Source organism: Eleutherodactylus coqui, chromosome 10, assembly GCF_035609145.1.
Source record: "Eleutherodactylus coqui strain aEleCoq1 chromosome 10, aEleCoq1.hap1, whole genome shotgun sequence".
NCBI classification, from domain to species: Eukaryota; Metazoa; Chordata; class Amphibia; order Anura; family Eleutherodactylidae; genus Eleutherodactylus; species Eleutherodactylus coqui.
Genome location: NC_089846.1, coordinates 19,383,109 through 19,505,004, shown reverse-complemented (window position 1 = coordinate 19,505,004; position 121,896 = coordinate 19,383,109). Strand labels below are relative to the sequence as shown.

General features: G+C 46.4%; 5 protein-coding genes across 11 annotated transcripts in view; 4 read left to right on the top strand and 1 right to left on the bottom strand.

The window, feature by feature from the left end:
- Positions 1–1,030: 1,030 nt before the first annotated feature.
- On the bottom strand, positions 1,031–23,650 carry LOC136580145 (deoxyribonuclease-1-like 1). Of its 4 annotated transcripts, XM_066580465.1 has the most exons (11): positions 23,619–23,650; positions 23,212–23,318; positions 17,114–17,247; positions 13,683–13,835; positions 11,412–11,500; positions 11,257–11,337; positions 11,002–11,114; positions 9,702–9,814; positions 8,326–8,483; positions 6,160–6,250; positions 1,031–3,186 (listed from the first exon to the last, which is right to left on the bottom strand). In XM_066580465.1, the coding sequence occupies exons 4-11, from the start codon at positions 13,818–13,820 to the stop codon at positions 3,055–3,057; spliced, it is 915 nt and encodes a 304-aa protein (XP_066436562.1). In that variant the 5' UTR covers positions 13,821–13,835; positions 17,114–17,247; positions 23,212–23,318; positions 23,619–23,650; the 3' UTR covers positions 1,031–3,054. The 4 variants fall into 4 exon arrangements, with proteins under 4 accessions (XP_066436562.1, XP_066436563.1, XP_066436564.1 ...); XM_066580466.1 differs by lacking the exon at positions 17,114–17,247; XM_066580467.1 differs by lacking the exons at positions 17,114–17,247; positions 23,212–23,318; positions 23,619–23,650 and adding an exon at positions 15,855–15,896.
- Positions 14,346–41,768, top strand: LOC136580146 (mitochondrial carnitine/acylcarnitine carrier protein-like). 3 transcript variants are annotated; one of them, XR_010786943.1, is made up of 10 exons: positions 14,349–14,570; positions 17,126–17,218; positions 26,378–26,505; positions 27,665–27,755; positions 27,964–28,081; positions 36,625–36,697; positions 38,201–38,310; positions 40,385–40,506; positions 40,756–40,874; positions 40,958–41,768. XR_010786943.1 is itself a non-coding variant. In XM_066580470.1 (9 exons), exons 1-9 carry the CDS (start codon positions 14,460–14,462, stop codon positions 40,816–40,818), a joined length of 909 nt encoding a protein of 302 aa, XP_066436567.1. In that variant the 5' UTR covers positions 14,349–14,459; the 3' UTR covers positions 40,819–41,768. The 3 variants fall into 3 exon arrangements, 2 of the variants coding, with proteins under 2 accessions (XP_066436568.1, XP_066436567.1); XM_066580470.1 differs by having other exon boundaries at positions 40,756–41,768; XM_066580471.1 differs by lacking the exon at positions 17,126–17,218 and having other exon boundaries at positions 14,346–14,570; positions 40,756–41,768.
- A 5,670-nt stretch (positions 41,769–47,438) lies between these two features.
- TAFAZZIN (tafazzin, phospholipid-lysophospholipid transacylase) lies at positions 47,439–69,339 on the top strand. Of its 2 annotated transcripts, none has more exons than XM_066580464.1 (11): positions 47,439–47,577; positions 59,237–59,370; positions 60,898–61,026; positions 61,276–61,321; positions 61,850–61,935; positions 65,116–65,196; positions 65,335–65,376; positions 65,462–65,524; positions 66,483–66,535; positions 68,227–68,304; positions 68,673–69,339. In XM_066580464.1, the coding sequence occupies exons 2-11, from the start codon at positions 59,262–59,264 to the stop codon at positions 68,793–68,795; spliced, it is 810 nt and encodes a 269-aa protein (XP_066436561.1). In that variant the 5' UTR covers positions 47,439–47,577; positions 59,237–59,261; the 3' UTR covers positions 68,796–69,339. The 2 variants fall into 2 exon arrangements, with proteins under 2 accessions (XP_066436561.1, XP_066436560.1); XM_066580463.1 differs by lacking the exon at positions 47,439–47,577 and adding an exon at positions 56,818–57,162.
- A 13,728-nt stretch (positions 69,340–83,067) lies between these two features.
- ATP6AP1 (ATPase H+ transporting accessory protein 1) lies at positions 83,068–97,853 on the top strand. The gene is made up of 10 exons (XM_066580462.1): positions 83,068–83,226; positions 86,923–87,049; positions 87,146–87,220; positions 88,691–88,884; positions 89,260–89,300; positions 91,003–91,088; positions 93,488–93,735; positions 94,450–94,485; positions 94,674–94,914; positions 96,771–97,853. Exons 1-10 carry the CDS (start codon positions 83,117–83,119, stop codon positions 96,978–96,980), a joined length of 1,368 nt encoding a protein of 455 aa, XP_066436559.1. The 5' UTR covers positions 83,068–83,116; the 3' UTR covers positions 96,981–97,853.
- Positions 97,854–110,387: 12,534 nt separating this feature from the next.
- GDI1 (GDP dissociation inhibitor 1) overlaps positions 110,388–121,896 on the top strand; it is a 23,819-nt gene continuing 12,310 nt past the window's right edge. Inside the window, exons 1-3 of the mRNA XM_066580461.1 lie at positions 110,388–110,530; positions 116,540–116,647; positions 117,073–117,172. Coding sequence (XP_066436558.1) covers positions 110,486–110,530; positions 116,540–116,647; positions 117,073–117,172 — 253 coding nt within the window. The 5' untranslated portion in view covers positions 110,388–110,485. The remainder of the gene's footprint in view (positions 110,531–116,539; positions 116,648–117,072; positions 117,173–121,896) is intronic.

Sequence of the window (121,896 nt, the reverse complement as noted above, 5' to 3'; positions counted from 1 at the left end):
TTCAGATATTTGTGGACAGCTATTAGATCTCCTCTCAGCCTTCTATTTTGCAAGCTAAACATTCCCATATTCTTTAACGTATTCCTCATAGGACATGATTTGCAGACCGCTCACCATCTTGGTAACTCTTCTCTGAACTTGCTCCAGTTTGTCAATATCTTTTTAAATTGGGGTGCCCAGAACTGGACCCAGTATTCCAGATGAGGTCTGACTAAGGAAGAGTAGAGAGGAATAATGACCTCATGTGATCTAGACTCTATGCTTCTCTTAATACATCCCAGAACAGTGTTTGCCTTTTTTGCTGCAGCGTCACACTATTGACTCATGTTCAGCTGTGATCTATTAGTATACTTAAGTCTTTTTCACATGTGCTGCTTAGCCCAATTCATCCCATTCTGTATGTACTTTTTTCCTTTTTTTTACCCAGATGTAGGGCCTGGCATTTCTCTTTGTTAAATATCATTCTGTTAGTCGCCGCCCACTGTTCAAGTTTTTCTAGATCTTTTTGAATCCTCTCTCTCTTCCCTAGTGTTAGCTATCCATCCTAGCTTTCTGTCATCAGCAAACTTGATCAGTTTTCACTCAATTCCCTCCTCTAAATCATTTATAAAAATGTTGACCAACACTGGGCCCAGGACAGAGTCTTCTGGTACCCTACTTGATACATTCTTTCACTTGGATGTGCAGCCATTTATGACCACTCTTTGAGTACGATCTGTGCCTGGTTTAGACTGAAGTGACAGCGATGTTCACCTGAGAGCTGTTGTCACGTCAATCAGCTGATCGGCAAGAATCCTGATTGGTAGAACTTCCACTGATCAACTGAGAATAGGTCATCAATAGTGTAGTCCCAGAAAACCCCTTTAATATAGATTCAGTCCTCATAATGGCGGCATCTACTTGTGAGGGTGGAGTGACTTTAGGAGGTGGATAGAATACTGTAACGTGTCAAATTTAGGGTCTACAGAACCCAGATGGCCACCATATGTCCGTGACCTGGATGAGCAAAGTAGTAGACAAAGTGTATAAATCATATAAAAAACATTTATTGTTGTATATCATTGCGGTAGACATTTCAAAATTACAGATCTAGTACCAAATATATAAATATAGTCAAAAGCAGGAACTGAATTAGTACCCGCCACCCGCCAATAACATGATTGTAATGCTTTAAAGTAAAAACTACAACTCAGTACCATGATGGAGATTCACCAATACAGGAACTCAATGGGAAAAGTGGCACAAGGAGTGTGGACTGAACACAATACTTATTCAGTGCATTTATATCAGAGGACTGGTATAAGTACAGTGAATAATCTCTCTCATTGTACATTATATTATATTTTATATCTCTGCCACCAGAGGGCACTACATCACATCAACACATCACCGTATGGGGCCACTATAATAATAATCTCTATTTCTATATTGCCAACCTATTCCACAGCACTTTTCAAATCAGTGGGAACATGGTTAAAATAAGACATAATCTACAGTATGAAACAAACAGACAGTTTTGAACAATAGGGGTGAGGGCCTGGCTCACAAGAGCTTACAATCTATGAGGAGATATGGGTGACACAAGAAGTAGCAGTGCTTGTTTTCTACAATGGTCCAGCCATCTTTTTTATAAATATAGTAACATAAGATGTATGAGCGGCTCACCAGCTGTATCTATATATTCAGATATGAAGTGCAATGAGATGCATGGGGGATAAAGTGGGATGAAGGGATTGGGTTCTGAGGGGGAATATAGAAGCGGAGTACATGGAGAAGAGTTGGAATAGGAAATACGATAGGCCTTCCTAAACAAAAGTGTTTTTAGGGCTTGCTTAAAAATCTTGGTTTTGGAATTTGACCTGATTGTCTGGGGTAGCGCATTCCAGGGAACTGGTGCAGCAAAAGAGAAGTCTTGGAGATAGAAGTGGGATGTTCGTATTCCATAGTGGATGAGTGGATGTGCAACCAATGTAGTAACTGGCACAGGGTAGAGGCATCAGTGTAGTAACTGGCACAGGGTAGAGGCATTAGTGTAGTAACTGGCACAGGGTGGAGGCATCAGTGTAGCAGCTAGACAAAATGATGAGCCTTGCTGCTGCATTCAGGATAGATTAGAGAGGTTAGAGTTTAGTTAGGGGAAATCCAACCAGTAACGAGTTGCAGTAATTGAGCTGAGGATGGATAAGGGCAACAATAAGAGTTTTTGATGTCTCCACAGTGAGGAATGGGCTGACTTTGGAGATATTTGAGGTGTAGGTGATATGAGCGAGCAAGAATATAAAGAGCAAAGGAAAGATCACATTGCATCAACACATCGGCATATGGCGGCACTACTATATTACACTGTCAGGAGTATGTTGTTCAGGTTCTACCTGTATTACAGAAGTTATTAGCACAAAAGAGAAATGTAAGTCCCAGATATAATTATCCCTGAGTGGTATCGCCTGGCAGTACAGAAGAGGTAGAGGTGTTGGGAGCGTAGCTTCTTCCTGGAAATATAATGTGTATGACAAATATGGCACAAGACAGGAGTCAGTGGAGAACTTGTACCATTATCAGTGACCAAGGTGAGACAGGAGAGGAGACAGTCACACAAGCCGAGGTCCGACACAAGAGGAGGGACATACAGTATAAAGCCATTCAGTCCTGTGCCAGGAACAGTCGGTGACAGCCGAACAGTCAGACTAAGGCCTAAGATGGTAAGAATATGCAAGCTAGGGTCAAAAACCGGCAGAGGGAATCCTAAAAATAAAGGTCAGGAAATAGAAAACATAACATGGGAACCTGAGGAACTGGTCACAGTAAAAAGCCATAGCAGGAAGGGGAGATGAGATTATTAGCTGCTCTGTGATGAGAAGATTCGTTTTACCTCCTTATAGGCACTGGCCTATATGAATTACATACATGTATCCTGTACGCTCCTTTTACATTGCCCTTTTTGGTACGTTTTGGCCTCTGGGGTCTGGCCCCGGTTACATTGGATACTTGAACATAGTTCCTGAACCTGGATCCCACCAGGTATCTCATCTGCGGTGCACGATTGTCACTTCTGACTTAAAGCGAGTTTCTTAAACCAAATGTGACTGAGAGAATAATGAGCATAAATGATGGAAGGAGCGTCCTACTGCCATCCAGAACCAGATTGAGATCCATCTCCACCGGGTAATGGTCACTGACTTTCAGGGCCTATGAAAATAGAAAAACAACAGGGTAGTAAACGATAAATCTTAATGTCCAAATATCCATTCACTGACGTCGCTTTGCACAACCCCTGTTCACTGGTTGCTCCTCCGGGCAATGTGCTAAGGGGGGGGGGGGGGGTCACTGCTACTGGTATCACTTGCAATCACTTTCTGTGGATCTCCAAGCTCCCTACCTCAAAGGTTCATTGCCCTCATTATCTAGGCCGCTGTGAACTGATAACCCTCTCTCTCACTTATGCTTTTATTGCTTGAAGTTTAGGCCCTTCATAGTAAGCCCCTGTCTCTAATCTTCTGATGAACATTTGTTTATATACATAATGCTAAACTCAGCATGCAGAGCTGCAATCTAAAAGCCCATTTAGACACAATGATTAGCGCTCACAAGCCATCTTTTGAGCGGTAATCGTTGTGTTTAAGGCCGCCTGCAGACGGGCGGATCGGATCTGGTGTCGAGAATTCTCGCCGCGGGACCTGACCCCAGTGCCTGCAGTGAGCAGCGCGTACTCACCAGCGCCTGGCGGCCCCGGCTCTTTCATGTGCCGGCTGCTGGGCAGCCGGCGCATGCGCAGACCGGAGCCGGCGGCCGGGTGAGTGAGGTTTCTGTGCGAGGCTCTGCGAGCCCCGCACAGAAATAGGACATGCCGCGGTTTGTTTGCCGTGCGAGATTTCGCGCGGCCAAACCGCGGCCGTCTGCATAGGAGTGCGTATTGTAATGCACTCCTATGCAGGCTTTCAGTGGCGGAAATCCCGCGGATAATCCTGCCGCGGGATTTCCGCCCGTGTGCAGGCGGCCTAAATGCGCGGCCATCGTGTACTGTTTCTGCACTATTCGTTCATCGCCGATTTCTAGCACGCTCATCTTTAAGTGTAAATGGGCTTTTAAGCATAGAGCAGCAGCTGAAGACACTGATGATATAAGTGGGAGATTTCAGAGTACCAAAGACCCCCATTAGATAACACAGCCAAGTATTACCCAAAGGTAAGTGACTTAAACGAAACCTGTCACCAGAAAATTCACTATTAGAGCTCTTAGCCACTGGCGATACGACTTCCCTGTGATGTGAGAGTGAATGAAAACGCATGATAATGAAACCAATCATTTTCAATGGTTTCATTCTCATTAGCGATGTTTTCACTCTAACCTTGCATCGCAAAGAAGAATGCGCGATATCGCCTATTGTTTTCAATGGGGCCGGCAGCAGCAGCACTGGCGCCATTAAAATCAAGAGAAGATCGCGAAGCAGGCTAGGAATTCCACCCAAGAGAAGAGAGAGGGGAGGAAGGAAGGAAGGGGGGCAGAGCTACAGGGGATCTCTGACATATCTCCCCATATTTTGAGAGATAGGGGGCGGGGCTAGATGGGTTTCCCCAAAAGCGGTGGTGGTGGTGATGGGGGTAGATGGGTTATCATAGTGATCCCTCTCTAGTCAAGTAAGGGGATGGGGCTAGTGGGTTCTGCCCACTAGCCCCGACCCCTCACTTGGCTAGAGAAAGATTACTATAATAACCCTATAGCCCCGCCCTCACTCTCAAGAAAACCATCTAGCCCCACCCCTATTTCTCCAAATATGGGGAGATATGTCAGAGATCCCCTGTAGCCCCCCCCCCCCCCCCCCCATCTTCTCTCGGGTGGAATTCCTAGCCTACTTCGTGATCTTGATTTCAATGGGGTCAGCGGCCCCAATGAAAACAATGGTCGGTATCGCCCATTCTTCTTTGCGATGCGAGGTTAGAGTGAAAACATCGCTAATGAGAATGAAACCATTGAGAATAATTGGTTTCATTATCATGCATTTTCACTCACTCTCGCAACACAGAGAAGTCGTATCGCCAGTGTGTGTGAGCCCTTAGGCCACTGGCATAGCGCTATCAGGATATTCAATGCATTAAGTGGTGGGAATCCGGGGATCAGGAAAGAGGAATTCCCGTGGACGGAACCAGACACGGCTTGGTGGATCCCATTGACTATAATGGGGTCCGCATAGCTGTCCGTTTGCTTCCGGTATTTGCATCTGGCTCTGCGACGGAACCTCCGTCCGGTGGTTTGTCGCACATGTGAAACCAGCCTTACACACATCTATTTGTCTAAAAACACACAATAAGAGTCACCCCAAATTCTTACATTTATTCTTTGGTGCCCCTCTATGTAAATGTCCGGTCTCGAGTCATCCAGGCAGCGCCTGCACCTACCTGAGTATCAGCAAATTAATCACACCCCTCCTCTCGACCGCCACGTTCTTGAATTCTGATGACAACGCTTATCATACAGAAATCGAGTGCATGAACTGTGGGGCCCTCTACTCACATCTTCTGTGCATGCGCAGTAAAGCGCGGTATATAAAACTCAACTTCACCTCACTTCACTGCAAATGCGCCATGCAGCCCTCTGTTCACATCTTAAAGCACATGCGCAGTGAAGCAAGGTCTGTAAAGTTCGACTTCACCTTTGGGCCGCATGGTGCATGCGCATGATTTCAGAGTGATAAGTGCTAACATCAAGAGCTGAAGAAGGTGGTGGTGGAGAGGATAGTGCGTGACTAATCTGCTGAACCAGGGAGCTGTTGGAACCGTCTAGTTGACTCAAAATTGGGCACTTACATACACAATGCCAAAGAAGAAGAGTAAGAATTTAGGGTGACCCGCATTCCGTGTTTTTAGACAAATACATGTGTGTATTACATTGAACATGCTGGATAGCGCTATGGCGTCAGCCTAATAGTGATATTTCTGGCAACAGATTCCCTTTAAATAGATATTATTGCTCTTACGCAGAATTTCAGCAGTTGTTTAGCCCACACAATGGCTGCTTCCACTGCGCTCCAGGATCTCATGATATTATGTAGGTTTTTATACTATGCCATTACTGGAGTCTTGGTGGTAAGTGTCCCGTGCACAAGCAATCAGGACATTGAAGCTTTATCTCAGGACATCAATTGTCCTCTTCCTTCCATCATACCTCCTCTTCACTGAGGCGCAGCTCCTTTGTAAAGTTGTATATTCCGGATGACTTCACCAAATTTGTTAACTGCCGTCCATAAACCACAATCCTAAAAGGGAGAAGCAAACAGAAGGACATTTACAAATGGTGGGGTAGTCCATTTTGGGCAAACCTTTTAGTTAAAGGGGTACACTGAGGATAATCAAATCACAGGGCATCTTGCTGATGGGATCCACAGTGATCAGCTATATTCTGTTGGAGAGAGCATTGCAGGAAATGTTCAGTTTCTCTGCAGCGCCACCACTGGAGAAAAAAAGTATTTCATGCTGCCTACTGAAATCAATGTACTGTTTTCATAAATGTTATAGTAATAATATATGTATTCTATTGTATATATACCTTGTCATGTGTTTCTTACATCAGCCTAGGCTAATATATATATTTATACTAGTATGTCTACCTTCCTAGGAAATAGCTAGCAGTTAAATGGTTAACTGGTTCAATATTGTACATTGGTGTGTGTGTTGGATTCTTCTGCGCTACCTCCAACACACTGCTACATGCGGTTCCCAGTGCTCAGCGCTGTCTCTAGATGTGTTTCTCACAACAAAGACCTGGGATGTCCACCGATGTCCACGTCCACTATAAGAAGGAAGAGGGCTGCTCCTTAACCCCTCCCTTGGATTCCTTGGTCCAGGCAGAGATATTGATAAAGTCTATTCTAGTTGCATTTCCTAGAAATTACGTGTTAGTAGCAACATACACCTTAGGGCGTTAACATATGGTAATTATTAGAGTCATTACATACTAAGCCAATCATGAGTTGTTGTGACGTTGGGGGATAGGGGGGATTGTGCATTGCTGAGTCATTTCCACTATATCATGATATCGTGATGTTAACAATATAGCAGAAGTGAACTGATGATTGACCAACATGGAGTCAGACTCAGATACCTTGCATGTAACTTCTCATTATAATTAATTTGGAGCAGACAGTGAATTCAGCTGGAATATGATATCATTCCCCTGACAGTAATGCATGAATGTGTTGGGTCCTCCAGAGAGAGAAACACTCTTTCTAAGCACTCTTTGGTTAAGACATGAGGATCTTGAATCGAGAATTTCCCTCTATTTACTCCAAATTCTCTAGAGGGCGAGGTCAGCGTTTCCCAACACCAGTCCTCATGGACCTCCAAAAGGTCATGTTTTCAGGATTTCCTCAGGATTGCACAGGTAATGCTATTATTGTCAGCACCTCAGAGATTGCCACAGGTGTTCTTGCTATAGGATATCCTGAAAACATGACCTGTTGGTGGTCCCTGAGGACTGGAGTTGGGAAACACTGAGCTAGGTGCACACTAACTGCTACTGCGACTTGCATCCAAGAGACTTGGAGCAACTCACATGGGCCAGCACATGGACTGAAATCCGCATGCTGTCTAATGTACACAGACACAGCAAATTGGCATGTCATGTCCCATTTCTTGTCTGTGAAGCATGCCAATTTGCTGTGTCTGTGTACATTAGACAGCATAAGGCCTCCTTCCCACGAGCGTGACGGGCTCCGCCGCGTAATATTCCGCAGTGAAGCCCGTCACGGCGCCCCCCAGAGACCCCATACTTACCAGCGGAAGATAGCGTGAAGACGCTTCCCCGCCCACCGCCATCGCGTCATGTGACACGCCCACCGCGTCACATGACGCGGTCGGCCGTGTCACGTGACGCGCCGGCCGCGTCATATGACGCGCGGCGGTAGGCGGGGAAGCGTTTTTTCACGCTATCTTCCGCTGGTTGCAGCGGGAGATAGCGTGAACGGACGGCTTCCATTGACTGCAATGGAAGCCGTCAGCGCGTACACCCGCAGCAAATAGAACATGCTGCGGGTGAGGACGGGAGATTTCACGGTGCGTAATTCCGCGGTGGAATTACGCATCGTGAGCATTGTGCTATTAGGTTCAATAGAACCTAATAGCAGGGGGCAACGCAGCGGATTTTTGCCGCGGATTTACGCGGCGTAAATCCGTTCGTGGGAAGGAGGCCTTAGGATTTCATTTTTTTTTTTGGTCTGCTTGAGAAAAAATGTCCATGTGTATAGTCTCATAGATGATAGATTTTCCAAACCAGACAACCCCTTAGGAACTCCATACACTCCTGAATCATAAAGTGTGAATCAGATTTTCTCACCTATCGTACGGGCAGCTTGTACTCTCTTTCACCGTCGTGTCGGTGCTGTCACTAATGAGCCAGCGGAAGTCTGGGTCTGTGTATAAGCGGAGAGTCTTTTTCCTCTTCTTAGACAGATAGCTGCAGCCAGCGTTAAAGTCTCCCATTACAATGATATTCTGTTAAGAAGAAATAGCAAAAAATGAACTTCTTGATCTGTTAACACAATGGAATATTGTAAAGAACGGTGCAACAGAGGCTGGAGGGGGAACCAACTACTCTGATCATATATTGCTGATGTAAGGTATGTCAGTCATCAATTTCCTACATTCCTGCTGTAACAATGTTCGGTGAAGGAATCCACTGCCCAGGACCTCCAGCGAATAGTTGTTCCTACAGGCCTTTGTATACAGAGCTGCAGGAAGCAGACAGCACCATACATTACACAGTGCCATAGAGCAGTATTGCAGGCTGAGTCCTACTGAAGTGAATGGAACTCGGTCAGTAATACCAATCCAGACCACTGTGTAAGGTACAGAGCTGTCTGCTTCCTGCAGCAAAACAGCTCCCTACACAAAGACACCAGCCCAGTGGAACAGTGGATTGCAAGGGATCCTAGACAATGGCCCCCACTGACCTGCTAATGATGATCTATCCTGAGGAGAGGTCAGCAATAGCTAGAAGTGGAACAAACCTTTAAGGCCCTTCTGCACAGGCTAATGATCAGGTATGAATATTTGGCTGAATGTTCGTTTGTCTGATTATTGGCCTGTCCTGACTATGCTGGCGATCAATCGATGAACAAGCAAACACTCGTTCGTCGGCTAATTGGATCTTTCATTCTGACATAAAAATTACCGCCGGTCAGCAGTATATCTACCAGTGCAAACAAGGAGTCTGGGGACGAACAATCATAGTAACAATAGTTTGTCTCCATATCAATGATCATCTGCCAGTGTGGAAGGCAGTAACAAGAGCTGATCAACGTGCTATTTGTCATTAGGAGCTTGTTATTTCAAGCCGATGTATAAGGACTAAGGATGAGCGAGTATACTCGTCCGAGTAATGTGCTTTAGACGAGTATCTCCCTGCTCGTCCATAAAGATTCGGGGACCGCTGCGGCTGACAGGTGAGTGGTGGCGGGGAGCAGGGGAGAGCGGGCGGGTGAGAGGGAGAGAGAGATCTCACCTCCGTTCCTCCCCGCTCTCCCCCGCAGCTCCCCGAATCTTTACGGACGAGCGGGGAGATACTCGGCTAAGGCACATTACTCGGACGAGTAGTGCCTTAGCGAGTATACTCACTCATCCTTAATAAGGACCCTTAGGTCCACCACAGATTGGCTCAGGATATCTGCCTACCTACAGAGAGAGGACTGACTGGGTTGACATTGACCATACCTTACAACTCCAGCGACTTTTGGCGTCCTTCACTACGTCATAGAGAGCTTCAAGTTCTGTGAAGGCTTTCCTTGGTTCTGTGTGCTGCGGGATTATAACCAGATCCTGCATAGCTATGGAGAGACGTCACAGATTTATACATTAACTTTCCAACTACAAAAGAATTGATGGTCCCTACTGATCAGCAGATGAAACAATTAGCAGTAAAAATCCAAAAAGTGGCTCAGAGACACCAGTGTGTATTATACTGCTAGCAAGGGTTTGCCAGTGTGCAAGCATAGACATTCTTAGAAGTATATTAGAATACCATCACACTGCCTGATCACCATAATGGCTGCATGCCACAACCCCTTTATTATGACCATATACACCGAATGGCCATTATATTACAGCCCCCATCTAGTGGTGCGTTGGATTTCTTTGGCCTTCAGAATCTCAGCAATTGTTGTGGCGTAGATTCCACTAGGTGATGAGATCGCTCTGCAGGAAAATCGGCCCCTGGGGACAGGAAGCTTCTTGTAGTTGCTGCAAATTAGTTGGAGGTGCTGACATGTTCTGAGCAGCTGACAGGAAAGGGGCATCGAATCATGCTGCTTGCAGCAAATTCTGACCTCCCATCGGCACGGTGCAACAGAAATCTGGAGTCATCAGACCAGGCGATGCTTTTCCGCTGCTCAGAGATGCAATATTTGTGCTTTTTTCCAGCTGGAGTCTCGTCTCTCTGTTTCTCACAACAGCAATGGCGCTGGAACTGATCGTCTGCTGTTATAGCCCATTCATTCTAAGGAACAATGAGCTGTGGATTCGGACATGTTAGTTGGAGCACCAGTATTCAGCTACTCTTGGCTGTACAGCGTCTGTTGGTCAGAACGATTCTTGACATCCTCCTTTGACCCCTTTCAGCGACAAGTTGTTTCCTTCCACTGGATGTACTTTTGCGGTCTGTTTTTTCTTGATCACCCCATTCTCTGTATACTCTCCACGCCGCTGCACGAAAAAACCCCACAAGATTGGCAGTTAAACCCCGGCCCCGACTAGTCTAGCACCATTGACCAGACCTCGGTGGAAGTCACTCAGATCGCTGGATTTTCTTATTCTAAAATAAATTCACACTGAAACCAATCAATGGGAAACTTGTCACGGTAACAGGTCTAATTTCCATACAGTAAAGCTCCAATCCTGGGAGGGCCAGGTGCTCTAATACAGTGGCCAGTCAGTGTAGGTTACTGATGGTAAGTGCACTGATCACTCAGTAGAGCCACATTTAGTTATCTCTGCTCACTTCTTCCCAATCACTGACCTGACGACTTCAGTCCAAAGCGAACAACATAAGGTTCTCGAGAAAAGACATCTGGTGCAGACGGATCGTCATCTTCATATTTGTATTGATCTTTCACTCTCATCCTGAAGGACCTACAGGGGGTTAAACATGTCATAAAGTTATGTATGATCCAAGCCCGACACTCAAAACCTAAATTCATTAATGTGACTGCAGTACGAAAATCCTTCAAGTCATCGGACTGATGCGTCCAATGTGAGCAAATGCAGCACTCACTTGTATATGAAGACGTATTGCTCTGTGTAAGTCTTGCGGCCGATGGGAGGACTGCTGACAGCCAAGAATGTGTCATGCTGGCTATGAGGAGAGAGAAGGGGTTATGACCAGGCTGACATTTCCCGATTCTGATTCTTAGCCATACTCATCCTCACCTGTTGAGGGCAGACATAAGTTTGGACACGATGAGTCCTTTGGGATCGTGCACTTCCTGGAGGAGGCAAATGTCACATCGCTGCACAATCTGCACACAGACAGATAAGAGTGGAGTCAAGCAGAGAACACAGGCCAGCTATCATCCAAATACAGTAGTTGCTTGATAATGCAAATGTAAAGGCTGATTTAGACACAACGCTTTTCGCTCAAAAATAGTTCAAAGCCGCCTTTTGAGTGATAATCGTTGTGTCTAACTGCACTGACATTGTGCAGTTTACATTAAGGAAACGCTGATCGCTGTCTTTCAGCATGCTGAAAGATCAGCGATCAGCCTGATCAGGAATTTACAGCGGGATACAGCTGATATTATTGTTTCAGCTGTATCCCGTTCCCTAGACACAGGCGGGATATGAAGAACACAGCAATTCAGCTGTGTTCTGCATACCACGCTCGGAGCGCTCGGCTGTATAGCAGCCGGGCGCCCCGAGCAGAGAACAGCTGGATGCAGAAGACAAGCGGCCCCGCCTGTCTTCTGCATCCCCTGCTCGGAGCGCTCAGCTGTATAACAGCTGGGCACTCCGAGCAGAGTACAGCTGGATGCAGAAGACAAGCGGCCCCGCTTGTCTTCTGCATCCCCCACTCGGAGCACAAAGTGATTGCTCAATGTTTGAGCGATCACCTTGCGCCGAAAGGCACACAAGGATTATCGCTCAAAAGACATCTTTTGAGCGATAATCGTTGTGTCTAAACCAGGTTTAAGCGACATGTTTTCTGTGCAAACACGGCCACCAACTGGGTGGCAAGCGGAAATTCGTTCAATAGTCGCTTTGTTTCAGCTCACCTAAAAATAGTCGCTGGCTGATTATAATCTAGTGTAAACAGGTAGTCATTTAATAAGTCTTTTAATAGCTAGTGAACTATTTTGCAGGGAGGTGAGCAGTTGTCTGGAGTATACACCAGAGCAAACACTGATTGGATCCCGCCATTTTTTGAACGTTTTCACCTCCCACTTAATGCTCATTGGTTCTCGAAAACACACAAATACGAGCGAGTGATCCTCGACTAAGCAGTCCTTGCTGGTCTTCTGAAGACCACTCACTGCTGCGAGCTCTTGTGGTTTTGGTCCAGCGAAAGACCGCAGCAGTGAGTGATCACTTGAAGATCGCTTGCACGTATTTTCATGCATTCAGTGGACTTGGCAACCAATGAGCATACATTGGGGAGGGAGCCAAGATTTTAAATACACACCCACCAAAGAACCTGACGCCCCCTAACTAGTCAACGAACAATATTTCGGCTCCTGTAAATGCAGCCAACAATTCATTCAGCGACTGCGAAATTGAACAGTAAGTGAACAACAATAGCTCTGTATAAAAGTGCACAAACAGCAGTCGTTCGTACGCTTTAGTGACTACTTCCAGCGACTATTCAGAGGATAGATGTGATGTCCCATCTAAAACCACCCAAAGAGACCACCGTACAACTTGTGTGCTTCCCACCCTACTGTATGTGGCGACTCTAGTCTGTGCACCATTGTAATTATTTGTACCACTTATAATGGTGTATATCCCATTTCTACTCCCGGCTCCAACGTGCCCATACACCTTCAGTCAGCTGAGACTGCTATTTCTCCTGACCTCCCCGTAGTTATGAACACTCAGTTCCGTCGAGCGTTTGCGTGTTTTAGGGTACTTTTACACAGGACAACTTTCAGCTGGAAAAAAGTAGTGAAAACAAGCGATTCTTATCGATAGTTGTCCCGTGTAAACGCAAGACCCGACAGTGTATTGAGTGGGAAATTGCTCATTAGTCACTAGTCGCTTCATTTCAGTTCACTGAATTGGAAGCAACCAGTGAGTAAATTCTTGCTCAGTGTAAACAGGAGTTGTACAATCTTGGAATGGAAACGGGCAGTCGGAAAAGATCTCCTGCACGCTCCGCCGGCATTCACTGAACGACTGTCCTGTGTGAAAGCCCAGGAGCGATAGTTGTCCCGTGTACAAGTAGCCTAAGGGACAGTGGAGAAAGCTGCAGTCAGACAGCTCTGGCATAGGTTGTCTCCAGAAGCGGACAAAAAGACAGGGAGTGAAACTCAATATGTCTGATGCCTCTTTCCCCTGATATATCTGTCAGGGCAAATTCAGAAGGCCTCCGGTTCACGTCCGAAAGTGACATGGTTTCTCTGAAATCTGCAGTTCCGAATGACTTTTGTCTAATATGTATTGAGGCATTTACTCGCTGATGAACACTTGTGTCTGCCCTTTCCTTACCTTGACCACAATGTTAAAGATGTCCTTGCTGGCAACTTTTTTGTCCGCGAAGTGATGGGCATTAAAGGCGCAGATCTTGAAGGGCCACACACAGGGCCACATAGAGTAGAGGACGAGGAGGTGGAACCAGCTGAACATGATTATCTAGTAGACCTTGAAAGGAACAGATGGCCTTTTGTCAGCAGTTCTGTATATTCCTCTAAACCATATCTTACACTAAAAACTACTGCCGTTCCGTCTCTGTTGTCAGGTTTTCCTTCTATCCCATCAGACATTTCTACTCCTGAACTTTTGAGGACAGGGTATTAGCCCCCGGCAGGTTATACAGTAACTTCTTCATTCATAGACTTTAACCTGCCTGGCAAGAGCTCTGCACAACAGTGCCAATAGATCCCAGGGACCCGAGGACCTTACTGTCACTGAGAGGACACCGTATTCTTCTGCACTGGCTGCGAGCGACAATCGCTATACCTTGTATTATTGTCTCTCTCTATCGTAGAGCACACATTCGCATTGACATCACCATTTTCTCATTGCTTGCGCTTCTTTGGGTTACCACTGGTGACATAGACGGACGGTATTCGCTGACGTCTTCCATTCACATGATTATTACTAGCTGGACTCTTCTGCACACTATCAGCACCTTCCACAGTCGGTGGGGTGTCTCCAGAGAGTCGGTTTATCTCCAACCCCCCCCCCCTCCTATAATCTCCCACACCCAGTGGCAGCTACCTCTCAGAGACACGCAGTCCGGAGAAGCTTCCTGGCATCACATACATGTCCGCAGACAATGGAGGTCACCTGTTGGCGTATGTCAAGCACTTTGTGTCTGGAGGTATGGGAGGTGTGTGCCTCACCCTTGCTGGACAACCCATGGACACTGTCAAGGTAAGTTGGACCTTCCAGAGGAGTTTAATTACACTGGGCTTAGATGCAATGATTCTTGTACCTAGGCACAGTAAGAGCCCTTTTCCAGTTCACGATTATCATTTAGACTCTTGCTGGATTGCACGAATCTGAATGTAATTGTTCAGTGTAAACGCTGCCATGATTAAACAGACAATTTGTCCGCTTATCGTTCAATTTGTGGCGGCAGAAAAATCCCGCTATTACGTTTTTTTCTTGGAGACAGGGTGACCAAAAATAAGCAATTTTGACATTATGTATTTTTTTCTAATGACTTTCACCGTGCAGGATTAATAATGCGTCATTTTGATAGATTAGACTTTTATGGACGCAGCAATACTATGTGTTTTTTTCATTAGAAATTCAACCAAAGGGGTTTTCAAACACTTTTAATATCCTTTATTTTTTTTTTTACAATAGTATATAAACTTTTTTCGCTTATTTTACTTTTTATTTTTTAATCCTCACAGGGGACTCAAACTTGCATTCATATGATCACTTATCCTGTATACTGCAATACTCCAGTATTGCAGTATATGGTATTTCTGCAGACACCTCTTAGGCCACTCTCACAACACAGCTTCGGCAAAATAGTGTGATTTTGATTGCGGCATTTTGCAGCGATTTTACAGCCGTTTTTGGACACAGGTTATTGTGTTCAACGGCGGTTTTAAATGCACCCCGTCATTGTGATGGGTGCGTTAAAAAGCGCAAAAACGAGCAACCAGCGCTTGAAAATCAAAACGTTAAAAAACGCTGCGTTTCAGCACAGGTCTGCGAGGTCCCATTGAAATCAATGGCACCCTATAATCTCATTGTGGGTGGAGTCATTTGGGACCTCTGGTCGTCGGAATTGACAGCAGCATTTAAAGGGTTAACATCCGCGATCAGCGTGAACTCCAATTGTAGCTGTTGGGGAACGGTGTCAGCGGTCAATAACATCTAACACTGGTTGTGTATGGAGCATGGCATATTAACCCCACACACACCGGTGTGCATATACATCCTATAGTGCAAAGGGGCGAAAGGGGCAGTCCAGGATTACAAAAACATCACTGCTTTCTTCGAAGAGCAGCACCACACCTGTCCATAGGTTGTGTATGGTATTGCATATTGAACAGGTGTGGCACTGTGTATGGACCCTGAACACACCCTTTTAAGTTCTACATTGAATTAACGACAGTGTCTAATCTATAGTTGCCTGTGCTATACTGTAGTAGTCGCAACAATCCCATACCCACGTCTTATGTGGCCAATAGTACTTACCACCTTACAGCTTTTGCAGGCGCTGTCTCGTCAGATATGAAAGAGCACAGAGATATGCAGTGGGAGTATTGTGTTATCTCCACGCTCAGATTTGGGAGGGTCTACTGTACTGATGACACAACCCATTATCAGTAAGGAGCATATGTGCCCACTGACCGCCATAGAATGAAAACTGGGGAACCAAACATTAAAGGGGTTCTCCCAGCAACAGGAAATAACCATCTGATCTGTGGGGGTCTGACCACTGGGAACCCTACCCATCAAGAGAATGGGGGTCTTGAAGGTCCCTGAATGCCACTCCATTAATTTCCATGGGACTGCTGCAGATGGCCAAGCTCAAGCATTCGGATATCTCCAACAGTCTGATTGAAATGAATGAATGGATCGATTGTGTGCATGTGTGACTGACACTCCATTCATTCATGGATCTTCAGGACCCTGGTTCTACGGATCACTGAGGGTCCCAGTTGGCAGACCCCCACAGATCAGATAATTATTCCCAATCCTATGGATAGGGGATAAATTATTTTGGTGAGACAACCCCTTTCACCCCTTACCCATGTGCACTGTACATGTATGATGCATGCTGGGTGTCAGTATATGAAGCGAGCTTTGGAGCCAAGCCCAATCAATACACACCGGGTGTCAAGGTCAGCAACAAAACTCTGATCATGGCTGTTAACTATTTAAATTCTGCCGTCAATTCGGAGAGCAACGTTTAAATGTCTCGATCAGGACTGAAATGATCCAATCGGCCGTCCAGATGTCATGTCAGCCTGGGGTCTTCCCAATGTTTACCTGTCAAATGCCTGTCAAAATGCAGCATAATGCAGTACTATGATATTGCACTATACTGTACAAGCCAGTGTTTCCCGACTTCAGTCCTCATGGCACCCCAACAGGTCATGTTGCTGCAGTGTGCACGCTGTAAATATAAGACCCGCCCAAAGATAGCGCAATTGCGTTTTTTTTTTCAATTTCACTTTACTTAGAAACTGTTAAACGTTCTTTAAGTACATTATGTGATATATTGACTAGTACCACTGAAAAAGACAACTCACCCCGCAAAAAAACAAGCCCTCAGACATCTACATTGATATAAGAAATAAAAGAGTTATGATAGTTTGTGGGGAGGAGACAAAAACGAAAAAAAAAATGGCTGCCTCATGAAGGGGTTAAGGAATTCCTATATCAGCAATAATGTAAAATCTGATGCGTTATGGCCGGAGCGTGCACCAACCTGTGTCATACTGTAATACCTGTGTCTGCAGGTGAATCTACAAATCCAGGCTCGGCCGGTAGGAGGACAGAAGCTTCTCTATAACAGTACAGTGGACTGCTTCCGCAAGATCGTCTCCCAACAGGTGACCGAGACCGAGGAAGACCCGCCAACCTAGGAAGAGGGGGCTCAGCATGAGTAACAACTAATGCCAAAAAGGGAACTGCTTTCTACTTCATGTGTTTTCACAGATCATGCTGTTTTTGTGTAAATTTGCCCGCAATGATAATAGTAAAAAACTGAGCTTGGTTTTGGCGCTGCATTTATATAGTGAGCTTGGTTCTGTATTTATGTTATGAAATTAGTTCTGGTATTGTATCTATGGACTGAGGTTGTTTCATACTGTATTTATATACTGTGCTTGGTTCTGGAGCTGTATTTATGTTGTTAGCTTGGTTCTGGCACTGTACTTATGTTTATGAGTTCAGTTGTGGTGCTGCATTTACATTAGGCGTTTGGCTCTGAAGCTGTATTTTATGTGTTGAGCTTGGTTCTGGTGCTGTATTTATGTTATGACCTTGGTTTATGTACCGAGCTTGGTTTTGGTGCCGTATTTATGTACTGAACTTGGTTCTGGTGCTGTATTTATGTACCAAGCTTGGTTCTGGTGCGATATTTGTGTACCACGTTTGGTTCTGGTGCTGTATTTATGTCCCAAGCTTGGTTCTGGTAACGTATTTATGTACAGAGTTTGATTCTGGTTCTGTTTTTATGTACTGAGCTTAGTACTGGTATAGCATTTACTCACTGAGCTGTTCCGTTGTGTGCTGCTATTTCGCTGTTTTCTGAAAAATCATAATACAGACAGACTGCCTATCAGTGGAAAATAGGGTATCTTTCTTATGATGGGAGGAGAAGGAAAAATTTCACACAAGGTGCCATCTAACCTAAGTGATGTGCCATTACTTCATAAATGGGAATACCATTTTAAGTGTCTCTGCAACAATAAGCGGATAGCAGGAAGGGTATCCTGCTTCTGGATCCTCTCTGACCACCAGACATTAAAAGTCACTCATTGGAACCAATAGCCCCTCGCATGATATAAAGATGTGCCACGTCCTCCAGGGTGAGAAGTACCTTTATAGAAGATGGACCCCAAACAGGGTCCCCACTTAGAATACCCTACTATGGTATTTGAAAATGGGTTATCTAAACCATACTAACCGTCAGCACCTTCTTATGGTCAGGCGTTCACTGTCAAAACACCCCAAATCTGATTCTGGAGTCATTTTGCTCCTGACTTGCAGGCTGCCCTTTAACATATAACCATAATGAACATTTTGCATGTATGGAAAATCTGAGTCTCGGTATTCAACGAAGTCACTTCCCAAAACAGTGGGTAACTTATCCCATTTTTAGATTTCTAAGTGCACAAGGAGGGGCAGGCGGTGCCGAGTGACACACAGGAGCAGCTGCGCCACTCATATACTGCGTGCCCGACAGTGATCCTGGACCATGACTGTTGAAGAGAGTCATGCGACTGCAAAATGGGCAGCAATGAGGAGTAGCTGGAGGAGAACTCTACATACAATATAGCTGGCAGCTGAAGCTTTTGGCCGACAGTAAACAGCCCTGACTCTTCCATTAATGCCCCCTCTGACTGGCATCCCAAACCCAAGTTTGTGGCATCAGTTTAAAGCCTATGGAAACTGTTTTTGACTGTTCAGCTCAGCCAAAAGCGTATGTTATTTTGGAAGGGTGATGGAGAGAAGCGGCTGCCAGATGCTTCTGCTGCCGCTTGTGTCAGGAAAACAACAGAATCGGACAGGAACAAATGGGAAATCCTTTTGCAAGGTTGCGTGTACTTTTTGTGGATGACCGTAAGCGCCCTTTTACACGGATCGCGGGAATCTGAATAATAGTTCAGTGTAAACGCTGCTAGCGACTGAACGACAAACCATAATCCGTTCGCTTACCGCTTGTTATTCGGTTTCTGCAGGCATACAATCAAACAACAATCGGCCCGTGTGAACAGGGAGTCCTTCATCTATGAACAACAGCCTATTTAGTGTGAATGGAGGCGGCGGGCCAAGCGACCTGCAGCCAGCTCTGCCTACGTTTAATGAGCGATCATCACTTCTGTGTGAAAGCACAAGAGCGATTATCGCTGGGTTGACTGTTGCCTGACAATCGTCCCATGTGAAGGATTCCCACGGGCGTATGCACCTTTAATGTGTGAAACTCGTACGTATTTATAGCGCAAAAAAAGAAAAAAAATTTGGAAGATGTTTTTATCCACGATGTCAAAATAAATGCTGTTTTTTATGCTGGTATCCATGGAAGTGCCGGAGGTTTTTGCCTTCTATATATATGTGTATTTAGTGCATATTTGTTACCTATGGGAGGTTTTTTTTGCGCATATATTCACTACGTTTTTCATGCACGCATGCAAAAAAAATATGCAAGATGGACCTGTAATAATGCAGTAAATACGCATGTAATTGTGTTTGCTTTTAACGCTCCCATAGACTTCAAATGGTGATTTTGGTCCGTAAAACAGACCAAAAAAGGACATGCTGCCAGACATGCTTAATGAAAGGCTTGTCAGAATAGACTAATAGCGTTTTATCCATGTTACGTCTGTAAAAAATATGGATTTAATATGGACACAAAATACGCTGGTGTGACTGAGCCCTAAAGCCTATGATTATAGAGCAGATTTCCATGGCTTGGAACCCTTTAAAGCTCATTCACAATGGTGTATATTGTGTCCGTGTTACGTCCGTACACAACACCACTGGTTTCCATTGGGGTGCTCTGAGATGCGTTTTTTTCTCAAGCATATCCTGAGAAGGGCGTCACTTTGAACGCCGAAACGCGTTGCATTTCTGTTTTTGGTAACAACATTGTTACTTTTGATTGTCACTTCGGACTTTTAATGAATTTTCATTTGGAAACTGGAATTCGGATCCAGAGGAATTAATTCAACCATTAAGGAGCCGACAACAAAAGCACGGGAGATTTGTTTTTTACATTCCTTTGCTACTTAGTCCCCAGTTGATTATCCAATTTTGGGGTACCCTCTTTTTTCTGCCGCTCTCCTAATCGCTTAGGATTGTTGGAGGACCCAAAGCACTTACTACAAGCTGACCAGGACCTCCGGTGCAAGCGGGATGCCCGCTCATTGAAGGGGCCCTGCTTTGCACCAGGTGAGTTCATCCTAATTTTATTACATATCGAGTCTATGTGTGGTGGCGCGGATTGCTTCTCTTTTGTCCCGTTACCAGAGTCTGAGAGGGGCGCATTATTGGGATGGGAGAAGCTGGATGGTCGTATCCATGAATTGTCCCCCACCGGCCATTCTGACCAGACTGTTAGGAGGTGTTGGGACCATTGGATGGGGGCACACAAGGTGACCGGGCTCAGGACGCCCCCTACAGACCACCAGTAGAGACGAGCGTCTAACCAGACTGTTAGGAGGTGTTGGGACAAGTGGATGTGTGAGGACACACAAGGTGACTGGGCTCAGGACGCCCCTGACAGACCGCCAGTAGAGTGGGGCGTCTGACTAGACTGTTAGGAGGTGTTGGGACCAGTGGATGTATGAGGGCACACAAGGTGACTGGGCTCAGGACGCCCCCTACAGACCACCAGTAGAGGGGAGCGTCTGACCAGACTATTAGGAGGTGTTGGAAGCAGTGGATGTATGAGGGCACACAAGGTGACTGGGCTCAGGACGCCCCCTACAGGCCACCAGTAGAGGGGAGCGTCTGACCAGACTATTAGGAGGTGTTGGAAGCAGTGGATGTATGAGGGCACACAAGGTGACCGGGCTCAGGACGCCCCCTACAGACCACCAGTAGAGGGGAGCGTCTGACCAGACTATTAGGAGGTGTTGGAAGCAGTGGATGTGTGAGGGCACACAAGGTGACCGGGCTCAGGACGCCCCCTACAGACCACCAGTAGAGAGGAGCGTCTGATCAGACTGTTAGGAGGTGTTGGGACCAGTGGATGTGTGAGGGCACACAAGGTGACTGGGCTCAGGATGCCCCCTACAGACCACCAGTAGAGAGGAGCATCTGAGCCGACTGTTAGGGAGTGTCGGGACCAGTGGATATGTGAGGGCACACAAGGTGACCGGGCTCAGGACGCCCCCTACAGACCGCCAGTAGAGAGGCGCGTCTGAGCCGACTGTTAGGGGGTGTTGGGACCAATGGATGTGTGAGGGCACACAAGGTGATCGGGCTCAGGACGCCCCCTACGGACCGCCAGTAGAGAGGAGCGTCTGAGCCGACTGTTAGGGGGTGTTGGGACCAATGGATGTGTGAGGGCACACAAGGTAACTGGGCTCAGGACGCCCCCTACAGACCACCAGTAGAGGAGCGTCTGACCAGACTGTTAGGGGGTGTTGGGACCAGTGGATGTGTGAGGGCACACAAGGTGACCGGGCTCAGGATGCCCCCTACAGACCACCAGTAGAGAGGACCATCTGATCGTCCGATAAGCAGCAGCAGCTCCAACTGTTTCATTATCCACAATCCAAAGACAGCGGGCGCCATTGTTACACCCCTGTGTCTGTCAGAGCCATTTCCAGGTGCTTGGCTGAAGGACATTTGGTCTCACGGCCCCATTACATGTACGGCCTTGGACACCCACCTTCGCCTCCTTTTGCAGTGGTGTCATAAACAATGAAACTGGACGCTAAGGAAGGGAACCGGGTTGTCTTCAGTGATGAATCCAGGTGTAATTTGGGGAGCTGACGACGGCCGTCTTTATGTCTAGAGACCTCAGGGTGAGTGCCTCAATTCTGCCTTTGCTGTGGAGCAGCACACTGCCCCCTGCTGGTGTGATGGTCTGGGGGGCCATCGCATATGACAGTCGGTCCCCCCTAGTAGTAGTCCTGCAGCCACAAGTGTTCCTCTCAAGGCGGCTTCCAGCAGGATAATGCTCGGCCGCACACACAAGGGGGTCACAGGAACCACCTGGGATGCAAACTTCGACAGCCTATGAGTCTACAAGAGGCTCAGTTACAGCAAATGTGTACTGATGTGCTGCAGGATACCATACGGAATTTGTGATACAGGCAGGCACAAAGACATACATCTTGTATCCAAGCTAAAGGTAGTTCCACAGGGTACTAGAGCCTCCATGCCCACCACTATCACATCTTGTATCCAAGCTAGCGGCGGTACAACATGGTACTAGAGCCTCCATGCTCCCCGTATCACATCTTGTATCCAAGCTAGAGGAAATACAACAGGGTACTAGAGCCTCCATGCCTGCCCGTATCACATCTTGTATCCAAGCTAGAGGCAGTACAACAGGGTACTAGAGCCTCCATGCCTGCCTGTATCACATCTTGTATCCAAGCTAAAGGAAATACAACAGGGTACTAGAGCCTCCATGCCCACCCGTATCACATCTTGTATCCAAGCTAGAGGCAGTACAACAGGGTACTACATCCTCCCTACAAGAGGTCAGTTTTTGCAATAAATTCTCCTTTTGCTCTGATACTGTAATCACTTACTTATATCAACGTTACAATCACACAGAGGAAGTGTCATTCCATTCCGACAACTTCTAGGGGGAAGCTGAATTGGTTTTTGACAAGGAGAGTACATGCAGTGAAAATAATGTTATTTTCATGCTTTGAAACTGCATGCATCCATGTAAATGGCCCCTTAACTGCACAGACATAGGAATATTTTTACGTTTTTGGTACAGCTGAAGCCACATGTTCATGGTGTTGGTGCAGATGCATTATCTGTGTGCCAGAAACATGCTACAAGGGGAGAATTCAGCTAAAAGTAGTCTTGCGATAGGTCAAAAGCAGAAGTCATACGATCTGTAGAGTCCCTGACCACAGACCCATTTCTCTATGAGAGTTCCTCAATCCTTTCCGTGCAACTCCGATGCCAGATGGCTGTCTGCCCTGCCTAGAAAACATGACAGAAGCAGAGGTGGCAGCACCCTATATATATGTGTACCTATAGGAGACAGCGGGAAACATTGCAATACGGTGCAGAAGCAGAATGAATGTGCAGGAAATACGTAGAGCGGTATACACTGATATATATGATACAGGGAAGATACAGTGATATGCACTAACCATGTATCTGCTGGCTTCCTGCACCTTACCTCAATGTCCCTGCGACTGGTCGGCCCTGCGCTCCCTCCGTCACTGGTATATGAGTCACTGAGGAACAGGCAGCCCCTCATCCCAGACACAGACAGCTGGGCGGGATCTGGAGTAAAGGAGGAAGAGGGTGGATGTCAGCCCACTTTTAAAACAAAACACTGTACATATGGATATAATACGGAGTCCCCGTACACAGGCCTCATATACAGAGCGGCGGGCTGGCCAGGGCCCAGATCCTGCTCTGTACTCCCTTATTTCTGTATGTGCTTGGGAAAGTTTGGAGACAAAAATATGCCCGCTAGTAAAGCTTCCACATAAATTGTTCCAACCTTTCCAGATTCCAGCAAGTCGGACTTGCCTGTAGATTTATTGCTCCCATTTTGTTACATCTGTATCTGACACATACATACAGTGTATCTTCTCCTGCTGAGACAACTGCAACATAATCCTCCAAGTCCCCGAATGCTCTTACAACCCGACGATCCACCCTCAGCTCTGCTGCCCCGCTAATCCACCTCTCCCTTCATTCCCCCTCCGCCAATCCCATCACTGCTACACACTGCCTGCTTCACAATATGTACAGCCATATTTATTGCTGTCTACAGCTTGTCCTGATATCCTGATACCCCCCACATGTAATCATCTATATAGAACCTATCGCCTCTATACATTTCCAATCCAATATCCTGATACCTCCCCACATGTAATCTATATACAACCTGTCCCCTCCATACATCTCTGACCTAATATCCTGATACCCCCCACATGTAATCTCCTATATACAGCCTGTCCCCTCCATACATCTCTGACCTAATATCCTGATACCCCCCACATGTAATCTCCTATATACAGCCTGTCCCCTCCATACATCTCTGACCTAATATCCTGATACCCCCCACATGTAATCTCCTATATACAGCCTGTCCCCTCCATACATCTCTAACCTAATATCCTGATACCCCCCACATGTAATCTCCTATATACAACCTGTCCCTTCATACATCTCTGATCTAATATCCCGATACCTCCCACATGTAATCTATATACAATCTGTTCCCTCCATACATCTCTAACCTAACATCCCCATACCCCCCACATGTAATCACCTATATAGAACCTGTCGCCTCTATACATTTCCAATCCAATATCCTGATACCTCGCCACATGCAAAGTCCTATACACAAACAGTCGTCTCCATACATCTCTGACCTAATACCGATACCTCCCCAATGTAATCTCCTATATACACCCTGTCGTCTCCATACATCTCTGACCTAATATCCCGATAACCCCACATGTAAGCTCCTATATACAACCTATCCCTCCATACATCTCTGACCTAATACCGATACCTCCCCAATGTAATCTCCTATATACACCCTGTCGTCTCCATACATCTCTGACCAAATATCCTGAAACTTCCGACATGTAATCTCCTATATACAACCTATCCCTCTATACATCTCTGACCTAATATCCCTATACCCCCCACATTTAATCTCCTATATACAACCTATCCCTCCATACATCTCTGACCTAATATCCCGATACCTCCCACAGGTAATCTCTATACAACCTGTCCCCTCCATACATCTCTGACGTAATCTCCTATACACAACCAGTCGTCTCCATACATCTCTGATGTAATATACCGATATCCTCTGTGGTACACTGATATGGATAAAGTGTCACCCAACTGTCCATCAGCTGCCGCTCAGGATACTGGGAAGGCTGAACTCCTGGATATTTTCAATCTCCCCTTTCTCCCTCACATCTCAGAGGTCTATGATATGTATTTGGCTTCAGGAAGTCTTTGATCATGATAGCAATAAAATTAGCCAGGGACAGGGGGATATGAATTGCCCCCTGCCAGGGAGGTTTGACACCTAGGGTATTCCCCACATACATCCTGTCTCCAATATTCAAATCAGAAGAAAAACTTTTAACAAGGATCACTGGTTGTACGAAGGTCATAGCACGATATGAATTATATTTTCAGGATTGCGCGGGGGCCAGACGAATGAAATGCATCTACACGTATTGAGGTACAGGCCCTAGAACACCCCAAATGGCGTATGTGCCTACCTGGTTATAATTTACATGTCATGCTCGATATTGCTGAATAGATAAAATCATGACCAGAAATATGCCAGGCATATATTTCTGATCAGAGGATCTCTTGCAGAGATATGTCCAAAAGGGGAAATACATTTTTTCCCACAGGAACCCAGCCTCCACTCCAACCCTCCTTGAATGACCTCTGGAGAAGGTCTGGAGAATCCTTTATAACTCGGGGCTCAATGAACCCCATGGGTCAGACTTCGGAGATACACTATAGCGTAAGGCTTTCCCATTTGCTTCAATGACTCTGCATGAACAGAACCTTGGGCAGAATATCCTAAATCTGGTATCTGTCTTTATTTTCTCCTTGCTTTATTATAAAATACTGTCTGTTGTGTATGCCTGTAAATCTTACCTTAACATCTTTTTTTGTATATTTTTGTATACTTATAAATATTAAGCACTGTTAGTCTTTTTTTAAAAATAAATCTGCAATTTATTAGTCAAGCCTTGTCCATTTTAAAATGAATCATAACGCTGACAATTGTGTTCATAATTCATAATCCGGGTTCCAGCTTCGCTGTGATAAGAGCTGGTGGTCACAGTGAGTGTATGTGCCTATTGTAAAGTGATGAAGACGTTAGACCGACCAGGGAATGATTTGAGCTTTCGTTCTGCATGCGTGCAGAAGCCTAGGAAAGCTGGGTACAAATCCACCTGTATTGCAATGATTCTGCGCTTGCAACCCCGCTAGACTGATCAATCGAGGCTCTGCCATGGCGATTGGTAGCGGCGAAAGCAGTCGAAATAGTCAATCTGTGACAAATTGGCGACAGAGGCGGGATCAGTCGGGGTCCCCCCTCTATCTCCCTGACACCCCCAAATGTTATCTATATACAACCTGTCCCCTCCATACATCTCTGACATCATTTTCTATACACAACCTGTCCCCTCCATACATCTCTGACCTAACCTCCCCGTATGTAATCTCTGAGAATTACACCTCATGGTGACCATGTTTTTCCTATGGTTACCCTCATTAACTGCAGCAATGTAGATGTATGTGAAGACTAATGTAATGCATTGTATTTCCCTCTTTCTCAGGGACTTTGGGGTCTTTATAAAGGGATGGGAGCCCCTCTGGCTGGAATCACCCCAATTATGGCAATTACGTTTTTTGGCTTCAGCCTTGGAAAAAAGCTACAACAGAAGCAACCACATGATGTACTGAGGTGACATAAAATATATACCATATATCCGATTTTCTAAAACCCATTATCTGGAAAGGTCTGCAAATAAAAAAATGATTGCGCCCTGCCCATTATAGCCATCAAAGGAGTTGTCAGCCAACTTAAAGGGGTTGTCCCGCGAAAGCAAGTTGGGGTATACACTTCTGTATGGCCATATTAATGCACTTTGTAATGTACATTGTGCATTAATTATGAGCCATACAGAAGTTATTCACTTACCTGTTCTGTTGCTAGCGTCCCCGTCTCCATGGTGCCGTCTAATCGCCCGATTAGACGCGCTTGCGCAGTCCTGTCTTCTGTCTTCTGAATGGGGCGCTCGTGCCAGAGAGCGGCTCCTCGTAGCTCCGCCCCGTCACGTGTGCCGATTCCAGCCAATCAGGAGGCTGGAATCGGCAATGGACCACACAGAAGACCTGCGGTCCACCGAGGGTGAAGATCCCGGTGGCCATCTTCACAAGGTAAGTAAGAAGTCACCGGAGCGCGGGGATTCGGGTAAGTACTACCCGTTTTTTTTTTTTTATCCCTGCATCGGGTTTGTCTCGCGACGACCGGGGGGGCTATTGAAAAAAAAAAAAACATTTCGGCGCGGGACAACCCCTTTAATAACACTTCTGAGCTCTGATCAGGAGGTTTATGAGTGATATCACTGCTCCCCCACGGTGATGTGGAGATTTAATGAAGTAGCGATTGCACATGTACAGCATTGCTTCATACATCTACAATGGGACTGTCTGAGATAGCTGAGCGCTTGTATTCTATTTCCCTCAGCCTCACGTGAAATGAATGGAGCTGAGCCACGCATATGCGACTGCTGCTCCATTCAATCTCCACATCACTGTGGTGGGTGCATTGAGCCTGTGGTTACAGGAAAAGATGGATACAGGACCCCTGTTCTTAGGATCAGTTCGGGGTCTCAGCGGCGAGACCTGCATCGATCAGACTTTCACCCCCGATCCTATCGATCAGTGATAAAAGTTGATTATGGGACAACCCCCTTAAACATACAACCTTATCCATGGGAAAGCTGAGTGACAAGCTATACGGCCATGTTGGAAATAACTTTCCTAGTAACATATGCAATCTGCTACCTCTTGGTGATGTGTAACGTTTCCTTTTATATTTTCCGATCCCATTGATCCAGACCCCACCAGGTCTTCTCGGCAGGAATGTTGGCAGGGCTGTGCGCCGCCATAATCGTAGTACCCGCTGAAAGGATCAAGTGCTTGCTGCAGGTAACGCACAGAAGTTCTGGTATAAAGTAAAGTCTATGTGAGTGGTGTGCAAGCTGTTGCTCGTTTGTGCAATGCCAACCCCCAACGTGTCCTGACAGCCGCAAGGCATGTTGGTTGTTGTAGTTCCACAGCTTGCATACTTTTGGGCTACATGGTCAAACATGCCCTGGATCATTCTCATCACCTTCTTTCTCTCTCTTGTTTCAAGGCTCAGGCAAACAGCAAAGTGAAGAGATTTTCTGGGCCCGTAGATTGTGCCAGGGAGCTTTTCCGCAAGCAGGGCATCCAGAGCTTGTACAGGGGTACTGTACTTACCCTTCTGAGAGGTAACTACTTTCTATCTAAAAAAACAGGCTTGACACTATGCCCCTGACAACCCTATATATTTTCCTATTGAGTCATATGGAGATACCCTCAAAAATGAGACAGCTCCCTGGACTCCTAAACTATAAGGAACATAATTTAGGGTCCTTTTACCCGGGACGTCTGTCAGGGGCTTAAAGGGGTTGTCCCGCGCCGAAACGGTTATTTTTTTTTTTTTTTCAACAGCCCCCCCGTTCGGCGCGAGACAACCCCGATGCAGGGGTTAAACAAGAACACCGGACAGCGCTTACCTGAATCCCCGCGCTCCGGTGACTTCTTACTTACCTGCTGAAGATGGCCGCCGGGATCTTCTCCCTTGGTGGACCGCAGGGCTTCTGTGCGGTCCATTGCCGATTCCAGCCTCCTGATTGGCTGGAATCGGCACGTGACGGGGCGGAGCTACACGGAGCCCCATTGAGAAAAGAAGAAGACCCGGACTGCACAAGCGCGTCTAATTTGGCGATTAGACGCTGAAAATTAGACGGTTCCATGGAAACGAGGACGCTAGCAACGGAACAGGTAAGTGAAAAATTTCTGATAACTTCTGTATGGCTCATAATTAATGCACAATGTACATTACAAAGTGCATTAATATGGCCATACAGAAGTGTATAGACCCACTTTGTTTCGCGGGACAACCCCTTTAAGTGCCCAACAGTTGTCCCAACAAATATAGGTGTAGGAGATGAACATGTGGAATCTCTGTGGGTAGAAATACAAGGAGTAAAGAATAACAAAATCCTGATAGGGGCTTTCTATAGGTCACAAAAAACAACAGAAGAAACTGAAAACTTATTATTAAGAAAAATAGAAACGGTGTCAAACCGCAATGAAGTAATTATCATGGGGGACTTTAATTATCTGAATATAATATGGGAAAATGAAACCTGCAAATCTCACAAGGGTGATAAGTTCTTAAGAACAATTAAAGATAACTACCTTTCCCAACTTGTGCAGGAGCCAACTAAAGGGAGGGCCACTCTGGACTTATTATATTAACTAACAAACCAGAACGAATCACGGGGGTGCAGTTTGAGGGACACTTGGGAAATAGTGACCACAATACAATTAAATTTCAGCTGTCATTCAACAGGAAGCCATATCAGGGAGTGACAAAAAACTTCAGGTTGACTCGAACTCTGTCTATATATCACGCTTCTGATAATTACACTACCACACCCCGGAGTACCAAGCCAAACTGCGAGATGTTCACTGCTATTTTACGTAACGGGAATCTAGCTAAGACAGAGACTGTTCATTGTTGTTTCCAGGCCGGATCAGTAAAGGTTTTAAGCATCACAACATATGGTCATCTACAGAGTTGACGAGGGAGTTGCAATACCTTCGCCTATGATGTGCTTTGGGCCAACTACATTACTGTCCAGTAGCAGCCTCCTCCCCTATGGATTTGGGAAACAGACGTTTCCTCCTTACAGACCCAGTGAGTGCATTCCTGCCGGAGGAGATGTTTGCCTTCATGATACCCAGCTTGGTTGAGGAGGCTCTGCATCCCAAACCCTCGAGGGACCGACCCCATGGACCTGCTTAGAGTTCTAGAAGCTATTGGTAGGGCAACCTGAAACAATATAGAAAAGGGTTCTGCAATTCAGACAACTTGTTAAAGGCTGATTGTGCCCTCGCAGAGACAGCAGTAGGGCACACAGCCAAATCTCTCATTAGATTGCATTATGCACTCCCAAATTATACCTGTCTCAACCCGATAAGAGGTAACAGGACACGGTATTTCTTGCAGGCTGTGTGGGCGGCTGCCTGTTTTCCAGATTGTGGCTCGGGGAAAAGGCAAACAGCCTAAAGGAAACTGCTAAATGAATAAGTAATGTCATCACTGCATTAGCTGCGGTGTTATCAAGTACATAACCACTAAGCTAGCAGGTCTAGCAGCTCAAGAGCCACTTCCACTGAGACCGGGCCAAAGTAAACTAACTGGCCCACCAGGGTACATCTAGACCAAAAACTGCAAGCAGCACCTCCCCAAAGTTACTTGTTACGTTATTATCAGGATCGTTATTAACCTTTGAGGAAACAGCTATTTTTTCGTTTTTGTTTTCTCCTCCCCACTTAAAAAAAAATCATAACTTTTTTATTTCTCTGTTGACAGCTGTCTGAGGGCCAGTGTTTTTTGCAGTACGAGCTATATTTTTCAAATGCACTATAGAATGCAGCATAAAATCTAATGAAAAACTTTAAAAAATTTCCAACTGGAGTGAAATGTCAAAAAAATGCAATTGCATCATTTTTTTGGGGGGGGGAGGGGGGGGTGACGGTGGGGTTGCTTTTACGGCATACACACTGCAAGGATATGGTAACTTTATCCTGTAGGTCAGTGATACCGATTATGATGGTATCGAATTTATATAGTTTTTTTGTTGCACTATTTTTAAGAAACAAAAAATATTTAGAAAAAATGTGCTTCTTGGAGAGGGTATGACCAAATGAAGCGCAATTCTGGCGTTGTGAATTTTTTCCTGATCATTGTCTGGCATAAATAATGTGATATTTTAATAGATAGGACTTTTTATGGCCATGGCAGTACCAAATAGGTTTCATTTTTCAATGTAAAAAATTGGAAAAGTTTTTTTTTTAACTTTTAATATTTAATATCTTCACATTTTAGCCCCCATAGGGAACCTGAACTTTACAAGGCCCTGGGTTGCCATGACACCAGAATACCTCGTAGTCCCATTGTGAGGGCCAATCAGGACTTCTAGGCACCAATTGGGCCATTTAACCCCTTGAGTGGCACGCCCGGAAATTTTCCGAGACGAGTTCCACTACCGATAGTGATATAGCCAGGAAGATTTCCGGGCTATGTATCACTATGGGAGCTGCAGAGCACAATGCCTCAAGCTGTTGCAGTGTGCTCTGCCTGCACAGACCCTCATAGAGCAGTTCAGGATTTTGAAATAAGAAGCTGAGAGATACTGCCGATCTGCCGGTAACCTCCCACTTTTAATTTTAAACTCCTGCACTGGTTTGTATACAGGTTGCCATAGAGACCATCGGCTTGTCAGAAGCAAGCCGATGGTCTCTGTGGCAGGGAGAGCTGGTGCTTGGCTGTCAGGACAGCCAGGCACCAGCTCTTACAGCAGAGATCAGAGAAAACCTCCGATCTCTGCTGTGTTAACCCTTTACATGCCGCAGTCTATGCGACTGCAGCATGTAAAGGGCTGACAGAGGGAGGGGGTTCCCTCTGTCAGAGGACAGCCAGGCACCAGCTCTTATAGCAGAGATCAGAGAAAACCTCTGATCTCTGCTGTGTTAACCCTTTACATGCTGCAGTCTATGCGACTGCAGCATGTAAAGGGCTGTCACCATCGGACCCCCTGAATGTGATCAGGGTGTCCTGATGGGTCTCTGTGGAAGTCCCCTAAAGGGACAAAAAGTAAAAAAAAAATTAAAAAAAAATTATTAAAAAAATAAAAAACAAAAACACTTGTCTCCCTTTACTTTGTAAAAAATTAAAAATAAAATTACACATGCGGTATCCCTGCGTCATAATGACACAGAGAAGTAAGTTAGTACATTATGTAATCCCTTAATGACACAGCCCCTTTTTTTCTTTTTTCCCCATTTCTTTTTTTGCTCCCCCTGTTTAAAAAATTATAACTCCTGTATTTATCCATTGACGTCGCTGTATGAGGGCTTGTTTTTTGCGGGACGATGTTATTTAAAGTACCATATAATGTACTTAAAAACGTTTACAAAATTCTAAGTGGAGTAAAATGAAAAAAATGAAAAAATAAAAAAAAGACATTCCACCATCCTTCAGTGCGTTTTGTTTCTACGGCGCACAAACTGTAACATAAACGACATGATAACTTTATTCTATGGGTCAGTACGATTACTGCTACACCAAACTTGTATAGTTTTTTTTGCTGTAGTACTTGTATTTTTTTTCAAAGACATTAAATTTTTTTAAATTATTTTCTGCTGCATCTTCTGTGCGCAATAACTTTTTTATTTTTCCATCGACCTACTTTTTTGCAGGATGTCCTGTAGTTTACGTTAGTACTAACTTAGAATACATACGGCTTTTTGTTCGCTTTTTATTGCATTTTTCTGGGAGACAGGGTGACTGAAAAAGTGCATTTGTGGCGTTCTTTATTTTTTTTCCAACTACGTTCACTGTACGGGGTAAATAATGCACTACTTTGATAGATCGGACATTTACGGACGCGGTGATACCAAATATGTATTTTTCTTTTATGATTTAGATTTTTTATTATAGATATGGCAAAAGGAGGGTGATTTTGTTTCAATCGTTTTTTATTGTACATTTTCAGTAAACATTTAACAGTGTTACATTATGTTGATCTGCAGTTACCATTCTGCTTACGCACAGCCACGCTGGTTTCTCTTAAATCGTGTATCACGGTCTTTTCCTGCAGAGTACATTTATTTCTTAAAACAGTAAATACAAAAAATAAAAAAATTAAAAATTAAAAGAAAATAAAAAGAAAAAAAAAACAAAAAACAAAAATACAACTTTATGATGCATTAATGAATAAAGGCATGTATCTGGCTGGGGTGGTGGAAGGTAAGGGGAGATGTTGGGGTACGGGATTAGGGAGGGGATGGAAGTCTTGCTTATGACTTTTTTGGGTTTCCGAGAGCCCTAAGGGTCCATAGTACCCGTATTCAAAAAGGAGGTTGATTTTAACTTTTATTACTTTTTTTTTTAAGCGTGAAAAAGTCGTGAAAAAGGAAAAAAACCTATTACAATTTGGTATTGGCATAATCGTACTGGCCTATAGAATTACTTCAATACATTATTTATACTGCTCAGAGAATGCAGTGGAAAATAAAAATAAAAAACATTTACAGATTTACAGATTTTGTTAATCTTGCCACTAGAAAAAATGGAATAAAAAGCGATCAAAATTGTACATGTTCCAAAAAAATTAGATAAATGAAGACTAGAGTTCATCCTGCAAAAAAACAAGGCCTTCTAGAGCTCTGGCAATGGAAAAATAAAATGATTCGGCTCTTGGAATGTGGCCACACAAAAGCAAACCTCCAAGAAAAAAAAATGTTTTAAATGTACAAAAATAGCAAAACCTAAAAAAACTGTGTGAGGGTGCATTCACACAAACGTATATCGGCTCGGTTTTCACGCCGAGCCGATATACATCGTCCTCAGCTGCAGGGGGGGGATGGAAGAGCCAATAGCAGGAAATGAGCTCCTGCCCCCTCTCTGCCTCCTCCCCACCCCCTCTCCGCCCCTCTGCACTATTTGCAATGAAAGGAGGCGGGGCGGGGGTGGGGTGAAGGGTGTAGAATTAGCCCCACCCCTGTCCCGCCTCTCCCCATTGCAAATAGTGCAGAGGGGCGGAGAGAGGGTGGAGAGGAGGCAGAGAGGGGGCGGGAGCTCAGTTCCTGCTCCTGGCTCTTCCATCCTCCTCCCCCCCCTGCAGATGAGGACGACATATATCGGCTCGGCGTGAAAACCGAGCCGATATACGTTCGTGTGAATCCAGCCTAAACTTGGTATCGCCAGAATCGTGTTGACTCAAAAATTATTATCACATTCATTATTTGCACACTGATCGCTGTAAAAATGAAATCGAAAAAACAAATGGCAGAATTTCTTTTTTTCCCCACAATCTCCCTACAATTTTTTTTACAAAAGTTATGCAATACATTATATATACCCAAAAATGATGCCTTCAAAAAGTAAAACTTGTCCCGCAAAAAACAAGCCCTCGTATGGCCGTGTCAATGGAAGAATGAAAAAGTTATGGCTCTTGGAACGCGACTGGAAAATGAGTTAAAATTAAATGATTGGACCATTTAAAAAACCTGCCCTGGTGGGTCTGACAGGGTGGTAAGAAACCCGCCACTCAAGGGGTTAAATGCTGCTGTCAGAGTTGACGGTAGTATTTAAATGGTTAATAGTTGTGATCTGAGTTAACTCCAATCGTGGCTCCTGCAGCCAGGTGTCCACGAACAAAGATAACAGATACCTGCCATGTAGAGAGCGGGTTTGGCTCCCGAGCTTGCTCCATACAAGCTCTGCGGCACATGTGACATACATGTACCATGGGTGTGACCAAGAGGTTCATTAGCCTAACGGTGAACGGCCACGCAGTGCCTTCTGCTCTGGAGGACTCAGCATATATATGCAGTAGCCGTTGATTTTACTGGACACCATGTAATGCTTATTTTTTCCTGTAGTGGCACTGAAGGAGATATAAACGTCTGCTGCCGGATTTCTCAACAGATCACTGTGTGATCCTTTCAATATTGGGGAACAGAAAAGGGACTGATCAAAGTGAAGAACCCCTTTAACCTATTAAGGACCAAGCACTGTAAATATACGGCACTTCTGGGTTCGGGGCTAAAATACGGTGTGGATTTAAAGCTCCTGCACCCGCAATCTAGCAGCAGCATGTTGAGTGCCTGGCTGTCAAAAACAGCTGAGGACCCAGAGGAGAAGAATGAAGCTATTTTGAACCTCTTTTGCAGGCTACACAGCATAGATAGTACAGGAAGCGGCAGTGTCATTTCCTCAACTGATCACAGTGATCATATGATCGCCGACGACCCCTGGCATGTCATAGCGGCTGGATATTAGCAGACCCCATCTCAGTTCTCCAGTGACTACTGTCACTATAGGGGGATTTATTACCCTGTAATTGTGGCTCCACTTGATGCTGCTTCTATGGATGCTCCAGTTACAGGGAAAAACTGTGAAATAAGAAAAAAAAGCGGCATTATGAAAGTCCCCCAGAGGCCTTATGTGATGTTTACAGAATAAAATACCAATATGTAAAAAAAAAAAAAGCCAACGCAAACCTAAATTGTCACAATATTTGCCCTGAAATCCAAGACTACACCATTTTTTGTTTTATTAGGGGTAAGGCCTTAGTCAGACGGGCGTTTTTAGCCGCGATTTGCGCATGCGCATGCGTCCGGCGATTTTATAAAACCATTGCTTTGCAATGGTATCGGACACATGAGCGCTTTTTATGCGCTCGTCCGATAAATTATAGAACAAAAAAATTGCAGATCGCACCTATCTGCGATCTGCGATTCCTCTTCTCTTCTGTATATGCGCTCAATGGGGCCGGCAGCAGCAGCGCCGACCCCATTGAGAACATATAGAAGACAAATCATTCTTCTCTGCCACAGCTGTAACAGCTGTGACAGAGAAGAACGATGTTTGCCCATTGAATTCAATGGAGCCGGCAATACAGCCGCTCCATTGAAAGCAATGGGCTGCCGGCGTGCGCGGGGTGAATTGTCGGGAAGGGGTTAAATATATAAGCCCTTCCCGGCAATTCATCCTAAAATGTGTTAAAATAAAAAAAAATTGTATACTCACCTTTCCGCTGCAGCCGGAGTCCAGCCGCGGCCGCTGTCAGTTCTCCTGAACTGCTTCTCGGCACTATTCAGCCGGCGGGGCTTTAAAATCCCCGCCTGCTGAATGATCTGCCTCTGATTGGTCACAGCCCTGACCAATCAGAGGCAGGTTTCACTCACACACCCATTCATGAATTCATGAATGGGTGAGTGACTGCTGCCTCTCAGCGCTGAGCCAATCAGGGGCAGGTCTGACTCACATCCATTCATGAATTCATGAATGGGTGTGAGTGAGACATGCCTCTGATTGGCTCAGCGCTGAGCCAATCAGGGGGCAGGTCTGACTCACACCCCCTTCACACCCACTGCAGGACGGCCGCGCGGAGCTCCGGCTGCCGGGAGAAGGTGAGTACATGTATATTTTTTATTTTCACACATTTTAGGATGAATTGCAGGGAAGGGCTTATATATTTAAGCCCTTCCCGACAATTCATCCCGGGCTCGCCCGCAGCGCATTGCTTTAAATGGAGGCGGCTCTATTACCGTCTCCATTGAATGCAATGCGCTGGACAGCTCCGGCCCGTTTCTAATGAAACGCGGCTAGGAGCAGATTTTCGGGCGATTTGCGCGCACTGGTCACGCGATTTGCGGATGCGCATCCGTCATGCGATCCGCAAATCGCGCGAAAAAACGCCCGTCTGACTAAGGCCTAATGTGAACAAAAAAAAAATTTCTTTTTTAAATTTAGGGATTATTTTTAAAATGAGTTTATTTACAGTAAAATAAAGTACAGGAATAGTTTCGTCTTTTTGTTTAAGGCATTTTTATATATCAAAACGCCTTCTACAAAATGATGAACCTATTCCTGTATTTTATTTTAGCGTAAGTTACTAATTTAGACAAGGAACTCTAAATAGAAAAAGCATATATATATTTTTTACTTTTTGCACATATTACCCAATATCAAACAATAATACGGAACACAAATTCATTTTGCCAGCCTAAGAAAAAGGAAAATCAAGCCATAAAACCAGCACATACGTAAAAATCACTAAAATGTGTCTGGTTGTTTAAGACTGAAATATGCTGGTCTTTAATGGGTTAATGAAATGTTATCTTCCGCCATATATAAATGTCTACTGGAAGCTGGCATATCACTCTAATGTTTACTTTTCCTCTTAAGATATCCCCGCTTCCGGCATGTATTTTATGAGCTATGAATGGATGAAGGATAAAATGACGCCACATGGAGGAAGGTAGGCAGTGATATTCCTCATACCGTACTGATATACTGATCCATGGTGGTAAACCTATAGGTGCATTCATATGTGTGGTGTGACATACAGGTGCAGTCATATATGTGGTGTGACATACAGGTGCAGTCATATATGTGGTGTGACATACAGGTGTAGTCATATATGCGGTGTGACATACAGGTGCAGTCATATATGTGGTGTGACATACAGCTGCAGTCATATATGTGGTGTGACATACAGGTGCAGTCATATATGTGGTGTGACATCCAGGTGCAGTCATATATGTGGTGTGACATCCAGGTGCAGTCATATGTGTGGTGTGACATCCAGGTGCAGTCATATATGTGGTGTGACATCCAGGTGCAGTCATATATGTGGTGTGACATCCAGGTGCAGTCATATATGTGGTGTGACATACAGGTGCAGTCATATATGTGGTGTGACATACAGGTGCAGTCATATATGTGGTGTGACATCCAGGTGCAGTCATATATGTGGTGTGACATACAGGTGCAGTCATATATGTGGTGGGACATACAGGTGCAGTCATATATGTGGTGGGACATCCAGGTGCAGTCATATATGTGGTGGGACATCCAGGTGCAGTCATATATGTGGTGTGACATCCAGGTGCAGTCATATATGTGGTGTGACATCCAGGTGCAGTCATATATGTGGTGTGACATACAGGTGCAGTCATATATGTGGTGTGACATACAGATGCAGTCATATATGTGGTGTGACATACAGGTGCAGTCATATATGCGGTGTGACATACAGGTGCAGTCATATATGCGGTGTGACATACAGGTGCAGTCATATATGTAGTGGGACATACAGCTGCAGTCATATATGTGGTGGGACATACAGCTGCAGTCATATATGTGGTGTGACATACAGCTGCAGTCATATATGTGGTGTGACATACAGCTGCAGTCATATATGTGGTGTGACATACAGGTGCAGTCATATATGTGGTGTGACATACAGGTGCAGTCATATATGTGGTGTGACATACAGGTGCAGTCATATGTGTGGTGTGACATACAGGTGCAGTTATATATGTGGTGTGACATACAGGTGCAGTCATATATGTGGTGTGGCATACAGGTGCAGTTATATATGTGGTGTGACATACAGGTGCAGTCATATATGTGGTGGGACATACAGGTGCAGTTATATATGTGGTGTGACATACAGGTGCATTCATATGTGTGGTGTGACATACAGGTGCAGTCATATATGTGGTGTGACATACAGGTGCAGTCATATATGCGGTGTGACATACAGGTGCAGTCATATGCGGTGTGACATACAGGTGCAGTCATATGCGGTGTGACATACAGGTGCAGTCATATGTGGTGTGACATACAGGTGCAGTCATATGTGGTGTGACATACAGGTGCAGTCATATATGTGGTGCACATGGAGCAGCAGTCCTATAATACATAAAGGTGTATATGATTCTGTACTATACCCCTTTACCATCTTCTTCCTCCACAGCGTCAGTGACCTGAGTGCCGCACGGATTCTGCTCGCTGGCGGTGTGGCGGGCATGTGCAATTGGGTTGTAGCCATTCCTATGGATGTGTTGAAGTCACGATTCCAGACAGGTGAATAGACTCCCGGCTCCATGTCACCGCCATCCGGATATTTCTAGTATTATGTAAATTAAGCTTAATCATGGTTTATAATTGACATTTCTGTAACTGTTTCCATTTCTCACCATATGTGTCAACTCTGTTTGCTGTCAGTGAATGGAAACAGTCTTGTTAAAATCCAGAGACCTACAATTCCTTTATCATTTTATCCCACCCAGACAATCCTCTGTGAGCTAAACACATCTCCAACATAAATAGCTCTCCTGTCCTGATAGTTTGTTACAATGTATCAGTGCAGGTATCTGCTTAGCTCAGAGTATTGTTTAACCCATTCCTGACATACACGGCGCATGTCAGTTGTCAGGGCTCAGGAGCTGAACCAGCTCCATACATGGGGGGTGTCGGCCATCTTTGGCAGCTGACATTTAGCTGCAACAGCACGATCAGAAATAATTGAAAGGGTTAAAAGGTTTGTCTGAGTTATGAAAGGCCAGATCCCTAATGGTGTAAAATAAGAAAGCAGCTAATACATCTATCGGCCCACGGCTCGTCCCCCTCCGCTGGCTCCCGGTCTTCCTACTGACCTCATCTTTACAGGCTGTAGTCAGCCTGAACTGTACACAAGCAAGCTGCTGCAGCCAATGACAGTGAGCATTGTCACTGGCTGCAGCAGCAGGTTTACAGAACATCACAGACTGAGTACAGCGGGGACCTAGAGCTGCCGGCGGGAGGACGAGCAGACAGTGGTGAGTATGAACTGCTTTTTTTTATTTTGCACTATGTGGGATCCAGTGAGATTGCTCCAATGTCTCTGTAGCTCTAAGGCAGTGTTCCCCAACCCCAGTCCTGAGGGACCGCCAACAGGTCATGTTTTCAGGATTTCCTCAGTATTGCACAGGTGATGTAATTATTGTCAGCGCCTCAGACATGGCCACAGGTGTTCTTACCATAGAATATCCTGAAAACATGACCTGTTGGTGGTCCCTGAGGACTAGAGTTGGGGACCCCCGCTCTAAGAGATGCGTGACGCTCATATTCTAAAGTCTAAAGTTGTAACAATTTGATCTGTCCAAGTTATTTTCTCGGGCTTATATAGGGGCAGGATTCACTAATTTGAAGAATTGCTGCCAAGGACTCCACGTCTGCACAAACTGACTTACTCTATCATTCCTAATTGCAAATATTTTCTCATACACGTAATGTTCCGAGAGAAGTTGTGTTATTTCGTTCAGAGAAGGGATCTGTTGTGATCTCCATTTCCTCGCTAGAAGTAGTTTTATTGAAAGAAGGCCATGAGATACCAACTTTCTATATTTGATGGGAATGTTATCTATCCCTATCAGAAGAATGGCTAATTCTGGCTTTGGAGGGATGACCATTCCAACTATTTTGCTAATGAGAGAGAAGAATTCTTGCCATATCTGTTGAATATCAGGGCAACTCCAGAAAATATGCAATAGGGAGCCCTGGTTCCCGCAGTCTCGCCAGCATTTATCTGAGACGTCTGGGAAGAAGTCAGCTAATCTGACTGGGGATCTATACCATCTTGTAAGTACCTTACTATGCACTTCCAGTAATGAGGCGCAGGATGAGGCCCTATTAGCCCACAAGTGAGCACTATTCCATTGTGTTATTGAGAAAGACTTTCCCAATTCCCTCTCCCAATTCACCCCGCTTAGAATTTTTTAAAAGTTTTCCAACATATTATACGGTACGTCATCAGGCACCATTGACACATACAACTCACCCCACAAAAGACGAGCCCTCAAGTAGCCAGATCACCTCAAAAATGTAAAAGTTATTATTTTTTTGAAGATGGGGAACATAAAACAAAACAAAAGCGGGAAAGAGTCAAACTATATACAACTGTAACAAGTCCTCAGCTGGGAAAGATATTAGTGATATAAAGGTTTCAGATTTTCAATTCACTGACAGCAAGCAAAAAACTATGAAGTATCGAAGCATGAAGTTTATGAGAAAGTTGCAGAACACGTTTAAATAGCCGTTCAGCTTTCAGGTGTAATATGTGAGCCATGTTGTCGCTGTCCTTCTGCAATAATCCTCTGATCTTACCATCTCATTCCAGCGTCTGAGAGCCGGTACAGGGGGGCTCTGGATGTGTTTAGGGAAGTCTTGCGAGATGAGGGACCCCGAGGTCTGTATAAGGGGTTCACAGCCGCCATGTTACGAGCCTTCCCAGCCAATGCGGTGAGTGCAGAATCTGAAAGATACAAAAAAAATGTCTTTACTGCCTTTTTTTGGTAGAGAAAATTGTAGTCCAGTAGCTCTGGGATGGTATCAATGAACCAGGAAGCTCAGGATGAACACCGCTAAAATACTGAATGTGAATGGTAAAATTAAAAAAATGTAAAACCCCATTACAGTCCGAGGGCAGCGACACTCGGGATACCCCGCTGCTTCCAGGCTCAGGCTCTTCTGATGGTTCTTTTATTTCAGGCCTGTTTCCTGGGATTTGAGGCTTCTATGAAGTTCCTGCACTGGCTGATCCCAGATGTCTGACACCCCCATACTGTCCAATACAAGGAACACCAGAGCTCTATGAATGTGCAGCACCCGAGAAACCTCAAGAGCGGAACTCAATAAATGTGCAGCACCCCAAGAAAATACAAGAGCAGAACTCTATGAATGTGCAGCACCCCGAGAAACCTCAAGAGCAGAACGCTATGAATGTGCAGCACCCCGAGAAACCTCAAGAGCAGAACGCTATGAATGTGCAGCACCCCAGGAAAATACAAGAGCAGAACTCTATGAATGTGCAGTACCCCAAGAAACCTCAAGAGTAGAACTCTATGAATGTGCAGCACCCCAAGAAAATACAAGAGCAGAACTCTATGAATGTGCAGCACCCCAAGAAGCCTCAAGAGCAGAACTCTATGAATGTGCAGCACCCCAAGAAACCTCAAGAGCAGAACGCTATGAATGTGCAGCACCCCAAGAAACCTCAAGAGTAGAACTCTATGAATGTGCAGCACCCCAAGAAGCCTCAAGAGCAGAACTCTATGAATGTGCAGCACCCCAAGAAGCCTCAAGAGCAGAACTCTATGAATGTGCAGCACCCCAAGAAAATACAAGAGCAGAACTCTATGAATGTGCAGCACCCCAAGAAGCCTCGAGAGCAAAACTCTATGAATGTGCAGCACCCCAAGAAACCTCAAGAGTAGAACTCTATGAATGTGCAGCACCCCAAGAAAATACAAGAGCAGAACTCTATGAATGTGCAGCACCCCAAGAAACCTCAAGAGCAGAACTCTATAAATGTGCAGCACCCCAAGAAAATACAAGAGCAGAACTCTATAAATGTGCGGCACCTCAAGAAAATACAAGACCGGAGCTCTATGAATGTGCAGCACCCAAAAAACACCAGAGTTCTATAAATGTGCAGTTTTTTCTGTGCTGTGCTACTTTTGAAATATAAAATATCATTAAAAAATCTCTATATTTTCTGCCACCGTCACTTTTCAGTCTTTCCATCGCTGGCTTTGTGTGAGGGCTCGTTTTTTGCAGGATGACCTCTGTTTTTTATTTGTAACATTGTGGGCTACATATAACTTTTTGATTATTTTTTTAATTACATTTTTTTCTTCGAGAGAGTGATGAAAAAAAAAACAACCTATTTTGGCATTGCCTATTTTTTTTAATGACGACATTCACCGTACAAGATAAATAATGCGTTATTTTGATAGTTTGGACTTTTATGGATGGAGTAATACTGGATGTTTTATTTTTTTTTATATAAATACACAATAAGGGTCTTTGAAAAAATTAAACATATTAAAAGTTACAATCCTAAAAAAGCTTTTCACTTATTTCACTCCCATAGGAGACTTGAACTTGCGGTCGTTTGATCGCTTATACCATATACTGCAATACTTCAGGCTATGTGACCGATGAACATGATGTCACGGGCCTGAGTAGAGGCTGCGTCTCTCTCCCGAGCGCTGTGTCCTCTTCAATCAGTTCTGATCCACCCAGCGATCAACTGTTGATGACTAGAGATGAGCGAGCGTACTCGCTAAGGCAAACTACTCCAGCGAGTAGTGCCTTATGCGAGTACCTGCCCGCTCGTCTCTAAAGATTCGGGTGCCAGCGGGGAAGAGCGGTGAGTTGCGGGAGTAAGCAGGGGGGAGCGGGGAGGAGAGAGTGAGAGAGAGATCTCCCCCCTGTTCCTCCCCACTGGCACCCGAATCTTTAGAGACGAGCGGGCAGGTACTTGCATAAGGCACTACTCGCTCGAGTAATGTGCCTTTAGCGAGTATACTCGCTCATCTCTATTGATGACACATCCTGAGGATCGGTCATCAACTATTTAGTCCTGAAAAATTCCTCTAGCCCCCTACTGATTACTCTGAGCTATAATGGTTCAAATGGAAAAAGACATTACAGTTTTGGATGAAAAGAGCTCATTCTAATGCAAACAACTGTTGCTCCGGTTGTACCATGGCTTCCGATACTACTTTAAATTGAGACCAAAAGCGTGGGGCAGGAAGGAGAAGGCAGCATAGAACTATTTGTGAGTCCCTTTTCTGTCCTGTCCCATGGAAGGGTACTGGGAACTTTTTCTCATGTTATCACCCCCCCCCCCCCCTTCCCAATCAATCAGAGTACATATTTGCTCTCTGATTATCACATATGGGGTTTTTTCCCAGAAAGGAGTGAGAATAGATGAACACATGCTCATGTCAACTCTCCTCTATGCTGTCTAACCTTACAGATGTCACAGTCATTACTGACAGCGGCATAAATGTTTTTACAGAAAAAAAGAAAACAATCATTTCCCCTCACACATTGCTTTAACTATTGAAAAATAAACAAAACTATTACACAAACTTGGTATTGCCATAACCATAACAACCTGTACTAGAAAAATATTACATTCCATTAAAAAAATGCCAGAATAGCCACTTTCTGTTCATCTCGGTTCCCCAAAACAGGAATAAGCGGTAATCAAAAAGTTGTTTACATCTCAAAAACGGTGCTAAAAAACCTGCGAGCCAAAACAAGCAATATCTTTGGAAAAAAACAAAACTTTATGCAAAAGTGGTAAAACATAATAAAACCTAAAAATTTGGTGCCGTCATAATTGTAATGACTTGTAAAGGAAAGGCAACAAAATATTCATACCACATGGTGACGGCTGTAGGAAATAAATGTTGAAATTGCTGTTTTTCCCCCCATTTTCATGCAGCACAAAATTTACAGTTAAACGTTATTCAGTACATTAGATGTCCCCGAAATTAGTCCCTATAAAGACTTATATGCTACGATCTGATTCCATTAGATTCCAATGCATCAGATCACATGGCCGTATTCCAGCGATGTAAAAGTGGTCAGCCTGCCAATATAGCGCCAGGCACTTTCATGCTGGGCCGAAAAGATAGTCCTGGAACTATCTTTCGGGCCGGAATACATTGGGCGCTCCATGGGTTCCTATGGGAGCCAATGACAGTGGCCGGAGAAGGGAGGTGGAAGGGAGTTTAGCAGTGTGACTGCTAAACTCCATCCCTCTTCTCTCCTCCTCCCCTCCTGCTGTTTGCAATGGGAGGGGGCGGGGAGGGAGCTCCACCCCTGTCCTGCCCACTTCCATTGCAAACAGCCAGAGGGAAGGAGAGAGGAGGAGAGGAGGTGAACCGGTGAGGGGGAGGGAAGGGGAGGCAACGGCATCGCAGCCTAGTCATGTATGCGTCGGAGCCTGTGCAGGTGCAGAAACATTAGATTTGTCCGCCAGTTCACGCGTTTTTACGGCGCCAAAAGGCGCACATAAAAACACCTACGGTCATGTGAAAGAGGCCTTAGTCTGAACGAAATTGAACGAGAATCATTTGCACGAGTTAACGAGCTGGCGACGTCATCACCAGCTGGTTCGCGCAGCCTGTTTAGTCAGGCGGATATACAGTTGAGATTCGTTCGGTGTTTCACAATCCTATGTGAGTGCGGAGTGTTTAAACGGAACGACGCGTGAACGAGCCAACGATGACTTTTATGCAGGCTTAAACTGAATGATGAACGAGAAGCGAATGATTCAAGATCGCCGTTGGCTGCGTTTAGCCCCAACGATTATCGCTCACTTTCACTTGTTTGCACAATTCTTTCAACATTAATCGTTCCGTTTCAGCGCACCCTAACATCGCAGGCCGGGTTACACTGAGAGGGGACGCCGCTATGTAGAGAAGGCCGGGCGCACACGAGCGTGTGGTAAAATGCTGCGTATCACCACGAATGGCAGCGATCTTCGACTGCGCATGACAACGTATCTCCCGCACGCTGTCATGTGCGTTTTTCCTTGTTTTATTTAATTTTTTTACATTTCCCGCAAGTTAATTGCGTATGTCCAGCGTTTATTAGGCACCCATAGAAAACAATAAGCCTCTATAGCGCACAATATGCGGTGTTCTTTTTTACGCATGTATTATACGCAAAGAATATAAGAAAGTGAGAATGGATCAATGAAAATCAATGTAACTTTCATTGACTCCATTCACCACGTATCTCTAAGTGCAGCTCAGGAAACATGGCCGCCGCCGTAGTCACGTGCAGACAGCAGAATAAACTAAATGTTTTAGTTTCTGGTTTTAATTCAAGTAAAAAAAATGTTGACAATATAATCCCTTTAAAACTAAAATCAGTTATGTCACTAAAGGGTTAAAAATGAACTTACGGCCAGCGTCACACGGCGTATTGTCATTGTGCGTCATGTGCGCGCAGCACACTATGCCAATAGGCCATTGATTTCTATTGGGCCGGTCATACTTGTGTTTTCTTAGCGCGCATATTAGTTCCAAATTTACAGCATGCATGCCAAGATATTGTATGGGGATTCGCAGCACATACGCACATGATTCCGTACTTGTTTCGTGCTCGCGTGCTGCTAGTTACAGCCATGTGAGCCCCAACTACGGAGACAAATAAGAGACAAATTCAATATAAAAAGTGACATTTCTGTGAGGGTTTCGGGGTTAAATATTGACGCACGTGGTGAGCTATATACTGCCACCTACTCACATTCCGCAGCCCATATACAGGTGGAGAGTATAACATGTCACGACCGACGTCCAGGCTGCAGTCATCGGGGTCCCGAGGTCCTCGGATCCAGCAGCAGCAGCGCAGCTCCGGGTGTATCGCCATCAGTGGATACGCTGTAATGAATGGTATACGTGAATATATGGAGAGTATACAGTATATATATATATATATATATATATATATATATATATATATATATACACTCACACAGCAGATCATGCACATATTACAGCTCAGGTAAAAGCCCAGCCAGGGCTGGAGCTACAGGAGGCGCGGCGGTACCTGGTCACTGGGGGGCGCCAAAGTCCCCTCCGCCACATATGCGCCATCATTCTAATTAGCATAAGGCTGTGTTCGCCTCCGCCGCGGGAGCGCCATCACTGGTTTTCACAAAAATCCTGTACAAAAAAGTGCAACATGCTGCGCAATTTTCGTCGAAAAAGCTGGATGAAACTGAACAGACCCCATTATATTCAGTGAGGTCCATTTGGCGCGGTTCTATTCCATGAGACATTCTGTATCGCGGCCCGTGAGTTTCAAATTACGCCGTTGGTCCGGGCTTAGACAAAAACTGACTTTTCGATCCCCTTATCGACTGGAGAGGAAATAAACGTCCGCTTCTTTGGGGTCCAATCGCTGGGCCCTCCGCAATTCCGAGACTTGCGCTTCAGAATGCTCCTGCAAATGGAGCAGCAACGCACACGTGTCGCCACCACTCATGCCCTCCTAAGGGCTCATTCACATGGGCATATCCGTATTTCAGTCACCTAACTACGCCGCCTACCTATACGACTGAAATACGCATATTCCCTGCGTATTGCGTCTTTTTTTTAACACGTTTTTAAAAAAGGCTTAAAAAAAAACGCAAGAATGTTGCCATTGATTTCAACGGGCAATTGACTTTAATAAGCGCCATTTTGGTGCGTAATACACATCGATAGGACGTCCGAGGTTTTTTTAATCGCAACCGAAATACACTGCGGTAATATGTACAATGCGACCGAATCCATAGAAATCAATGGGCTTGGTTTGGCACGTGATTACGCTCGTATGCATTACCACGGGCGGATGCGTATTGCAGCCCATGAATATGCATCGTGTTCACAAGCCTCGCGTTTTTCTGTCTATTCGCAGTTTTCACGCGCATTCAAAACCGCACAAAATCGCATTGATTTTATGCAAAAAGATGCAGCAAATGCGCAAGTTTCCTGTATATTTACACACGCCCGTTGATTTCAAAAGGCTATTAGAGTGCGCAATACGTGCGAAAATAGGACAGGCTGCATTTTTTTTCACGCAACCAAAAAAATTGTGTGAAAAATACGCAGCTGTGAATAAATCGTGTAAAAGAGACCTAAGGGATGATCCAAGATTTGCGTACGCATCAATCTCCACCTGTCCCACAGAGATAAGGCCTCATTCACATAGAGGGATTTCAATTGCGTAAATACGCTAAATATTTACGCAACTGAAATACGCATATTGCCTGCGCATTGCTTTAAAAGAAAACAAAAAAACAACACAAGCGTGTTCCCATTGATTTCAATTAATATGAGCTATTTGGCGCGCTGTATGCGCCAAAATAGGACATGCTGCATTTTTTATAGGCAACCGAAATACGTTGTGTAAATACGCACGCGAATAAACCGGTATAAATGAATGGGTTTCGTATTTACAACCCTATGTATGAGCCCTATATGTACGGTAGTTACAAGCGCGCTCCATCGCTATACGTACAGGCGCAATTTAGGGGTCTCAGAATCGCTGGCGGGCCCGGCGGCTGGACGTGTATCCTCTATCCTGTGCATAAAACCCCATTTATAGGGTCTCTCCCAGGAGGACCGCCACCGTCGTATATAGAAGAGACACCATTATCCATTTACCTCAGCGAAGAGCTGCAAAATGGCGGCTTAATACGACCGTGCGGTACTCGAACGGCCACCATGTTCTGTCAGGTTACAATTACACATTGTAACAAACCCTCAGCTGTGCATGAGGTATCATGTAAATTGTGTTCCCTTTCACTGACAGCAAACAGAGATCTGGGTAAAGGAAAGAAACAAAATGGGTGTTAGAAATGTGCAAGAAGCTGGAGGTGAGGGGGATGAGGGAGACGAGGGGGATGAGGGAGCTGCTGGCCGCCATGTTGTGACGCTGAGCTCCATCTAGTGACGAGGCTGCAGGACGACATAAGAAACCAGAGAAGGACTCGGCTGAATGAAGCCTCCATCCTCTGAGGTGAGTGGGGTCCATCCAAGATGGCGGCCTCCAGGACTTCCTCATACCCCGGCATCCCCCATCCCGCTGTCCGGCCGCACCGTTATCAGCAGCTGCCGGCCTCCATCGCTTCACCAGAGGACCGGGAGCTGAGGGGAAAAGCCGGATGTCAGGAGCCGAGAGCGGACTGAGAACCCGCCGGCCGCGCTGCACTAGGCCGAAGCCTCGGGCTTTCCTAATAAGCTTCGCCGGCGGCGGTGGAGGGCGGGCAGGGATGTGAGATGACTGGGCGCTTGGTAATAAAGGCCATATCTGGGAGTGAATGAACAGCTGAGTGAATGAATAACTGTATCCAGGCCATGGTGGGGGCTTCCTGCCAGCAGGTATAATGGTCTCACTAGGAGACGGAAGCATCATCTTTGGTGGGCGGCCGCCATGACGGTTCACAGGGAGTGCAGGCAGCGGAAGGCGCCGTGGATATTTTTGCGCGGATTCTGTATCTAAAACCGTGCTAGAAATGGCGGCTTATGGCCCTTTTTACGCAGGATGATCAGTCGTTCATATTCCGCATCCGGCGGGGATCTGAAGATTGGCGCTCCGTGTAAACAGATGCGCCGACTGAGCGGCGAACCAGAATTTGTTCGCTTCTCGTTCGTCGTTCAGTTTCTGCATGTAGAAAACGCCGATCGGCCGTGTAAACAGGCTGTCGTTCACTTATATGAATGGAGGCGGCCGGCTGGAACGATCCCCGAGCCGCTCCATCTCCATTCACGGAGCGACGAGTGTAAAAGCGCAGGAACGGTTAGCGCTGGGACAACCTGGCGGACATCAGCGCCCAACAGCCATCCGTGTAAACGGGCCCTATGCCAACAATTTCTGCCGTGTATTTAAGAGTGGATTCCCACACAGATTTGGCGCAGTCCGACTACACTCACACGGGCGAGCGCGATATCGAGCCAAGAAACCCGTTCATTGTACCTGCGGAGACGACACGCTTTTCAGGCAAAAACGCCTGATCGCTTCTGGGGAATTACGAACCGCCAGCGCTGGTTTTGCGCACGGCGGAGGATCGGCAAGTGTTTCCCATCGCATGGCATACGGCGTGTGCGACTGTCCCATCGGAAACAATGACTGATGCGTTCCGGGGAACGCGAAAAAATAGGAGGTGTAGCGAATTTTTATCTCGCAGCATCTGTGTGAGGGGAAAAAATGCTCATGTATTCCAAAGAATGGAGATCATGCGCTTGGCGTGTTTTACGGCGGTTTTTCAGTTCTGACATTAGTCTGCTTGGCTGCGTTTATAACGCTGTCAAAAACGCATATCAACGCAGCGTTGCTACAAGCACGTGTGGGAGCGGCCCGCGGCTCGGTTCACACGGGGTGGAATTGCCGTGTAATTTCTGTGCAGACTTTTCACTCGGAAATTCCACATGTACTTTTTTAAACCCGCGACAAAGTGGACGAAATTTGCAAAAATCTCGTTCACACACTGCCGACAGTCCGGTGCAGAAAAGCCGCGCGGAATTAAGATCCGCGCCATGTCAATTATATTGCCATTTCTGCTGTGGGCCTTCCTTTCTACAGGAGGGGTGGCAGCAGAATACAGGCGCAAAAGCTGCTTCAAACCCGCAACAAATGGCGCAGGTATTGAAGCAGCCTGCCGAAATCTCAGCATAAGAGGCATCGCATAACACCCGCACACCGGGCAATGTTTCCCATTGAAGTCACACGCAAGAGGATCACAATTTCAGAGAACTGATGCGATTTTATTTTATTTTTTTCTCCATCGCCGTAAAAGTCGCACGTTGGCGAGCACAGCATCAGGACGCGTTTCGCAGCCCGATATCATACTATCCCGTGTGAATGTATCCTCAGGGGGGCAAAATCGTGTCACTTCTTGACGTAGATCTGCATGGAAACGTGTCGGAAATTCCGCACGTGGATTGTTACCACCGATGGGGCTAAATCCGCACATGGAGCCGCAGCAGAAACCTGAGGCTTAGGGCCGCTGCACACGAGCGTTTTTCACGCGCATTTTCTTTCACCCGATATCGCTGCATTTTTTTAAACCTGAATGTTAATGGGACTTCCTAATGCATCGCACAGAAATCGCAAAGAACAAGCCTGCGATGTGTTCTCAACATTAGTCGCATTGGCACAGCGTTAAAAAACCGCAAGTGTGAGGGAGCCCTGAGAGGCAGAAAAATCGGCGTTAGATTCCGCCATGGGCTTATTCACATGGCCAATATTCCTGCGCAAGTTCCATCTGATTGCGATATGGACAGAACTCGCACAGGAAAAGCACATCCTGCACACCAATGGGCTGTTTTTTAAAACTCGCTGCATGTCCCATTCTTGTGAGAGCGCCCCACGACTATAGGACGGGTAATGCACGGTGTCCCGCACGTCGCACGGACGGAGTGTCTGTATGCTGTCCGATGTGAGTTGCGCCCGTGTAAATAAACCCTTCGGCTTCTTTCACGCTTGTGGTTTCTGTTTCCCTACTCACTGGCTGAGCAGATCCGTCTCAGGCCGCCTGCACACGAACGGATTTGCATTGCGGAATCTGCGGCGCGCATCTGCAGTAAATACCGTTCGTAACATGCTATGGAAAAGTGCTTCTTCCTGCACACGAGCGAAAATCAATTGCGATTTCCACTCGAGGAGGAAAAATCACAGCGTGTTCTATTATAGTATGGATTCCGCACGGGTGACGGGCATTGAAGTCAAAGGAAGCCGTCCGAGATGTGGCCCTTCCGCAATTGACGTTACGGATAGGGCGCGGGTATCTACGTTATCACCTAGCGAAGGCGCGGGGAAATAAACATTTGGGAAAAAATCCGTATTGCTCATGTCCGGCGGATCGCCGTCCGGACCATCCACAGAAAGAAGACCGGTACATGGGGTCAGAGCCGGATTCGCTGCGGACCCCTGCATGCAGAATCCGGCTCTGCCATGTACAGGCGGCCTTCCGATGGAACCAAAGTGTGGAGAACGGATCCCATTTTCCCGGATGAAATAGCAAAGATTTCTGTGCTATTTCATCTGGAATTTCACAGAAATTCTATGCCGGAACGCTCTGAACAGAACTTCCGACACTGATGTGAACAGAGCCTAAGGTTGGCTTCAGATAGGCGAATGCGCAATTGCGCGCAACAAATTTGCGCACTGAACAACGCTTTAATAAAAAAATAAATAATTTATAAAACTTGAGGCGAGTATAGAAAGGAAGAAGGGGCAATTATTCCTGGAGGAAATCCGTTTAGACCATGCTTTAAGGTATTTCTCCGCCTTTCCTTCGTGGAGAAGTCTGTTTTTTTTTACGAAGCTGGTTACGCCGCCTGCACACGAACGGATTTCTGCTGTAGAATCTGAGGTGAGCGTCCGCACTGCGGATCTGCAGCAAATGCCATGCATAGCATGCTATGGGAAATCAATTCTTCCTGCACACGAACGGAAACCAATTGCGATTTCAGCAAGCGGAGGAAACATCGCAGCATGCGCTACTTTTGAGCGGACTCCACGGGTAGGCTTCAGTTGAAGTCAATGTAAGCTGTCCGACCCACAGCCCGCCCGCAATTAACATTGCGGGCAGTTCGCGGATTCCACGTCATGGCCTAGTGATGGCGTAGGAAAATAAACATTTGAAAAAAAATCCCTACTGCGCATGTCCAACGGCCGCAACCATCCACAGTGCTGGTGTAGAGGAAAAGAGACAGGTATGCGCAGACGCTGGCTGCTGTCAGGGCCGGATTCCGCTGTGGGCTCCCGCATGCTGAATCCATCTATGCTGTGTGCAAGCAGCCTTAGACCACCTGCAAACAAGCATGCTTGTACCGCGGAATCTGCAATTGTCTCCCGTATGGATGATCCACGGCAATCTCCTCAAATTCAAACCAATAGGGCGTCCGCATGTCTGCTCGTAATTTTCTGCCCGTGGAAAAAAAATCGCAGCATGCCCTATTTTTTTTTTGTGTATTCTGTGTATCGCAGATTTTTCCATTAGAAAAAAAAGAGAAAAAAACCCTTTACCCCTGCGCTTCAATGGATCAACCTCTATGTCCAAAAGGAGGTAGATTTTTGCAAAATTTTTATTTACTTATAGGAAAAATAATAAAAGGCAATATTAACCTCTATTGGAATAAACAAGGTAATATGCAACGCGTTTCGGCATTATCAGACGCCTTTATCAAGCAGATTTTTTTTAAGCTTAGAATTAGCTATTAAAGGGGTTGTCCCGCGCCGAAACGTTTTTTTTTTTTTTCAACCCCCCCCCCCCCGTTTGGCGCGAGACAACCCCGATGCAGGGGTTAAAAAAGAACACCGGAGAGCGCTTACCTGAATCCCCGCGCTCCGGTGACTTCTTACTTACCTGCGGAAGATGGCCGCCGGGATCTTCTCCCTCGGTGGACCGCAGGGCTTCTGTGCGGTCCATTGCCGATTCCAGCCTCCTGATTGGCTGGAATCGGCACGTGATGGGGCGGAGCTACACGGAGCCGGCATCCTGCACGAGCGGCCCCATTCAGAAAAGAAGAGGACCCGGACTGCGCAAGCGCGGCTAATTTGGCCATTAGCCGCCGAAAATTAGTCGGCTCCATGGGAACGAGGACGCTAGCAACGGAGCAGGTAAGTGAATAACTTCTTATAACTTCTGTATGGCTCATAATTAATGCACAATGTACATTACAAAGTGCATTAATATGGCCATACAGAAGTGTATAGACCCACTTGCTGCCGCGGGACAACCCCTTTAAATTTGCGACCTCTTTAATTCCTTATTTAAGATGTAAAGAATGAACACGGCAAATTTCATGTTTGTGAGGCTCAAATGTGTGTAATTAGTTACATTACAAAGACGGTCACTTACTTTTGCACTTAAAATTGAATAATTTAGTTGCGACCTCTTTACTTTTCCTATTTAGGACTTAAAGAATGCTCGTTCCAAATTTCAGGCTTGTACGACACCGGGAAGTTACATTACATAGGGGGTCACTTAGTTTTGCACTTAGAATTGAATAATCAAGTTGTGATTTCCTTGCTTTTCCTATTTAGGACCTAAAGAATGCTAGTGCCAAATTTCATGTTTGTACGACACCAGGAAGTTAGAGAATTAGATTTGGTACATTACAAAGGGGCGCCAATACTTTTGCACTTAGCATTGTATTTTCGGGTTGTGACCCCTTTGCTTTTTCTATTTAGGACCTAAAGAATGCTCTTGCCAAATTTCATGTTTGTACGACACCGGGAAGCTAGGGGATTATTGGCGAGTCAGTGAGTGAGTCAGTCAGTCAGTGAGGGCTTTTACCTTTATATATAGATGGAGCTGACGCCATCTGGGCCTGGACTTTTGCCCATAGGGGGGCGCTAATGATGTCCTCAATTTCTTTTAGGGATATAAAGAATCCTAGGTCCAAATTTCATGTTTGTACGACACCAGGAAGTTAGAGAATTAGATTTGGTACATTACACAGGGGCGCCAATACTTTTGCACTTAGCATTGAATTTTCGGGTTGTGACCCCTTTGCTCTTCTTATTTAGGACCTAAAGAATGCTCCTGCCAAATTTCATGTTTGTACGGCATCGGGAAGTTAGAGGAGTAGTGACGAGTCAGTCAGTCAGTCAGTGAGGGCTTTCACCTAATTATATATATATATATGGAGCTGAAGCCATCTAGGCCTGGACTTTTGCCCTTAGGGAGGGTGCTAATGATGTCCTCAATTTCTTTTAGGGAGATTGAGTTGTTTAGCGCTAATTTCTGGGGGATTGAGATTTGTGGAAGTGAGGTGGATTTTAACATTTTTTTGGATTTGTTTCATTTTATGTGGGTCCGAGTTATCTTGTTTGTTAATGTTAAGGTCCGAGTAGTAGGAGCAGAATATTTTGGCTTGTATGTCTATTGTGTGATGAAGATGGTTTTTCTCAATAAGTCGTGCAGTTGTTTATTGTGTTGTAGTTCTAGTTTTTCTTTAGTTTGTTTTATAACGTCAGACTTTTCATTCTCTCTTTTTCTTTTTCCTTAGGAGTTTCCCACAGAACTGCGGGTATTGTGAGGCAGCTTGCATGATCTTTGGATATTTCGGTTGATAATAGCTATGTCCTCTTTGTTTGGGAGAAAGCTGCTGTTTAATATTCAGTTAGTTTGGCATCTTTTTTTGTTGTTGTAAGGGCTATTTTAAGGGAAAAAGGAGTATGGTCCGAAAAAAGGATTGAGTCATAGGATGATTATCGCCCTCTAGTATAAACTGTCTTCTTTAAATTTTTCTAGTTGATCCAAAATTTTGAGGAAGGAGTTTGCCTGATTGTTGTTTGGTGCATAGACATTGGCTAATGTATATATTTTATCATGAATTGTGTCTTTGAGGAATATGCGTATAACGTCCCTCTGGGGCTGGATGGACATTTAAAAATTGGAACGAAAATTTTTTATTTAAGACGATCGCCGCGCCTCTGTGTCTTTTGAGCGGAGAAGAAAAGTTATACCATTTAGTAAATGTTCTGTTCTTGGACAAAGGGGTGGAGCACTTCTTAGAGTGCGTTTCTTGTAGAAAGGCTATATCCATTTTATTAGGTTCTAAATAATGAAGGATCTGGGATCTTTTTGGGGGGCATTGATGGCTTTAACATTAAAAGAGGCGATGTGTAGCTTAGCCGTTAAATATTGTAAGGTTTGGCTTTTGGTTTATGTTCGGATCAGTAGAGTTACCTAGAGATAATGGAGTGGAACAAGGAAGAACACAAGAAATCTTCATCGTCAACATGAGGATGAAATTGAGAAAAACAATGATCGTTAGCGTTTTGAAGCTGAGCATGCGATTATGGACAATATCCACTCCTGTTTGGGTTCAAAAGCAAGTAATCGGAGTTTGTGGGAGGGAGCCCGCAAACAAGGTAGGATTGCTTTCGATGGGATCAACTGATTGGACCAAATCGAATTTGTTCACATCAGATCTCCCAGCGGAGAATAACATTACACAACTTAAAAGAGAGAAAAACCGGCAAATTGCATTTGAGAGAAACAGGAAAAAGATACTTATCAGAGGAGAACGGGTTGTTGAGGGTGCGAATAATGGACCATCGAGTCAGGAGTTGTCTGTTGGGAGGCCTCTTCTGGGGATCTGGTGTGGTCCAGTTCCATTCTTCTCATCTTCCTTGGTTTGTTCAGGGTGACTTGAGTCCAGGAATCCATTTTGGGGAGAGGGGGCAGGTCAAGTGATTCCTCCACTGATGTCCAGTCTGGGATCTGGATATGGGAAAGGTCTAATTTGTTTAAGACTAGGAGGAGGTCCTCTGGCGTTTTGATGATCTAAGTTCTGTTTTGGCTTGAAATGGCCAGGCTAAATGGGAAAAGCCATTTATAGGGCCCTTTTTTTTCTCTCAGTGCTCTTGTAAGGGGTTGAAGTAAATTTGGAAAGGTCTTGGAAAATCTCCATTTCTTTGCCGTCGTATTCTATTCTTTTGGGTTTTTTATGTAAAATTTCTTCTTTGGTTTTAAAGCAACAGAGGACTTCCTGTGGCCTGTCAAATTTCACAGATCTAGGCCTAAAGATTAGAGATGAGCGAGCGTACTCGGAAAAGCACTACTCGCTCGAGTAATTTGCTTTATCCGAGTATCGCTGTGCTCGGGTCTAAAGATTCGGGTGCCGGCACGGAGCGGGGAGCTGCAGGGGAGAGCGGGGAGGAACGGAGGGGAGATCTTTCTCTCCCTCTCTCCTGCCCGCTCTCCCCTGCGACTCACCTGTCAGCCGCAGCGGCACCCGAATCTTCAGGGACGAGCACAGCGATACTCAGATAAAGCACATTACTCGAGCGAGTAGTGCTTTTCCGAGTACGCTCGCTCATCTCTACTAAAGATCCTATGAGTACTTTCCAGGCCAAGATCCGCACCTTCGTCTCTCTCCAATATGTTGTTAAAAATGTGGGAGAGAGTGGTAGAAATCTGTCTGTCAAGGATATTTCCTGGAATATCGTTGTTACGTCTGGAGCGGTTCTCCAGGTCATCTATGTAGATTCTTTGGAAGTAGAGTTCTTTATGATTGTCGATCAGAATCTCTTGACTTTTTCTGCATGAGTAGTCATTGTGGCGCATGAGTCCTCGAGGGTATTAATTCCAATATATACTTCTTTTACATCTTTCTTTAGATCTGATAGCTCTTCCTTAAAGGGGTGCTCCCGCGAAACAAAGTGGGGGTATACACTTCTGTATGGCCATATTAATGCACTTTGTAATGTACATTGTGCATTAATTATGAGCCATACAGAAGTTATCAGAAGTTTTTCACTTACCTGTTCCGTTACTAGCGTCCTCGTCTCCATGGTGCCGTCTAATTTTCAGCGTCTAATCGCCCGATTAGACGCGCTTGCGCAGTCCGGTCTTCTTCTTTTCTGAATGGGGCCGCTCGTGCCGGAGAGCGGCTCCTCGTAGCTCCGCCCCGTCATGTGCCGATTCCAGCCAATCAGGAGGCTGGAATCGGCAATGGACCGCACAGAAGACCTGCGGTCCACCGAGGGTGAAGATCCCGGCGGCCATCTTCTCAAGGTAAGTAAGAAGTCACCGGAGCGCGGGGATTCAGGTAAGCACTATCCGGTTTGTTTTTTTTAACCCCTGCATCGGGTTTGTCTCGCGCCGAACGGGGGGGCTATTGAAAAAAAAAAAAAAACCTGTTTCGGCGCGGGACAACCCCTTTAACTGTTTGCATGAATTCTTTAAAGAGATCCCTGATGCGATGTTTGGTAGGCAAGGCTTTGTATTCTTTACGTTTGCGTCTGAAGCCAATAGTCGTCTTCAGATTCGGTATCTGACCTGGGAAAGAGACGGTGCGGATCCTGTTATCTCTGGATGGCATCTGTTTGGGTTGGTTTATATGTAGAGTATCGTGGGAGGAGTTTTTGGAGGTTTTCACGGAATCCTGTGGTCTTTTGGGGATCTTAGAGTCCCTGGTGTTTTTAGGGTTTATCGGTTTTGTGGGCCTTCCTACTTTGCCTGTCTGATTATCGTTACGCTGGGAGAGTCGTGAATGAATTGTGTTCACATATTATGTTTTAGTGTAGCGGTTTCTTCAGATCCAGTGCCTCTATGGGTAATTGTAGGCTGTTTTCCACCACCAGTTGGCACCAGAGTTTACATACAGTATTTTTTATATACATAGATATATGCTGTATTTATCATAGGGGGCACTCTTTCTCCCTTTTTCTATGCAAATGCAATGATTTTAAATGTTTGGTGCTTCTTCTAGGAGCCTTGTAGTTTTGGAGAAGGTTATGGTTTGGAGTAGATTTCTCTTGTTTAGCCTTGGGGCCTCTCTGTTTCACTGTGTTTTGCGGAGAGGAAGGAAGAGGTGGTGGGAATGGGAGAGCTGCGGGCTGTATGCTGTGTTGGGCCTTTCCTCCCTCGTTTCACCTCCCTACGGCTTGGCCCAGTTCTCTATAGCAGCCCTCCCATTCGGTTTACAATAGCTTAAGCTGGTAGGCTGGATATTCCCCAGAGGCAGCTCAGCCTCTCTCCCCTCTGGCTGTGTTAGCTGGGTTGGATAGGTTCAGGCATTGCTATCATGGAACTCCCAGCACCCCTCTGATGCCTCCTCACTTCGTTCCAGGAGCCTTGCCTAGGTATGTGTCCCTGCTTCAGCACTGTGTCGGCTTGTATGTGTTGCCGTAGGTATCACAGGTCCGCCGTGGCGTGCGTTTTCCCGCACTCTCTCGCGGACACTAGCAAAATCAAAGTCCCAGCTTCTTTCTCCCCGTAAGCCCAAAAGGCCGCAATGTAGAAAAGCGGCTGGAAGAGGTGGAAAATCTCTCTCTCTGCTGCCCAGCAGCTCAGGAGTGCCCCTCGCGGGTGATCCCCTGGAGTGGGAGACGGGGAAAAATGGCAAATGTCTGTTTTTTATGATGTGGCTTAGGAGCTCCTTCTCCCTGCGTCCGCTCTCCTTGCCGGCTTAGCTACGCCACCCCACCACCCCCATGATTTTTTTTTCTTTTACTTCGGGCCTATATCTAAATATTTACTACTAATATCATTTATTAATGTGCCTGCACACAATCGGGTCGGATTCCCCATGTGGGACCCTGACAGCAGCCGGCGTCCGCGTGTACCTGTACTTTTTCTCTTTTCTTTGTACCGCGGATGGCTGCGGCAAGTTGACGTCAGACATGTGGAATACAGATTTTTTTTTAATATTTAGCTTTTCCGTGACGTCGCTAGGTGATGTCGTGGAATCCGCCAACTGTCCGCAATGTCACGGGTCGGACAGCTTTCATTCACTTCAATATAAGCCATCCTTGCAGACACCGCACGGAAATAGAGCATGCTGCGATTTTTTTCTACGCTTGTGGAAACCACAATTGGTCTTTGTGCAGGAAGAAACGATTTCCCATAGCAAGCTATGACTGGCACTTGCTGCAGTTTCACGGTGCAGATCCCCACCATGGATTCCGCAATGCAAATCCCTTGGTGTGCAGGCGGCTTCAGTTTGATCTTCCTTTTCCATTCATGGATATCCACAAAAAAAGTGGACGCTACGGTATTACTGCTAAGGCCAAAAAGGGTGCTGGTGCCCTTAATATGTACCTACGGGTCATAGAGGCTGTTCATGAAGAACTTTTGACTTAGGCTTGGTTCACACGGGACCGAAATCCCGCGGAAATCTCGCAGAATGACCGCACAGAAATTCCTTGAGATTTCCGCCAAAGAAATGCATCTTCAAAACCTGCTGACTTTCGTGGGGAAAGAATTGACATGCTGCGGATTTGAATTCCGCGCTGCATGTCAATTTCAGCGCGGTTTGGCCGCAGTGTGTGGACGATATTTTTGCAAATCTTGTCCACTTTGCTGGCTAACCCTTTTTACAGCGGAACTACGCAGTGTTTCACGCATCTTCTTGCATATTGCGTGCGCATTTGCGCACTCCCTATCGACTAATATGGGGACCTTTGGTGTGCAAATACGTAGAAAAATAGAACGTGTCGTAATTTTTTGCGCACCCGAAATGTGCATGCAAAAAACAGAAATATGAGCAAACCCATTGAAATGAATGGGTTCTATTCTCTGCTTATTGTGTGTGCGATTACGTCTGTGTGGAGCCGGTCTAAGGCCGGGTTCACATCTTCGTCTAGGGCTGTGTTCCGAGCCTCCGGCATAGATCCTGCCTAAACCACTGACCAAATACTGCAGCATGCTGCGCTTTTTCGTCTGGGAAAATGCTGTTCAAAATGCTAAATTTCGGACGACCTCATTATAGTTATTGAGGTCTATTCAGTTCCGTCCAGAGGTTCCGGTATATTCATTGTTTGGCTCCAAGGATGTAGCTAAACAATGGAAATAGACCAGACGCAGGCGTGAATATGCCTTTACAGACTGTCACCAATGTTTTATTAGCCTTAGCCATATCACTATGTATTTGCCATTCAGCGGACGGAGACCGCTGAACATCATCCTCTGGGGTTTTCACTGTGTTTCTGTCATTTTGGAAATTTTGATAAGCCAGCATTTTAGGAAGATGAAGAATTTCTTCTCTAGTTAATGGAACCAGACAGCTGCTGGATTATCAGAACTCTGGATTATTGGATGTTCCCTCCATAAGATCTTGTACAGATACCATCACTACACTCTTCCTCAGGTGTTTCCCTCATTTTAGCTCATATTATAGACTGATCATTATAACGTATTCTTTCATTACTTTTACAGATCTCTGCTGACATATGTTGGAAAAATGCCGCTTGTGGTGAGCTGGCCATTCCCTCTCAAGTCCCACTTTTTGCGGTATATCACCAGTACGGTGATTACCGGGCTGGTTGGCACGTACAGCTGGATATGGACTAGTGAGTATTAATTTTTCTCATGTTTGTTGTGGAACAACTAATCCCAGCTTGAAATATAAGCCGTGGTCCGAAAATAAGTCCTAGCTGCAGGAAACCAAAAAAAAGTATACATCACCTTAGAAGTGCTGTCCGGGACTCCGCTGCATCTTCTCCCCGGTACTGTTATTCATCTCTTCATCTCGCCTCCTGGAAGCACTGGCTGTTATTGGCTGACGCTTAGCCAATCAGAACCAGCACTCGATGAATGGCTGCGATTGATTTATCGAATGCTGGATGTGATTAGCGTCAGCCAATCAGAGGCGGCATTTCCAGGAGGTGGGGATTTTTCAATCTCCGGCCAGAAGAGATGAAGAAGAATAGTGCTGGGGACCCGCGGAAAAAATGCGGCCGGGCTGACAGCACTTCTAAGGTGATGTATACTGTGTTTTTTATTTTTTTCCTGCAGCTAGAGCCTAGTTTAGAGCTTTGACAGTAGGATTTCCCATTGTCAAAGTTGCATCACACCGCATGAAAATCATGTTTTCGCATTTCCATAGGGAAACATGGGCTACAAAACCTCACGAGTTGCGTGCATATCGCCGGACCGGCGAGGTTTTTGTGTCGGAATGTCGCACACTCCAAAACATCGCATGTGTGAATTAACCTATTGGAAAGCATGGGCTTACCATACAAGCGATTTGTAACATTGTCGCAAGGCAACAAAACCGCACGACTTTGTCGCCGGTGTGAACAAGGCCTTACAATCGTTAATTGCGCTGTTGCAGTGCGACACGTGATCTTGCTATTATGCATCCAGGGTCAGTATGTAACCGTGTCCCATATGGACAACCCCCTATTTGGTAAATTGTTTAACCTTGCTGAGAGTTGTAGTGTCAGAGTAGCTGGAAAGCTTTCATTGTAGTTTACTGGTTTGAATGCGCACATATTATGCTGGGCTTACCCTAACACACAGACCTGGCCATCATTGGGCATTCAGTGGTCCGGAGATCCCGCTAATCCAGTATGTGACAAAGATAGCCCTATGCTGGATTAATAGGAATGACAAGGCCCAGCAGTGTAATTTCCATAGTGAGGAGTTTTCGATAATTCAACATTTCTCCCAAAAAAGTTAAAGGGGTATTCTGGGATTTTTTGCACTTTTTCTATTGATGATCGACAGGGTCCACTGCTCGGGATCCCTACCGATCGGCTGATTTCCGGCGCGGCTGTCACTACATCAGCACAGGAAGCAGAAAGTGTTGACCGTAACACAGCGGCCCAAGTTGGCATTGCAGGAGCAACTCCTGTTGACTTCAATGGGAACTGCGCCTGCAATATCAACCTGTGCCACTGCATTATGGTCAGCACTTCCTGCGCTGACCGTAATGACAGCTACACTGGGAATCAACTGATCAGCGGTGGTCCTGAGTGTCGGACCCCTGACTATCATCTATTGATGACCTGTGGGGTCATCTATAGAGAAAGTACAGAGAGTCCTGTAAATACCCGTCTGAGTATAGTAACTGTAGCTGTCACTTGTTATTACAGAGTACATGAATAGCCTGCGGGTGCACAACAAAGACGTTTTATATGAGCTGATTGAGAAGCGGCAGGCGAACACTCCACTCATCACCATCTCCAACCACCAGTCCTGCATGGACGATCCGCACCTCTGGGGTAAGCTACCTATGTCATAGAGCCATGAGAGACATTGTGCAAACATGCTTCATTCAGCCACCCACACCAAGTGAAGCTGGGACTTATTTTATGCTGCTGGGCCTATTAGCCTGAAGTAAGTGGTCCCAATCTACGGCTCTGCTACAGCTCCCAGCATGTTAGGAGTTACAGTTTTGCAGAGGTGGGGGCCACTAAAATAACATTAGTACAGGGGTAAGGGTTACAAATAAATTCTTTCGTCTTTTCCAGGTATTCTAAAGTTTAGGCACTTGTGGAACTTGAGCACGATGAGGTGGTGAGTGTTCTTCAGATGCATTAAAGGGGTGGTGTGGTTCATCTATGAAATGTTAATGATAGCTGCACATGACTCAAAATAAGAAGTCCCGCAGCACTTACCTGGCCTCTTTACTAGTGATCCAGCTTTGCAGCCCTGCTGTCCTGCCAGTCTTTGTTGTGAAACGGACACCACATGACCGCTGCAGCCAATCAGAGGCTGCAGTGTCACTGTTCCGGACTCCTGACATCATGATGCCCAGGATGTGAGTGCTGATGCCAGGAGAACGGGTGGTAATTCTGTGGCTTCTGATTGTCTTCAGCGGTCACGTGGTATCTGTTTCACAAGAAAGATGGAGAGGACCGCGAGGCTGCAGCGCTGGATCGCTGGGGCTGAGAAAGGTAAGTACCACTGGATTTGTTATTTTATTCCATGCGCACCTCTCATTACAATTTCATATATAGTAGGACCCGGACAATCCCTTTTACAGATAGAGAGAATGAATGTAAATCATGTCCGCTTCCTGAAACGCTTGTTCCCCTCTCTTAGGACCCCCACTGCTGCGGACATATGTTTTACCAAAGAAATACACTCCTGGTTCTTCAGTATGGGCAAGTGCGTTCCAGTGTGCCGAGGTCAGTACAGGTGACCCTTATAGAGGTATATAGATATACGGTACTGTGCAAAAGTTTTAAGCAAGTTTGGAAAAAATGCTGCAAAGTGAGAATACTCTCAAAAATAGAAATGTAAATAGCTTATTTTTGTCAATTAACAAAATACAAAGTGACTGAACAAAAGAGAAATCTAAATCCCATCGGTATTTGGTGCGATCGCCCTTTACCTTCACACCAGCAGCAGTTCTTATAGGCACATTTGCACAATCAGGGATATCAAGCAGGTTATAATGATCACCATTTTCATATGTAGGTTGAAATACAGTCATTAACTGAAACAGAAACAGCTGTGTAGGAGGCTTAAAATTGGGTGAGGAACAGCCAAAATCTGATACAAAGGTGCAGTTATGGAAGACAGTTCATGTTACAGGTCATACACCATGGCTAGACTGAGCACAGCAAAAAGACACATGGTAGTTATACCGCATCAGCAAGGTCTCTGCCGGGCGAAGACTTCAAAGCAGACTGGGGTTTCAGAATGTGCTGTTCAGGCTCTTTTGAAGAAGCTTAAAGAAATAGGCAACGTTGAGGACTGTAGACACAGCGGCCGGTCAGGGAAACTTAGTGCAGCAATGAAAGGCACATCATGCTTACTTCCCTTGGAGATTGGAAGATGTCCAGCAGTGCCATCAGCTCTGAACTGGCAGAAACCAGTGGGACCCAGGTACACCCATCTACTGTTTGGAGAAGTCTGTCCAGAAGTGGTCTTCATGGAAGAATTGTGGCCAAAAAGCCATCATAACTTCAATGTAGAAACAAGATCAAAAGACCCAACTATGTATGAAAACATAGGAACTGGGTTGCAGAAAAACGGCAGCGGGTGTTCTGGACTCATAAGTCAAAATGTGAAATATTTGGCTGTTAGGTCCAATGGCCACGGACGGAAATTTCGAGGGGAAATTCCGCACGGCATTTCCGCCGTTGCACTCTGCCATAGGATTGCATTAGTTTATGCAATCCTATGCTGACAGCCGCTTGACCACGTGAAAACTTGCGCGGTATTAAAATCGCGGCTTGTCCTATTTCTATGCACAGAAATGTCATTGCTGATGCGCCGGTTCTGCACTGCGCATGTGCGGCTGTGCGCCAGCCAGCACATCGCAGAGCGGAGATAGGAGACGCCCGACAGGTAAGCGGGAGGTCAATGCCGGGGCACGGGTTCGCATCCCGCTGCGTGAATCTCGCAGTGGGAATCCGATTCGGCCGTGGGAATGAGGTCTAGCAGAAGGCAGTTTGTTTGCTGAAGGGCTGGAGAGTCATACAATACTGAGTGTCTGCAGGCAGCAGTGAAGCATGGTGAACAGCGGTACAATAATGAGTGTCTGCAAGCAGCAGTGAAGCATGGAGGACAGCGGTACAGTAATGAGTGTCTGCAGGCAGCAGTGAAGCATGATGGAGAGTGGTACAATAATGAGTGTCTGCAGGCAGCAGTGAAGCATGGTGAAGAGCAGTACAATAATGAGTGTCTGCAGGCAGCAGTGAAGCATAGTGGAGAGCGGTACAATAATTAGTGTCTGCAGGCAGCAGTGAAGTACGGGGAGAGCAGTATAATAATGAGTGTCTGCAGATAGCAGTGAAACATGGTAGACAGCGGTACAATAATGAGTGTCTGCAGGCAGCAGTGAAGCATGTTGGAGAGCGGTACAATAATGAGTGTCTGCAAGCAGCAGTGAAGCATAATGGAGCGCTGTACAGTAATGAGTGCCTGCAGGCAGCAGTGAAGCATGGTGGAGAGCAGTACAATAATGAGTGTCTGCAGGCAGCAGTGAAGCATGTTGGAGAGCAGTACAATAAGGAGTGTCTGCAAGCAGCAGTGAAGCATAGTGGAGCGCTGTACAGTAATGAGTGCCTGCAGGCAGCAGTGAAGCATGGGGGAGAGCAGTACAATAATGAGTGTCTGCAGGCAGCAGTGAAGCATGTTGGAGAGCGGTACAATAATGAGTGTCTGCAAGCAGCAGTGAAGCATGGTAGAGAGCGGTACAATAATGAGTGTCCGCAGACAGCAGTGAAGCATGGTGCGGAGCGGTACAATAATGAGTGTCAGCAGGCAGCAGTGAAGCATGGTGGAGAGCGGTACAATAATGAGTGTCTGCAGGCTGCAGTGAAGCATGGTGGAGAGTGGCATAATAATGAGTGTCTGCAGGCAGCAGTGAAGCATGGTGGAGCGCAGTACAATAATGAGTGTCTGCAGGCAGCAGTGAAGCATGGTGGAGCGCAGTACAATAATGAGTGTCTGCAGGCAGCAGTGAAGCATGGTGGAGAGCAGTACAATAATGAGTGTCTGCAGGCTGCAGTGAAGCACGAGAGAGAGCAGTACAATAATGAGTGTCCGCAGACAGCAGTGAAGCATGGTGGAGCGCAGTACAATAATGAGTGTCTGCAGGCTGCAGTGAAGCATGGTGGAGAGCGGTACAATATTGAGTGTCTGCAGGCTGCAGTGAAGCATGGTGGAGAGCGGCATAATAATGAGTGTCTGCAGGCAGCAGTGAAGCATGGTGGAGCGCAGTACAATAATGAGTGTCTGCAGGCAGCAGTGAAGCATGGTGGAGAGCGGTACAATAATAAGTGTCTACAGGCTGCAGTGAAGCACGAGAGAGAGCAGTACAATAATGAGTGTCTGCAGATAGCAGTGAAGCTTCTGATCGCAGTCCAGTTGCCCTGCTGGGTTGGCAGCTGGCACCAAGCACCCTCCAATTCCTCCTCCCAGTGCTTATTTCCCCACTCCAAATAGCACCTTCACACCCAAGCTCTGCGCTTCTCCCCTCTGTCTTCCACTCGCAGGCAGTAGTTCCGCTCACACACGCTGAGTCCCCCGGACTCTCTTGTGACGCAGCGAGAAATTGTCCTTTTTATATGACCAGCATCATCCAATCAGTAAGTGTCCTTTAGGTATGATCTGTTCTACTATACTGAAATTTGGCGCACTTGATAATTTGTGCAAATTTTGACAGTCCATTGCCATAGCAAACTTTTAACCCTTTAGGGTAGCCCCTTAGAGGTGGATCTCACTGCGACAGGAAGAATCTGCTTGCAAATATGAACTGTATCTGTCTATGTTTAGCTTATTGTAATGAGAGAAACCCTACAAGAAGTGCTGTAGGACCCGCAAGCTGATCTGTATTCATCCTCTGTAACATGCAGGCGATGGAGTATATCAGAAAGGAATGGACTTTATCATAGAGAAGCTGAACAATGGAGAATGGGTGCACGTGTTTCCTGAAGGTAATGACCCCAATACAGATGTGAGCTCTATATACAAGGTATTCATAGGGTTAATGCTTGAAGGAGCTCAGCGCCACCGTCCATACTTGCTGGTGTCAGGGTGGTGCCGTATGCTCATAAAGCTTTGATTCTTTTTAGGGAAAGTTAACGTGACCCAAGACTTCATGAGACTGAAGTGGGGTGAGTGCTCATGGGGGGAACATAATCCAAAATTGTGTTTGGTACATTCTGTACATATACTTACGTCTGCCCCCTCTCTTTTTAGGCATTGGCCGTTTAATAGCAGAGTGCTCATTAAACCCTATCATTCTTCCTCTCTGGCATGTCGGTAAGTATTTACTCTTCTCTCAAAGCAGATTTGCACCCGTAGAACATCATTCTGCATTACCGATCTTGAATTACAGCCTGCTATGATCCAGGGCCTCATTCACAATTCTGTGCTGGCCATTGGAAACAAGCTACACGTTTATTACCACTGAGACCCCCACCGATCCTGAGATCAAGAGTCCCATGTCCCCCGCTTCTTGTTACAGGTTTCGCTGCACCCAGAAGAGGAGATTGAATGGAGTGGTGTCGCAAATTCATGGAGCTGCTCCATCGCTGCCGAAATAGCCAAGAACAAACGCTCGGCTATTACCAGCATATGAATGGAATGGCACTGTGCCTGCGCGACCACTGCTCCATTTAATATCAACTTTGAGGGGTGAAGTGAAAGAGGGGTACACAGGACCAGTAATTTCAGGATTGGTGCGGGTCTCAGCGGTGTAAATAAGTGATAAAATTCAATTTTGCTGCAACCCCTTTAACACTGTCTTCCTATAAGGCCTTCTCCACATAGCGGAAACTGCGGTTATAAAATCTAATGCGGATCCACTTCATAATCCGCAGCAGAAAACTATATTTTTCTGTTGCTGGTTTGCACATGCAGGTGTTGTAGATTTCACCCTTTTTCAATGGGGCATGGAATCTGTGACGTATACATTACTAAACGGCTTTCCATTGTGATTCGCGGTACACTTTTGGACACGCATTTTGCTGTATAATTAACCTGTGCATATTGGGATATTACTGGGAAATTTGGGCTATGAAATTGTGAATACAGCTCTGGACTATAATACGGGCTGCGCTCGCTGATATCGTATTCCCTGACGTCTCGCCCACTTAAAGGGAAAGCGTCTCCATATCCAATAGTCACCGTGAATATTTACATATAACATCTTGGGTAGAGCCAGTGAGAATATACAGTATATAATGGTGGACTCTAATGTTACCCTCTTGTAATGCAGGGCTCAACGATGTGCTTCCAAATGATCCGCCGTATGTGCCGCGATGGGGACAGGTAGGTGCCTGTGTATTTAATCTCACTCTGCTTTGTGTTCAGCTATATACAAATCACAATGTGACTATTGTTTCTTCTGTGGGTCTGTAGTATTCACTGATTACCAAGAATCTGGTATAAGTTATTATACATAATACAGGTGTAAATCTACTCCATTTGCACCAATCACCTACTATTACAGCTCTCGGAGCTGTAGTTATAAAGGGTGGGCCATGGAAAAGTAGCCGGCGCCAAACACTTCATGAGAACTGTCTAAAAGAAAATTTGTCTTTCTTGCCCATAGCAACCAATCACAATGCAGCTTTCATTTTTTTATACTGTTGCGGTCAAATCAAAGCTGCGCTGTGATTGGTTGCTATGGGCAACAGGACATACTTTCTTTTAGACAGCTCTCATAAGAGTGTGGTGCCAGGTTCCATTTTTGTGGCCGACCCTGTATAATAAAATTGGTATTGTAATACACCGGAATTAAGTGGTGCTACATCGGCGCCGCTTATCTCTTCCTGCAGACGCGTTTTGCAGATGTTTTTTTCCTCATGGGTCAGTCACTGATTTTCTGACGTGGAGTGCTTCTTTCTTCATATTGATATTGATATGAAATGCCCTCCAGTGTTTAAGGGCATTTCATATCAATCAATAATAGAAAGAAGGCTCTCCTTGCACTTCAACAAGAGGTTCTGCAGCTACTGGCAAGTATTATAACAGATATATTAAACCCTTTGAGGACATGGACTTCGTTTTATTTTTTATTTTTTCCTTCTCACTTTCAAAACATCATAACTTTTTTACTTTTCCCTTAATGGGTTTTTTCATGAAGGTTTGATTCTTGTGGGATGACCTGTAGTTTCTGTTGGTACCATGTTACGCTACGTGTGACTTCTTGGTTGTATATACAGGACCTGTGGGGAGGTATCTGAATATTAGGTCAGAGATGCATGGAGGGGGCAGGTTGCATATAGATTACATGAAAAGCCCCTCATGCTTTTGATATTTTCGCACAACTACTTTATGACATCTTAGGCTGGGGTCATACAGGGCGGAATCCCGCCATAAATCTCTTGTAAAACCACGAGATTCCCTAGGGAAAGCGCAGCTTCAAAACCCGCGGCACTTAGACACGGGTTTTGGAGCAGCTTGGCCGCATGCTTTTCCGTTGCGGCCGCACTCCTCCTAGACATGCTGCGGCTGGAAAATCCGCGCCGCAGGAGCAATAAAAGGATCTTGAATTTTATTTTACACCTTTGATGCTGCCGCCTCCTCTTTACTGTTACGGATTGACCTGGGATTGGAGGTCCATGATCCCACTGACTGGTGGCTGTGCATAAGTATACCTCGTCCATCTTGGAAATTTGCTTTTGAGTGCTCCCGGACCCCTATGTATTGGCAGTGCCGGCTTTGCCGCAACGGATTGGCCGTCCCATGTGGACGAGATTTTTGACAAATCTCGTGCACGTCGCCGGCCAATACTGGGATTAGCGGCTGCAGGTGGATTTGCCGCAGCGAAATTCCGCATGGCATTTCCACGGCACATCCGCCCTATGTGAACCCAGCCTTAGAAAGGGATGACTCGAGGTCTGATATCGACTGGAGATTATACTTAAAGTTATTTAGTTTCTAATTCTTTATGAATCTACATTCAGCTCCAGAGCAGTCATTCATTCATTCACTCCATTTCTTCTTCACCCCTGCAGAAAATTACTGTCCTGGTTGGAAGCCCGTTCAGCATTGCCTCCGTGGTGGAGAAGTTAAGAGCTGAGCACAGGACGCCTGTAAGAACCTCATGCAGTCCCTCTTAATTAAATGGTTATTCCTATCTTTTAAAATGATGGCATATCGATAGGATAAGATCCATGTTGGTTCAACCTCTGCGCCCCCCACCGATCCTGAGCATGAAGGAGCCACAGTGCTAATTAAGCTTCATGCCTTTCACTGTACAGTGGTGCTCCTGGACACCCAATGAGCGGGCAAATGGAGCTAGTGCCATTCAAGTGAAGGGGCCTTCCTGTGGTTTCCTCCATGGTGGGGCGCACCACTGTGCAGGGACAACTTTGAAGGGGCTGCAGTTCTGAATCAGCATGGCAGCCCCTTCCTTCTCTGTATTACTGGCCTGAATTTAATACAGTGTCTTGTCCTGCAGGTGGAGATGAGGAAAGCGATCACAGACTTCATCCAGGAGGAGTTTCGCCAACTGAAGTCCCAGGCAGAGGGCCTGCACCAAAGCTTTATAGAGCAGAGGCGACGAGGGGCCACCAAAGAGTAGTCCACTGATCACACGTCCACACACCGGATGCCTTCCTTCCTACTTTTTTTAAAATCCATCCTAAGTACTTGGCAAAGGTTAGTTAGTAGTCTGGAGTAGAGATAATGGCTCATCAGGCTCTTATATACATTAATGTATGTTGGCTTTTGCGCCATAAGCTGCTGCTGGAGAACATGAAGGCGACTGTACATGAAGTTACTCAATCTACTGTATTGGACAAAGTTCCAAAAGAGCCGAACAGTGAGGAAATAGGATTATTAGGCCCTATATCCATTGACCTGTGTTGGCCTTTATGATTTTAAGCATTTTTAAGCTGGATTAGGTAAAAAAAAAAAAAAAAAATCAGGTCTTTTGAATGTCATGAGGGTGATGGCGTCTGTACCCATTGCAGCACTGCTCCTCCATTCCTGGAGTCTTCCCTTTTATTTATTGCAATGAAATGGGCCATACTTGTGCTACAGGAATGCATAATGGCTGCCAAGACTATTTTATACCGTCGACTTTTCTGTAGATGTCTTTCCAATAAAAATTACATTTTTTTCCATTTCTTGGTGTTCGTGTTGACAGCATCCGGAAACCAGACATGTACGTTACATGCACTCAGTAATAACACGTTCCTTATAGGGAGGCTTTATAAGGGGCTGTAGGATGGTTTCGTAATATGTTTTGTGAAATCAGCATCGGTTCTATCCTCCATGTCGAAGACTGCATGGGGGCGGAAAGCAGAATGGAACCTGGACCGCACCGTAACGCATGATATTTGGGATAGAGACCTCTTAGTTTTCATTCCTGTCAAAGAGAAACTGAAACCAAGGAGGCAGGGTGCTTTAACCACAGGGCCAAAGGCAGACATCACTTTCAATTCTATCCGCGTCCACAGGAACATAGTTGATAACTATTGTGGAGCATCAAAAATAGTAAAACAAACTCACCTCTTGAGTACCTGTCCGTTACATTCCCTTATTCTCCACTCACTTCCGGGTATAGTGATTGGTCACAACTAGAGATGAGCGAGTATACTCACTAAGAGCAATTGCTCGATCGAGCATTGCCCTTAGCGAGTACCTGCCCACTCGGGAGCAAAGATTCGGCTGCCGGCAGCAGGTGGGGAGCTGCGAGGCAGAGCGGGGAGGAACGGAGGGGAGATCTCTCTCTCCCTCTCTTTCCCCCGCTCCCCCCTGCTGACTGCCGCAACTCACCTGTCACCCGCGCCGGCAGCTGAACCTTTTCTCCCGAGCGGGCAGGTACTCGCTAAGGGCAATGCTCGATCGAGCAATTGTCCTTAGCGAGTATGCTTGCTCATCTCTAGTCACAGCGGTCACATGCTTAGACAGATGTGACCGCTGGGCTCGGAAGTAAGCGAAGACCCCAGAAAACCAGATAGGGGAGCGCAGCCTGCAGGATTAGGGCCTGTTCACACTGGCATATGTTCATCCCTGAAACATAGATGTTTTTTGTTAAACAAAACTACATGTTTTCATGGTTTTTTTGGGGTTTTGCGGGATGGAAGGGGAAACCTGCTAGTACAGGTCATCAACATGACAGCCATTGTGAATGCCGTTTTACATTTTCACGCTGCTATATGTACCGCCTGGATTTCCCTGTTCAGTCAATGAGTTGAAGGTGGTCCCTGGTGAAGTCTCTAAGGAACTTTTCTTTCTTTTTATTACTGTAGTTTGAAGAGAGTACGGGAAGAAGTACATGTGCTCTACCAGGCATAGAGGTGGTAAACTAGAATATAGAATAATTGGGGTAGCGACATTCGTTTATGCATCGCTGATATCTTCCCTGGCGCTGCAGGGGATTATTAGATTCACATCAGTCTCCTCTGCCCTGCAGCTTGCAATATGATAAAACAGGGACACGTGACTTCGGTCGTGGACGACAGATGGGGATATGTGATACTCCCCGAACACCAGACAGCACTGATGACTACAAAGTCTGCCACCTTCTATACAGTACAATGCAATCTATGACGGAAGATGCTAACGGATAATTACTAGGGATGAGCGAGTATACTCGCTAAAGCACTACTCGCTCGAGTAATGTGCCTTAGCCGAGTATCTCCCTGCTCGTCCCTGAAGATTCGGGGGCCGCCGCAGAGCGGGGAGCAGCGGGGGAGAGCAGGGAGGAACGGAGGGGAGATCTCACTCTTCCTCTCTCCCGCCCGCTCTCCCCTGCTCCCCGCCGCAACTCACCTGTCAGCTGCGGCGGCTCCCGAATCTTCAGGGACGAGCAGGGAGATACTCGTCTAAAGCACATTACTCGAGCGAGTAGTGCTTTAGCGAGTATACTCGCTCATCCCTAATAATTACTAATACGACTACTTTTCAAAATGTCTTCTAGTAACAGAGGACGTAGCTTTCCAGCTACAGCGGGTGCGACAGACTTCTAACTACTTTCTATTCCTTTCCTGAACTCAAGTAGTTAAACATCTTGTAGACACAAAACTGGAAAATCGTGACATATCTGAGAGCAGGTTGCCAGCCTTAGAAAGTCTAAGCAGGCAAAGATGAATGCAACATGCGACCAAAAATCTAACAGTGTTGGATTTTTTTGCCACAATGCAACCCCACTGACAATCTTTGGATGCATTGCTGTATATCCCTGGCCTTAAAAGAACTGTCATCTCCTATCAGCCCCATAAACTAAGTAATGGTGTTATGGAAATAAATCATATTCCAGAAGATTTCACTGATCTGCTCCAAATTGGTTTTAATGAGAAGCTTCGTGCATGAATATATGTATTTGAACTGACTGGTGTTATCCGTCAGCCTCCAATACCCTTCTGATTTATTCAAAGGAAACATAATACAGATATAGATAAACATGATGCACCAATTACATGCACACCCCACACCCCCCCCAACATCATAGCAACTTATGATTGGCCTAGTATGTAATGACGCTAATGATTAACATATGTTTACGCCCCAGGTGTATGTTACTATGTGAACATGTAATTCCTATATACCCAAGTAGCATAGACTCTATTAATATTCCAATCTGGACTGAAGGAATGCAGTAAGAGTTAAGAAGTTCCCCCTCTTGTGATCTAGCGCTGGGAACATGTGTAGTGGGTTTAGATTCAACATTGTACTTGTACATACCAGGGTATAATATTGAGCTCGTTAACCATTTAACTGCTAGCTATTTCCTATGAAGGTGGATATATGAATATATTTATATGTTTGCCTAGGCTGATTTAAGAAACACATTTATATTATTATTACTACAACAATGGCCTAAAATAAGCAGTCCTGGCTCCATGGATGTGACGCTTATACTTGCCTACCTCACCACTGCCTTGCTGTTTGCACGCAAAGTCGACACTCCTTGCATCTTGTGGAATACCTAGGTGCACGCTTAGAATGACAGAACTGTTCGTAGTTTGACAGGTAAGTGTAAGAGAGGCCTCCCCAGACTCAGCACCATTACTTTAGTTTGTGGGCTTTGTAGGAGATGACAGAGTCCCGTTAAAGTCACCCCACTATTTTGGAACAAAATTCTGTTACAAACTAGATGGAGTTATTATGCTGCTTTCACATCTGCGTTGGGGTCAGTTCAGGGTTTCCATCTCTCTACTCCATTTTTGGAAGAGAGAAACTGAACTAAAACTGAAAGAAACATCCATTTTCTGCCCTTTCGTTTCCAGTTTAAGGAACGGAACAAAAATGGATTCTTTGTAGTCAATGGGAGACTAAATGAGTATTCTTCCTTTTTTCTGTTTTGTTTTCTTTTTTTTTTATAATCGGGTTTTATTTCCGAGCATGGGAGAGGGCTGGAGACAATGGGAGGGAGGGAAAGATAAACAGGCCAAGAAGGCTAAAAAAAGTGTTTTTTCTAAAATCTAATCAGGCCTTTCAGTTTCATCCCATTGCTTCTAGTCTTTCCTTGTGCAGATGAGAATAGGGCTGATCCCTCTGCACTGTGACAGCCCTTCAGATATTTGTAGACAACTATTAAGCTATGATCAAATACAATAAAAAAGCTAGGAGGGAAAGCTAACACTAGAGAAGAAAGAGAGAGGATTCAAAAAGAACTACATCTGGGTTAAAAAAAAGAAAGAAGCACATACGGAATGGGAGGAATTGGGCTAAGCAGCACAGGAGTAAAAGATTTGGGTATACTAATAGATCACAGAGTGAACATGAGTCAACAGTGTGATGCAGCAGCAAAAATAGCAAACACTGTTCTAACAACCCTCGGAAACCACCGAACGGCCTATATGCGTAGAAGGTCATCAGCTGCACATTGTGTTTAGTACCCCCAGATAGCTGGGGTTATGATATACAGCATGGCAGCCAGAATTGTCCCATGGGAGTGTCTCCTGGGAAAATATTTGGGTTTCCATCAAAGTGGGCTACGCATAAATTCAACACACCCCTCATTGATGTCAAAAGGAGGCCCGTGGAGGTGTGGTCTAAGGAGACCTTAAAGCAGAAGGGTTCCATTTCTGCGGTGTCAGACTTCAGAGATACGCCTCGGCGGAAGGCTGTTCCCATTTGCTCCAGTGACTCTGCACGAATCAGAACCTTGAACCGGATATCCTAAATCTGGTAAGTTTTGCTTGTTTTTTTCCTTGTTTTATTTTAAAATACTGTCTTGTTGTGTATGCCTGTGTGATAGACATGATGATTATTTATAAAATGTCTATCGATTTATATAACCCAAATGTATTTTGCTGTTGTAATGACTCTAAGCTCTGAGGAGTTTAAAGGACACACACAATCTAATCATGGTATTTGCTAGCCAATGGATGGGTGATGTATTTGCTCTAAGTACATAGAAGTTGCTCAACCAGTTTCTAAGAGTTAAAGGGCCATAGTGTCGTGTATATCCTGTGTTTAATACTGAGTGTTTACCTAGCCCCTTCCACTCCTCATACAATCTATTTAAACAATGGGTTGCCACATACACAGAAACTGCTTAAGGTTGTCTGCATGCTAAAGAAGACAAAGTCCACACTATGGCGGACGTGAGGGAGGGTGGGGAGAGAGGTGGGAGATTCTGTATGATCCGACAAATGAGAATCTTATATGTTACTGATGTAATCTGTTGCACGCCCATAAAGGGCGGTTGTCATGTGTTACAATAAAAGCCTGAGACTCTACACATTTGGGTAGAGACTCTCCCGGTTTTAGACCAGCATTTGTGTCTGATTCTGGTCGATGAAGTGTGCACACGATACTCAATTTGGAAGCGACAAAATACCCCAAAGCCTGCTGGAGAAAATCATAATCCAGAACAGTGGAGTCCCTGGGTGAGCGAGTGGATCTGTGAGGTCACAGCCTGGAACGTACAGAGATCGGCAGATGGCACGCAGAACTCAGGGGCCCGAAAATCTACAGAACACGGTAAGATTGCTTTATGTAAATCTACCGATGTGAGCTGGGTTCTGACTGCTTTTCTGCCTGTTCCTGATCCAGACTGGACCTTCACTGAAAGACAGGTAATAACTCTAGTTCTGTCCACTCGGAAAATCACCATGTTACCTGTCTAGGGGTATTTTGTATGCTGTTGTGTCTGAGACGGTTAAAAATTGTTTATGCAAGACCAAGAGATAAATTCTGTGAGGGTTAATGTGTCGGGAGGGCGGACTCGGCTGTTTACGTCTGAGGGAACACGCCAGTGACACTTTCTCCTAGGTAAAACTAGTGAGGTTAGGAAGATTTATGATACGTATACTTACCTTTATGATTGAGCGTGTTATGTTCTCATATGTGGAAAGGTATATACACGGGAATATAGCCGTGGTGTCTCCAGAATATTGTTGAAGTTTTGGTCATTGAAAATAATCGTCAGTCTCTGTGTATAGCTAAATGTCCTGTCTAGATCGTGTACAAGGAGTGCTCTTGGGGATTACTAGTATACGGTGGGCTGTTATAAAGGTAGATGAGATATATACCTTGAGCCGTTGTGGGTATTCTCCAGTAATCCCGTCTGTCTGCTATTATAGAAAGAATGTGCAGTGTTGATTATTGGGGGAGGGGTGCTGGTAAGAGAGTGAACTGAAAGCTTTTTCAATTAACCCTTTCTGTTTCCTTTGTCTTTTCTGAGTGGGAAAGAGGGGTTATATTGGAAGGATTTGAAGAAAGCAGATTTTACAAGAGAAACACTATTGTGTCCAGAAACTTCGAATAGAATAGAGTTGAGCAGATTGAGAAGGTTCAGGCATAGACGCAGGTTGTTTAGAGAATGGGGAGCAAAGTGAGCAAGGGCAAAGGTCATAGAGCTTGTGATCTGGTTGCTGAAGGGAAGGGAGCAGAGTTTACTGAACAATGGGAAAGGACCAGGAAAAGTTGCAGAAAGAAATGTTAGGTCATGGACAGGTAAGATAGATTGTAGAAAGTTTACAGAAGATGAGCAGGAAGCCTAGCAGAAAGAAAGGTGTTTTTAGATTGCTAGGAGGAGGTATAACGTAGTTAAGAGATTGAAGAGGGGAAAGCATGTAGGGGGGTATGTGTATTGCTAATGAACAATGTAATGCCTTTGTGTTCACTACAGCCCCTCCCTGTAATGGCGGCCGCGCTTGCAATGTTTACAGTCCAACATAGTGTGACTCTGCAGAAAATGTAGTGAGGCCTGCCCCCACCCTGAAGTTACTTCCCCCCCCCCCCATGTGCTCACTTTCAGGGTGTGTGATGTTACTTCCGGTCCCTCCCCATCCGGGACAGGACCTGGCCCCGCCCCTTTCTCCTCCAGCGGCCATCTTGCCTCACCTGGGAGTGCTGCTGCCCCTGGCCCCGCCCCTTCTTCCGGCAGCCATTTTGCCTCACCTGGGGGATCTGTAGCCCCGCCCCTTTCTGCCTCTGGCGGCCATTTTGCTGCATTTGGGAGGCCTATATTCCCCAATGCCACTGTATCCAGTGCTAACATCATGATTGTCTGAAGTAAGGTTTTGTTTGACCAGACTTTGTTACGCTCCAAGATGTGGCCACTTTGGATGTGTGATAAGTTCAGGGAAACAAACCTTTGTGGAGATGCAGCTTGGGACATAGTAGATGACTAAGCTGGTTTATAGTGCATGGAAGATTGGAGTTGATGCATGGGGGGCAGAGGCCGGGAATACATGACAGGGGACGCTCTCTCATGTTCCCAGGGGCTCTGTTTTCCACTGCCCGCTTCTCCAATGGATACTCAGACAGATGATGTTACGGAAGGCTCCTACAGATGGAATAATTTCACTATAGTCACCCAGCAAACTTTTTCATGCAATTTGGTGAAGTAATTTTACTTTTTATGTGAAGAAAGAGGGACTGAATTGCCCAGAGTAGGATGTTAATTCATCCGTATTCTTTAGTTTTTCTTTAAGTCTTTTGTATATTCTAGTGTCAGTCTACACTGAAGCTATAATTATATTCCGACAGGAGAGTAAAAGCTAAACGCTGGCCATACCCTGAAATACTATTACACTGGGTGACGTAAAATTTGAATCGTGTGGCGCCCCCTTGTGTTAAAAAATGCTAACTGCGACCTGAAAGGAAAAAAAAAAAAAAATTTTTAAGGAGATTTTCGCTCAGACTTCGCTGCATACAATGTCATCTTGACCTACAAAGTGCTTGTTTTTGTGCCTCTTGGTTTACTAGTTTGAACGCAATGACTCTTTTTCCATTGAGTATTGCGGTTCAAAAGGGGGGAGGCATAGGTGATCTGGGTCATAGATGATCTAGGTGTTGTAGATCAGCTATTGGGTTTGAAAAAAATATATATATAAATGATTTTGTGCTACAAGATTCCGAGCCATGTGAAATAGAACATCAACGTGATTATTTAGTACTAATTCGGTAAGAAACTGCAGATATGCAAACAGTAACCAGAACCTCTGTTGATAATGCATATGTTGAGCTTTTTGCAGATGGTACCAGGGTGAGGATTGATGACTCCACATCGGATATGCAGTGGTCACACAACAAGATGTCCTAGAAGCAGAAGCTCTGCCTCCGCATGTCACAGTACAAGAAGCGGAATTGAAGGCCATCACTGAGGCATGTAGAGTGGCGAGAGGTAAGACCGGCAATCCTTTACACTGACTCCTGGTATGCATTTGGCATAGCTCATGATTACGGCCCAATATGGAAGGCCAGACAGTTTTTACCTTAGCAGGACAACCAATTGAGAATGGTGCAGCGGTACAGAGTCGCATGGAGGCCCTCCTTCTACCTGACAAAGTTGAGAGTTCGCACCGATTCCTACACTGGAGAGGCGAGAGACGACACCCTCGCTGACAGCATAGCAAAGGCAGCGGCCCTCAAGCCGTGGAAGAAAGAAGAAAAGATACTGACAGCATGAGTCAGTGGTAGAAACTTTGAACATTGACAAAAATTTGGACTTTGATATGCTAAAGACTTTTACAGTTACAAGCCAGCAAGGAAGAAAAGAATAAATGGACTAATATGGGAGCAGCAGAAACAGGACAGCGTGTGGTGAACAGTCAACAGCACTTGCCCACCACAGTTCCTGTATCCCATGATGGCCCAGCTGATGGACGGAAAGACCCACCTAGTAAAGCAGTAATGATGACGACGCTTGAAAGAGGTTGGGCGACTTCTAGGTTCTCTGTAGCTGCTGCATCATTTGTCCAGTTTAGCATGATCTATGCCATAGGTGAGTCAGGGCAGAAGTAAATTTGCCACATCACACTTGCCGGGACCACTCTACCCATTTCAGGGATTGCAAATTGACTACGTTCAGCTCCCACTTGTTGGGAAGTATGACTACGTGCTTGTTGTTGTTGATGTCTTTGCAGGTTGGAGGCCGACCCTGTTACCAAGGTAAACAAGTAGGTAACCGCAAAGAAGCTCATGAACGAGGTAAACTGTGAATATGGGGTACCAGAAGTGATTCAGAGTCAGACAGAGGTATAAACTTCGCAGGTGAATGTAACATGTCATGTCTGCTCTGGGTGTATCCCAGGCCTTTTACATACTCTACCATCTTTAGAGTAGTGGAAAGGTGGAGAGACGTAGTGGCACGCTAAAAGTAAGATACTTAAAAATGACGCCACTTTGGAAAGACTGTCCTCCAATAGCCTTATACAGTGTTAGATATGAACCCAGGGGGGATCATGCATTATCTCCCTACGAGATTGTTTGGGCTAGCCCCAAGGCTAGGTTGTTACTATCCTCAGTAGTTACAATTACAATCTGATGTGTTGACTGAGTATGTGATTTCCGTTGTTAAAGAACTAACCAAAGCCTATGCACAGGTGTTCTCTTCCAGACTCAGAGGCAGACACTGGGACACATATCTTGCAGCCTGGGGATTGGGTGTGCGTCAAGAAGTTCCTCAGGAAGCACCCTCCTGAGCTCCGATTTGATGGCCCCTACCAGGTGCTTCTGACTACTGCCACAGCTGTGAAACTAGCCGAAAGACTTACATGGATCCATGCTTCATACTGTAAGAAAGCTTCAGATCCGGGAGACCAGTCTTAGTTGTGCCAAAGACATTACTCTGGTTAGGGCTAGTGAGAGAGGAGGGTGGCAACTGGAATCCTTAGTCGGAAGAATATGAGGGTATGGTTACCTTCTAGTATAACTCGTCCAATGCTCAAGTAGCCGCATATTCCTTCGACTATTGTACTGTGGTCCCGTGTCTAGGCGCAAGATCCCACCGCAGGCCAGATTTAGCTCAGTCCAGCTGGTTATATGACTTGCATACCCGGGGAATACAATATGTTTGCGCCACTGATAAAGTCTGGGGAGAATACTGCCGTTATTGGGGATTAGTGGGATGGAACACAGGAATAGACTAGTCCTATAAACTGCGAAGTGCCTTAAATAAGAAAGATAGGAGCGGGAAATCCCTAATTAGTCGTATAACCCTCCTTGAGAATAATAAGGACAGCAGGTATTGGAAGGCTGAACTTAGTATGTTGCTTGGTTTTAATGTGGTTGTTACACTAACCATGGGAGATCCAAGCCCGGGGGACGGAGGGACTTATAGTCTGGGGACATACCGGTGCGGGAGGATAGATCCCTTAGGGAAGTTTAAAATAAGGGGTATGGTAGATGCACCCGAATGGAAGCCTTCACTTAGTCCCGTGCCCATAATTAACCCCCTCCGCCGTAAGATAAAGACCTTGACGAACATGATGATCATAGCCGACCCTACCTTTTGTGGACACCTTGACAGTAGCGACTGGCTACTCTGACCAGAATCTCTGGTTGGAGTTGATGAGGTACAATGCTAACAGGAGCAACAAGTCTAACTGTTGCGTGTGCGGTAGTGCCCGACTACACTCGGGGATGGTCCCCCTAAATCTCCCTGTAGATGCTGAAGAGTGGTTTATTAGTCTCTTCACGAACATTTCCGCTAATTACACTGTCCGTGAGAAATGGAAGAAGGAATACTCTATAACTACTTAAGTGTTTTGCACCGGAGAGAGTATTACTGACTACCCTGGAAACTACACCTGCCAGGCAAATAGGCAGGGTGGAGGGAGATTTTTGGGGAACTCACCAACGGGTATTGCTCCTCCTACAGTATGATAGGAGGGGAATAGATGCAGAATCAGGTCCAGTCCTTAGGAGACGTTTACTGGCTTTGTGGAGACATGAGGTAGAGGACCCGCCTGGAGGGTAATTGGACAGGGGAGTGTGCCTTAGTAAAGCCCTTATGCTCCTCCACATCCTGTCAGACACCAACGTTTCCCTTGTTTGAAAAAGATGAAGAGCCAGTTCTGATAATGCCAACCACGTACGCTACCAAAGAAAAGGAGAAATGTACTAGTACTGCGCCTGCCCCGATCTCCTAAGATGGATTGTCAGTGGAATTCCCATTTGCCAAGGGATAGTGCAGAAGACCTTAGGTTCCGGCGAGGGCACACCCTGTGGGGTGTTAACTTGTACAGATAGAGGGTATGGATGCCCGGAAATGAGCCCAGGGAATCCATGGCCTCCCTCTGAGGTGAGGTAGGGATCCCCCCCTCCTAGGAGTAGGGACTTACGGGCAGTGGGAAAACCCTGACGCAAGGGTGAGGCGACCTGGACGTGTTCACCATTAGGACTATCTCCAGGAGGGACATTGGTGTGGGTGAAGATTAGGGAGTCCCACACCGTGCGTGCCTGTGCACACTACTAGTATTGTAACATTATACTAGAGCGAGAAGAGAGACCCCTGGTGGTAGTTTTGATCTACACGTGTACATTGACGTCATAGGATAGCCAAGGGGGGTACCTGACAAGTTTTAAAAATTAGAGACCAAGTTAAAACTAGATTCGAGTCCATTTTCCTGATCATTATGGTAAATAAATGTTGACTGGATTAATTATGTTTATTATAATTAACAGCGGTTTATAAATTATACTAGAGACGCCTTATAGGGACTAGTCGACCAATAGGACCTACCTCGACTATTTCAAAAATAGAATGACCTTAGATATGACTTTAGCTAAAAAGGGGAGTGTCTGTAAGATGATAGGGGAGACTTGTTGTACCTACATCCTAGACGACACATGACCCGTGGGTAAAGACGCAGTTGCCATTAAGAAGCTGACCGCACTAACTAAAAAGAGCTAACTTTTGGGACCAGCACTCGCCATGGATGAGCGGGTGGTAAAGGATCCTGGCACAGACGGGCGTTGCTGTTGTATGTGAACTGATGGTTACCTTTTCTGTTCTAGTCTGCTGTGTTATCCCCTGTGTCAGAGAGACCTGTGAAACTGATGCTGGAAAAGACGCTCCCACCATGAGTTTGCTGAATGCATCCCCAGAAGGAGTGGACAAGTCCTACACCCCCTTGAAGACCCTAAAACGAACCTTCAACGCGCTCCAGTTATAGGCTCATGCGCAGAAAACTGTGAAAATTAGATAGAGAATTAGAGGATAGACATTTTAAGGGGGGATTGTGATAGACATGATGATTATTTATAAAATGTCTATCGATTTATATAACCCAAATGTATTTTGCTGTTGTAATGACTCTAAGCTCTGAGGAGTTTAAAGGACACACACAATCTAATCATGGTATTTGCTAGCCAATGGATGGGTGATGTATTTGCTCTAAGTACATAGAAGTTGCTCAACCAGTTTCTAAGAGTTAAAGGGCCATAGTGTCGTGTATATCCTGTGTTTAATACTGAGTGTTTACCTAGCCCCTTCCACTCCTCATACAATCTATTTAAACAATGGGTTGCCACATACACAGAAACTGCTTAAGGTTGTCTGCATGCTAAAGAAGACAAAGTCCACACTATGGCGGACGTGAGGGAGGGTGGGGAGAGAGGTGGGAGATTCTGTATGATCCGACAAATGAGAATCTTATATGTTACTGATGTAATCTGTTGCACGCCCATAAAGGGCGGTTGTCATGTGTTACAATAAAAGCCTGAGACTCTACACATTTGGGTAGAGACTCTCCCGGTTTTAGACCAGCATTTGTGTCTGATTCTGGTCGATGAAGTGTGCACACGATACTCAATTTGGAAGCGACAAAATACCTCAAAGCCTGCTGGAGAAAATCATAATCCAGAACACCTGTATACCCCTATACTCCAGAGTAACAAACTTTCTGTATATCCTTTGTGTGTGTGTATATATATATATATATATTTTATTTTATTTTTTGCATTGCTGGTCTTCTTAGGAATAAATCTGCAATTTATTAGTCAAGCCTTGTCCGTTTTAAAACGAACCATAACGCCAAAGTTTTTGTTCATAATTCATAAGTCTGCGTTCCAGCTTACCTTTAAAAGTTGGTGGTGGCAGCATGTGTATGAGCAGCATTGTGGAGTGTTAAAGTGCATTAGACCGGATCAGGGGGTGATTTGTGCTTTTGGTCTGCATGTGGCAGGTCCCCATGAAAGCTGGTTACAAATCCACCTGTAGTCTGGCTACTCCACACCCACAATCTTGCTAGAGCGATCAGACTCTGCCATGATAAATTGGGCGCAACGATTAGAACGATCGTCTCTCCCCTCCCTATCTGTGACAAACCCAGTCAGTGATTCTGTCATAGAAGGAAATTAGATTTGTCTGGCATGACTTGTTTGTTACAAACCCATGCTGGTTCTGGTTAATTGCTCCATTCCCATCCAAGTACTTGCATACATGCTGTTTAATAATTTGTTCAAAGATCATTCCCAGTAAAAAGTCAGGGTCACAGGCCTGTAGTTTCCTGGGTCCACCTTCTCCCCTTTTTGACGTGTCTACAATCTTCTGGTACTTCCCCCGTTCTACAGGAATTCTGTCTCTGCTCGGGTTTTGGAGAATGTAAAATTAAAATAAACTGATCCATTTTTTCCCCATTGATTTCAATAGGTTTTTTTTAAAAAAAACAACTAAATGCTTTCAATTTGCTTTAGTTCCGTTTTGCTTCCGTTTTTTAGACTCGAACAAAGATGCAGGTTTTTTTTTTAAACTACTCATACCGCTATTAGGCTACATACACACGGGAAGCGCAATATTGGGCTGAGAAACATGGTCTGCCATTGCACTTGCCAACCATAGCAGTGGGGGAACCCCTGCTGGGGTGATCTCTTGAGCCATGACTGGGGGAACCCCTGCTGGGAGGATCTCTTGAACTGCTGCTGGGGGAATCCTTTCATCCCTGCTGGGATGAAGGGATTCCTCGCAGTGATGCTGGACTGTTTTCACATAAAAATGCCTCGTATCCATGGGGCTTTCACATGGCGGAAGGTGCGATATCGGGACGTGAATCGCAGCCTGATATCACCATTGCCTGTGTGAAACTAGATTTAGATGTAACTACTTGCCGACTTTTACAAGAAAACAACAACTTCTGAAAAGTGTATTTACGGCTCTTGGTCCACAACAGGTTCACAAAGATGCTGCGTTATAGGGGGCTAGAGGACACTTATTCAGAAAGCTATTATTTACATGTCTCCCCCCTCCCCCCTCCCACTATGCAGAGCATTGCACTCTAGTGCCCCCAGTACTGCAGAGCATTGCATCTGTAGGAAGAGCAGGCACTCCCCACAGAGCAGGGCAGCTCTTCTATTAAACTGTGTACATTTCTGCAGCTGCTGGTAATGGCTGCTCTCTGCTGCTCACAACACCCCAGCAAACAGCACTTTCCAGAAAGCTCCTCCTACAAGAGATAAGGGCTGGTCACATGGGCGTGACGTCATTAGACGGACTTGCCCACTAGGATTTATCAGCCGATGGTAGAGACTAGAGTGGAGTTGCTGGAAGGAGGTCTGACGTCAGATATTTTTAAGTCACATGATTCGTCAGTAGAGCCAATACATTCTAGTTTAGCTCCTCCCCATCTCCTGTCCAGTCATGTGACCCAAGACCATATGACCGCACGTCATCATACCGCCTAAGAGCCAATACATTCTAGCCGCTACCGCAGGAAGATGGCGGCCGGGGCGTACTTCGCTCCTCTCTCTGTCCTCCTTGTGCTGGTCGGGCCATGGCGTGCTGCCAGCTCCCAGCAGGTGCCCGTCCTCCTGTGGTCCAGCCAAAGGTGAGTGTTCGGCGCGGACATAACCGGTCTGGTTACCATGGAAGGGCTGCAGATGATGATGCTGCCGGGTCCTTCCTCGGTGTGTCACGTGAGGATGTCGTTATGTCGTGATATTGGTCACCTGGAAAGTCATTTATTGTTTTTAGCTGCAGAGCTGTGATGTCATCAGAGTGTATTATTCTGGTTACAGATGACATCACCGTGCGAAATGGGTAGATGTGATGACATCATTATGCATGCAGTCAGCTCAGTGCGGGGTGAGGTTGGGGTGTAATATCATGTGGGTAATAAGTGTTGTGATGTCATACGGTGTGACGCTCCCCGCGTTCCTCATACGTTTCCCGTTTTGTACTGCCGGTAATATTTCCTTACGGTTCCTTTTCGTCGCTCCAGGATTTGCGCGGTGCGGATTCTTTTATCGTGCGCCGCTGCAGCCGTATGCCGTTGTGTGTCTGCTTGGCTCGCCCCTCCCCCACATTCCTGCCCGGAGCACACGGAGGGTCACATGTCGGGCGGCACTGAGTTCCCTTTTTCTACTTCCCCCAAAATACTTCCTGGAAAGAGAGCGTGTGCGGCCGCGGCGAGCCGGACGTCTGTGTCCTGGGACTACAACTCCCAGCATGCCCCACCGTGCTAATATCTGTTACTGGAGATATGCTTTAGAAATCGTTCATACCAGCGCCGATGACAGATCGCGCTCCGCAGCGGGTTTATACGGGCAGATAAAGCGTTCACGCATCATTCCGGCGATCAGCCGCGGTGGGGACTAAACGATCGCTGGTCAGACACAACGCCGAGCAAACGATTTATTATTCTACCTGTATAATAAGTAGTGGGCGGATTCTCGCTCGTCGTCCAATCGTTGGCCGCCGTCACACTGGACGATTAGCGCACAAATCTGCACGAGCCAACCATTTCTTTGAACAATAGTCGCTCCGTGTAAAAAGGGCCGCGAACCTCCAGGCTGCCTCTACTCTGCGAAAGGCGGGTGATAAACCAAGAGGTGTCATGTGACCCAGCTCTTCCAGGGTCCTGAGCACCAACACTGCTCCCTGGCCCTGATAACCCGGGGGCTTTCAGGAATCCGGGCCGAATACACCAATTTGCGGCGTGCGAATCTCACAGGTGTGACAAAACAACGATGCTGCTTCTTTGTAAAACGCATCGCAATTGCAGAAAAAAAATAGCAGGTTAGGGAGTGTGACGAGTGAACGCGGCTGACACGGATTCCGAGCTGGGATGTCCACATCGGCACCGCTGACCTGCGTGCGGCAGCTCGGCAGCTGTAATGCATATCTGCAGCAGACCGCCTCCGTGTAACGTATGGATTGCTGACGCTGATTTCGTCACGTGCCGTCGCGGTCCCCACCCAGCTTTCCCAGATAGAGATCTACGAAGCGGCTCTGTGTGGTGTTGCGTCGGCTTCCGCCTGGCATTTTACCGGACGAGGCGGCGCAGCACGCTGCCGGAGGCTGCAGACAGATACCCTGACGCAGATATGGATGGGCCCGTGTGTATATCTATGGGGAGCCTGCGGACTTTAACCCCTTAGTGACCGGCCTATTGTGTGCCTTAAGTACCAAGCAGTGTTCATAGTTGTTTGATCGCTAGGATAGTACACTGCAGTACTTATGTAGTGCGTTCTCCTAAGTCTGTGACAGCAACCTATTAGACTTTGCTGGCGGCGGGGCCTAATAGGCTGGGTTACATGGCAGACATGGAGGGCCTTCATCAGGCTTCCAGCTGCCAGGGGAATTCATTGGTACCTTGCAATTGTACTGCGGGGTGCCGGTGGGTAACAGCGCCCCCTCCCCCTGTCATCCGCTTTACACGCTGCAGTTGCTATTGATTGTGGCATGTAAAATGCCATTATATGCGGTTCCTCTGCTCCTGGCTGTCAGCAGTCAGTCAACCACCGCCTTACAAAGACGTATGTGCAGGTCTGTTAGTGAAGTCAGTAAAAAGCATATTGTGGTCATGAAGGGGTTAAAGAGGTTTTTATGGACTTCAGAGAAAAAATGTACACACTTAAAATGGCGTGAAATAGAGAGGAAAAAACGAATAGTCGCCTGCTGTGTCAGCACCTCGTCCAGCGCTGGAGCTTCAGTACCCGCCGCTTGGAACCCAGGAGAAGCGATGGGCAGTTACGTTCCGTATACTGGGCACATGACGGCGCCGCCAATCACGGGCTTTAAGCAACCACGGAAGTATGGCTGCTGAAGCCTGTGATTGGCGAGTAGTAATGTGCACAATATACGGCACGGGACCGCCCGCCGCTTCTCCCAGGTCCCGAGCGGCAGGCGCCATGCTGGATGGGACGCCGCTGGAGCAGGCGAGTATTCATGTAGTTTTCTTAATTTGTCACCATTTTAAGCCGATCATTTATATTTTTAAGTCCCTTAATCCCCTTTAATGGATTTTGGAGGTTTGGATCATCAGAAGGGAACAGTTTGTCCTCGGGGTCTCCCAGTAGCGCCGCCTCAGGCGTCGGCCAGTAACTTCTAGCATAGCGGTGTACTAAACCTGCGGGCCGCCCGTGTACTAAGCAGATAGTTCCTGGCTGCCCTTATGAATGATTCCTTGTCAGCGACCGCTCGTGCCCCGTCATGTGAGACGCCATCATGTGCTTCTCCTGGACTGAAGACCGTGTAATTAAGGCTTTTACATCCACTGTTGACAATAGTATTGGGATGGGGGGGTGAATTGGATTTTATTCACATTTTTCACTCCGGTTTTGGGCCGCTCAGTGACTGCAGTGACCCCTCCAGGCCACTAAGTTCCTATAGATGTGTGGAGGGATTTGCCTCCATACTCGAGGGGGGCTTCATATAGTGATACGCGGCATGATGGGCATGTTGGCTGTGCACAGATACAGCGTTCTAGCTCGTCCCAACAATGCTCAATAGGATTGAGATCCGGACTTTGGGGGCCTGCTCCTCAGACCAAGCCTCAACACTCCGTGCCGTATGGCATGGTGCTCGGTCATGTTGGCAGAGACACGGAGCTGTATTGCCACAGGGTAGGTGATGCCACATTGTCCAGAATGTCTCTGTACCCATTGGCGTTGAGAGTGGACTTCACTACAACCAATGGTCCTAGGCCTTCCCAGCAGAAACATCTCCACCATAACAGAACCTCCTTAACCCTTCAGTGGCAGGTTTAGGTAGTCTTCAGCACATTTTAACACTGATTTCTAGGAGATTTTCTGGGTGTGCCACTAAAGGAGTTAAACTTCACTGCTGAACGATGCAGTCGCGTAGAAACCGCTCTCCAGGCAGCCGTCACACCCAAGTGTGGCCAGCCGATGGGAAGATGGTGTACCGGGAATCAGATGTTCCCAAAATTTACAGTCTGACGCTCCAAGCCCCATCGCAGCCTCTGTGCGGTCACTGCTGTGATGTTGTGTGCGGGCCCTTGTCCATGGTAACCCTTCACATGCCGTTCCCTTCGGACGGTTCTGGTGGTAACAGATGTTGCACTGGCCTGCGAGACCCCCTGAGCGCAGACAGACGATGTGTGATGCCTTCACAGCTGGTACAAGGCTCACACATCACCTGACCGCACAGGATTAGTGGGGGGCCAGTACCTTTGTCATCACAGCGTACATGACATTACAGTCTCCTCGTACTTGTCTTCTGTCTGTGACTTCCTAAATCTATAAGGCTTACATTATCTATAACCTGTCGCCCCCAACAGCTCCCTGTGGTCATCGCAGCCCGGCACCCATGGCGGTCACGTGACAACTGATCTCCAGTTGGGTCAGTACTTGGATGCGGCTCTCGGCAGTGGCCCCAGGAATGTCCTGCTTTTCCTCCAAGAGAAGGTATCCTGAACCCTATCCTTAATGCGGACCCCCAGTGTCTGGGGGGTGACGAGGGGCTGCTAAGTCATTTCTAACATGCCTTTGTTATTTTGCCAGTTGAGCATTGAAGACTTCACAGCGTTCGGCGGAGTCTACGGGAACAAACAAGACAGCGCTTTCCCAAATCTGGAGGTAAGATGTCACCTGCGCACCTTGTCTGCTGCGGGTTGTACCTGTCAGGGAGGAAGATGAGGGCTAAGCGGCATCCTGCAGCGGGACGAGCAGCCAGAACAATACAAGAGGCAAATAAAGAAGAGCGTCGGCTGTGCTGCAGAGTATACCCCCCCCCCCCCCAGACGCCTCTAAAGCCGTAATTACCCTGAAGCTGCTAATTCCATCTGCTCGCAGCAGAACTGATTGGTCGTCATGTAGCGGAGGTCGCCTCGATGTAAGGCCGGCGGCCATAACTCTAGAAGCTCAGGCGCAGCTCGCATTGAGCAGCCCAGACAGCTGTCCGTGTGCTGTCCAACGTGTACCGTATGTACTGTGCGTGTCCGATCCTCATCTGTGAAATGGATGGGAATAGGGCGTGCAGGGAGTTGTACCAGGCTGGCCATCAATCGGGTTTGTAGCCTCATAGGCCGGTAATGGGGCCATGTGCCGGCTGTGGAAATACACATCCTGGATATGTGGCCAAGGACCTAGGGGTGTTGGGGAGGACCTCACTCCAGCTGGGAACTGAATGTTCTGGCTTTAGGGCCCGTTCACACTGACTGAAAACCCCAACACAAGTGTGAACCCTACTGGTCCATTCACACCAAGCTGTCGTGTGAATGACGTCCGGGTTCGCATACGGCCAGATACATCGTTGTTCAGTCTTTGACATTTGCTGTGGAAGTGAATGAGAACCACTGTTTAAACTGAATGATACGTGAATGAGCCAATGATGGCTTTTATGCCTGCATTAAATGAACGACAAACAAGAAGTGAATTATCATTCACTTTCGCTCGTCTGAACAATCCTTTCGTCTACGAGACCCTTTACGTGGGTCAGCCTATTTACAGTGTAAAGACCTTATCTTCATATACAAGACAGTGGATAATTACCTTACCTGTGGGGGTCTGACCATTGGGACCCCTCGGAACCTGAAAATGGGGACCCCTCGGGTATGTTCCCACTGCGGAATCCAATGTGCAGTTTTCTCTAACCCCGCGGCAGACGTCTTTGGCTACGCCGCATGTTTCTGCTACATATATTGCTGCAGATCCGCACGCAGAATCAGCCCTGCCAATGGGCAAAATCCGGGCACTGATTTCCTGACCCATTTCCTTGCGGATCCACCTGGAAAAGTGACACAGATTCTGCCCTTTGATATTGTGGTTTTGAAGCAAAATACTTGGATTTCTCTTTGCAGTTTTAGAGGCGGAATCCGTGCAGAAAACTCCTTGTGTGATTATTATTTTTTTTTTTGCTGTGTGCACCTCCTCGGAGTGGCCCAGATGACTCGATCCGCGGTCACCACTGCGATTCACGGCTCTATTCACTTCTTTGGTACTTGTACTTGGCTGAAGTATATGGAGCGTTCAGTAGCGCACATGTGTGACCGCCGCTGCATTCATTCGGCCTATGGCTCGTCTCACAGACAATTATTTGTTTTGCAGAACATCATGGAGTCGTCGCCTTCTTCTTTGGTGCTGCCCGCTGTAGATTGGTACGCTGCCAACATCCTGCCAACCTATTTAAAGGAGAAGCTGGATGTGAGCCCCCTCCATGTGGATCAGTCGACTCTGTTGGAGCTGAGGCTAAATGAGAGTATCCCATCGCTGCTTGTTGTGAGGCTGCCCTACTCTAACAGGTGACTGATTCTCTATACAGACCGGCACTATAGAGGACTTCCCAATACTGCGTCATGGCGTTAATAACAAACTCCACACGACCGACCATACACACTGGACTTGGGGTTTGCCCTATTGCTTTCACAGGCTGAGTATTGGGCTCGCAGTGACCCCTAGTGTTCACACTGTGCATTAGCAAAGCAGAGCTACCAATCAGTACAAGATTTATCGCCTGGAGTTTATACAGGAGTTTTGGGACTTGTGCTCAGGGTTCTTATACTGTTAGTGGTCCACTAACTGTTTCGGAGGTTCCCGTACACGCAGCGCTGCAGGCCTGGGACGTGTCGAGTGATACATGTCATTTACCTCTTTTATTTTTCTTCTTCTTCCTCTAGTGCCGGCTTAATGGCAACTAAAGACATTCTCAGAGCAAACGGTGAGTCTGGAATTAAGATACATTACATCTGATAATCCAGATAATGTCCGCCTGGTGATCTAAATATTACTGGTTGATTTGATATTGAAAGCTTTGAGCTGCAGATCATTAAGGCCGGACAATCCAATGAATTCAATTAATTCACCCCTATATTTTTTTTTCTACTAAGGTGGCAGGTGCTGCGCCACACTAGCGGCATCCCTAGACAATAGCTGGCTGCGTGCCAGCAGCGGTAAGGCACTGCATCTACCGGGTCGTCTTGGATAGACCTAGCAGTTGTGTAGGTTGGCTGCAGTCTGTAGCGGACGTGCCATAGTGGGCTTCACTTTCTTTGAAATCTATGGCGGTTGAAGCCGCTTTCACACTTCTGCCTCCGACACTGCGGTCCACAATGGACGTCTAATACCGCTTCAGCTCCCATTGATTTCAGAGGCAGTGAAGCTCGCTATGGCACGTCCGCTCCCATCCTTGATGATGACATCTGGCCTCATTACACTGACAACAGGCTGGGTGATCAGGTGATCACTGGGGATCCCGAGCAGCAGGATTTAGCTATTGATGATCTATCCTGAGCGTAGGTCGGCAATAATTTTTGCCCGGGAAACCCCTTTTTAACGGAGCGCTACTGTCAGTGTAAGGAATCTACTGATGCGTCGGGCGCCCTGCACATTTACCTGGCCATAGATGAACCCTTCACAACATGGAATGTGACAGCAGGTAAGCCTTGGTGCAAATTACATGCTGTGAGAGGTTTAGCCTGGGCTGGATACATCTTCATGGTGCCTGTCCTATCCGTTGGCAAGAAAACCCATGCAACAACTACCCGACCCATTCACTGATACATGACGGTATAGTCCGGCTGGTGCCAGGCGCCTGCTGTGTCGGCTGATTTCTTGCTTGGGAACGTATGATTTCCCCCTGGATGTGAGGCGTTTGTCTAAAACGCTTCGCATCACTTCAGAGAGGTGGGATCGGCAAGTGGTTCCCATTGTTTTCAATGGGTTAACATCACATTGCACTCGCATGCACATCGCACGCCGTGTGGGGTTTTCGCTGGCTCCATTGAAAACAATGGGCGATGTGTTCAGAGGGAACACCCAAACATAGGCCATGTCGGGGTTTGTATATGACCCCATTCAAAAGAATGGAGTTCATATTCATACGAGATTTGTGCACCTCGCACGATTTTCTCGGCCGCATGAAAGCAGCCTGAGAGACAAAGAGAAAGCGCTTTTAAAAAATAAGTAAATAAAATTGTAACAAAATATAAAACAGTAAAGGCAAAAAAAGATACAATTTCCCTGAAAATAAAATTGGGTACATCCTTGCTTGTAATCACCAATACTATCTTCATTATCCCGCACCGCGAATGGCATACAAATATTTCAAGATTAACGATGCCAGAAAAGCTTTTTTTTTTTTTATTTTCACCTGCCAAAAACACAATAAAAAGCGCGCAAAAAGTCACATGTACCCCAAAATGGAAACTACAATTCACCCTGCAGACCAAAAAATACTTCACATATTTGTTCTTGTTGCCGAAACGTAAAACACATGTAGAAAACTACAAATGTGGCGTCACCATATTGAGATTAAAATCGAGAATTGTGCAGAAGTTTAAGAAAATCACGGTCTTCGTTTGTGACAAAGTTGCCGGCCCTATGGGGCAGAGAAATAACGTTTGTGTTCTGTCTGTTTGCAGATGAAGTAATCGGACAAGTGCTGAGCACCCTGAAGTCGGAGGGCGTCCCTTACACCGCCCTGCTCACAGCGCTCAGGCCGTCACGGGTATGTGGAGTCGCTGTAGCGGCAGTGAGCGGACGAGAATATTAGTTTGTTTTGTGTTGTTCTTCGCTCCTCTGGAAGTCGCTGCAGAGGCGTCTTCATCTCTAAAGGAAGTCTTACACAGGACAACGATCATCTGAAATTGTCGCTAAAGCATACCAACGACTTGTTTGTGCGCTTTTACACAGAGCAATTGTTCGCTTTCGTTCGATTTGGTGATCGCTGAACTCTAACTTTTAACTAGAGATGAGCGAGCATACTCAGTAAGGCGATTTCCTCGAGAGAGAGAGAGAGAGAGAGAGAGAGAGAGAGCTTCGCCTTTTTTGAGTACCTTCTGGCTCGTCCCTGAAGATTCGGGGGGGGGGGGGGGGTTGCGGAGGGGATCAGGAGAGAGAGAGAGAGAGGGATCTGTCTCACTCTCCACCCCGCCCCCCCCCCCCCCCCCCCCCCCCCCCCGAATTTTCAGGGACGAGCCAGCAGGTACTCAAAAAAGGCGAAGCTCTCTCGAGTAAATCGCCTTAACGAGTATGCTGGCTCATCTCTACTTTTAACCCCTTCCCAACATGCTCATTAGTTGCCAAGTCCACTGAACGCACATAGATATGTGTGAGCGGTCTGAGTGATCACTCTCAATGGACCAAAACCACCAGAGACCGCAGCCGGTTAGTGTTCTTCCAAAGACCAAGCAGGGACTGTTCAGTCGAGGATCATTAATACATATTTGGGCAGGTAAAATGATCTTAAAAAGGCAACAGCCAATCAGCTTTGCTTGGAGGCACACCTCAAACAAGCACACCTCTCCCTGCAGAGTTGTTGGCTAATTGTTGAAAGGCGATTACCTGTTTACACCGGATGATAATCAACGAGTGACTATTTTTACGTGGTTTAAACAAAGTGATTAGTAAACGAATTCTCACCTGTTGCCTAACTGGGGGCTGTGTTTACACAAAAGAACTATCTCTTAGGCTTTTTCACACAGGCGTTGCGACTTTCGTATGAACGAGAGAAAGACGCAACCAAATCTCGCTTTTTCTCTCCCATTCACACAGCCGGGTGTGGCGCATGTACGCCGCAGCCCGAAATTAAGTTGGCCGGGGGGAGATACGTTAGCAGTGCTAAACTCTTTTCCCCCGCCCTCTTCCATAGGCTTCTATGGGAGTTGCCGGCTGATCGCAGCGAAAGATAGGGCAAGACCTATTTTTTTTTTTCCAGTCGGCTGATTTTACGCGCCAGAGAATCGCCCATCTGAACAAATAACCATCTGCTTCAGATGGTCGCGATTTTCAGGCAACGTTTAATCGCTGCAAAAAAACCCCACAATAAAACGCTCATGCGAATAAAGCCTGACATTCACTCTTTTTTGAGTGACCGTTTGGCCAATAGATGTCCCATTAAACGCGGCCCCTTTTTTTTTCTATTTTCGTTTTTTCCTTTCCCCTTTTATAAAATCATAACTCCTTTATTTATCCATCGACGTCGCTGTATGAGGGCTTGTTTTTTGCGGGACCAGTTGTATTTTTCATTGGTACTATTTACTGTATCTTATAATGTACTGAAAAACATAACAAATTCTAAGTGGAGTAAAATGAAAAAAAAAACGACATTCCGCCATTTTTTGGTTCGTCTTGTTTCTACGGCGCACAAACTACTACAAAAATGACACGATCACTTTATTCTATGGGTCAGTACGATTCCTACGATATAGAAATAGAAGATGGCAGGGAGCCGTGCGGGTATCATGGCAGCCGGGGGCCTTCTGAAAGGCCCCAGGGCTGCCTTAGCAGACTGCCTTTTAAGCCATCCCCGTGGGGACGGCTTGATAGACTGCCTGTCTGATTCAGCGGCATTTAAAGGGTTAATAGCTGCGATCAGCCGCGTGGCTGATTACAGCTATTGCCCACGGGTGTCAGCTGTAATACACAGCTGACGCCAGCGCTGTATGAAGAGAGATCGCCCCGCGATCTCTCTTTATACATACCCCAACGCTGCATGATGTAAATGTACGTCATATAGCCGGAAGGAGTTAAAGCCCCCTTTAGGTTCTGCGCACGCTGTCACCATTGGTCTGTGTGACAGTCCTGGCAAATTTGATATGAAGAATAGCGCTATTTTTTTTTCCTATTAAAATAACGGATCCCATTATAAGTCTATGGGTATCTGTTATGTGACAAATCCAGCAATGCGTTCTCTGTTACTAATGGAAACTGCAACTCTGGTGTGAACACAGCTTTATACTTAAAAGTTGTAGGGTGACTATCACTAATGGCAACCATTGCAGCACCCCGCGGGATTGTCGCCCAGCTTTTTCCAAAGGTTGACTACTTGTTGGCTATTTGGGGTCTGTATGAAGCCGAAAGCGTCTACTATAACTTAACATGAAGAATAATAATGTTTTCCTTTAGGTAAACAAGGAAAATGACTTTGCTGTGGGCAGTTTTGGGCGGCAGCTGTTGGCGACCGAGACAGCGAAACCCACGCCCACTCATCCTCCTCTGGCCTTCAACAAAACGCAGAATGTTCCCTGTATCCTGTTCTGGGCCTCCAACATCACGGTGTTTATGGGGCGGGAGATGGATCTCACTGCTGAAACTTTCACTGATCCAGACACCGGACTTACAGAAGACTCCGAGTGCGACAGCCGTAACGCCAGGTGAGGGATGCCATTGCTGACTGCAGTGATATAAAATCTAGAAAAACCATTTGAGGCCATTTCCAGTATAGAACAAAACCCACATTTCTATCATCTTTATCCTATTCCGCAGCAAAGTCAACTACTTGATGTTTTCTATGGCAAAATATAATGGCGCCACGATTACCATTCAAACGAGCGAAAGTGAACAATAATGGTTCAGAGAGAGATCTCCCCTATGTTCCGCCCCGCTCTCCCCCGCAGCTCCCTGCCCGCTGCGAGCACCCGAACCTTCCGTCTCGAGCGGGCAGCTACTCGATAAAGGCAATGCTCGCTCGAGCAATTGCCTTTAGCGAGTATACTCGCTCTTCTCTAATGTTCACCCAACATGAGCCCAATCAAGCATTTATGGGATGTGGTGGAGCGGTCCATTCACACCTGAGATCCTGCACCTACAAATATTTTGGAGCTACGTGTGGCTATCCAAACGACTCAACATCCCTCCAAACTTCTTCCATCTACTTATGGAATTGATGCCATGTCAAGTTGCTGCACTTTGCCAGACTAGAGGAGATCCTGCACGATATTCGTTCCTGTCCCATGACTTTTGGCACGTCAGTGTACGTCTGTCTAAACGCTAGTGCGGCAATCCGACCACTGCTTGCAATAGGTTACATATTTCCCTTTTCATGTGGAAGTTCTATGTATTTACAATGTTCAATATTTGTCTTCCAGGCTGGTGCTGAATTACCCCAATGGCATAAGAATAATGTAAGTGCTGACGTGTTGGCACATGCCGTCCGCTCCTGTATTATCCCTTTGCAGTTCTGTATTCTATATTTATATGTTTGTGTTCTTTCGTATAATCGGTGACTGCTGACATCACTGGATGCAATCTTCTCTGTGATGTCACTTTCATGGTTTTTCCCCCATGTCATTGCTTTTCCTATTCTCTGCAGTTTCATATTGAAGAACGACCATTACCCAGTTTCGGCACGAGAGTGGTTCACGCTGCGAGTGGAAATTCATAATGGCACGCTGAACTCCACATTCCGGGCACCTCAAGTGAGCGCCCCCAGCATCTACTCTTACCACTGCGAGTACGTCAGCACCTTTCCTGACTACGGACATCTACTGATCAGGAACACCTCTGAAGGTTCCGCAGCTTATAACTGGCGCCTAAGCATCATTGATTTTCAGGTAGGTTGGGAGGGTCTTCAATAATTAATGAAGGTCCGCCGCTCAGGATCCCTGCCAATCAACTGATTGAAGAGACTGTGGCGCATGAGTAAGCATTGAAGCCAGTTTTTATGCCACTGACCTCATGCCCATTGGTCACATGGTTTGCGAACACCTCACTTGAATGGGACTAAGCTGCAATTCCAGGCACAGCCACTATACAATGTATGGAGCTGTGCTGGTTGTGGACTGAAGTGACAGCAGTACTTACCTTAGCATCACTGTCACTTAGATCAGCCAATTGGCAGGGATCCTCAGTGGCGAACATATCCTGAGGATAGGTCACCAATAGTGTAGTCCTGGAAACTCCCTTTAGATCTTTCAAAGCTGCTGCTTGCTCAGTGTCTGTTCAGAGCTTGAGCTGGTAACTTGTGTTCTTCAAAATGTGTCATTTTTTTAAAACTAGACAGTGTACAGTAATCTATAGTAGGAAAAGCTAACTGCTGCCAGCATTATAGTAGCTTGGCTAATTGGTGACTATTTCCAATGATAACCAGCAGAATAGTGAATGCAGCTCTGGAGTAGAATACAGGATATAACTCAGGATAAGTAATGCATGTACACAGTGACTCCACCAGCAGAATAGTGAGTGCAGCTCTGGAGTATAATACAGGATCTAACTCAGGATCAGTACAGGATAATGTATGTACACAGTGACTCAACCAGTAGAATAGCGAGTGCAGCTCTGGGGTATAATACAGGATGTAACTCAGGTTCAGTATAAGATACGTAATGTATGTACACAGTGACTCCACCAGCAGAATAGTGAGTGCAGCTCTGGAGTACAATACAGGATGTAACTCAGGATCAGTACAGGATAAGTAATGCATGTACACAGTGACTCCACCAGCAGAATAGTGAGTGCAGCTCTGGAGTATAATACAGGATGTAACTCAGGATCAGTACAGGATAAGTAATGTATGTACACAATGACTACACCAGCAGAATAGCGAGTGCAGCTCTGGGGTATAATACAGGATGTAACTCAGGTTCAGTATAAGATACGTAATGTATGTACACAGTGACCCCACCAGCAGAATAGTGAGTGCAGCTCTGGAGTATAATACAGGATGTAACTCAGGAGCAGTACAGGATAAGTAATGTATGTACACAGTGACTCCACCAGCAGAATAGTGAGTGCAGCTCTGGAGTATATAATGCAGTATTCTGTAATAATAGTAATCTATCTATAATATACAGCATTTTCCATTTTCGGTGGGTGCCTATACTCACCTGGTCCGTGGCTTCCCTATGCCTGGCGATGGTCTCCGGCGGCACTGCGGCAAGCAGCATTGTCCTCTGTGCTGACACATCTTTCTGGTAAATGGGGCTTTGAATACCCCGCCTCCAGCAAAGCGTCCGCTGTGATTGGATCAAGCGCCAGCCCATCACAGCAGGCACTCGATGAGCCAATCATATCCATTCAGTGATGTCATTCACTGAATGGCTGTGAATGATCAAGCGCCGGCTGTGATGGGCTGTCGCTCGATCCAATCACAGCGCTCGCTTTGCTGGAGGCGGGGTATTCAAAACCCTGTCACCAGAACGAAACTGATATGTCAGCGCGGAGGACACTGCAGGTTGCCACAGCACCGCCGGAGACCATCACGAGGCACTGGACACCGCGTACTAGATGTGCATTGATGTTTTTTTCTTCCATGTAGGTTAGCTAGGGCTTTTTTTTTTCTTTTTTTTTTTTAAGCCTCCTTTGAAAACTGGGGTAGGTCTTATTATCGGGGGAAACGGCAGTAATCTACTTTTTACGTATATAATTAATATATTCGTATATGTTAATTTTCCCCTGCTTTCTCCTCCAGATCCAGGCCTTCAATGTGACTGGCATGAGGTTTGCTTACGCCAGTGACTGTGCAGGATTCTTCTCTCCGGGCATCTGGATGGGTCTCATCACCACTCTGCTTTTTGTCTTTATCCTGACTTATGGATTGCATATGGTGATGAGCCTAAAGACCATGGATCGATTCGACGACCCTAAAGGACCATCCATCTCCGTGCCCCAGAATGAGTGATCTCACTGTAGAACTCTCCCTGTAATCCACCCTACTGAGATGTCCTCTCCTTCCACTTCTCTGTCCGGGTTCTACTACATTCCAAACCTTTCCCACCTAAGAAAAAGCCCCAGCCTCCCATAATCCTCATACAAGGTCCCATGTGCGTGAGAAGTTAGTTTTCCCCTTGTGTTGTGAGTGATTTAGTTTATCATGCACTGTATATAAAAATGATCTGTCCTGATTAGGATTACCGAGGCGTGATGGACCTCGAACCTCAGCGGTGTCTTCAGGTCCTAGTATGGCTTCCTGCCATTCTGCTGGGTGATAGGAGGAGGGCACTTCCTTTTAATTGTTTACTTTCTTGTAAAAGTATTAGGGGTTTGAAGGGTTAATCTCATTTACAGACCTGCATACCTGAGTCACACCTGGCAGAGGTAGCAATGCCTATTATATGAGATCCTTGTTTTCCCGGGCACAGCTTGAGCAAAATATTACTTGAAAGCATTGACAAAAAGTAATTGGCAGGTCTTTATACTCTTACATAGGCGCAATTTGCTGCTGCCAATCCCCTCTGTGCCCAGCAGGGGGAGCACCAAGGATGTATAAACTCTCTAGGATGTATATATACTAGCAATAAATATGCTATTTATTTGTGGTTGGGTGTGCCAGTGTAGGCAGGGGTGCAGCTGTTGGCATGCAGGGACCTGTGGTACATTGATGGCTCTACTTACGTGATTCGCTGTTGGATAACGTGCGCTGTTAGACAGCTAGCTGCTCAATCTAATTGTGATGTGATCCATGAAATGACTGCGATACGTACGATTCTCCTCCGTAACTATTCACTGTATAACTTAAGAGAAATGAAATAAAAATCTTCCTGTGGTTGTGTTATTACGTTGTGGCTTCTGTTTCATCCTCTGTGTCCGTTTATTTGATTGTGTGCTTTGTGCAGATATACAGCACTGTGCAAATGTTTTAGGCAGGTGTGGAAAAACATGCTGCAAAGTAAGAATGCTATCAGAAATGGAAGGGTTAATAGTTTTTGTGCCCACTAAGGAATTGTAAAGATTCTAAACCTCTTATTAGTAGGATCCTATAGGCCTCTATCCTAATTGAATGCAGACATAAACATTATAGCAAAGGTATTGGCCTATCCTATGTGATCCTATCCATCCTCCACAACATGATGGCTGTGATTGGCTGAGCAACGCACGAAGAACCAATCAAAGCTGCTGCATTGTTTCATTGAGCCGCTGCATTAATTGGCTGGCAGCGCTCGAGAACCAATCGGAACCACCGCTTCCTGGAGGCAGTATTTATGAATCCCAGAACTGGGACGCGATCTTTCCTATGTGCTCTTATTCAGCCTCCACAATGTGATTGCTGTGATTGGTTCATCAAGCACTGCATTGATTGGCTGAGCAGCGAACGAAGAACTAATCACAGCCATCGGATTGTTTCATCGAGCACTGCACTGATTGGTTCTCAAGTGCTGCCAGCTAATCAGAGCCATCGCTTCCTGCAGGCGGGATTTATGAATCCCGGAACTGGGAAGCGATCTTCTGTCGGCGGCTGAGGATTACAAGCAAGCACGCCGGAGCTCCGAAGACCAGTGGGAGGACACGGGCCGTGGCTGCTAAGTAATGGGTTTTTGGCTTTTTTTAATGTAATTCAGCTAGGGCTTATATTTCTAGTCCCCTGAAAATCCTGAAAAATCAGGGTAGGGCTTATTTTTGGTGAAACACAGTAGGAGACTATAACTCAACTTGTAGATGCCAACAGACAACATGAGAGAGTAGATAATATGCTCACTAGACGATAAGGCTTTTGATTGTGTAGAGTGTCTCTTCCTATGGGAGGTAATGAAGGATGGGATTTGGTCCCGCTTTTCTGAGACGGGTACAACTTCTAACCTGTGTAGGTGTAAATGGAAGTCACACAAACTAGTGACCCATGAAATAATCACGGCATGGATCTAAATGTATCTGACTGACTGTTTATATCACAATACAATGTAGAAATACAATAGCAAAGGTTATAAAGTTGTTGTACATGTATGGGGGACGGGTAAGGTACAAGATTCACTGAAGGGTGGATTGGGCTCATTGAAGGCACAACTCACTGTTCTCAAAGGGGTGAAGTTAAAGAGATAGGGCCCCTGTCCACGGGCGTTGCGGTATCCTGTAGTGAATCTCATCCGCGGGAGCCGCCGCTTGGGAGCAGAAGTCGGCAGACAGTTCTTTGCAGGTCAGCCTATCTGACGGATAGGCTGACCGCGGAGAATTGGGGCAATTCGCAGCATGCTAAATCACTGCCGTGGACCAGGGGCCATAATCTGAAGGATGGAAAACTCCATGGACTATTTTTCCTGCTGTTTACTCATGCTGGACGATATCTATATATTGGATACATGAGACCGACGTGAGGGGGTTGCAACGCTTTTGATTTTTATTAAATATTTTAAAAAAGTGGAAGGTGACCGAACAAAAGAGAAATGTAAATCCCATCAATATTTGATGTGACCGTTCTTTAGCTACATAACACCATCAGTTCTTCTAGGTACACTTGCACATAGTTTTTGAAGGAACTCGGCAGAGGTCATTCCAGACATTTTGGAGACCTAAGCACAGATCTTCTGTGGATGTCTGGTTGCTGACATCCCTATACACATCTTCCCGTGACATCTCTGTACCTTTCCTCCAAAACATCACCAACTGTCCGCTGTCTCTAACACAATGTCCTCTCTCTACCTAAAACTGACCACCTGTTTCCGCCCTTTACTAACCGACCTCATCCTGACATCTCCATCTCAGTGTGTGGCGCCACCATAACTCCTAGACAACACGCCCGCTGCCTTGGGGTCATATTTGACTCCAATCTCTCCTTTACCCCCTACATCTAATCTCTGGCCCGAACATGTCAGCTGCACCTCAAGAACATCGCAAGAATCCGCTCTTTTCTCACTGTGGATGCACTAAAAATGCTTACTGTTGCCCTCATCCAATCCCGCCTTGATTATTGCAACTCGCTGCTGATCGGCCTCCCCTGCACCAGACTCTACCCTCTCCAATCCATCCTGAATGCAGCAGCCAGGCTCATCTTCCTGTCCAGCCGCTACTCGGACGCCTCTGCCCTGTGCCGGTCACTGCACCGGCTGCCCGTTAAATACAGAATTCAATTTAAACTCGCTACCTTCATCCACAAAGCCCTCCACAGCGTCACGCCGCACCATATTGCTTCCCTCATCTCAATCCATCACCCAGCCCGGGCCCTCCGCTCTGCTAATGAAACCAGACTGAGTGCCCCTTTAATTCGAACTTCTCATTCCCGCCTCCAAGACTTCTCCAGAGCAGCACCGGTCCTCTGGAACGCACTACCAAAGGCTACCCGGGCAATCCAGGACTCGCAGAACTCCAGGCGTGCTCTAAAAACGCACCTCTTCAGGGAGGCATACCGAATTCCCTAAACAAACCCCTCTGTACTCCACCTGATAACATGCTCCCTGACCTACTGACTGCAATCCCTGCTAGCCATCATAAACCACTCCTGCAGTCATACCGTTTCTGACGTCACACAGCCAAATGTCTGACCATTGTCTATGTGTATAGCACCCCTCACTCTCCACCTCGCCATATCGTACACATCTCCAGCCCTTTACCTTCTGTATCACCCCATTACTTGTAGTATGTAAGCTCGTTGGAGCAGGACCCGCACCCCTATTGTCTCCATCAGCTGATTACCGTGTAACCGTGGTTCTGTAATTTTTGTACTTTTGTCTTTCTGTATCCCCCCTGTCTATGTAAGCGCTGCGGGATATGTTGGCGCTATACAAATAAAGTTTATTATCATCATTATTATTAATAACCATCCATAGCATGCTATGGAAAATGATTTTTCATGTACACGAGTGGAAACCAACTGCGGTTTCCACTCACGGATGAAAAATCGCAGCAGGCTAGGGAATAACTTGATCAGTGGGGGTCTCACCGTTGAGACCCCCATTGATCTGGAGAACGGGACTCCCGTGTCCTGCTCTTCTTTCACTGTAGGGGTCACTTCTCCCCTCCACAGTGATGTCACTTTGATTAAACAGCTGACCAAGCATGCCATTCATTTCAATGGGAGTGACGAAAATACCCGAGCAAGTGTGGCGCTTTGGGTACTTTTCAGTCCCACTGAAAGTGAATGGTGCGCTTGTGCAACTAGCACTCCATTCAGCCTTCTTCTCTCTTTGGAGGGTGCAGTAACCCCGCAGTGAGGAGGATGGGGGATACTGTTTGACCAGCGCTGCTCATGTGATGCTGCAGAAAAAAAAGAATTAGTGACTCATTTTAGTCAATGATGCCCATGGGGGTCCCAAGCTGTGTACCCCTCTATAACGATTACCTAAGCACAGATGTTGCCCTAACATTAGATGGCTGCACCCAGTCTAGCAGAATGTTATGGTTATTGGCCATACGGGTATGTGAACGAGTCAATTGAAACCAATGGATTCGTTTTCTGCTTATTGCACATGTAAATACGCCCGTGTGGAGCTCTGAGTAGCTTTTTTCCCCTACCTAACTGCCGCTGATATGATTACACGGACATCTGGCGTTCCCTCCGGGATGTATGACTACGGGGCATGGATGGTGGCAGAAGGCACATTGACATCTGCAGCGGGTCAGTCATAGGTCACATAATGGAGGGTTTGGATAGGGACTCCTTTACTTGGGGGTTGGGAGGGGTGAGTGTGTACACCAGTGGTTCCCAACTCCAGTCCTCAGCACACCCAACAGGTCATGGTTTAAGGATATCCTAAAGTAAGAACACCTGAGGCAATGTCTGGCAATAATTACATCACCTGCGTAAGACTTCATTCACACGAGCGCATATACAGTGCGTTTATACGGCCGACCGATATATGCGACCATCAGAGGCATTGGTTTCCAATGCATTCCTTCACGCGGGCGAATATACGGCTCGTAAAAACGTTGCACCGTAAAAAATGGAGCATATGCTACCGAAATACGGGCCCGGTGATTATATGGTGAAATTAGTTCGGGAACTATATTTTGCCCGATATACGGCGGCGACTCCCATAGGCTCCTATGGGAGCTGGAGAAAAAAAGGGCTTTTTAACAGTGTCCAACACTGCAAAAAGCTTACAGGTGCCTCTATTAAGGTATTTGAAGGCATCCTGAGGATTTATGTCGAGCGAGGGCTTTCCAGGGTGCAATGTATTTTTTCACTGAAAACATCACTCCCAGTTGTGTGAATGGGCAAGAAAACGCTGGCAGTGATCACAGAAAAACGTCCATTCATGCCAATATATGGTGCGGACGAGAAAAGATAAAAATGCATACGGACATGGAAAAGAACCCTAAGGGCTCCTTCCCACGAACGGATTTCCACCGCGTAATACGCAGCGGAAATCCGCTGCGTTGCCCGCAGCTATTAGGTTCTATTGAACCTAATAGTCCAATGCTTACGGTGCGGAATTCCGCACCGTAAAATCTCCCGTCCTCACCCGCGGCATGCTCTATTTGCCGCGGGTGTACACGCGGACGGCTTCCATTGCAGTCAATAGAAGCCTTCCGTCACGCTATTTTCTGCTGTAGCACAGCGGAAGATAGCGTGAAACCGCTTCCCCGCCTACCGTTAGCCGCGTCATATGACGCTGTGGGCGTGTCATATGACGTGGCCGGCGCGTCACATGACACTGCGGCATGTCACACGCTCTATTGCGCATGCGCGCCAAAGTGTCATGCGGGAAGTAGGACTGCGGATCCGGAGGTAAGTATTGGGGTCTCTGGGGGGCGCCGTGGCGGCGGAGCCCGTCACGGCCGTGTGAAGCCGGCCTAATACTGAGGAAATCCTGAAAACATGACCTGTTGGGGGTCCCTGAGGACTGGAGTTGGGAAACACTGGTGTACATAATACAGGGTCAGCCATGGAAAAAGTAGCCAGCGCCGCACTCTTCTGAAAGCTGTCTAAGGCCAATTTCACACGGCCGAGAATCTCACGTGAGTTCGGTGCATTGCAAGAGGCGCAAAACTCACGCGAATACGAACCCCATTCATTTCAATGGAGGCACATGCATGAGTGATGCGGTGCAGGATAAAATTGTGGCATGCCCCATCTCTTCGTGTTCCTCGGAACGCATCGCCCATGTTTTCAATATGACAGTAAGCACATCGCACGCGAGTGCAATGCGACCTTTCCCACGGGAAACACTTGCCGATCCTCTAACGCCTGAAAACCGCGCCGGAGGATCGCTACTTCACAGAAGTGATGGGAGATTTTTGTCAGAAAATCGCCTCACATCAGAGGTGAGGGGAGTGCGCAATCTGACAAAATCAGCTGCAGATACGCCGTTGATTTGAGACAGAATCTGCAACAATGGTGCAGATTTTGACCCTCTTTTGAATGCCGAAATGCTGTGGAATTTGACGCAAAATCTTGCAGTGTGCGTGCCAGCCCGTTCCCCAGCGCTGTACACACGGTCATCGTTCTCAGCAGCCCAGCTCCTCATGGAGCTCACATCAGTGGGGTTTTGCGAACATCGCAGTCGCACGAGACCCATCACCTGTCACTGCGGCGCCCGGAGCGTGCGCCCCCAGTCTCACAAATCCCGTACACTCCCCGGTATAATGACTGACCGGGTGTTATCACCTGCTGCTACTTGCAGCCCGCTCATCCGGATCCAGGCCCCATGCGGGTGCTACACTACATTTGTGAGGGTCCTTATAGACGAGGCGATATCGTTTGAACGTGACATCATCGTTCGCTCTCGTGCAGCCTGTTTATATAGCAGATGCATTACGGGCGCGGTCAAACAGGAAATCAGTCAGTCATTCATATTCGTTGTATAAGTGACTGAGAACGAATGAACGAGTGCCGTTTATATTGAACGATTAGCGAACGAGCCAACGATGATTTTTATGCCGGGATAAAATGGACGACGAACAATAGCGAATGATTATGGTTCGCTTTCACTCATTTTACCGGGGGTTTTTTAACGATAATCGTCCCTTTAATAGCCCAGTAAGTCACCCTCAGGCTGCCTTCATACAAGCGTATGTGTATTTGTACGTACATGAGTGCAGCATTTTTGCAGAACGCATGACGATTTTTTTTTAGCGTGTATTGGCGTATTTTACAGCACTTTTCCCGCCCACAAGGCGTGTTCATTTGCGTGCGGCAAACAAGACGCACCGATTGAAAGGCTAATTCGTCTAATGAGTTCCAGATGTGTTCTTTTTCCAGCGCGATTACGCAAAGTATTACACGCACATTTGCGTATTCCCATTGAAATCTATACATGTACTATTTTTACACACCAAAAAAGCCCATTGAAGTTAATGGGACCGCGCAAATATGCAGTAAATGCGCGTGTATCATACGTATTCATTGTGTATTTGCGCAAGAAATTAATGGGCTTTTTGTGAGGGTTTTTTGCGCACATAAATACACAGCACTCAGGCTGCCTTCACATTGGTGATAAAATCATGCGATAGCGAGTGAAAACGCAGAATTATAAAACCCATGCTATTTAATGGTTTCATTCACATCTGCGATTTTTTTTACTCATACGATGTTGCGAGATTTGAAAATCGCTGCATGCCCTATGTTTCTGCGCTTTGCTTCTTTTTATCGCTCATGTTTCTCCATGGAGCTTCCGTTTTATCGCATCACATGAACTTGCGATTTTAACATTAAAAACTGCTATTGTCTTTATCGCGTGCTAAAATCGCAGGCAGCAGTGATGCAATGCGCAAAAAAAGCATCGCTGGCGCTCCAAAACTGCCTAAACAAATTGTGATTTTGCTGCGATTTTCTCGTGGCGATATCACTAGCCCTCAGGGTGCCTTCATACTTGCGATAAAATCGTGTGATGCGAGAGTGAGTGAAAACCTAGAAAACCAATGATTTTCAATGGTTTCAGTCCCATTTACGATGTTTTCACTCATGCAATATGGTGTTACAAAAACAAAAACAAAAACAAAAAATCGCAGCATGTCCTATCTTTTAGCGTTTCTCTTATTTTTATCTCCCATGTTTCCCTATGGAGCCTCCTTTTTATGGCTTCGCAACGCATGAACATGTGATTTTCATGTGGTGCATTTTTAATACAAGCAACCCCTATTACCTATCGCGAGAAAAACGCGCAAGAAAATCACAAGTGGCAGCGATGTTTTTGCAAGAAAAAACATCGCTGACGCACAGGCATCTCATGAGCAAAATTGCCATTTTGCCACGATTTTCTCATGGAGATATCGCAATCGCCAGTGTGAAGAAGCCCTTGCGCACACAAAAAAAAAATCACAAGCAGGGATGAAATATTTGGGAAATTGGTCCGTGAATATGTCGTTAATGCACGGACTGAAAAACTGTTACGCCCGTGTGAGTCCACACTTAGGCTACCTTCACATGGGCGATCGTGATATCAGCCTGAGAAACTGGCCTACCTGAAAGCACCCTAGGGTCGGTTTGACGCAGCTGTGAAACTCGCGTGAGATTTCTGCGAATATGAACCCCATTCTTTTGAATCATGGCATGTCGTTAAGCATCACCTGGTATTAGTGTATCTTGACGCCACCGGAAGCTAGAGGTTTGACAGGAGGAACGCCCGTGCCACATCCCCAGCTCCCGATAGGGTCAAGGCTGCAGGGTCGTAGCAGTAGACTGTAGAGCAATGTCAGCCGGCCCTGCTGCATTAGGCTGACGGTTAGTGGTCTTCTTTGCCTTACATTATTACCTGTAAATGCCAGCATGAAAGGCAAAGAAGACAACTAACCGTTAGTGTAAGGCAGCAGGGCCGGCTGACATGGATTGAGACACAGCAGTATCTCATCTTTGTCCCAGGCGGCATTTCAGGCATGTATCCCACCTGACTGCCGGACTGACACTTCCGTCCCTGCCGCTGCTGTGAGGTCCGTCCCTGCCGCCGGCTGTATCGGTCGATTGTATCGGGGGGCGATTGCGACCTCCATTACGGCCGGCGGTTATGAGCTCTGTGCCGGCCAGCGGCTCACAGATGCGTTGCAGCCGGCGGCTGTCAGCTCCTTCAAGGACCTTGTGCCCAAGAAGCTGCACAGCCAATCAGCTACAGGGGGCGTCACCCCCTGTCAATCTTGACTCCACCAGCTATTGCTGGTGGCGTCAAGATACACTAATACCGCATCACCTATTGCTTCGCATGCACATCTCACAGTGTACGATTTGCATGAAAACAATGGGAAACACTTGCCGATCCTCCAGCTAAAAAGCTGCGCTGGAGGATCGCAAATTTACGGAAATGATGGCAAGCGTTTTTGTCTGAAAAACGCCTTGCATCGCCATAAAAACGCACAGTAGCCTAAAACTGGCTTCACACGGGCAAGAAAATTACATGAGATTTGGGTGTTGCGAGGCGCACAAATCTCGCACGAATATGAACCCCATTCTTTTAAATAGGGTCATACACATGAGAGATTTTTTTCGTGTCATGTTTATCCCTCTGCGTGCTCTCGCATCGCATCTCTCATTGTTTTCCATGGGGCACGGAAATTTAGCTTGCAATTCTTATCCCGGGTTAATACAGCAAGGTGGACGAGATTTGCAAAACTCTCATCCACGAGCTGCGGGCGATCCGCTGCGGCCAAGGGTAAACTGACATGTGGCGCGGAAATTAAAGCTGCAGCATGTCAATTGTTTTGCCGTTTTTGCGGCAGCCTCTCTATAGAGAGAGCTGTCCGCAGTGGAATAAGCCGCTGAAAACCCGCGCCAAATCCTGCGGGACTTCACGCTGTAGAAATCTCGTGGAATTTCTGTTCGGTCCCGCTGCGGGCATTCTGCTGGATTTCCGTCCTGTGTGAACCCAGCCTGAAAGGTAAAGTTGTGTCCTGGAAACAAGATGAGTGCAGATGCCAGGATGATGCTCTCTGAACTGAAAACGGAGCCGCCTCCCGTCGTTACCCGTCATCCTTGGGTGCGGCCTGCCAGACGTCAGATCTATGGAAAGACTACAAGGAGAAGAGACCCAGGCGTAAAGCATCCTGCCGAGGGATAATTGCCCATTGATTCTAGCTGGCTCTAGCTTATAAGCCATAATAAAGTTAGAAGGAGCCAGCCCCTGTAACGTTGGCAGCGAGGCGGCCGCCCGCTTCTGCCAGCCTCGGTTTGCTAGAGCTTCAAGTACGATCAGTGATCTGGTGGGTTCTCCTGTGTAGGTTGGGATATGCCAATAAAAAGTTGGGGGACTGCAGTGCTTAAAACAGAATCTTTCCCTTGAGTGAAAGAACACCTAACTACGCCGCTGCGTGAGACCGTAGGATGTGGTCAGGTGACTGCGCCATGATGTATGTGACGTTGCTGTGTTCTCAGATTAGTAGGAGACTGGGACAGTGGCGTGGGTCTTCTTATTTGATGTCTGGCTGCGCTACATGCGATTGGTCGACGAGACCCTGCCTAATAGCGGGGGGAGTCAGTGCATCACACTGGGGCTATGTAGTGACAGCGGACGAAGTGCCGACTCAGGGAGCTTTTACCTATACGGAATAATTCTGCAGGACGCACCTAAAACCGCAGCTTGAGGGCTCTTTCACACGAGCGGATGCGTTTTTACCTTCTCTCATCCACTCTGTAAATTCTCATGAAAGGACGTTTTTCTGTAATCACGAGATAATTAGCGTTTTCTCATCCATTTACACGACCAAGTGCGATGTTTTTAGCTAAATAAATACATGGCAATAATCTGCACGCGGGTAATGCAATAAACACTTTCCATAGGATAACAATGGAAAGAGCAGCCTGATGTATATGAGTGGAAAAATTGCCACAATTTTCCACTCGCGTATAAAAATTGCAATGACTTTAGCATTCTCCCACGGCGGAAATCCGCTGTGGGAAAATGCTATGCCCGTGGACAGGCGGCCCCTGTCAGGCTCGGTCCACATGGGGCTGATCTGCAGTGGAAAGCCTGCCTCCAAATTCACACTGCAAAAAAATATGCAGAACGGCCCATGTATTAGCTGCTGACCTATTCTCTTCAATGGCCTACCGTGGTGCACAATACGCACCAAAATAGAACATGGCGCATATATTTTCACGTGATCGGACATTGCGTGAAAAAATATGCTCATGTGAACGAACCCATTCAAATCAATGGATGCTATTCACTGCATAATACATGCGCAAAAATAGCATGCATAATACGCTGTGCAGATACGCTCATGGGATTTTACACGGGTCAACTATTAGCCAAAGAGTCACTTGTTGTAGTAATAATAATATAAATGTGTTTCTTATATCAGCCTAGGCAAACATATATATATATATATATATATATATATTCATATATCCACCTTCATGGAAAATAGCTAGCAGTGGAATGGTTAACTGGTTCAATACTGCACATTGTGTGTGTGTTGCATTCTTGTGCGGTATCTCCAAGACTCCTACACACAGTTTCTCAGGATTTAACAAGATCTACAGATGTGTTTCTTATGAGAAAGACCTGCACTGCCCACCACTCATAAGGGGGGGCTGCTCCTTATCTCCTCCCTTGGATTCCTTGGTCCAGATTTGAATGTTAATAAAGTTTATGCTACTTTGGTATATAGGAATTATGTGCTCACATAGCGACATACACCTGGGGCGTAAACATATGTTAATCATTAGCGTCATTACATACTAGGACAATCATGAGTTGTTATGATGTTGGGGGGGCGTGCATGTAATTGGTGCGTCATATTCAGTATAACTGTATTGTACTTTCTGTCAATAAACCAGAAGGGTATGGGGGCTGACGGGGAGTATCCGTGAGTTCAAATACATATATTCATGCATGAAGCTTCTCATTATAACCAATCTGGAGCAAACCGGTGAAATCTTCTGGAGTATGATTTATTCCCATAACACACTCGATAGCGCAAATGTAAGAGACAATTCCTTTGTGCAGACATGGTCACCAACTGGGTGACGAGCGAGAATTCATTCACTAGTTGCTTCATTTCAGCTCACCTAAAAATAGTCACTTGTTGAATAATGACCATCTGGTGTAATCAAGTAATCATCGTCAATCAACGACCACCCAACAACTTTGCAGGATGGTGTGCGCTTGTTCAGCACCGAATGCTGATTGGATCCAGACATTTTTTAAACATTTTGCCCTCCCACTTAACGCTGATTGGCTCCTGAAAGCACATAAATACGTGAGAGTGGCCATCACCCGAACAATCCCCGCTACCATCTTTGGTTGGTTTTGGTCACTAGTCTCTGGCTGGGTCGGCCCTCCCGCAGAATGCTCGCTGTGATGGCCTCTTTTACTCCAAAACCGCTTGCACGTATAAGGCCGCCTGCACGTGCCCGGGTTGGATTCCGCTGTGGCGACCACGTGTTCCTGTCCTGAAGCCCTCATAATCTGTGCTGCGAATGTGCCGGCCGCCGCAGTACAGATTATGCCGTGGATTCCGCTACCTTTCCGCAATGATGATTGCGGAAAGGTCGTGGGGCGGACGGCTTCCATTGACTTTGATGGAAGCTGTCCACATGGAAGCCACACAGAATCGCAGCATGCTGCGACTTCTCCTCCCAAGCGGTAAATCGCAATCGATTTCCGCTCATGTAGAGGGAATCGCGTTTTGCCATAGCATGCTATAGGCGGTATTTGCTGCAGAAATCGGAGGCGGACACCCACTCCGGATTCCACAATGCAAATCCGCTTGTGTGCAGGCGGCCATAATGTGCGTTCAGTGAACTCGGCAACCAATGAGCGTGCATTGCAAAGGGGTTGAAATCTCACACACACAACCGCCAAAAACCCTCTGCAATTAGTCGACGACTATTTTGGTCCTTCTAAATGCTCCCAACAATTTGTTAGGCGATTGTGAAGTTGACGCACAAAACGCAGAAAATGGAGTCGTTTGTTCACTTTAGCGGCTGCATTGAGCGACTATCGTTGGCCCGGCAGTGTAAACCCGCCGTAGCGTAGCGGAACGCTGCGTGGGATGGTTGGGGGAGCAGCGGCGTGTGGTAAAAACATGGGTGGTGTGTTTATGGCACCGTACGACCATCATGTAGGCTCCGCTGTGCACTATGGACGGGGTATTTGTGTGTACTATGGGGTACATTTGTGAGGGGATGAGGGGTAATTCAGCCTGGTTGTGCCTCAGCACAGGCCCTGGTGACATATAGGGGCCGTTATATAACACCATGACATTAGAGCATCACCACAGAGGATGATGCAGGCGCGCAGTGATCCGCAGCCGCATCACCAAGGTCATCCACCCTGTCCATCCTCTCATGAGAGACTTCTCTCCTCCGCAGACAGCCCATCACCCTGCACTCTCTCTGGTGCTCTCCGGCATCCTCCCGCCACACTCGCCACCACTCCTCTCCCCGCCACGCCTCATAGTACCGCTGGCCGCTCGGGCTGCGGGCAGGGACTACTTGTCGTCGCGGAGGCGGACAGGGCGGTGCTGTTTGCAGCCATCTTTGGTCCATTTCATTTCTGAGCTGCTTTTGCTGAGTTGTTTGGCGGAGCCCCGGGCACCTGCACCATGGATGAGGAGTACGATGTCATCGTCCTGGGCACAGGCCTGACTGTGAGTATGCCAGGGGACAGGGTGATGTGGCAGCAGGCTCTGGGCACTGGCATCCTATAGCATGTAATGCAATCCCTTGGCACTGCCCCTTACCATATACCATGCTCTGACATGGATATGCCCGTAACTATACCATGCATTGTATAACAGGGGGTCCTGACTGGCATCTCTTGCAGTATATTTTGCATCGTATAATCTTGAGTTTGCAATTACATTTCTTGCACCCGGCGCCACCGGACGCATCGTTGCTTCTGTGTAGGATGATCCTGTGTTGCGAGGAGGCCTGCAGTGATGCCAGTGTTTGGCATCATGCTCTCTCCTTGGTGCTGAAGAGGTTAATTGCAACATAAGCAGGACCCACCCTTGTATTCCCGAGTGAAAAGGAGTCGGTTGGCATCAGGGCACCTAGAGGGGTGAGGATCAGTGTCAGGAATGTGTGTTTTTGGCTGTAGGGTGGGTCGGTGCCAGGTGATGGGGTGGCACTGCCCAGTGGAGCTGAGGGCTCACGTTGGGCTGTGGTGCAGGAGGCCGGCCCCTCGCTCATCGCTGCTTCAGGTTTCTCCGTCGGGAGGGTTTCATGTCCTGAAATTCTAGATGCTCATCAAAAGATGCAAATCTGCCCGACACGGTGTGCCTGAGTAACCGGAGCGAGGGGTGGGGATCACAAGTGACACGGCGAGGGGTGGGGATCACAAGTGACACACAGAGCTCAGTGTAGGGAATCACACTGTAACAGAATCATGCAGTAATATAGCGCTCACTATGGGGAATCACTGCGCAATAAATACATCTTTCACTATAGAAAACATGGCAGCCACTATAAGGAATCACATAGTTATAGGTCACTCACGATATTAAAACACAATAATATGGCGCTCAGTATAGAGAATCGCCCGGTAACATGGCATCCCCTATATAGAATCACTCAGTAACATAGCTACCCACTATATAGATTCACCCAGTAACATGGGTGCTCACTATGTAGAATCACCCGGTGACATGGGCGCTCACTATATAGAATCATTCCATTATATGGGCGCTCACTATATAGAATCATTCCATTATATGGGCGCTCACTATATAAAATCATTCAATTACATGGCGCTCACTATATAGATTCACCCGGTAACATGGGCGCTCGCTAAATAGAACCACCCGGTAACATGGGCGCTGACTATATAGAATCACCCGGTAACATGGCGCTCACTATATAGAATCATCCGGTAACATGGGCGCTCACTATATAGAATCATTCTATTACATGGATGCTCACTATATAGCATCACCCAGTAACATGGTGCTCACTATATAGAATCACCCGATAACATGGGCACTCACTATATAGCATCACCCGGAAACATGGGCGCTCACTATATGGAATCATTCTATTACATGGGCGCTCACTATAAAGAATCATTCAATTATATGAGCACTCACTATATAGAATCACCTGGCAACATGGGTGCTCACTAAATGGAACCTCATGGTAACATGGGCGCTCACTATATAGAATCATTCTATTACATGGGCGCTCACTATATAGCATCACCCAGTAACATGGGCACTCACTATATAGCATCACCCGGTAATATGGGCACAAACTATATAGCATCACCCAGTAACATGGGCGCTCACTATATAGAATCATTCTATTACATGGGCGCTCACTATATAGAATCACCCAGTAACATGGCGCTCACTATATAGAATCACCCAGTAACATGGCGCTCACTATATAGAATCACCCAGTAACATGGCACTCACTATATAGAATCACCCAGTAACATGGTGCTCACTATAAAGAATCATTCAACTACATGGTGCTCACTATATAGAATCACCCGGTGACATGGGCACTCACTATATAGAATCACCCGGTAACATGGTGCTCACTATATAGAATCATTCAATTACATGGCACTCACTATATAGAATCACCCGGTAACATGGGCGCTCACTATATAGAATCAGTCTGTTACATGGTGCTCACTATATAGAATCACCCGGTGACATGGTGCTCACTATATAGAATCACCTAGTGACATGGTGTTCATTATATAGAATCATTTGGTAACAAATCTTTCAATTACATGGTGCTCATTATATAGCGCCACCCGGTAACATGGTGCTCACTATATAGAATCACCCGGTGACATGGTGCTCATTATATAGCGCCACCCGGTAACATGGTGCTCACTATATAGCATCACCCGGTAACATGGTGCTCACTATATAGAATCACCTGGTAACATGGGCGCTCACTATATAGAATCATTCTATTACATGGTGCTCATTATATAGAATCATTCAATACATGGGCGCTCACTATATAGAATCACCCGGTAACATGGTGCTCACTATATAGAATCACCCGGTAACATGGTGTTCATTATATAGAATCATTTGGTAACATGGGCGCTCACTATATAGAATAATTCTATTGCATGGGCGCTCACTATATAGAATCACCCGGTAACATGGTGCTCACTATATAGAATCACCCAGTAACATGGTGCTCACTATATAGAATCACCCGGTGACATGGTGCTCACTATATAGAATCACCCGGTGACATGGTGCTCACTATATAGAATCACCCGGTGACATGGTGCTCACTATATAGAATCACCCGGTGACATGGTGCTCACTATAAAGAACCACCCAGTAACATGGGCGCTCACTATATAGAATCATTCAGTTACATGGTGCTTACTATACAGAATCACCTAGTGACATGGCGCTCACTATATAGAGTCACCCGGTAACATGGTGCTCACTATATAGAATCACCCGGTAACATGGTGCTCACTGTATAGAATCACCTGCTAACATGGTGCTCACTATATAGAATCACCCGGTGACATGGTGCTCACTATATAGAACCACCCGGTGACATGGTGCACACTATATAGAATCACCCGGTGACATGGTGCTCACTATATAGAATCACCCGGTGACATGGTGCTCACTATATAGAATCACCCGGTGACATGGTGCTCACTATATAGAATCACCCGGTGACATGGTGCTCACTATATAGAATCACCCGGTAACATGGGCGCTCACTATATAGAATCATTTGGTAACGTGGGCGCTCACTATATAGAATCATTCAATTACATGGGTGCTCACTATATAGAATCATTCTATTACATGGGTGCTCACTATATAGAATCACCCGGTAACATGGGCGCTCACTATATAGAATCATTTGGTAACATGGGCGCTCACTATATAGAATCACCCGGTGACATGGGCGCTCACTATATAGAATCATTCAATTACATCGTGCTTACTATACAGAATCACACGGTAACATGGTGCTCACTATATCGAATTATTCTATTGCATGGGTGCTCACTATATTTAATCACACGGTAACATGGGCGCTCACTATATAGAATCACTTGGTAACGTGGTGCTCACTATATAGAATCACTTGGTAACGTGGTGCTCACTATATAGAATAATATGGTAATGTGGGCGCTCGCTATATAGAATCATTCAATTACATGGTGCTCACTATATAGAATCACCCGGTGACATGGGCGCTCATTATATAGAATCACCCGGTGATATGGGCGCTTATTATATAAAATCACCCGGTGACATGGGCACTCACTATATAGAATCACCTGGTGACATGGGCATTCACTATATAGAATCACCCGGTGACATGTTCCTCACTACAGGGAGTCACTTGGTAACACAGCAGTCACTATAGAGCAGTGGTGGCGAACCTATGGCACGCGTGCCAGAGGCAGCACGCAGGGCCCTCCCTGTTGGCACACGCTGCCATCGGCCTCTCGCCACTTGTGAATACCAGCAGGGGCCGTGGCTCCCCTGCCAGCATTCACTCAGCTGCGCTGCTAGCAGCGCCAATCCCGGCGCACACTGTGACGTCAGTGTACAGCCAGGATCCTCCTTCCCCAACGTCTCCTACTACTTGGTTCTGCGAGAGCAGGGGGAGGCGGAACCAAGTAGTCCGGCAGCACATGACGGAGAGGCGTTTGGCAGCATATGACGTCACAGTGTGCACCGGGATCAGTGCAAGCAGCACCGCCGTGCAGAGGAGGAGCGGAGCTTCCACAAGGAGGAGGGGGTAAGTATATGGGTCTCAGGGAGGGGGGTTTGGGGGTGTCACTATTGCACTGGGTTACGCTGTGGGGTGTCGCTATCATACTGGGGGGCGCTGTGGGGTGTCGCTGTCATACTGGGGGCCGCTGTAGGATGTCGCTGTCATACTGGGGGCCGCTGTAGGATGTCGCTGTCATACTGGGGGCCACTCTGTGGGGTGTCACTATTACTACTGGGAGCCGCTGTGGGGTGTCACTATTACACTTGGGGCTGCTGTGGGGTGTCACCATTATTTTGGGGTCCACTGTGGGGTGTCACTACTACACGGGGGGCCGCTGTGGGTTGTCACTACTGCACTGGGGGTCACTGTGGGATGTCGCTATCATACTGGGGGCTGCTGTGGGGTGTCACTATTACACTGGGGGCCGCTATGTGGTGTCACTACCACACTGTGGGCCGCAGTGGGGTGTTACTACTACACTGGGGCCGCTGTTGGATGGCACTACTATACTGGGGGCCGCTGTGGGGTGTTACTATTATACTGGGGGCCGCTTTGGGATGTCGCTGTCGTACTGGGGGCCGCTGTGGGATGTCGCTATTATCGCTGGGGGCCGCTTTGGGATGTCGCTGTCGTACTGGGGGGCGCTGTGGGATGTCGCTGTCATACTGGGGGCCGCTGTGGGATGTCGCTGTCATACTGGGGGCCGCTGTGGGATGTCGCTGTCATACTGGGGGCCGCTGTGGGATGTCGCTATTATCGCTGGGGGAGGAAGAGAGGGTCACTATTACCGCTGCGGTATGTTTACATGTGGCAGATATTGGCAGGGCCGTTTTAAAATAGACAGGGTGCAGATTTTGACTGCTTTTTGGATGCGGAAATGCTGCAGAATTCTCCACAGTATTTTCCGCTGAGGACATTCTGCGGTATTTCCACATCCAAAAAGCTGTTAAAATCTGCACCCTGTCTATTTTGAAGCGGCCCTGTCCAAATCATACGTCGTGATAAGCCCCGCCCCCTGACGTGTTGGCACTTTGCGGTAAATGAGTGGGTTTTGGGTTGCAGTTTGAGCACTCGGTTTCTAAAAAGTTCGCCATCACTGCTATAGAGAATTACTCGGCAACACAAGTCTTTACCTTAGAAGGCTCTTGGTTAGATCCCATTTTAGCGTTGAGCGATGTTCCACCATATTAACCTACATTCTCCGGTGTTGTGAGCTGGCGTGACTCGTCTTTCCTCCATCTGCATTATGTCTCTTACTGGCCAAAAGGAAGTCCGTTGATCTGTCTCTTCATACACTGTATGGCTAGCTGATAAGTCAGTTGTGGTACAAGCCTGTAACCCTGCTACCAGAGCCCTTCCTGTTTGTAGTCCCACACCACCACCTCTACTCATGGCACCCAGTTCTTACCACCTGCATTGGGCAGGGACAGGAGATCAGTTTGATCTTCTACACTTCATTCATGCATTCTGGATTTGGCGCAGATTTAGTTGCAGGATAAGCTTAAATAGCTATGAGTTCACCTCACTTCTAGATCTCAGTAGATCCTATACATTCTCTCTAGCATAACTATAGGCGATGCGATTGCACTCGGGCCCAGAAGCCTGAGGGGGCCCATAAGGCCTCCCTTCTCCATATAGGGAGCCTAGTAATGAAAACAGCATTATAGTTGGGGCCCTGTTACAGGTTTTGCATTGGGGCCCAGGAGCTCCAAGTTACGCCTCTGCTTTAAGTGGTTTAGAGAAGTTGGGAGGCCCCCAGATAAACTTTTGCACCCGGGCCCCTGTGCCTTTAGCTACGCCCCTGTCCATTCTCTCTGCACAGTAGCTATTACCCATTCAAGACGCCGTAAAGCCTTTCATTACTGACTGACAAGAAAGCCGTACAACAAGCTGCTCCTTTTTTCTCACGTCTCTGTTCTTCCTTTTTCCAGGAATGCATTCTGTCCGGGATCATGTCCGTTAATGGAAAGAAAGTTCTGCACATGGACAGGAACCCGTACTATGGCGGAGAGAGTTCTTCAATCACCCCGCTGGAAGAGGTACAGTCCTACCATGTCATAGTATACGTCTTTTTACTATGTTATTAAAGGATATAGACATAAGGTGACCAGCGGGTTGTTGATCCGGGTCTTGGAGTGAGGTCGGAACTTTCACATTGATCCAGGGATTGTTCTGACTGCCATTATGGAGTCGGGAAGGAATTTTTTTCCTCTATGGGCTAAATTGGCTTCTGCCTCATTGTTTGTTTGTTTTTTTGCCTTCCTCTGGATCAACAAGGGAGTGGGAACTGGCTGAAGTAGATGGACATGGACTCCCTCAGCCTAACATACTATGTATTCGTGTTCCTTGTGCCTCCAAATGACTCGCCTCGTCATCAGTAACTCCTATCACTTGTCGGCAGCCTCTCTTATGGGTCCGGTGGTGCAGTTTCCCCCTTAACCAAATCTTTGTGTTTTATCTTCAGCTCTACAAAAGGTTTGAACTCTGCGATGGTCCTCCTGAGTGCATGGGGCGTGGACGGGACTGGAATGTGGATCTCATCCCCAAATTTCTTATGGCTAACGGTGAGTTGTCATAGTGGTATAAGGGGTCTTACCTCTGTCTCACTACTCCATGGGGCACACCATATACTTCTCATGGTCAGTAGAGCCAGCTGAGTAATAACCAAATGCATGCATTAGCAGTGAAATGGGTCAAATGCAAGAGCTCCGACTCTGGAGTAGTGGAGACAACGTTCCCTGGAGCGATAGGCTATATGGCATCTGTTGGCAGTGATGAACAAGTCTGGTGGATGCCAAGAGAGTAGATAGTGCCAAGGTAGTGGAGGGATGATGATCTGAGGGTGGCACCTCAATGCTCAAGAGGATGATGAACTTCCAATACCTTGATAACCATTTAGGGAAGTCCTCCTTTTTTTTTTTTAGCACTTAAAAGAAGAATTAGCAAAACATGGCTGCTTTATTTTAAAAACAGCACCACATATGTCCACAGGTTGTGTGTGGTATTGCAGCTTTTAGCCTGTTTTACTTTAACCATTCCACGACCACCCAATATAAATTTACGTCGGGCCCCCATGAAGTGCGTATGGGTCAGGCTCTGTTTTTGACAGCTGACAGTAACTGCCGCAACCAGTTAGCAGTTGGTGTGATCAAAGCTGACCGTGCTTTAAACATACAGTGGGAGGGGGGCCCACACCATTGAGACCCCCATCGATCCCTAAAACAGAGGTCCCATGTTCCCCACTCCTCCTCCCCGCAATGAGGAGGAAAATTGAATCAAGCAGCAGTTGTGCATCTGTGGTGTCGCGCCATTCGTTATCAACTGGACCGCTGGAGGTAGCGGAGTGCTTGTACTTGGCTATTTCCATCAGCTCCCATAGAGATAATTGCACGTGTGACCATTTGCACCATTAAATCTTCACGTCACCATGGGGTGCAGCGAGTCAACGGTGATGAGAAGAGGGGACATGGGACCACTGTTCTCCGGATCATTGGGGGTCTCGGCAGTGAGACTCCTACAGATCAGCCTTTTATCACCTACCCTACAGAGAGGTGATAAAAACCAGTTGAGGTACAACCCCTTTAATTAATTTGAGATGCAAAACCAGACACAACCCATAGACAGGAGTGATGCTTCTTCTGAAAGCAGACAGCCATGTCTTTCTAATCCTAGGCAATCTCTTTGCCCGTCCTCCGTACAGTCGGTGTACAATACACAGGAGGTTACATGTTCTTCCATCTCCCTCCTGTAGTACTAACAGAAGGTTAATAAACAAGGTTGTGAAACTCGGAGGATGAATGCAGATTGTAAGATTTCCCTAGTAAAAAACAGGAAGCTGAATTGTAGAACATGAAGAGGAAATCCCGTGATTGCAGATGTGTATCCGCTCACGTGCGGTCGGAGTAGCGCTCCTTTATGGAGATTGGGTTGTAATTCTGCCCTGTCTAGGTTTTCATAAATGTGTCCACATAGAGGGGTCTGGGACACCCACCAGTGTAGCTTTAAATTTAGGTGCTGTAGAACTCATAGGGGATGTGATCATCAGAAAACAGGCTATTGTATAAATCAAGTTTTCATGACTTAACATATTTTAACACATGTCACAATCTATAATTTGAAAAAATTCTAAAATTCTGCAGTTTCCACTAAGCCTCATACTAGTCTGACACTAAAACTTCTCAGTAGCCCTCCCACAAGCAGGATTACAAGAGGTAAAACCTGTATATAGATAACACAAGACCCACCACTGACAATATGTGATGGACAAAGCTCACCTCCTCCCCCCCCCAAACAGGGCACAACATGCCTAGAATAATCTCCCAAAGAAGTCAATAGATGATGGTCACAGCCTACCTCCTCCCTACACAGGTCACAGAGCATGTACACAATTCTTTTCCATAGTCAGTGAGTCCCATCCTGCCCATTGTGTCTATGGCCCATGTGAAGCATATCTCTGAATGCTATTAACTGCAGCTCAGGCCGCCCCCGCAGTCATGAACAGCCAATGCAATGAAAATATCTACAGTCACAAAATAAAAATAGATTAGAACGTGTCTCACTATCTGGTTTTAATTAGTGAAAAAAAATCTATAGCGAAACTGAATGATAAGCGCTCAGTGTGATGGCAGCCAACGACTGAACTACGAGCCAGAATCGTGCGATTCTCGTCCCTTGTAAATCAAGCATTACGCTGATAGCAGATCCCACTGATTCGGGTCTATGGTCAGCTTAAAGGGAACCTGTCACCACCTAGAAGCACCATAAATTAAGTTGTGGTGCTCATTGGGCAGATGCTGAGGAGTCTGGGGATGTGCTTTATACTTACCCGTCTCCCTGTTCCTGTGAGGTTTCCTATGGAAGTCATTGCACGGACAGCGCAGCGGACTCATCTCTGCAGTTATTCCATTGACTATATCCCATAGAGAACAGTAACGCACATTTACTAATACTGTCTAAAAATTTGAAAATTGCGCCAGAAAACTGTCTTACATGCTTCGCACTACATTTGCTATGTGGCATAAACTAAGGCCTCATGTCCACTAGAAAAATACAATCTGCTCAAAATCTACAGCAGATTCTGCGCGGATTTGCTTTAAATGTTTTTTTTTTTTTTCATGCGGCTATCCGCACCTATAGATAGCAATGTGGCCGATCCGCGTGGAATCCACGGTGAAATGGTGCATGCTGCGTTTTTTTCCCACGTGTGAAAAACACAAATCGATTAAAATGCCATCCACGGGTGCAAAATTAAATTTAATTGACCGTGGATGGCCACTGATTCCCTATGGGCAAAAATGAAAGCGGATTTCACCCGCAGAATCCGCAATTCAATTTTCCTAGTGGTCATGAGGCCTTACAGTAGAGAGTCCTAAAATTCAGCAGATCTACCATCCAGCTGTGATGAGTCCGCCGCATGTTAAGACTGTCTGTCTTCGTTTGCACTGTCTAACTTTTAGACGGTATTGGGCTATAAGCCCCACAGTCTTGCAATGTGCCAGTTTCATCATGCTGCATGTAAATCTGTTGACTATTAAGTTTGTCTATTCTGAGTATATACCGCCTATTAGTGGGCTTAGCTTATGCCAAAAATTGAGCCAAAATTTTGGTGCAGTTTTCAACAATTTCGCACAAATAGACCACACCCCTTTTGGGATGAGTATGTTTCTGAATGTGCCTCGAAACAGGAAATGTGGTGCAATCATTGAAGACCGTTTTCCACTGCAACTTGTGCAAGAAAACGGACGTATTTTGAATAGTAAAAAGTTTGCATGATTCGAGTTGGGGAGGAATTCTCCTTACATTTTCGGTCTATAAGGCTCTAGTATGTAGATTGCTGGCAGCGAGGAGGAAAGTCTGCAGTGTCCAGATGCTTCCTGCTTCTACCGGAGCAAGTGGCATCCTATCCGTCCTCTCATCTGTATCAAAAGGAACAGATTGAGTAAACACAGAATAGTTGTAATCTTTGAGCAGAGCCTTCAGAGGGAAGAGAAAAGTAGCTCTTTTATGAAAATGATAACCTGATACCTGAAGAATCGCTTCAAGTAAACCTCATGTGCTGTATTATGCCTAAGGGTACCCTCACACGGGCCGACGGTCGCTCAAGTAATTATTCAAAAGAGCACTTATGGGCGACTGTTGGCCTCCGTGAACACAGGATCAGAAAGGGCAAGTGAGTGACAATCACTGACTTGCTGGAGTCCCTTGGTTTTCTGCTCACCTAAAAACCAAGTAACTGTTGGCCCGTGTAAAAAGGCAGCCGCACATCTATGAATGACTGCCTGTTTACTCTGAATGGAGGCGGGCGGCTGGCAGAAATACTGCGCCTTCCACCTCCATTCAGTGAACCACTTTCGCTGCTGGGTAAAACACATAATGGGACGGCCCACCAAGAACTACCTTACTAAAGGACCTGAGGGGGCAGTGCATGACACAGCAATCCACAAAACACCATAGAGAGAATTGCTGAGTCGTGCTCTGCCTCTCCAGCCTGGGACTAGTCATAAAAGTATTAGTTCTGCCAAGATTGTCCCTTTTTTTTGTTTTAAAGGGTTTTTTTTGTTGTTCATTTGTATACTTTTGTTTACTTTTTAAACAGACTTGAGTAAAAAGGTTGTTGTGCTGCTGTAGAGCCTGTGCTGCTCCTTCACAAAGCTGGCTGTGCAGCTGCTTCTGACATAGATCTGACAGCACACTGCTGGCCCGGAGCTCAGGTCATCTGCTCTGTTTGCTTAGCCTCACCTTCTTCCAAAGTAGCACAATTGTAGAGCTACCAGCAGAGAGGAGAAAGGTACATAGTGCAGTAAGCTGTATTGGGGTGTGTTTACACGGGGCAGAAATGCTGCAGAATGTCCGCAGCGGAAAATTCTGCATCATTTCTGTATCCAAAACCATTGGTGCAGATTTTGACTCCAAATCAGATGGGTACCCGCAGCTGATTTCACTACATACAGCTCTCACCTCTGAAGTCTCCAGCTGTCTGCTCGCTCCGGTACCCGGCGGCCTCTAGTGAGCACAGCGCTGCTGGTCAGGTGATGACACTTCCGCATCACGTGACCAGCTGCAATGCGCTGAGACCGCCGAGTAACAAGCGAAGGAGTGCACTGACAGCCGGAGACTTCGGAGGTGAGCGCTGTATCTACTGAAATCAGCTGCGGGTACACCGCTGATTTTGAGTCCTTTTTGGATGTAGAAATGCTGCGGACATTCAGCGGTGTTTCTGCCCCGTCTAACACACCCTTAGGTTCCGTTCACACGTAGCAGAAATGGTGCAGATTTTGCACAGTGGAAA

Bases quoted from the DNA above. Each gene is read 5' to 3' on its own strand.
- TAFAZZIN (XM_066580463.1), top strand. From the start codon at position 57,128: ATGCCTCCTCACTTCGTTCCAGGAGCCTTGCCTAG. The intron at 59,371-60,897 runs GTGAGTATTAAT...TTGTTATTACAG, and splicing joins GTACAGCTGGATATGGACTA to AGTACATGAATAGCCTGCGG. The intron at 65,197-65,334 runs GTAATGACCCCA...GATTCTTTTTAG, and splicing joins GGTGCACGTGTTTCCTGAAG to GGAAAGTTAACGTGACCCAA.
- LOC136580145 (XM_066580465.1), bottom strand. From the start codon at position 13,820: ATGTTCAGCTGGTTCCACCTCCTCGTCCTCTACTCTATGTGGCCCTGT. The intron at 11,115-11,256 runs GTGAGTGCTGCA...AACCCCCTGTAG, and splicing joins CAATACGTCTTCATATACAA to GTCCTTCAGGATGAGAGTGA. The intron at 9,815-11,001 runs GTCAGTGATTGG...GTCTCTCCATAG, and splicing joins CTTTGGACTGAAGTCGTCAG to CTATGCAGGATCTGGTTATA.
- ATP6AP1 (XM_066580462.1), top strand. From the start codon at position 83,117: ATGGCGGCCGGGGCGTACTTCGCTCCTCTCTCTGTCCTCCTTGTGCTG. The intron at 87,050-87,145 runs GTATCCTGAACC...TTATTTTGCCAG, and splicing joins TGCTTTTCCTCCAAGAGAAG to TTGAGCATTGAAGACTTCAC. The intron at 93,736-94,449 runs GTGAGGGATGCC...TTTGTCTTCCAG, and splicing joins TGCGACAGCCGTAACGCCAG to GCTGGTGCTGAATTACCCCA.
- LOC136580146 (XM_066580470.1), top strand. From the start codon at position 14,460: ATGTCCGCAGACAATGGAGGTCACCTGTTGGCGTATGTCAAGCACTTT. The intron at 28,082-36,624 runs GTAACTACTTTC...TTTCCTCTTAAG, and splicing joins TGTACTTACCCTTCTGAGAG to ATATCCCCGCTTCCGGCATG. The intron at 36,698-38,200 runs GTAGGCAGTGAT...CTTCCTCCACAG, and splicing joins ATGACGCCACATGGAGGAAG to CGTCAGTGACCTGAGTGCCG.